This window comes from Aedes aegypti, unplaced genomic scaffold (assembly GCF_002204515.2).
Source record: "Aedes aegypti strain LVP_AGWG unplaced genomic scaffold, AaegL5.0 Primary Assembly AGWG_AaegL5_hic_scaff_407_PBJ_arrow, whole genome shotgun sequence".
Taxonomy (NCBI): Eukaryota; Metazoa; Arthropoda; class Insecta; order Diptera; family Culicidae; genus Aedes; species Aedes aegypti.
This window is the reverse complement of record NW_018736074.1, coordinates 618-129,596: the sequence shown is the minus strand read 5'-3', so window position 1 is coordinate 129,596 and position 128,979 is coordinate 618. Positions and strand designations below refer to the sequence as shown.

Sequence of the window (128,979 nt, the reverse complement as noted above, 5' to 3'; positions counted from 1 at the left end):
CTTTGCATTTCTGAATCAAACAAAAATCTGTAAAATGTGGTTTCATTGTCGTTCCAGAAATTTTAAACATTAAGGTTTTGAGAAAGAAACTTGACAATTTATGAAAGTTTGACTGGAATTCAGTTAAGAATTATAAAATTCTATGATAATATTGGTAATGAATCCCAATTGGCGGCTTGTTTAGGGGTATCCCAGTTTTTTTACATATTCTTGAATGTACGTTAAAATTTGAAACGTAGAATCCAAAATTTGATTATTTTCTGTGCCCTGAAACTATTTTTAAAACACGTTTGAATTAGTATGCAAATCACTTTTGAATCACCCCTCGGCAAATTTTACTTCGGGACATGCTGTCATTTATGTAAATTGAAATGTCATTGAGTCGACGGATTGAAATCTTTTTAATAATTTATTAAATCAACATTAAAGATATTGAAGTGCAATAAAATCGTGTTATACTTAGAAAAATGTACTCTTTCGATAAAGATACAAAAAACTGTTGATTTTTCTTCACTAAACAACCCATTTATGATACTCGGCGGCAGTTCATTTCAGGAATAAGTTTTGTTTGATAAAATCAACTAGTTCAAATTAGTCAGCATTAATATTCAGTGAGGGGCCCAGATAGCCGTAGCGGTAAACGCGGCAGCTATTCAGCAAGACCAAGCTGAGGGTTGTGGATTCGAATCCCACCGGTCGAGGATCTTTTCGGGTTGGAAATTTTCTCGACTTCCCAGGGCACAGAGTACTTCGTACCTGCCACACGATATACAAATGCAAAAAATGGTCAATTGGCAAAGAAAGCTCTCAGTTAATAACTGTGGAAGTGTCATAAAGAACACTAAGCTGAGAAAGCAGGCTTTGTCCCAGTTGGGAACGTAACGCATAAAAGAAGATGAAGTAAATATTGAAGTGTTAGAAAAATCCACGACACAAAATTAGAATGATCTGGGAGTTAATACATTGACTTCAATTTGAACGAATTTCTAAATGCAGAACCCCCGTTTTTTTTTTGTTTAAACTTGATATCGGCTGGTGATCAAACGTTTGTATAAGCAAGAAACTGCAAAACAAAAACACCACATAAAATTTAAAATCAACTCAATATTATGAACGCCATTTAAATAGAACTTCCTTGATGTCCATCAATTCAGATAAATTCGAATAATCTACTGTGTATCACCAAATTCAACCGCGAATCATAAAAAATCTGTGAAGTGGGCTTTAATTACCGGTCCAGATATTCAAACATTAGGATTTTGGAAAAGCTTTGAAGTTATCTGCGCTTCTGAGTTCTGAGACTAAGAGTTGACAAAATTCCAAATTAATTATTTCGATTCCAAATAATTATTCAATTGTTTAATTTGCAAGATCGCTATCAATATTGCCAAGATTTCAATGTCTTATTGCTTTAAACCATGTCATCATTAAATCACATTATACGGGCCACATTACAATAACGTTCAAAATCAGTTCGCGGGCCGCATAAAAACCTCACTGAGGGCCGCATGCGGCCCGCGGGCCGCTGTTTGGTGACCACTGAAGTAAATCATTGCTTCCATCTTTGATCTCTTTTGATGACTTATAGTCACTTGAGAGAACTTTCAAGACAATCTTGAACAAACGTTCAGTTTTGTCGTCATAAGTAGAAAAATGTGCTTCTTCTCTTCAAGATGTTTGAGAAGAAGTTTGCGACCTTTAAGAGTTTTCGGCAAAAACACGATTCGGCGATTTGGAAGGAAACCCTAACGGAGTTCAAGATCTCCTGCCTAAATCTCCCAAATGCGGAACAAAACTGACCACGATAGGTGGCACTCTTTGCTTCCTCACTTGAATCAAAGAGCCTAGGCTAGAGGCTGCTTCGATTTGATGTTCGAAAAATTTGTTCAAAGCATCGAATTGAATTGCTCATTTCGATGCAATTGTCAGCATTAACCATTTCACCCTTGGAAGAAAGTGTGCATTCCGGAGAAACGTCCATTCTTCCTTTTTTGCCACGTTTAGTGACCGTTTTAAAATTCCACTTTTTTGGAAGGAAGTTGTGAATTCAGAGATTCACCCTTCCTTTTGTTCGTAGGTTAATATAGATGATTAACTCCTGACGTGCCCAACCAGCAACTAGAGGATCCCAAGTAACCATAAGCACTAATAATAAACCCTTAATCAGCATTATAGATGCGTACATGCATTATAATAGCACCACAAATGCTTACACACCTTATAACAGTACTTCCGCTGCATAGAAACCCTATTACATCATCTTTAATTCTTCTAAGCCTGATGCATACAGGCATTAAATAAGGATTCTACCCCATTACCCCGAAAGCCATTTCCCCGAACGACATCACCCAGAATTCCATTACCCCGAGTGTACCATTACCCCGAATTCCATCACCCCGAATGCTATTTCCCCCGAATTCACAATTATCTTGACATGATGATATTGATGACGTTTCTCCATGATATTGGAATTCGGGGTAATGTCATTCGGGGTGATGGGTCATTCGGGGTTTTGGAATTCGGGGTAATGACGTTCGGGTCAATGGCATTCGGGGTAATGGGATTCGGGGTAATGGGGGTAGAATCTTAAATAAGCACTATATTGGCTTTATATTCGAATACAGGGCATGTTTAAATGCCATCCAGTGTTTTGACAGATATACCACGTGCTTTGTGTTTGCATATAGTGGTAAGAGGGAGTCAAACATAAATCTTCTCACTACTACAATTGCAGGTTTTATGACGGGGAAAAGTGATGGTTTAAATTGGTCACTTTTCTTTCCAATACTATTAATCTTATGTGACCGTAGGAGCAAAGGAGCGGGACAACAACTCAACAATACGGGTGTTGTAGGTTCGAGACGCAAAATGAGGAATTTAATCATCATAAAACGAGGATAAAAATGTGGCAATTACAAGTCCTCAAAAGGATGAAAACTACCAAAACGAATATGGCCGATACGGAGAAGTACTATCTGTATCATTTTATTACATTTTTTGCATACTATTAGAGGTTTCCGTTTTCATTCATTCATTTATTTACCTCGTGTACCAGTTGCTTGGCCGCATACGCGAAAGCGCTCTGGCTGCGTACGCGAAAGCACAAAATATTCGCCCCAAAAACCTGGCAAAAACAACTGACGTTTCTCACGGTTATATCTTGGCACTATAATGGCACGCTATTTCGCCTTTTCTGGCATTATAATAGCATTATATACGTATATAAAACTGACACGCATCAAATGTTTACCCTATATGTGCATATAATGCTGTTAGCGTGCCGCATTATTGTGCTTACTGGTTACTTGGGTATGCCTTATTAAAACTAAATCGACTGATAACTATTTTTCCTATAGTATAGTATAGAAGTATATACCTTTCTACCATCATTTCAGTTACAGTGGAGACGCATGGTCTTGTTGCCGTCGGGAAAATGATTTTGTCAACCGCCGTGTACGTGACGATGTGGTGAATAGTTTACGAGGAGCTTTCACAACGATTCTTTCTCACCACCTTATCAAAGCTTACTCTCCACCCAACGATCATTAGCAACCCTTATTTCTCCCGCTGCTGCTCTCAAAATCGAGATTTCCTTCTCGCGCTCGCCCGCCTCATTGTGCTTTCTCTGTTGATTGAGCATGTGTTCGTGTTGGTGTTGGGGGTTGTAATAAACATCCTCTGTAGAAAGCTTGAACCTAAGGGTTGCACTATCAGTATGAAGGAGTGAAGATCAATGAATAGACGGCGGCCGATACCGATGTCTACCCACCTTTGTAGGTGGTTTGTTTTGATTCACATGGCGCTTGTTTGCCGCACCAATACTTTGTTGTAACCCGTTCATAGTGCTATTTGGCGGTTATGGTAAATGAACTTTTGCGACTTTATGCTTGAAATTCAAGGGCACATGTTTTTACAATTGTAATGCAGTTGTGTTCTGAAACATAGTAGTGATTGCTGATTTTCATACAAAATACTCGAATTTGGCATACTGTAAATTTGTTTCCCTATGAGCGTTCGGCATGAAATTTTGACAAATATGCTCAATTTTATAATCATATCACGAAGTTTGAAGTTCGAAGCTCTTGTTGGAAGTTCAAGTGTTAGGCGAAATTGCTTGAAATAATAATGGTTTTGGTTTCGAAAAATTTCTGTTCAACAACACAAAAAATATTCAGAGGATTTTCTCACGGATTTTTTTGATTTTTTAGGAACTTTATCTAGGAATTATATTATATTTATTAGGAATTTATCTAGGAATTATATCAGAAATACCGCCAAGGATACCACGCTTTATTTATTTTTAGGATGTTTTTATGAATATGTAAATTATATAACCCTCGTCTTAATATATTCTCAGGATATTTTACTTCATAAATGTCTTATTGGATCCCTTTTTGCTGAGGAATTTCTTAAGCAAATGCATTCTAGAAGATGTCCAAACGTTAGTCCGAAGATACCTATGAGAACACTGTAGAGAGTACATTTAGGGTTTTATTACTAAATTCTATCAGAATTAGCACTATTCCAGTTATACGTCTCTCAGGTCTCTTAAATTCCCCCAAAATTGCAATCAAAAATTTCTTCAATAGTAGCTTAAGCAAGTCCTCCAGCTTATAAATTCTAGCTCAGAAGCTCCTGTTGAGATTGTTTAACCATACTTCCAGAAAGTCCGTCAGCAGTTAAACCAGAGATTTTAACATGAATTTTCAGAACTCCTAGAAGTAGAACTTCTTGAAACCAGAGATGCATTTGAACGCGTTCTGTTTATGTTCTGTTCAAAGCTTGTGCTCATGATATCCGTGTTCAAGTTCAAACAGTTTCAAATGTTTGAATACAGCACACTGTTCATCTCCAGGCAACCATAAACGCCATTCGGTATTTACCTTACCAATTGACAAAGTTGCAGTATATTTCTAACGTCACCAAATTAGTACGCAAACTTTACGCCACAAGCGAAATCTGCGATTTGCGAATGGTTTGCCCTCACACTTCTAATATCGAAGTGCAGTGCCGTAGCGTGCGGTTGGCCAGGTTGGCATCCGCCAAGGGCGCCAGCCTTTAGGGGGCGCCAAAATGCATCACGCATTTAGTGAATTTTGGGCAAAAGGTTTACTTGATAAGACACCTCTTAAGTCACAATTTCAAAAGAAATTCCTAAACGTTATAATGAAAAATTTAAACAATTACTGAATAATTCAATAATTCAATTATTGCTTTCAATGATTATTGGATATTTTTGGTGATACCCAGACATAATTTCAAAATTTTACATTGGGGTTTAAATAACGACTTGCTTAATCTCTGTGTTATCTTCCTTGTATTTTTAATAGCCGTTATAACTGGTTTAAAGCCTGTCCACGTTAAATTTCGGACACCCAAATAATGGCAGCAAAAAAAAAAGTTACTCATAATTCAACAAAAACAATTGTTTATTTCAGAATAAAAGAGTTATATCTACAAAATAAACAGTTGACAAGGATGTTAATCCTTCTTTCTGTAAAATTCTCGAACTTTCCAACTTTGCGAGCCACATTTCGCACAGAAAGATTGGGATTTTTCTCAATAATGGCTACCACCTTCTTATCCATTTGTTGGGAGCATACTTTTCGATTTGTTCCACTTCCAACCTTCCGATCTACAGTCAAGCGCTGGTCAAATGATTTGCAAACACTAAATACCGTAATTTTCGGTAGCTTTAGTTTTTTGGCAAGATCGCGTACCGATAAATTCGGATTTTGCTGCCGTTCAAACAAAATGCGTTTGCGCACTTCCACTTGATTGGACGCCATTTCAGTGAATGTTACGATAATGTAAACATAGGCCAGGAGAAGTGGATGAACTTGTCATTCATTTTTCTGTCAAATCTCATACAAAATCTACTTTTTCTTTGACATAAATTCACTCTAGGTGAACCACTTCCCCTGGCCTATGTTGTACCACGAAATAAAGTGGAGAGTTTCAGCTGTCATATAAGTGAAACGTTTCAGCAATCCGTGAAATAATTCAAAAACCTACACTGAAAAAAAAAGTGTCCGAAAATTTATCGTGGACAGGCTTTAAGCACAAATCAAGTTTGTGGTATTCAATTGGAGGTTCATATTGACAAGAAATAAGGAAATTTAAAAAAAAAAAGACATTGATATGGATTGTGAAGACTTTTTGAAAACACAAAACAAAAATTCTTTTGAGCGTGAACGAAAGTTATTGCGTAACAGCTATTTAAATCCTGAAAGAAAGTCTCCAATCCAAATCCAATCCAAATCATCCAAATCCAATCCAATCCAATCCAATCCAAATCCAATCCAAATCCAATCCAATCCAAATCCAATCCAAATCCAATCCAAATCCAATCCAAATCCAATCCAAATCCAATCCAAATCCAATCCAAATCCAATCCAAATCCAATCCAAATCCAATCCAAATCCAATCCAAATCCAATCCAAATCCAATCCAAATCCAATCCAAATCCAATCCAAATCCAATCCAAATCCAATCCAAATCCAATCCAAATCCAATCCAATCCATCCAAATCCAATCCAATAATCCAAATCCAATCCAAATCCACAAATCCAATCCAAATCCAATCCAAATCCAATCCAAATCCAATCCAAATCCAATCCAAATCCAATCCAAATCCAATCCAAATCCAATCCAAATCCAATCCAAATCCAATCCAAATCCAATCCAAATCCAATCCAAATCCAATCCAAATCCAATCCAAATCCAATCCAATCAAATCCAATCCAATCCAAATCCAATCCAAATCCAATCCAAATGCCAATCCAAATCCAATCCAAATCCAATCCAAATCCAATCCAAATCCAATCCAAATCCAATCCAAATCCAATCCAAATCCAATCCAAATCAATCCAAATCCAATCCAAATCCAATCCATCAATCCAATCCAAATCCAATCCAAATCCATCCAAATCCAATCAAATCCAATCCAATCCAATCCAAATCCAATCCAAATCCAATCCAAATCCAATCCAAATCCAATCCAAATCCAATCCAAATCCAATCCAAATCCAATCCAAATCCAATCCAAATCCAATCCAAATCCAATCCAAATCCAATCCAAATCCAATCCAAATCCAATCCAAATCCAATCCAAATCCAATCCAAATCCAATCCAAATCCAATCCAAATCCAATCCAAATCCAATCCAAATCCAATCCAATCCAATCCAAATCCAATCCAAATCAATCCAATCCAATCCAAATCCAATCCAAATCCAATCCAAATCCAATCCAAATCCAATCCAAATCCAATCCAAATCCAATCCAAATCCAATCCAAATCCAATCCAAATCCAATCCAAATCCAATCCAAATCCAATCCAAATCCAATCCAAATCCAATCCAAATCCAATCCAAATCCAATCCAAATCCAATCCAAATCCAATCCAAATCCAATCCAAATCCAATCCAAATCCAATCCAAATCCAATCCAAATCCAATCCAAATCCAATCCAAATCCAATCCAAATCCAATCCAAATCCAATCCAAATCCAATCCAAATCCAATCCAAATCCAATCCAAATCCAATCCAATCCAAATCCAATCCAAATCCAATCCAAATCCAATCCAAATCCAATCCAAATCCAATCCAAATCCAATCCAAATCCAATCCCAAATCCAATCCAAATCCAATCCAAATCCAATCCAAATCCAATCCAAATCCAATCCAAATCCAATCCAAATCCAATCCAAATCCAATCCAAATCCAATCCAAATCCAATCCAAATCCAATCCAAATCCAATCCAAATCCAATCCAAATCCAATCCAAATCCAATCCAAATCCAATCCAAATCCAATCCAAATCCAATCCAAATCCAATCCAAATCCAATCCAAATCCAATCCAAATCCAATCCAAATCCAATCCAAATCCAATCCAAATCCAATCCAAATCCAATCCAAATCCAATCCAAATCCAATCCAAATCCAATCCAAATCCAATCCAAATCCAATCCAAATCCAATCCAAATCCAATCCAAATCCAATCCAAATCCAATCCAAATCCAATCCAAATCCAATCCAAATCCAATCCAAATCCAATCCAAATCCAATCCAAATCCAATCCAAATCCAATCCAAATCCAATCCAAATCCAATCCAAATCCAATCCAAATCCAATCCAAATCCAATCCAAATCCAATCCAAATCCAATCCAAATCCAATCCAAATCCAATCCAAATCCAATCCAAATCCAATCCAAATCCAATCCAAATCCAATCCAAATCCAATCCAAATCCAATCCAAATCCAATCCAAATCCAATCCAAATCCAATCCAAATCCAATCCAAATCCAATCCAAATCCAATCCAAATCCAATCCAAATCCAATCCAAATCCAATCCAAATCCAATCCAAATCCAATCCAAATCCAATCCAAATCCAATCCAAATCCAATCCAAATCCAATCCAAATCCAATCCAAATCCAATCCAAATCCAATCCAAATCCAATCCAAATCCAATCCAAATCCAATCCAAATCCAATCCAAATCCAATCCAAATCCAATCCAAATCCAATCCAAATCCAATCCAAATCCAATCCAAATCCAATCCAAATCCAATCCAAATCCAATCCAAATCCAATCCAAATCCAATCCAAATCCAATCCAAATCCAATCCAAATCCAATCCAAATCCAATCCAAATCCAATCCAAATCCAATCCAAATCCAATCCAAATCCAATCCAAATCCAATCCAAATCCAATCCAAATCCAATCCAAATCCAATCCAAATCCAATCCAAATCCAATCCAAATCCAATCCAAATCCAATCCAAATCCAATCCAAATCCAATCCAAATCCAATCCAAATCCAATCCAAATCCAATCCAAATCCAATCCAAATCCAATCCAATCCAATCCAAATCCAATCCAATTCAAATCCAATCCAAATCCAATCCAAATCCAATCCAAACCCAATTCAAATCGTCATCAAAACTGAATCAAACATGAATTCTGTGCTGAAAAAAGTATCTCTCTCAGTTACTCCACAAGGAGAGCACCGAATCGACTAAACGGAGATTGTATGAGAAACGAAGCGCGAACTTTCAACAGCATCTTCTCTGCTTTGCTTGCTGATGTTGGGGCTCGGTTCGGGAGCAGAGTCAGTGTTCGAAGTTGTCGGCTTTCCTGCTGCTGCTGCTGCTGTTGAGTTCAATAATACTCGATGAAGCAGCGCTCGGTAGAACCAGTCGAGTTTCGAGTTTCGCCGAGGCCAGTCATGGAAATCGACCCGTGAATACGCGCGCGCGTTCCGCTCTTTGAACCACCTTTGAAGACTTGGATCCAAATGCCGACCCGGTGCGGCGGAGTACCTCTCTATGTATGTAATGCAATAGAAGCTCAGCTGTCTCACTCTTTTCGCGCATATCGTGTCATCGTGCGAAGGCAGCAACAGCAGCAATAACAACTTAAACAAGAAAGCATAACTTTAACACCGAAGGCCGGAGAGCTGCGGTGGAGAATTCGCGCTTACCTTAACGTGTGGGAGCCGGAGCGGATGTTGCGAGATATAATATTGTTTGTATAGATGTCTTTTTGATTGCTGTTTGGGCTTATTCTAGCGAAAGTGAGCATCTTCCGATTCGACTTTGATCGTATATCCGCGCGTCGTCGTTCTGAAGTTCGTTCGTCGTTGATTTGTTGGTTGGTGGCATTGAATAGAGCACGCGAACTTGTAGAGTCGCCTCCGTATTCTGCTCCGTGGATGGCAAATTCTGAATAGCGGTCGAAACCAGTTTCCGAAACCGAAAAGTCTTTGACCTATATAATTCTGCGAGCTGCATTGTTGTTAGTGGGATGTGTGAAGCTTTGAAAAGTGATGCCCAAAGGGAGATTTCGTAAGAGGGGGTCTTTGATACGTATGTAGTGTAGTGCAGTCGAACTAGACCGGCAAATACTGCTGCCGAGTTCGACGGATGCTGAGCATTAACGTCCAAGTGTATTACTAGTTCAATGTGCGGTGCATGAGAGTCTATCGAAAAGCCCTTCGATTGCGTCGTCAACTGACCGGGTAACGAAGGCAAGGCGTGAGACAACGTTCTCTTTATGGTTGACGCTTGGTTTGGAGGGCGGAGGTGGAAGCACTTACACACACAATCCGTAGGTGAGGAAGTGGACTGCCGACCATACGGCAAGAAAAGCAGACTTGGCAAGCAGTCTCGCGAATTGCCGTCGCGACGTTGTAAAGTGGTAGGTTATATTCCATCATGTCATTTTCTTATGATGCTTTTATGACTGTGGGGAGACCGCCCCAAACAGAAGACCGACAGACCAGACAGACAGACAGCGGAAGAAGGTGATGCACACAAAGGGAACAAGAACGTGTTTATGTTGCCGCGAAAATGCGTAAAAATGTTGGGTGAGGTTTAAATGCTTTGAGCGTACTCTTGCGTGTCTGTTTTCAAGGTGATTCTGAATGGGGGTTTCATTCATCACTAGCAAGGTCGTAGTGTATCAGAGTTGTAGGCTTTAAGGCTTCTTCAAATAAGAACTGCTAAATGATTAATCTGTGTTTCATTTTGTATGTCGATATGTGATTAGGCCAAAGATAATTCAGAAATACTCCGGATAATCTTGAGTTGGGGTAATTGAGTTCGCGAGAATTTGTGCCTATGCATTAGGCGTACAGTCGTTACTAATATTACACTATTTTCTTCAAACGGCTCGTGTGGAACTAATATAATGAAACAATAATTGGAAATAATGACATTCAGCTCGCGGAAGTTTCTAAAACTACCTAAGGCAATAAAACAATACTTCTCAGTGCTACAAAATTGTACTTTTCAGTACTTTTTTTTTATCTTTCCGACACTTATGTGAAGCTTTCGATTTTTTGTTGGACCCGTTAGCAAAGTCTAGCAGTGGTAATCCTTCTTGGACACCGTCTTGGGAAAAAAACCTCTCAGAAGGAAGGGACCTCCTTTCGTTTATTCACTGAACATAGTTGCAACTACTAACAAAAGGAAGGGTGAATCTATGAATTCACAACTGCTTTTCAAAAAAATGGGGCTTAAAACTGTCACTAAACGTAGCAAAAAACGGAAGAAAGAACGTTTCTCCGGAATGCGAACTTTCTTCCAAGTTGGAAATGTTTAATGCTGATATTTGCATCAATTCGATGCTTTGAACAAATTTTCTGAACATCAAATTAAAGCAGCCTCTAGCCCAGGCTCTTACATTCATGTGAGAAAGCAAAGAGTGCCGCCTATCGTAGTCAGTTATTTTGAATCTGGGGAATTTGAGCAGGAGATCTTGAACTCCATGAGGGGAATAATCTTGGTTTTCTTGCAAATCGCAAAGAAAGGAGACTGTCACGGTTTGCCGGAAACTCTTAAACTTCTTCTCGAACATCTTGAAGAGAAGAAGCACATATTTTTTACTTATGACGACAAAACTGAACGTTTGTTCAAGGTCGTTTTGAAAGGTCTCTCAAGTGAATATAAGTTCCCAGAATGTAGTAGGTTGGCATTGCTATTCACAAATGATTAGGCCATGCCCGCAAAATTGATCATCATTCTTTCTCGAGCTGTCATCAGATTTGGAAGTGTCTCTGGAAATGTTACACAGAAGAGATCAAATATGGAATATTTGGTTTACTTGGACTTTCCCCAGCCCAAGTAATCATTATGAAACAGTAGTATACGCAACAAGTTGCAGAATGATGAATGATCAGAATGACAGAACGAGTCGTACATTTATCCAACGAGGCTTGTCGAGTTGAATAATTACGACGAGTGCTGTAAAAATCGAGTTCTGCAACGAGTTGTGTACAACATTTTTTTGTAATTTCGTAAAAGACCACTCGAGGGCATGCATTCACCATTATTTTACAATTCCTGAAAAATGGTTGTGTAATGATTCAACTCAAAACAGTTGCATAATGAGAAAGCGTTGCGTAATGAATCATTACACCACTGGTTTCAGTTCCATAAAGACTATATAACTGCACTGCATAATTCAGTGCAGGAAAGTAGGCCGTTTCATGACCGATAGGCGTGATCAAGAACAGCCTAATAAGATGAGCAATTGCAAAAAAAAGAGAAATCTGGAATTCGTTGGAAAGGGCTTTGTTTAGAATATTATTTATTTCACTTTAACAAAAGTGATATGAGTAATATTAAAGCTTTAGACAAGCAAGACTTATACTCCCGTGAAAAAGTTTGGTTCACCCCCTCAAAAACATACAAAAGTGATTTGTATACAGTCAACTCTCCCTAACTCGATATTGAAGGGACCATCGAGTTAGGGAGGTATCGAGTTACAGAACACAAAACCTGTGCAACAGCGATCCAAGGGATCATCGAGTTAGCCATGAAAACCATCTTTTACTATGGTTCTCTAACTCGATATCGAGATACGGAATATCGAGTAAGGGAGAGTTAACTGTATAACTTTTTGATTGCACGTCTATTTGAAGCTCGCTATGTTGCATTCGAAAGACAATGAGTTCAATTTACTAAGGGCCCATTCACAAATTTCATAACGCTGGAGGGGGTGGGTGGGTGTCCAAACGATGTTACGGCCCATATAAAAACAGAATAATATCCATACCAAAAGCGTTACAAGGGGGTGGGTGGGTGTCCAAAATAGCCAATTTTAGCGTTATGAAATAAATGAATGAGCCCTTAATAGGTATTTTGAAAAAAAAAAAAACATTTTTTCAATATTTTTACTAAATTCTTAATTAAAGTTATGACATTTTTCAAAAAACATGGCTAATTTTATTAACATTGGATTGACCAAAATTGACAATTGATGGGTCATACAGTCATTCCCGCACGCAAATCATTTTCGTCGATTTATTACATTTAAGGCTAATTTTAACGTAAATTATGGTGTGTATATGACTGGTCTGAGATATCACAGATTTACATGTTTTAAGTACATTCTGGTGAGCCGCTTCTGCCTAATAAGATGAAGGTCAAGGGTTCAATCCCCCAGGCCCGTTTTTTTCCTCGTACCTTGTAGTTGTATCTTTCACTTGCTTCTATCATCCACTCTTCATCAATCACACTTAAACTTTTTTTTTTTTTAATTTATTTATTAGTATCATTACAAACATTACATTCATTTCTTATACATAGGTATTCTGTGTTATTAGACAACACTATCATCCTAATTTGGTAAAACAAATTTAAGATTTTATTAACATTTTGTTAACAACATATTACATTTCATTTGCCGTAGCAGTTCAGATTTTTTACTGGTGAGGTGATTTCACCTGCTTATAAAAGAAAAAAACACTTTTTCAATTTACCTAACCTAACATAACCTAAGTATATAACGCATCAATCGTGGCAATAGAAGATTGTAACGATTTTTGCCTGAAATTATTAATTATTTTATTTGACATTTGCTCTAATGTTTCAACATTGGAAATTCTATGTAACTCATTGGTACTATACCAATACCTATGGAGAAATCTTATATTTTCGCATCCAAACTTTTTTGCAAAGGACTACAGATGACACGCAGACTTTGTCCTTTGGTGGAGAGGCCTGTGTCATCCGCAAACAAAGATTTTTACATCCCTGAGGTAGCTCAGGTAAGTCAGATGTGAAAATATTGTATAATATTGATCCCAAAATGCTGCCTTGAGGAACACCAGCTCTTACAGGAAGTCGTTCAGACCTAGAGTTCTGATAATTAACCTGAAGTGTACGACACACTTAAACTTTCCGTTCATGGTAACCAGAGACAGATATTGGCGTAGTGAGGATTTTTTTCTGGAGGGGGCCTAGGAGGGTGTCTAGCAAATTCTTGTTTTATTAAGTAAAGTCGATCGATATAATCACGATTTCATAATTTGCGTAGATTTTATTTGTTTGTGATTTTGGTGCTATTCCGATAGGCCGAATGTCATTGGGCCAAGGGCCATTGGGCTGAAAGGGTCGTTAGGCCGAAAGGGCCATTAGGCCGAAATTGGCCGATAGTTCTAATGAACCGTATGGTCGAATGGATAACTAACAGGGATATGTCAGGACATTTTGCATTACTTAGAAGCAGCGAAATGAATTTTCAGGTCGAATGGATGACAATCCTGACATCGTTAGATCAGGATATTTTGTATTACCTAGAAGCCTATAATATTCGCTGTGATATATAACTAGAAAGAACAGCCATTAATTAAAAGAAGGAAAAACACTGATGAATGTGTTAGCCATTTGAAAAAGTAATAAATGATTAAATGTTATTTTGACCTAAAAACCTTTTTGGACGAACGGCATTTGGCCTAATGGCCTTCGGCCTAACGACATTTGGCCTTACGGAATTTGGCCTAACGACCTGCCCCCCTAGCAAATTCTTGTTTTATTAAGTAGTTGATCGATATAATCACGGTTTCATAATTTGCGTAGATTTTATTTGTTTGTGATTTTACCTCATATCGCTGCACATAAGTGGTATTTGAAAATTTCAATTTCCATTAACAAATATATTCACTTTTTGTCTATCCAATAAAAATAACTTCAAGAACTCTTACAAAAAACTCCTCAGGAATGATTCTTTCATGAATATTTGAGGTATTCAACATGCGTTTTTAAGAGATTCTTTCGAGAATTGTCACGAGGATTTCTTTATAAATTATTTCATATTTTTTTCAGTGCTTTCTGCAAATACTCCTCTACCTTAATCATTCCTGGGATTAGTTGTCATTATCAAACAGATTTTGCTTGAACTTTCTTTATGTTTTATAAAATAACGCTTAAGAAATTATTTTAAGCATTTCTCCAAGAATGTCCTCTACGTACTTATCACATATAAATTCCAATCGTTAGTTGAAAATATCATCTAGTTGTTCATTTTTGATTTGTTTAGGATTTTCTGGAATGACTAAGGAATCCTTGCGTGGTGTATAACAGTAAAACAAACAACAATTAATCAAGGAGTATGGAGAAAACTATCTTCAAGATCACCATTTTTTCCAAAAACTATTCAAGGAGTTCACCATAAGTTGTTCCGACTTTGCTTTCGAGCTTCTTCTTAATATTTCTCTTCAGATTCCTTCAACAAATCCTTCAGAAAATATCTCAAAAATTCTTCAGGGTTAAAAAAAATCGAAGCAACAGTTATCCAGTATTTCTTTCAAAACATTATATGGTTCTTCCAGGTGTTATTCTTAGGACTCTTCCTTGTGGAGTATTACAAGATTTTCATAAGCAAATAAGCCAGATTTAATTGGAAAAATGTTATTAGCTATTTTTGAGGGAGGTTGTCTTTTTGACAGAAATATTGTTTATTTTTTTGTTTTCTAATAGTCGTTTTGATGTTGCTCTCCGCATTCCTTCATAACTCTCTTGAAAATAATATTTTTTTAAACATGCCTATCTAAGAATATTAAAATAAATAAACATTCCTTTAAATGATTCTTTAAAAATAACCCTGCAGATTTACTATAGGATTTTGGAATTTATTCTTAAACTTCTCGAAGAAATTTTCCAGAAATTCCACTTAAAAGCTTAAGTGGTTTTTGTAGGATTTGCTATAACAATTCTTGTTATTTTTTCTTTGTCCTTTGTAAAAAACAATGAATGGCGTTAAAACGGATGGAATCTTAACTGAAGGTAAATGTATCTAACATATTTTTTTTCATGAACTCCTACAGATACAACATGATACTACCAAACAAATTGGTGTAGAAACCAATTTTCCTACTTGCAGAAATTCCAAACTTTTTTTTTGTGAGACTATTTTTAATTATTGTGGTAGAACTGTTGATGTCCATATTGTCGGTACCGTAATTTCGGCTGAAATTGATCATTTTCACTGTTTTCCATCTCTGTTTTCTATAATGTTGCTAATGAAAAACAACTGAATGCAGCAAAACAAGTACTACGGTGAGCCTCATTGCCTCATGTTCCGAAATTTTCATAAAGATGTGATTTTACTGCTGAAAATCATCTCTGAAATAAAAAAAATCAAAAACGATTATTGTTAGTTTCGAAAACAACTTTACTTCTTTAATTTGGACTCCCTGAATCCAAACACGATTGCTAAATTCTTACCCCAGAATCATCTTTAGAAATTCTTCTTGATATCAAGTAGCATTCTCCAGAATTCAGCCACAATGTATCTAGGAATTTCGCCCTGAAATTGCATAAAAATTCAATCAATATGGAATTCTGTCAATAATTGACAAAGTTTTTTCTAAATTTAGGGTAAAGGTATTCAATATCGGTTTTTTCTAAAGAAATGTTTTAATGAATATCTTCTCAAATTTCTTCATGAATATCCTAATAAATCCATACCAGTGAATCAAATTGTCATCAAAACAGACGAAAAACAAACAACAAAGCAAGCTCGCTCACAACCGTTTATCCCAACTGTTGTGGTTAAGGATACAATCAAAAGCAAAATTGTCATGACAATCACAGAGCGCAACATTGTTGCAGCCTTTTCAACTCGCGATTAACCAGTTATTTTGAACACAATACCAAATTTGTTTTATGGATGCTGTTCGATGATGTGTCAATGTTTACCAACACGGAGAAAGTTCTCGAAAATTGCAATGCGAAACCCAGAAAATCGCTGCACACGTGGTGATCGATCATTGTCATATTTTGTTCAAGTGATGATAAACTGATGTTGCGGAACGAAATTGTTGCAACAAGAATAGGAGATGACAATGTATTTGTTGCTGCGTGTTGGGTGACAATTGATTCACTGATCCCTACCCCTTTCCCATTTATTTTGCTAAATGTTTTTTTCCACAGATTTCTTTACTGCTATGCTAATTTCGTAAACAAAAGTAGTCCTGTAAATCTTAAAAAAAAAATACTCGAAGGCAAGAGACATTTTTAAAATATTTATTGTAGTCAATTTCCGCAGAATTTCCGGATGCATTGATGCGAATGATGCGTTTTGGAAATATTTCTGATTGCTAAAGAAATATTCAAAGTATTGAAAGTTTGTGTTCTTCGGGTACATACATGTTTCTGAATTCGGGTACATACATGGATTTGCTCCAGGAGATTCAGGTTGAAAGTTTCAATAAACCTCATAATGTTAGACTAATTTCTAAGAGATTTGTGGCAAGCCACCCTGTTCCTTAAGTCCCTTTTTGCGATAAAAATTCCTGCTATCAATTTTCTAAGAAATTCCTTTAGTAATTTTGTCTTTTTTCAATAACTTTTTTTCGGGCATCCTACGAGTTGTAGACTGTAGTTAATGTATGGATTTCTTAAGTGATTCCTTATAAGGGAAATCATCATCACCGGACACCTCGAGCAGGGCATCCTCTAAAATCATGGGAAATCATAGTGCAGTGAATATGCTGCTTTATGCTAAAACATTAATTAACATTAAAGCTTAGTAGCCCGTCATTCGTTTTGGCAACAATGATGATTAGATGGACAAATTGATGTGAAGATTTGCGAAAAAGTTACCCGTCTTCTCAGTGAGAATCGAACTCACGACTCCCCGATCTCTAGTTGGGGCGCGTTACCACTACGCCATGAGAGGACTCATGAACGCAGAAGTTAACCTGAATTCGATTTCAGCTCAATAATCACGTGGTCCTTTCGCAAAGGGCACCTTTTTCGGAAGAATTAGATGCCCATCCAAACACAACGCTTTCTATATATATCCAATGCCTAGCCCGAGAGCGCGAAAAAGGACCACGTGATTATTGAGCTGAAATCGAATTCAGATTAACTTCTGCGTTCATGAGTCCTCTCATGGCGTAGTGGTAACGCGCCCCAACTAGAGATCGGGGAGTCGTGAGTTCGATTCTCACTGAGAAGACGTGTAACTTTTTCGCAAATCTTCACATCAATTTGTCCATCTCGGACCTCTTTCATAACCCATATCCGCGTGGTCTGTAGGGATTTGAATTCTAAACTTGTAACCAACTCAGTTATTGGGTCACCAAGTGGCTCGGTAGCTTAGTTGGTAAAGCGCTCGTCTAGCATACAAGAGTCCTGGGTTCAAATCCCAGCTGAGCACGTGGATTTTTTTCATAATTTCACCCATAATTGGTCCATCTTTACCACGCGTAATGAGTTAAATAATTTAATAACCATGCGGATTTGATTATCGAACAGCTCAATACAAGTGTCAATTTATAACTTAAAAACTTGCTATGCAGTTTGAAAGCACGCACAATTTCAATTAAAGACTCGCTAGTTTAATCGAAAATCAAGTTACTCATGAGATCAAAAGCATTTTCAATAAAGAGAACGTTTTCGAAAATTCCTGGGGAACTGATTTGGAAGAAGTGAGAACAATTATTTAAAAATCAAAAATATGAAAGCCCCTGACGATGATGGAAATTTTTACTTCCCCATCATGGGAAAAGCAAGTAATTCATCCAATTGGTTGTAGTGTTTCCTCGTGTGCCCTTTATGGTTAGTACTAGGCTAATACTGTTAGACTTTTTTATCAGCTTCAATTTTGTTAAAGATCCGACCGGACGTCTTTGTAATAAGTTATTGAAAGTGATGTGAATTATTTGATCCATTATTCATTCATTTACCTTAGCCAGTCTGTTGAGCAAATATCGATTAGTGTTCAACGTCACTACGCGTGCCAAGCAAGAATTGTGTTGATTAATTATTTTTTGAATTTATTCCCTGCGGCAGCATTTTTGCATACCCTCTAAAGACAGCTGTTCAAATAATTGACGCACGAGTTTGAAATTTGTTTCCACTGCACTGACAAGGGCCTCTGTTTGCATGACCATTAGAAACAGCAGCAATAACACGGGTTGTTCTATCTAAAGCTCAACGTAAATCATCGGAGTCACGATTCGTAATCGGCGTTAAATCAAGCTAAAGGCTGGGAGCGAAAATGCTCCATCATTCGGGTGGCCAACTTTTCGAGGCAAAAGAGACAATAAACGTAATTCCAGATATAACGACACCAAAATCTATATTTATGTTGCTTGCATTTTATACATTTGTTTACGACTGATATTAAATAAAGTTTGTTCGAAGTGCTTCTCTGCTTCGACGGTACCCATCCTGCTTAGGTTTTGGGCCATACGCCTATATAGAGAAGCCAGAAAAGGAATTCGTGAATCACACTGAGGCACGATCCGGGTCGGAGTGTCCTGGATACAGTATAGCCTTTCAAAATGCGAAAATATTACGAGCTTAAATTTATCACACATAGGCGTTTTTCCATCATTTTTGTAGGTGAATATATTTTCTATAATAAGTTCATTATAACATGGCTTCGACATGTAGAGCATATGTGTTTTTCTAACCTACACACTTTGAATAAATCGCAGTACCGTGTGATATAACTACTGAACTACAACTTAAAGAAGAAATTCCAAATTATTGTCTGATACACCATACTGAGGGGTGAACTCAAACATTTGCATGGTGACTTGAATGGCCGTTTTAAATTTTTTGAATAGATTTCAGATTTTCCACCAATGTGTTTTGGTCTCCAGCGCCTTTAGATATAAATCTTTTCCATCATATTTAGAATTTTAGTGAAGAATTTTACCCCATCGTTGACGTTTCCAAATCCTCTCTTGTAAGAGGAAAGTAACAGAAAAAAATCTTTTCAAATCGGAAAACAGAGAACATATTAAACTAATCAACCAATAAATAAAACACATCATTTATTTTAGTTCTTATTTAAAAACAACCATAAAACATTTTCGTATTTTTTCTGGTTCATACTGTAGAGCCTACAGTCAGACACAGCCATCGTCGAGGAGACGTCATAACAGACATCATCGACGGTGAATCGAGGACCGACATCGGATAGGTGGCTGACTGTTCGACACGACTGGTTAATTGAGGAGCGTGCAAAATTTATGACTTATTAAATGTCCGTTCGACGGATAATGCGCGAGGCATCCTAAATCTGCGATGTGCATTGTTTAAAAGCTAATTAAGTTAGTTAATTTTAAAATGTAAATGAAACAGATTTTAAGGAGTTGTCGTAATTTTACGATACCGGGACCCCCGTTCGTTTGACCACATTCAATCGGAACACTTTTTATTTTTTCCCTATTAATTTGCGCATCATTCAGATTAATAATGGTTCAAACGTCATTCAACTCATGGAACGGAGTAAAGTGAAATGGAACGCAGAATCAAAACAAAACAGCCAAAGGGGTAGCCAGAAGTACGATTTTCTGTTGTTCGTAGGGTGACTAAAAGTTCAAATTAAAAATGAACCCCGATGGTTTGCATGAGGTACCGTTCAAATCAGTGGGGGTGCACGGTATTCGCAGCTTGCATGGATTTCTTATAGGTATTAGAAAGTTCTTTGTGTGTTCTATGAGCACTCCCACAGTTTTTAAATGAGCGCATTACCGGGTACACCCCCCCGGGTGACCATTTTTAATCTGAACACATTTTGATTTGTACTCCGCTAATCTGCACATTGTTCAAGTTAAAAATGGTTCAATCGTTATTCAGCTCGTGGAACGGTGTGAAGCGAAATGGGACACAAAAAAGGCAAAGAGGTTACCATAAAGAGGTTACCAGAAACACATTTTTGTATTGTTTGTAGGGTTATAGTACGTTCAAGATAAAATGAAGGTGTCGTTCAAATTATCGGGCGTGCACGGTATTTGACAAATAAGCATTTTCCATTCGTGTAGAAGTAAATTTTAAACCCAATGAAGATCTTCGACGTCCCTCGGCATGGTCTTGCTAAATATGGCGGATATTTGAGCACCTTGGCATAGATTTGTAGTACCGGGTACCCCCGTTGGTTTGACCACATTTAATCTGAACATTTTTTAATTTTTACCCTGCTAATTTGCACATCGTTCAGATTAAAAATGGTTCAAACGTCATTTAGCTCATGAAACGGAGAAAAGTGGAATGGAACGCAGAAACAAAACAGTGAAAGAGGTAACCAGAAACACGTTTCTAGGGTGACTAGATGTTCAAATTAAAAATGAACCCCGAAGGTTTGCATGAGGTACCGTTCAAATTAACGGGGGTGTACGGGTGTAATTGTATAGTTTGTGGATTCTTTGGGCTTCCTTTTAGAAATTCTCAGGCAATCTTTTCAAGCCTTTTTTTGGCATTTGTTCAGCTGAGACTCTAAAAAATTATTACAGAATGGTCTTTCAGTACAAAATAAACAAAAATGCCACACAAATGGTATAAGAATACAAGTTGACCTAAGACTGCTAAGACCTAAGTTGCAAAGACTGATATCAAGTTTATTACACATCATGTCGTCATTGTTATCATTTTGTTATTGATTTATCATATCTCAAGAAAATATATCATACTAAAATATTATCGAGTCTAGTGAACGAAGAATCGTCTTATTTTTATTTCCAATTTGGTTAACTACCCGAGCGAAGTTGAGTAGCAAAATGATCTTGTTACTTGGTTATCATCATTTGATAACTGATTTTGTTATCATCTTGGCTGAATTAACAACCAACATAACAAAAATGAGATCTCAAATTTGTTTGAAGATTATGATCATATATCACGGAAATTTTTAGAGAGATGAGTGTTTTGGATTAAACTTACGCTGCAAACAATTTTACAAAATTTTGTATGACGAAAAGACAACTTTTTTTTATTAATGCACTCTTTATAAAAATGTTATGGAAAAAATGTGTTATTACGTATTTTGTTATCAAACATGTCTGTCACGGATAGAATTATAACACATTTTGTTATCACTCGGTTATCATTGATAACAGAATATCAAAATGATAACAGTGATAATTAAAGTTGTTATCAATTTCCCGATTCAATTCAAATTAAATTACCCGACTTTGCACGGGTACCCGAGCAAAGTTGAATAACAAAATGATAAGAAATCTTCTTACCATGTTATCATTTAATAACTGATTTTCTTATCATCTTGGTTCAATTAACAGCCAAAATAACAAAAATGAGAACTCAAATTTGTTCGTCGCATAACAAAGTAACAGTAAATTCTGTTATCACTGAGTTCAAGTTGATAACTAAGTGTAGATCACTTTTTTTGTTGCGTAAATCATAAATCACAGAAAATTTTAGACAGATGAGTATTCTGGCTTAAACTTAAGCTCCAAACAATTTATAAAAATACTGTACAATGAAAAGTCTACTTTGCTTAACAAAAGCTTTATAAAAAATATGGAAAAGATGTATGATAACATATTTTGTTATCAAACTGTTATCAAACATGTCTGTTACGGATACAATGATAGCAAATTTTGTTATCATTCGGTTGTCATTGGTAACAGAATATCAAAATGATAACAGCGATTATTAAATGTGTTATCTATATGATATCATTCAGTTATCCGACTTTGCTCGGGTTGTGTGTATGGTTTACATAATGCAATATAATTCGTATTGAGGACTGTTCATTTTATAAAGTGGACACCTTGTGCATGCTGTATCTTTTTAATTTATCAATGAAATTTCAATCGATTTATTGCACATCGTCCGACTAGTGTTGTACAATGTTATGATAATAAAAATTCTCCAAAATAATGAAACTTCACACGAATGTGGAACAACGATTAGAACGGTCGATTTTTGGAGGTTATCAAAATCAATGGTTGTAAGAGATTGGCTGGAAAATTCGATAATTTATATTTTATATTTTAAAAAAAGGCTTGTTCTTCGAAAGCATCATCAATAAGAAGCGTGATGGAAAAAATCAAATTATTTTTGGAGCAACAATTTTACGAATATAATAAAATCATTTTTCCCGCATATTTTTAAGGAAATTTTTTTTAAATTTGAAGGGAATTGATATGAGTAGAATTTTTTGGTTAAAAGTACGTCCTGACGGAAGTGCTAATATAGTATTAATATGAAAAATAACTTACGTCTTCATAGAGTCACTTATTAGGTCCCCACGTCACATTTAAAGCACAATAGAAACACAATTGCTTTATTTTTAGAAGACCTATCAAAGTACATTGACAATCATCAAAGTTGGCAACACTGCTGTAATAATATCGATTTTATTTTCCACATATTATTTTCATAATATATTATTCTGAGATTACCAATTGAAAAATTCGGAGAAAACCGTTCACAATTTGCTGTGGATCGATAAATATGCATATATGATTTTAAAAGTATGAGACTTTTTAGTAAAACTACCATAAACAGTAAAATTTATACTTAGGACTGTGGTTTAAACTCACAATTTAGCTCTCGTATAGTTTCTATAGTAATCCAAACTAGTTTTGAACACGCTTTTTACTTTTCTCTTTTGCTGCGAGTGAAAGGATGGTGTATCAGCAAATTTGGCCAAAAATGGATAAAAGTTACCTAATGTCAGAGAATGGAGGAATATAATTATTTTTTTTAAAGCTATACCTTTAGTAGAACAGTAAAGGATACAAACATACAATTTGTTCATAAAAATTAGGATTTTTGTTATGCGAAAAGTAACGTTAAACTTTGACGAACAGCTTTTCTTAGGAGTTTTTGGAAAAACTATTTAGCTCTTCAACCAAAAGCATTTTCTAATATCTTATATTTTCATAGCATTGTAGAATAACAGTTGAACGATATACAGAGAACCGATTAAGATTTTATCAATAAATAAAAAGATATAGCATAAACAAAGTGTCCACTTTATAAAATAAACAGTCCTTACTATTGCAATTTTGAATGATCATGCCAACGTAAATTTTAATATATTTTTTCCAATTCTACTCCATTACCCCAAATGCCATCAGCCCGAATGCCGTCACTTCGAGTTCCATATCCCCGAACGACCCATAACTCCGAATGACATCGTTGCGAATTCTACTTATTTATTTATTTTATTTATTTGACATCAAGCATTTGTATTATAACGGGGCAATGTAATTCGAAATAATTGTACATTCGAGGCAGAGGCGCGTCCACGTTCCAAACCATGGGTAGGACAAACGTTGGCATATATTTCGTGCACAGTGCAGTTCTTCTTCTTCTTGGCATTACGTCTCCCCTGGGACATAGCCTACAGTATGGCCCATAAAAAATGCGAAAATTGTTTGAACGTGAATATAGCATCCACAGGCGTTATTTTCATTGTTTTTGATAGTGAATATAATTTCTGATTATTGTAGTATATTCTGACACAACTTCGCTATCCAGGACAATTTTTGTCATATTTTTCTTACTGTCCAAAATAATGTAATAAAGCAAATAAGTTCAAAGGGTTTTTCCGCCCGAAGCTAGAAACAGCGTCTGATTGTCGTATACTCTGGTGATGAACTTTCCACCTTCAAAAATCACACTTTATTGTTGATGGAGGAGTTTTTAGAGAACGTGTTATTCATGATTACAATCAAATATTTTGCCAGGGCCATAGTTTTGAGGGCATTTGCGTCTTGTAGATTTGATATGCCTTTATTTTTAGTTAAAGTTGAATAAAAATAAAAACCGAAGGCCTATAACAGATTTTTGAGGATAAAATTTGTTCCTTCGGTTAGAGACAACTTATATCAATACTAGCTCATAGGTTTTGAGCAAAACGGAGCCGCTTATCACACTTATATGACGATTCAATCAAATCTCTCCAAAATGAGCCGTTTTTTTCGAAAAATATGTTTAAGTCTCCAATTACCCAGGTATGAACCGATTCTATCATTTAATATGGGCGTATGCTGGAGACAAGGCCTGTGAATAATCTCACGCCATCGTTGATGTTTTAGAAGCCTTAATCACACAGATATTGAACTCGACGTCCGCATGATAAAATTTGTATGTATGCTTCCGATTCCTCTCTGGTAAGGTAAAAGTAGCAGATAAAAACGATGTCCAAAGCGAAAAACTAAGTCTTTATAGATTAAACAATACAAGTAATGAATAATATTTATGTTTCATTTACATTTTCGATGTAAAAACTACCATAAAACATGATATGACGATTTTCGCATTTTTTTATGGGCCATACTGTACTTCTCAGCTTAGTGTTCTTATGAGCACTTCCACTGTTATTAACTTAGAACTTTTTTGCCAGAGTTGCCATTTTTGCATTCGTATATCGTATGAAAGGCACGATGATACTCTATGCCTAGGGAAGCCAAGGAAATTTCCATTAAGAAAAGATCCTAGACTGAACGGGAATCAAACCCAGACCCTTCGGTTAAGGAAGGCCCCAACACAGTGATGGTAAGAAAAGGTTTAACCCTATGGTATCCTAGGCTGGAAATTTGTCTAGCGAATTTCACCAGTAATTCTTTGAGATTTTCTAAAGTAAAACTTGTTCTTTTCTGTATCATTCCAGAAATGTCTCCATAGAAATGACAAAAAAATCCAAAAGTAACATCTGATGAAACTTGTGTAAGTTCTAAAGCCACCCTTAATGAACAAGGATCTTTGAAATAACTTCTACTCATGAGAAAGCTTTAGAAGATTTTCTAGATAATTTGCTAAGATAATGGAAAAAATCAATCGCAATATAGTATTCCGCAGGGTTTTCTTAAGAATTATTGTTATTGAAAGAATGCTGTAGTATTAACTGGTGTGGAAAACTTTTGAAGGTTGCAAGGAAATTTTTGTGAAACTATTTAAGAAATGTTAGAAAATACTGCAGGAGTAATACTTGGATTAAATGCTGGAAAAAATCATAGAAAAAAAACTAAATTTGTTCGAAGAATCCCTCAATAAAATTGTATTTCTGGGAGAAAACGTTCTCAAGGATTTCTACGCAATTCTCAAGGATTTCCTGAAGCAAAATTTGGAGAAATTCTTTTAAGCATTCTTTGAAAATTGTTGGAAGAATTCTTGAGAGAATTTGTATAAAAATCTCTAAAAGATTTTTCAACATTACGGCGATTGTGAAAAGATTCCAAAGGGTGTAGAGAATAAGATCGGGCCAAAATTATAGATAGCAAGTTATATTTTTATTACCGTCGATTTTTTATGTCAACTATCGGCATTGTCCCTTGCATAATCATTTTTCAGATTTTTAGAATTTGCGATTGTCGATTCAATCCTAGATTTAATCTGTTGGTTTGGTTATCTGGAACATGCAAATAAATTTACAGCTCCTCTGGGTTTCGAAGGGTGAACTTGAGAAAAAAAATAGACTTTATCAGCTTGCCCCAAAATTTACCATAGATTCGTAATACTATTCCACAAGCTCGCAAAATTATGCGACATTTTCATAAATCTATCAACACTAGCCTGAGATATTTCATCATCCGGATACCTAAAATATAAGAAATAGACATTAAATTCTTGAAATAGTGTAAGACTACGAATAGTTGCAAAATTCTAATACGTAATAGTTCATAACAAATGTGGTAAACAATTTTGACAATTCAATCAACAAAGTCAGATCACTACCTGCTAAGACGTAGCCATAAAAAAAAACATAGGCAATAAATGTCAACATCTAATCACCCCTTGTTTTATTGCCAGCGTAAAATGCTGGATCTATTCACCGTGCATTTGGGTTTCGACTGAAACACAATAAAAAAATCTAATTTGCACAAAATCTCATTGCTCATACGATACTCTTACTCATACTCATACTCATATATCTTACTAATAGTATCCACAGTGAATACTTGTTGGAATTTTGAAAAATTTTATACTCTGTCGTTGAAATGAAAAATGTGAATTTTTGGCGTTTCTATTAAGAGTGTTGAAAAATCTCATTATCAAACAGAATTCACATTATTTTGACTACCTACATAAACTAGGTTTTTCAAAATGATTTGTAACAAAAACTACTTCATTTCATCAGTTTTATCGTATTTTGCTGACAAAAGAATAATTTGTGAAAACTGTATAAATATTCTGTAGGAATTTGTATATGTGCACGTTGAATGGAGAACGCACGGTGACGGTGACTTAACGGTATATATAAAAAAACAACTTGCACGGCTATTTATTTCTGAGGGAGGTAATGGGTTGTGATGAGAAACATGAAAAATACTCCTCATAAATATAACAAATGCATTAAATGACCTCCCAATCGGTTACGTAACAAATTATTTTGTTAAGCTACCGATATTTTGTTATCCTAAATACCTAAATTTACCTAAATTGCCATTAAAATATGCCAAATGCCATACAAATCCGGAAAAAGTTCATTACTACCGATTAACCTGTATAGGCCTGAGTGAAAGCAAAAATTCCAAACCCTCACCGCTCAGCGAAATCTTAATAGATTCAAATGATTTTTTGTCAGTATACTGGCACACATATATAGTTTCTAGAAGTGGACAGAGGAATGCGGAAATATTCATGTGGCCGGAGTTATTCCGGTGGATCATTGGGTCAGGTCGGGTGAGAAGGGTACTGTGCGTTAGTGCCCCTGAAGGTAGGCAAATTTCAAGTCACAGATTATTTCCGGAATCGGCTATAATGTGGCCACTTCATGGCGGAATTTTAGAAAAATTTCATCAGTGTAAACATTTTGAGCAACGATTGAATTGGCCAATTTGTATCTGAACATCTGTACCAAGCTTATGGGAACGCATTTTAGTGCACAATTATGTTTGATTTCTACTTATCGAGAATTGAAACACTTTAGTATCCAACAAATCTATAGCCGGTACTTCAGGGCATTACGTCCGAATGGCCATATCCGGTAAATTTCAAACAGTGCAAAACTCTTCATATTATAATGTTGAATATCAGATCTTGATGATTTATGCAAATTAAAATGATTGTCATTGCAAATAAAGAAAGGTAACATGGCATGTCCCAAAAAATAGCTCTTTTTCACCCGACTTGACCCAGTGACCAACCGGAATAACTCAGGCCACAGGAATATTTCCGATTTCCTCTGGTCACTTTTAGAAACTAGATATGTGGGCCAGTGAACTGACAAAAAATCATTTGAATCAGTTAAGAATTCGCTGAGCGGTGAGGGTTTTGGAATTTTTGCTTTCACTCAGGTCTATACGGGTTAATACTAATGCACAGCCGTGAATAACATACCTTCTATAGCTGTCAATATACTTAGGATCGCCGTAACGGCGTCAATTGACAGGAGACAACGCCTCATCTCACCAAACGGAGATATGAACAAAATTACAGAAAAAAGTTTCAAAAATGTGCGTTATTGCACCATTACACCTAGTTATTGCATTAGCTACTTTTACATATATATATTTTTATTTTCGGTACGAGTGGATACGAGTAACAGACACTGAAGAAGACTGCAAGTGGTAGTCGAAATACGCGTATCTGTCAAAGATAAGCATTAAGGGGCGGAATTAAAAGGTAAAAGGTACTCCAATCTACTTTTAAGTTTCTCCAATGTTATGCCAGTTTACTCGGTCCATGGCTGTGGCCCTCTAACTTCGATATTGGCCCATGCTCTCCAGATCCTATTGCACCTGACCATGCCACCACGCTTTGCTCCATGCATTCTTGTACCAACCGGATGTAAATATTCGATCGTCACCCGTAAATTCTTCAATTTCTGTTGATTACTGAATAGAATCCATTCTCCTCTTAACCAATGTGGAAATTTTATGGTTCAGTGAAATATTTCTATGATAACGTCGTAGAACTTCTTTGGTATCAAAGTGTAACCATCCCAACCATGTGACGTTCCCATGAATTATCGAACGCCGCTTTTTAATTCAATTTCGTATCAATCTGCTTGGACCTGCACAGCAGTCGTCGTCGTCGTCGCCGAAAATAATCGAAAAAGTGTCGAAGCAATTTCGGTTAGTCGATCAGGCGGAGAGTGTTAATCAGTTTTCCTTTAATTGCATTTATCAACCAGCTGTGCCGCGGCATATATTTAATCAGACTTGTGTGTGTGTATTGCATGTGATACCATTGCCGGAGTAATTTTTGATTGTTGATTAAATTGAACGAAAAGTTAAGGGGCTAGTGAAATAAGAGCTTGTTTTGAAGTAAATCATTCGGCGGGAGACTCATTACTCCGGCAATGGAGTGATTTATAAGGCGGAGGAGCTCACTGAAGTGTTACAACACCACATTAGAGCAGAGTTCGCTTAGCCACTTTATACGCTCCGTGAAGCTGAGACCAGCAGTTAATTGACCACGGAGCGTGCTAAGTGTTGTTGCCGTTGAAAGAAGCGTGTAGCGTGCTTGATGAAGTAATAAACTGTTCGTTTTTGAAATTGGGTATAAAACCTGATGACAGTGGGTAATAAATTGCTGTTTCGAATGAGCGATGTGCTAATCAATAAGTTCTTTCAATATTAATATTCCTGTTCACTCTACGATTCTAGCTTTGGAGTCATTTAGGCAAAACAAGGTCAACGTTGATTTTTAAACCATTTGTGATTAATGCTTTCCAATTATTTCTATTGTCTAGTGGGAACAAAATGTTCATGGAACTGATTCTTAGGTGCTTGTAAACTAATTTTTGATTTTGTTTCAATGATTATTTGGTAAACATACGAATTGATTGTCATCTAACGGAGTACGATTTTCGTAACAATTTCATACGAAAATTTTATGAATTACAGTGAGCGATGTTAATAACATAATTTTCACGATAGAGATTCAGAAGCACGCGTGTGACAATGATTAGTTCTTCTTCTTCTTCTTTCTGGCGTTACGTCCCTACTTGGACAGAGCCTGCTTCTCAGATTAGTGTTCTTATGAGCACTTCCACAGTTATTAACTGAGAGCTTTCTTTGCCGATTGACCATTTTTGCATGTGTATATCGTGTGGCAGGTACGAAGATACTCTATGCCCTGGGAATCGAGGAAATTTCCAACCCGAAAAGATCCTCGACCAGCGGGATTCGAACCCACGACCCTCAGCATGGTCTTGCTGAAGAGCTGCGCGTTTACCGCTACGGCTATCTGGGCCCCACTTGTGTAATACTTGTGAAAAAGAGTCGTCTTCGTATAAACAAACGGGTAAGAATTTCATGGGAATTTCTCATGGAATGAAGACATAAGAAGCAGCTAATGAGACTCACAAGAAAAACTTGTGAATTTTAACCGATCATTGCGTTCATAATATGAATAGGTATATAATATTATAAGATAGTCTTATGAAGCATCATAGATATCAATTATGGAATTCTCTAGGACCATTAACACAGCGTAACAAAAATGACATTTTTGCGTGTCTCTAGTAGATTTGGGGTTGCTGAATCTGGTTCCATTCTCAGAAATGTTCCAGCACGTCACAATTTTTAGCTACAGGTCGCCAAAGTTGTATAAAACACTGGTTTTTATTAATGTTTACATGAAATTTAAAGTACAATTTATCATACTTTTTTGTAATCTAATCCACCAAACATGCAAAATAGGACTTGAACTTTCATTTCAGACATAATATGATTGAAATTACTCGATTAAATTTCGATTAAACCGATTTTTTTTAACATGCTTGCAGTCTCCATACAAAATTCTTCGTTTCTTCTATATGGCAAAATACAACAATTCTCTAAACCATCAAAAAATAACTTTTCCATATCGAAAGTAATACAAACTTTGATGATAAGTATTGTTATACACATAGAGTTTGAATTCTGTGGCAAATTAAGCCAATATATTTCCTTGCAAACTGGCAAACTTCTATGCAAGTTGGCTGAAATGGTAATTTTTTGCATTTTCAACAATCAACATCTCAAAAACTAGACGTGCTATGATATTTCTGAAAACGGCAATGGATTCAGCAACCCCTAATTAAGTGAATAGCGGTATTTTGGTGCTGGAGACAAAAACGTGTTCCGCAGTGTAATCATTATGTATTTAGAAAATCGCTTTTTGAATTTAAGAAAATAAAGATACAAGATCTGTAATGATAACGACAAGAATTTCTTGTGAATATCGGATGTTTTGTGTTTCATAAGAATCTTATGAAAGAAAGAAAACCAATCAAGAAATCAGTTCCCAAGCGTTCTCTTCTGAAATTCTTACGTAATTTTTGCCTCAGTGACCTTGGAGGGAGACGGAGATATTATACACGAAATGTGAAACAAATAGCAAGATAACTTCAGCCTGTCAACGACAATCAAGACAGGCTTGTTGAAAATCGCTACTTTTCTTTTGTTGTTGGGAAAGGGCAGTAAAGTACCCCAGGGCAAGTGGGACCTAAATTAACGATAGTTCAAACAAACTTTTAAATGTTAATATTTTGCAAATCTTACAACATGGTCACAGTTAGGCCACATATATACTGGTGTGTGCATGTATTTGCTCGAATAATTTCAAAATTGTGAAAACCTTAAAAGAAAGTTGTAAAATAATCCATTAGCTGCAGTTACCTCACACGAAAGTCCATCGCCTTGTCGTAGTCCCCGGCGGGATCCAAACGAACTGAAGTATTCGCCTGGAACCTTCACACAATTTTGCACACCTTCCATCGTTCATCAGTCTCGTGAGCTTCCCGGGAATGCTTTTCTCGTCCATGATCTTCCATAGCTCTACGCGGTCGATACTATCGTATGCCGCCTTGAAATCGATGAAAAGGTAATGCGTTGGGACCAGGTATTCACGACATTTTTGGAGGATTCACCGTACAGTGAAGATCTGGACCGTTGTCAATCGGTCGTCAACGAAGCCGGCTTGATAACTTCCCACGAACTCTCTTACTACAAGCGACAGACGACGGAAGATGATCTGGGATAATACTTTGTAGGCCGCATTTAGAATGGTGATCGCTTGAATATTACCCCTTCCTTCCTTTCCTCCGGTAGCTGTTATGTTTCTCATATTGTGCCGGTGCAGACAAATGGTCAGTCTCTCCGGGTCCATCTTTATGAGTTCAGCTCCGATACCATCCTTACCAGCAGCTTTATTGTTCTTGAGATGGTGAATGGCATCCTTAACCTCCCTCAAAGTGGGGCTGGTTGGTTTCCTACCTCCGCAGTACTGATGAAGGCATTTTCTCCGTTGTTCCGTCCTTCATTACCTGATGTGTTCTCAGCGCCCTTCAGGTGTTCGTCAAAGTGCTGCTGCCACCTTTCGATCACATCACGCTCGTCCGTCAGAATGCTCCCATCCTTATCCCTGCACATCTAGGCTCGCGGCACGAAGCCGTTGCGGGATGCGTTGAGCTTCTGATAGAACTTACGTGTATCTTGAGACCGGCACAGCTGTTCCATCTCCTCGCCCTCCGTCTCCCTCAGGCGGCGTTTTTTCTTCCGAAAGAGGTCTGCTGTTACCATTTCCGTCTATAACGTTCCACGTTCTCCAGGTCCCTTGCTGCAGCATGACCGCCCGCGCTGCGTTCTTCTCCTCCGGAATCTGCCTACATTCCTCGTCGAACCAATCGTTCCGTCGACTCCATCGCACGTACTCGACGTTGCTCTCAGCTGCATTGTTGATGGCTGCCTTCACTGTTCTCCAGCATTCCTCAAGAGGGGCTTCATCCAGCTCACCCTCTTCCGGTAATGCAGCCTCGAGATGCTGCGTATATGCCGCTGCGACATCCTGTTGCTTGAGCCGCTCTAGGTCATACCGGGGTGGCCGTCGGTACCGTACGTTGTTTACCAAAGGAGAGTTTTGGGCGGAGATAGTGGTCAGAGTCGATGTTTTCGTTCGTCAGCCGGTGGGCGCTGAACTTTCCAATAGTCGGTCTGAACTCCTCCTTATGGCGTTTAGATCTCCTATGATGATTTTGACGTCATGGCTTGGGCAGCTGTCGTACTCGCGTTCGAGCTGCGCGTAAAGAGCGGCTTTATCATCATGCGGAGTGAGGGCTGTGCACGTTTATTATGCTGAAGTTGAAGAACCTTTGAGCCTCATCTTGCACATTCTCTCATTAATCGGCCACCACCCGATCACGTGCCTCTGCATATCACCCATCACTATAAAGGCTGTCCCCAGCTCGTGTGTGTCGCCGCAGACGTTCGCACCATTGATCCCTTCCAACACACTTCCTGGAACGCTACGATGCCGAATCCGCGGTCTTTCAGCACGTCGGCGAGTATGCGTGTGCTCCCGATGAAGTTGAGAGATTTACAGTTCCACGTACCGAGCTTCCAATTGCTAGTCCCTTTACGTCGCTGTGGTCTTCGCCGATTGTCCCGGTTCGTATTCTCTCGTTGATTGTTTTTTTTACGGCTGGCTTGCGGGGTCTAACACCAACCCCCCAAATTTCTGGGGGACCATTCCCCCAAAATGTTCGGAGGGCCATAGTGCACAGTTCAGCTTAGAGTCCTTTTCCGGCTTCAGCCGCCCCTGACATGGGGAACACACGCTGTTGTGAGCCGCTCCTAACATGGAGTACAGACGTTCCAGGTTTGCAGAAGCAAAAGCTCTTCCCTGTCAGCATACGACTTCCCTGTCATAAGCCCTTCCCTGTCAGCATACGACCAAAGCTCCCACCGGGATTGGCTACCCGATCTTCCCTAAGGTCCCGTTGCTGGGCAGGTGAGGCGCACAAAGGGGTTTTTTTTATTCCTTCAGGTACGCGAGGTACCAATGGTACGCCATGCTCAGCCATTTACCAACCATTTAGAACCTCATTGTCTTTCAAAAAGTGATGCATTTCAAACCTATTTACATAATATGAAGAACACTGTACCTACCGTGAATCTTAAATTTCCCAGCTTTGGAAAAATAAACTTGTATTTCAGGTGAAGGGAATTTGTTCATACTTAGGCTCTCCTCAAAATATTCAACAATAATAAGTTCCTACAACTTTGAGAAATGTAGAAAATATTTTCCAAATAATTAAAATTTGCTTAAAATACAGTTGAGTATTAAGTCTCTAAAATTTCTGGTACGATAAATCTACGGTACGATAGTTTTTATTTGAGTTATAACTTTTCTAGCCTTCACTGACTAGAATATTCGGCAGGGATTTCTATAGCGATTTTTCCAGGAGTTTCTGCCGAAATGCCTCCAGCGATTTAACTTTAGATTCATGCAACAAAATCTTTATCAATCCAAAGGATACATCAGGAAACTTTTCCAGAAATTAATACTCCTTCAGAGATTCTTCAAGCGATTTCTCCTTATATCCCTCCAAAAATTCTTCCCCCAACACCAAAGAATTCCTCTAGGAAAATCTCTATGATTTTTGCAGAGATGTTGTCAAGGCTTTCTCTAGGTTACACTACGACAATTTCCTAAAGGATTGCTTCAGTGATTTTTTCGAGAAATTCCCCAAGTAGTTCTTTCGATATTTTTCTAGGAATTATTTCTGAGATTTTTTCCAGAGATCGCTCCAGAAATTCTTCCGAACATTCCATCAAAAATTCATCTGAGAGAAATAACTTGATAAATTATTATAAAGATTCCTAGATTCCCTGAAATAGAAATTCACTACACGAGTTAGAGTTCCTCGAGAGTTTCCTTCGGAATTCTCCCAGGAAATTCACTACATGAAGTATTCTTGTGATTTTTCCAGGTGATCCTTCAGTTATTCCCTTTGAAATTTCTTCAGAGATTCGGTCTGGCTCTGGGCCTCCAAAAAATCCGCCGGAGATTCCTCTAAGAATTCCTCTATAAATTTCTCCAGGTATTTCATCAAATAGAAGAAGAAGTCCTCCAGGTTTCCACCCCGAATGGAACTCCTTTCTTGAAGAAGTTTTTTGAGAAATTCATAAATAAGTTCCTGGAGGGATTCATGGAGCAATCCCTGGAGGAATCACTCGAAAAAATCTAGAGTAATCTCTAGAGGAATCCTCGGTGAAATTTCTAGAAAAATCCTGGAGAAATTTTTGAAAATCTTCGAAATAATTCCTGGACGAATCTTGAGATGACTACTTGGGGATATCTTTGTTTGTATCCGTGGAGGAACCCACGGAGAAAGCTCTGGAGAAATCTGAGAGAAAATCTGGAGAAATATCTCTAGTAATGCCTGAAGAGATAATCTTAGTGTAACTCCTGAAACAATTCCTGGAGAGTGCCTTGAATATATCTTTGCAAGAATCTTTGTGGAGATTTTCTAGAGAAACCTCTGAAGAAATATAAGCATTCTTCTTCTTCTTGGCATGACATCCTCACTGGGACAGAGCCTGCTTCTCAGCTTAGTGTTCTTATGAGCACTTCCACAGTTATTAACTGAGAGCTTTCTTTGTCAATTTTGCCTTTATCGCATTCGTATATCGTGTGGCAGATATGATGATACTTTATGCCCAGGGAAGTCAAGGATCCTGGACCGACCGGGATTCGAACCCAGACACCTTCAGCATGGCTTTGCTTTGTAGCCGCGGACTCTTAACCACTCGGCTAAGGAAGGCTCTGTCCCAGTTGGGACGAAACGCCAGGAACAAGAAGATAGCCAAAAGAAGCAGATATAAATTCTTTGCATGTTTCTGATGTAAGCTAGTACCAACATGTACAATTGCATACATGGATATATGGACGTCTCCATTCCTGATAAATATTATATGTTTATTCATTGAAAGGAAAGCAAAACGAACCACAACTTCCATACCTCATGAGAACGGTTCCACCTGAATACTTATGCAAGCCGACCGGTAAAGTTTTGCTAATAAGTATAAAGGAAATACCAAACCGATAACCAGTATGGCCAGTAAGGTATACGGTCCGGTATATGCAGAGTTATGGAACTTCCGTTCGGAAGCACACAGTAAACAAAGTACGAACATAATCCGGAAAAGTTGAAAGAAAAATAAATCAAAGCAAAACACTGCCACGTTCAGGGGCTAAATGCAAAAATAGCTGGAGTGATTTAAACTTTTATTTGAAACATTTGCCGATGAAGCAGAAGTTTCCATAGCGGGCATTCCAGTGAAGCACTGCACTGTACTGCTGTTGAAAATTTTAATTTGGAAAACTTGCGTCCAGATCAACTTATTCATAGTGTAGCTCATCAGTTGTTTAAATATTGATTCGCTGGCATAGTATGTTTAAGGTGAATCAACAGATGTTTTCCCATGTTCGAAAATTCCTTTTTGGATGTTTGTAAGTAAGTTATATAATACCCATGGCTATGTACGCTATATTCAGGATTTCTATGGAGCCCTTGTTTTAAACGTTTGAACTTTCAATAATATCTACCATGTTTTTTTTAATTTCTCAAGGTATCTCTCAAAGAGTTAGGTATTCGAAGTATTCCTTCAAAGATAGACATTCCCCCGAGACATTCCCCCGAGAATGTGGCTTGAGATTTCTGTAGGAAAAGACAAAGTGTCAAAGAGTGAGCCAATCGAGCAGCAAGAGCTGTCAAAGCGTGACCCAAACGGACATGCGTTATGTTTGTGTTGAACTTTTTCTTCAATTGAAATTATTTCGTAAAAGTTGTTTTTGCATAGAGTGAAATTATGAAATGATTGCCTTTTCACATTTTTGTCATTGCGATGTTAAGTTTTAGATTTTTCTGTTGTTTATTAGTTTTCAAATGTAGCTCAAAGGTCTATAACGAAGCAAACTACATTTTAGCAATGGTTAAGTCATGTCCATGTTACAACTTTATCTTCGGCGATAATCAGCACTTGTTGTCTGTTGCTTAATCATTCCAATTACTTCTCCTAATATCTATTATAAAGAATTAAATTGGATAACGAAAAAAATCTACAAACATATCTCTCTCAGAAAATGTTTATGTCAAGACTAGACAGATTGATTTTAGTATCCACGCATGTTGATTAATGCTTAGTAATAAGACTAAATGCATGACATAGACAACTTATTCAAGCAGCAATTACTTCATTACGTCAAAACATTTTTGTCCATTTCCTAGGTACAGTCAATTAATATTTGATTGCAAGGTTATTTCTGGCGTATCGAGAAGCATTGATATAAATTACCTGTGGTTTCCCTACATGAGACTAAAGATAAATCTACACGGTAGTCGGGCATTACCGAAAACGCTTCGGTTCGACAAGAAGACCGACTATTTATCATACCTACACATATATTTGTTGGTGTCTCAAACCGTGCTACCTACTGAGCTGTTGCTCGTCTGCTCGTGAATTAGCTGAACCCCGAGCCCGAGATTGAGGTGAAAGTTGATTATACTCCGACCACGGGACATGTGGCCCTGTATGTGCGCAATTGAATAATTTATAATGACTATTATCATTAGCAGAGCAGAGCAGTGTGCAGGTATGCGACCTATGAGATGATTAGATATAATTCATAATTCGATGCAATTTACCGCAGAACGAGGAACATCGTGGTTAAAGTGTAAATTTACTGATGTAATCAAAAGTTGTCGCACTTAAACTGCAAAAGTTTTGAATAAACTATAGTTTTCAACAGTTCCCTTGAAAACTATGACATACAGTGTTCTACATGTTTCTGCATAGGCCCTTGCAAGTACCACCACTCTTATATATCAAACGCGGCCAGTCAATTCACTCGGCCCGTTTGACTACCAACTTTGGCGGGCCAAGGCGAGATCCACTCCGGGAAGAAACCACGTGTAGGGTGATAAAAGATAAAAAGCGTCTGCCGGACGCTAATAATCCGACATGAAAAGTTATTAGAACCTTATACGAAAATGAATTCACAAATTAAATTACCTTTTGTAATAATTAAACAAAGCTCGAGAGCAGAGTTTTCGCTGCCGGTGATGTAAGAGCCGGAACATAAATTTCACTGGATCAAATTAAAAGTGCAAGCAGGATATAATTAAACGCTGTTCACTTTGACCACTTCTAAGGGCCATTTTCTAATTTCTTTTATACTATTCTTCTCTTAAACACACCTTGAACTAAACGGAATAACTGAAATATCACTGCAACTAACTTCTGCCCTAAGCCGACGTAGATGGAGAAATGAGGGATTATATCTCTAAGATGTTCGAAAGACCTCCAAAATTATAATGTAATTGTCTTCAACCTTCACAACAACCAATTCAACAAATTTATACGAGTACCACAGTTAACCAATATGTCAAAGTTGATGAGCCATTTATTATTATATCCTTAAACTATTCTAAGTACTAAATAATTGCAAAAAGCTTTCACACGAAAATTTGAATTTTTATAGCATTCTTTTATAGCAACGCATGTGAGAATGTGAATGGTTCGTGAAATCTTTGTCGAAATTCAAAAAAACGTTACAAATTAGCGCTATTTCCGAGAAGTCACCCCCAGCGAATGTGTCGCAGCTACGTTCGTATCTACGTGCCATCAACTACTACGGTCGGTTTGTTGGCCAGATGAAAGCGCTCCGTGCGAAACTCGACCGTCTACTGAAGAATGATGAATGAATTGGGCTCCTGGCTCGTGAACAGCGGAATGTCGGCGTAAACGTGGCAGCTATCCAGGAAATACGCTGGCCGAGAATCGGAGAACGTGAATTCCGAGCGGTGGACCCCATCGCCAACACTTCATTCAAGTACCACATCTACTACAGCGGTTGCGACAGAGCAGAACGTGGAGTTGGCTTCATAGTGATTGGGAAGCAGATGAAGCGAATTATTCGGTGGAAACCGGTAAGCGACCGAATCTGTGTGTTGAGAATGAAGGGTAAGTTCTTCAACCACAGCCTGATCAGCATATATGCGCAAACGAACGATAAGCCCGATGACATGAAGAATGACTTCTATGAGAACCTGGATAAGGCCTACGGAGAGTACTCAAAACAAGACGTCAAGATAGTCATCGGCGACGCAAATGCACAGATTGGGAAAGAAGATTTCTTCCAACCCGCCATAGGAACGGAAAGACTTTATTCCGTTACCAATGATAATGGCCTGCGGCTAGTAACCTTCGCTGTTGCTAGAGGGATGGCAATCAGCAGTACCTACTTTACACGGAAGAATATGCGCAAATACACCTGGCGACAACCGAGTGGCGATGTCTGCTCCCAAATAGTCCACGTGCTGGTTGATGGGCGACATTTCTCAGATGTCATTGATGTCATGACCTTCCGAGACTCTAATATCGAGTCGGATTATCTCGTTGTAGCTAAAAGACGGGCGCGGTTATCCAGCGTCACGAGCTCCACAACAAACAGAGCGCTGCGCTTCAATATACAACGCTTGTCGACTGATGGGGTAGCTGCACAGTACTGTCAACAACTAGAGTAGCAGTTGGGAAGAATCAACGTTGCTGGAGACGTCGACAGGCTGTGGGACCCTATCCACGAAGCTGTGATAACAACGGCGCGGGAAATGATTAGCACTGGTCAACGACGAAGACGAAACGACTGGTTCGATAAAGAGTGCCAGAGAGTGACCGACATGAAGAAAGTGTAGTAGCTGAAGCTCAAGAAAGCATGAATTGGAATGATATGCGGAGATTCTATGCAACGGTCAATGGTGCGCGGCACAATACCGTACCAGTGCCGGCCATGTGTAATGATCGAGAAGGAAATTCGCTGACCGATAAAACGGCGATGGCTGCCAGGTGGAAGGAGCACTTTCAGCAATTGTTGAACGGTGGAAATGGAAATGTAGCGAGGAACAGGATGAATATTGATGATGACGATCAAGCTGTGGTCCCACCGACCATAGGAGAGGTTAAAAAGACTATCAGCGAGCTGAAGAACTGTAAGACCGCTGGGAAGGATGAGATCCCGGTTGAGTTTCTCAAGCACGGAAGTTACGGGAGGACGAAGAATTGCCCACCGGCTGGTTGTATGGCCTTATACGCCCAATCTACAAAAAAGAGTACAGACTGAAGTGTGCCAATTACAGAGGAATTACCCTGCTGAATTCGGCGTACAAAATTCTGTCGCTCATCCTGTTTAACAGACTGAGGCCGCTCGAGGAGTCCTTTGTCGGCGAATACCAAGCTGGTTTTCGTGAAGGCCGATCGACTACGGACCAGATGTTTAGCTTGCGAATGATCCTAGATAAATTCCGGGAGTATAACTTGCAGACTCACCTTCTGTTTATCGATTTCAAGGTGACGTACGACTCAGTGAAAAGAAATGAGCATTGGCAGATAATGTCTGAACATGGTTTTCCGGCGAAACTAATCAGGCTGATACGTGCTACGCTGGATGGTTCGAAATCAAGTGTTAGGATCGCAGACGAGGTGTCAACCTCGTTCGTGACGTTAGACGGGTTGAAGCAGGGAGACGCACTTTCGAATTTACTGTTCAACATTGCATTCGAGGGTGCTATTAGGAGATCTGGCGTGCAGAGAAATGGCACTATTATCACAAGGTCGCACATGCTCTTTGGCTATGCGGACGATGTCGGGTGCTTAGGACGATCTTTGGCGGAGTGCAGGAAAACGGTGTGTGGCGGCGAAAGATGAACTACGAGCTTGCCCAACTCCACGGCGAACCCAGAATCCAGAAGGTGGCCAAAGCTGGAAGGGCAGGGCATGTTGCAAGAATGCCGTGCAGCAACCCTGCAAAGATTGTGTTCGCGTCGGATCCGGTTGGAACAAGAAGACATGGGGCGCAGCAAGTTAGGAGGGCGGATCAAGTGCGCATCGATTTGGCGAGCGCGGGACAGAACCGAGGATGGAGAGATGCGACCACGAACCGAGTATTGTGGCGTGAAATTGTTGATTCAGTGTTATCAATTTAGATGTTAACTAAATAAATGAAAGTGGAAATAAATCTTCAGGAATTATGTTATTCTTGACTCGCTGTAATAATGAGCTACAGGCTCTCTTTACGCTCATGCGTTCTACTGTGTCCTTTTTAGGGCGTTTTATTCCATAGTGCAATATACTGGTACATTACAACCATTGGTACCGGCACCCTATACGTTTTGTGCAGCCTAACAACATATCCAATTATTCGATTTTTCATGCGAAATTACATTTAGAAATTTGTTGTTGTTTACAAATTTGACGTTTCCTATTTTGGACCCTCCATTTGATTCCCATGTTATCCCACAGACCCACCTGGAAATGCTAATTATGGACCCTCCTATTCGCTTTCATTTACAAAACTGTTCAAATATCTGTACTTCTGCACCTCGAACCAAATATTTTGCTTGAAACTGTTGCCTATCAATGCAGGCGAAATTTCTTCTGTGGATTTTTACAGGAATAAGGTTGTTTTGAGTGTTAATTTTATGTTTTTCTGGATGAGATCCGATATACGTAAAGGGTCCATAACCGTCTTCGACTCCCTATGTTTATCTGTGCTATCGTCGTTGATGATTATCTTGAATGAAAAGTTTTACACTTGAGACTTTTATAACTCTTCCTATTGCCTGTGCACACCTGTGCTCACTAGAGCGTCATTATAGCGCAGTATCTCAGGCTCAGCGTACCGAGTACGACTCATCCCACAGAGATACGACTATCGATCAAAGGTGATATGCTTGAGGGGGCTTGACCGGATAGTGTAATATACCGAGTTGATATTACCCGCCAACGAGGACTGGGCGTGTAAGTGCACAGTAGCAGCAATTTTTCTCTAATGTTGTTGTTTTCCTCTCTTCTCTTCTTGCCTCTCGGTCTAGGGTATCGGACACAGCTAAATCATCAATCGTCGACCGCGTGCATCTATCACGTTGCCCGAGGAGACCAGTTTTCTGCGGTGCTGCCCGTTGACAAATGCCCCAACCCAGGTTTGGTCAGCGCAATCAGGTGATTTCTAGTTCTGGACAGCTACTATTCCAGTCCATCAAAGCAAAGTTGGAAATGAACACAAATAAATTAAGGTGGATAGCGAAGTGATCAAACATCATCTGGTGCCGATGAGTGGAAAAGCGAAATAAACACTACTCGAAAAAGCGAAGCAAAAGCAGTAAAAATTGTTAATGTGATCAAGTGCAAAGTTTTTAATTGAAGAAGTCAGTTCACAGTAGGAGCGGCAATAGCAGAAAAAGTTGCACTTGAGAGTGACATCGGGTCCCCTGGCGACGATAGTTGAACACCAAGATCAACAAGGAGAGCCGACCGACCAACTGACAAAGAAGAGTAAGCACAAGGAAGGAAGGAAGCAAACAAAGTGTAAGACACCGGATGAATTCCATGTCAAATCTGGCAGTCACTAAACTCGACCTCGATCTTCGATTTGGACTGAATTTAACACGTGTTTTCGGTATAATAGAATAAGTATTCTCCATGGATAATGCGACCATTTTGACTCAAAAGTAACTTTTTTCTAGTACCGTGACATGCTCTATTACCGTGAGGTTAAAAAAAAATCAAGTTTCAATCGATCAGATAAAAATAACGTATGATTATGTTCAAGTCTTTTATGTTTTATATAGTAGACCGTTTTATATACTTTGCATAAAAAATATGATTTGAACCATTTTGAAAATTTTAACCATAGTTACAGTTGATGTTGTTAAACATACCAGTGTTCCAAATACCGTGCATCTGACTCCGACTGCTGAGTCACATTTTGAAACATCTCTCAATTGAACGAACGAAGCGCATCAAAAATAAAACTTTTGTATCGAAGAACGTATTGAGGTTTGCATGATTGATTCGGGAAATAAAGTATATATTTCACTTCGCCATTTTGGAATTATAACTGAAACACGGTATTTGGAACACATAAGCAACCGTGCCTTAATACCGTGTATTGGCACCAGGCGATTACATTCTAACATTATTTTTGCTTGTTTGTGTGTGCAACTTTAGTTCAAGTTTGTCATGGCTTTCTAAATACTACTTAATGTGCTATCGTTTGTGACAATCATTTAGAAAAATAAATAATATAATATGCTAGAAATCCACATAATTCCCAAATACACGGTATTAGGCAATACACGGAATTAGAGCAGGTCACGGTAATATTTTGATGAAACCTAATCGGAAAACTTTGAAACTATTGGTTTAGAGATGAACGGTTTATGAAGAAGTTGTATGTAACCATTTGGGCTGTGAAAAAATATACCTTGAACTTGTTTTTTGTTGTTGTTTTTGCATTTTAAACGTTTTTTTTTAATTTTTTAACAATAGAATCTTCAAAGAACACAGATGTTAAGGACAAGGTTTTATCATGGCACCTTTTTTAGTGACATAACTTTTGGACGATTTTCAAACTTTAGCATTTTTATGAAATAACTTCATCTTGATCCGATTTTGTCAGCCCCTTTTTGCAGAGAACTTTATGCTCTCACGGTTTCTGTATCAAATTTTTTCCAAATCTTTTTCAATCCAGTTAAAGTTATCATGAGTATGCATAACGTAGTGAAGAAAGAATTCTGATAACTTGATTTCTTTTTGAAAGAGAGCTTGTAAAAACGTTTGTAAAAAGGGGCTGACAAAATCGGGTCATCTATGTAGTAAAATGTAACAACTTATGGATTCGGATACAATTTTTGGCACTTTTCATTCACCTCGGTAGGGGATTTTTGAAAATCTACAGAGCTCATATTTGTTCATGATGTGCGTCATATTGATGTACTTTTAATTGCCAATTAAATCAGACAATTCGGCAGAGAAAACCTCCACTGCTAAAGTAAATAATGAAAGTGCACAAGTAGTTCTTTATTTTAGTTATCCCTTTCGGGACGAACCAGCACAATTGTGCTGTTCGGCACTCATCACATTGAATGATTCTTTTAGCCAATAAATCATTGTTTTACTAAACTTTTTTGATTTCGATTATTGAATTATCATTGCGACTTGTAGTTAAGCACAACAGATTTTGTTTACATCGTGTTTAGAAAACACCAGCTCAGGGTAAACAAAATGTAAACAAACACCGTAAGAATTGAAAAAGTTTTATCTGTCGCAACTTTTCAACTATTCGTTTTTTCTAGGTATGCACAGATACGAATCGAGAGTGAAAGAGTCATTCTTTGAAATGGTGAAGACCAAATGAGAATTGATTCACACAGCAAATATTTCTGGAGGGACAAAGTGGGACCAGCACAATTGTGCTGGTGCCGGCACTTACCCGGTCGATGTTCGTTGTAGACTACCAATTTTCATTTTCAGTATTTTGATCGAATTAAGTGGCTGAATCTGGTTCTAATGTCCATAATAGTGCATAATATTGCATTAAAACATGAATGAGTGATTTCATGCGAATCATAAGGATGATGTACCGTTCGAAAACTATGTAACAGAAACTCATAGCTTTGGTTTAAAAACTTTTATTTTTTATAGTCCATATTTGAAATAGATTGGGAATCACATTTAATGTTTTAAATCTCCTATAGCAAAGTTTAAGACAAAGTAAAAGTTTAGGGGAACGTTCAAAAATTACGTCAATCATTTAGGGGAGTGGAGGTGTATGAAATTGCGACAGTGCATGTGAGAAAAAGCGTGATAGTGAACATGGGGAGGATTGAGATTGACTTAAAAACAATGGACGCAATTTTGGAATTTCCCCTTGCTTTGATAATCGATCAATACCATGTTGACGCGCTAATCCATTTTGGTGTTTTACAATGTATGCCGGTTCAATATCTGCCATCATATTTATGAATTTTGACAACTGAAGCTGAAAACCTTTACTTACTATTTGCTTCCGAATCACAGAGTCCTTCAAATGACATACTATTGATGTATGCAGCCCATGCCGGTCTTCTTCTTCTTCTTCTTCTTCTTCTTGGCATTACATCCTCACTGGGACAGAGCCTGCTTCTCAGCTTAGTGTTCAATGAGCACTTCCATAGTTATTACCTGAGAGCTTGTATTGCCAAAGTTGCCATTTTCATATTCGTATATTATGTGGCAAGTACGATGAAACTCTATGCCCAGGGAAGTCAAAGAAATTTCCATTACGAAAAGATCCTGGACTGACCGGGAATCGATCCCAGATACCTTCAGCATGGCTTTGCTTTTTAGTCGTGGACTCTAACCACTCGGCCCTTGCTGGTATTACTCGCAAATATGTTGTTTCTTCTTCTTCTTTCTGGCGTTACGTCCCCAATGGGACAAAGCCTGCTTCTCAGCTTAGTGTTCTTATGAGCACTTCCACAGTTATTAACTGAGAGCTTACTGTGCCAATGACCATTTTTGCATGCGTATATCGTGTGGCAGGTACGAAGACACTCTATGCCCTGGGAAGTCGAGAAAATTTCCAACCCGAAAAGATCCTCGACCGGTGGGATTCGAACCCACAACCCTCAGCTTGGTCTTGCTGAATAGCTCCGCGTTTACCGCTACGGCTATCTGGGCCCCTGTTGTTTATGATGTATGAAATGCGTTTGAAATACTCTACTTAACTATTAAACAATGTATGAAGTTATGGAGTCTAGATTATCCGCTCATATAAAAAATATCGTTTCATTCCTTTTACGTATATAAATATATTGTCCAAATCTTGAATTTTGAGACTTAAAAAAGCTGATATATTAAAAATAAAAATCTGTACTTTATTGCCGTGCGTATAGTGCTGCAAAGTAACTAGCAGTATCGATCAAAGAAGTTTAGGTTCAATTCCCGCTGAGGTAGTTTCCAAATATTTAAATACATTAAAAAAAATGATTGTTCTATGTAATTTTTAAATTAGCTGGAATATATGTATGTAACATTTTCAAAAATCAAATTTATTCTTTAATATGGTTATTAACCTGATTTTGTCAATCCTTTTTAAATGGGTTTTTGAATTCCCTGTCATATGTAAGCTATCCGTCATAGTTCTTTCAATCCTACACACTTAATTTATTTCGCCGAGGCCGGTAAAAATAATTGCCGAGAACCCAACAGCTGAGATTTCGGCAAAAATCTCGGTAAAAGTTCAAAGTGCCGATTGAACTGCAAAATGTTAAATCAACCCAGCTGTCAAAATTTGACGAAAATATCGGCAATCATTTGCTGAAAATCTCGGCACACCGCTACCGAGATTCGGTAAATGGTATTTTTTTTCTATTGGAAGAAGAATAAGAAGAAAAAACTCACATAAATTTCAATGATCGAAACAAATTTAATAAAATTACATATTTAATTGTGTTACAAAATACCACCACAGAAAACATCTAAATTTTCACAAAATTGTTGAAATTTCGTGCTTTTGTATTTGGAACAAATGATAGCAGCACAACCACTTTCGCTGCACTTCGATTGTTCCAAGTACTTCCCGGGGAATATTCCTAAAAGTGTAATAAAAATAGCATTAACTGAGCTGACTCGTCTGAATGAATCATTTATGGGCACAAATGTACGCCATAATACAATAAGTTATGTGAATACTTACATGGAGGCGCTCTCCCTCTTTCCACGAACGTTTTAAAACATTTCGAGCACATGTTGGTTTCTGCAGCTCTGATTTTTCGGCGTTGACAGATGCACTTTGCCGAAATTCAGTAAACATATTTGTTTGCTGATTGTTTTGGTAATATAGATTACCGAGTCTCAGTTATTTATGTAAACTACCGATTTTCGTCAATTTACATCTGTCATTATTGCTCAACTGTCAAAATTGAACGAGATTTCGGTAAAAATATGTTTTACCGGATGAATTCGTCATTTAAGTTTACCGAGATGAAATTCTACGATTAAGTGTGTACACACTACTAAAAACTAATACAGTACTGACCCGATTTTGTCAGCCCCCGATTCTGTCTGCCCCCGATTTTGTCAGCCTATCTTGAATATATCCAAAAATTGTCTTCGTCATGTAGTACCCGTTTACATGAATACTGATGGTGATGTTCGATGTCATGCACGCATGGGCGTAGCCAGAGAGGGCAATGACAATCCTCCTTCCCTCTGTACAAAAGAACAATTTTACTTTGAGAATTAATCTTGTGTTTGAATTCTTCAAAGATTGTCTCCAGCACTCGTATTTATACAGTAGTTAGATTATAAAACATAAAAAGTCTACCAAACATCAGACTTTTTGAAAACATCTTGCCAGAAATTGTTCGAAGGTTTTATCAACAGTCCGCAATAGAGATATGCACAGCTGAGTAGTCGACAAATGAATTACATACATTCTCGAGTATCAGTAAATCGTGCTTCGTTACTTGGCAACCTGGCAATTATTTGTTAAAAATGAAAAACTGAAAAACACAGCCGAGTTCACGAAAAAGAAATTTGGTATGTAGGTTCATTCATGAATTCCTCTAAGAATTTCTCTAAAGGTTAAGATACATCAAAGCCAAAGCTCAAATTTTCAAAAGCACAAATCTAGAGAACCAGGCAACCGTTTGTACTGAAAATTTAACTCATTGGTCACATTTTGTTACATTCTTTCATGTTTTTTTTAAAGTAATATCTCGAAGATTTCCTTTAAAATTTGCTCCTAATGTTTTATTGGTTTTCTGCCTTGAATAACTCTATAAGCTCTTGAAAGTTTCCCTTCAAAACTACATTTTGATGAAATTTTCTCACAGTATTCTTAATGTAGTTTGGCCTAGGACTCATCAATAGTTTCAAAAACTCATCTTAAAACTGTCTTAGAGATTCCTTCAGAAATTCCTCTAACAGAGTGTCTACTCGTTTACTGAAATGAAATTCCCTGATATTTCCAGGTTTTTTCCAGGTCTTAAGAAATAATTCCAGGCTCAAGAAAAACTCTTAAATTCTGATGATTATTGAATTATAAATTTTGAATGAATTTGAATTCATTTCCAACAATAGGTCTTAAATGGCTTCAAAACACTTTAACAAAAAACCTAAAATTTTTTTTAGTTCTTTAGTGATTATTTTCCCTCTACAATTTCATTTAGAAACCTCAAGAATACAATATGGATTTTTTGAAGAAGAACCACAGAAAATACCTCAGAAATTTCATTGGGAATTCCTCCAAAGATTCCCCAACAAAGACTTAAGTTCCCCAGACAACAATTCTTCCATCGCTTTATTTTTGGCACTCTCAAAAATACCCGTTTGGAACATCGAAATAACAATATCTTCTCCAGAAAGCACCTCTGGGTCTTTCGTAGAATCACCTACAACATTGATTTTCAGGAATATCTTTAACATTTCAACTTGAAATTTCTCTGTGGATAATTTCTGAATGTACCCTAGAGATTCCTTCTAAGATTTCTTAAGAAATTATTCCTTCTTGAGATATTTCCCAAGTAAGTCTTCGAATATTTTTTTAGGCATTTTTAAAAGAATATCTCTAAAGAAATTGCATGTAATTTTTCAGAAATTATTATTTAAATGTTTGATAAATACCTGGACGAGTAATATTTTAGAAGAAAACCTAAAGTAAACTCCGATGAAGCTTGTGTAAGGTTCAAAGTACATAACTCTTGATGAACAAGGATCCCCGAAAGAACTCCTAGACACTTGAGGAAGTTTGAGAAGATTTCCTAGATCAATTGTTAAAATATTGAAAACAAAAATCAATCGAATAGCTTATCCCGTAGGATTTTCAGAATTCTAATTCCTTGAATAACATCGGAAGGAAATAGAAGTTTGTATGAGAATTATCGGAGTAATTATTGGAAAATTTGCAGTGGTGTTAACTGGTGTGGAACCTTGAATAAACTTTAGAAGATTCCAAGGGTATTTTATTCATTTGAAAACGTTTGGATGAAATGCTGAAGAAACTCCTAGAAAAAAAAAAACAATAGGAGCATTATGATGAATCGATGATCGAGTTTATTGGGAAGTCCTTCCTTCCTAATAGATTTCCTCGAATAATCTCTCGAGAAACTGTAGGAACGATTCCTGGAAGTAACCATAAATGAACTCTAAGGAATTAACATGAAAAAGCGTAGGAACTCTTGTGTGATTCCTTGGTAAAATATCTAAAGCATAAGCATAAGCATTGATGACCGTACAATTCGTAGTTGCTACTCCGTGATTGACCAGAATAATAGAAGTTGCACAAGGAACCAAGAGATCAGTGGCGATTCCCCAACCTCAAATCTACCTGTTCCACGAATAGAAATTCTTGATTTTATGCAACCAATTTGCATCTATCAAGTGAAGATTTGCTAGAAAGGAAGATTCCAATCGTTTACTATTGGCTTTATGATCTCAATTTGTCGAAAAAGGCATTTTTAGATGCGTAGAACAGGTAAAAGTGAGGTTACGAGTCGCCTCTGCAAGAGATGTAGCTTGGGAGTAGCTTTCCATTTTCAATGTACACTTTTGAGAATTCCAAATATTGAAAAGTCAATAACGGCGCCGGCCACGTCCTTACGTTCATCGGGGAAGGGAAGGAATGTTAGTGTGACATCTATTGTTACTAGAAACCGAGATCACCTCTGCATCTCCATGGTTGTCACGGGATGGAGTTTTGTTAGTGGGGAGGGATCATAGCTGCATGATCAGGATTCACCTTGGTAAGTGATTCATGCAACCTCAGTTCAAAAAATCACCTATCAGCACTTTAAAGACAACGTGAACATATGGTAAGTCGACACTTTTAGCACAGACAAAACAGACGTAACACTGAAGAAATTTCCATCGACCACTCATTTGACGATCATTTCAAATTCGCTATGTTACAAACCTCACAACCAGAGGCGCGCACATCGTTTTTCTTCGCGTTTGACGTTTCACACTACCGCCATCTGCCGGTCTTGTTGCACGAAACACCTTTTCGTGCAACATGCTCACCAGATGATGATGGTGTAAACTGGGCGATGGATTTTGAAGAAATTTGTTCTAAGTGTTACGTCGAGTAGTGTGTGATCCTTTGACCGTGACGCTTGCTCCTGCGGGGGCGGGTGAAGCGGTCAGACAGGATAAAACTTGTTACGCGCGCAGTGCAGTGGTGGGGGGAGAAAAGTGGCGTGATCCGCGATCTAATTTAGTAGTGTGTGATCCTTTGACCGTGACGCTTGCTCCTGCGGGAGCGGGTGAAGCGATCATGTTATGCGACTAGTGCAGTGAAAAAGTGTATAGTATTTTGCGGTGAGCTCGGTGTGGCGACGGAAAAAAACAGCCTTACATCCAGGTAAAATCGTTCTTTATTATTATTTACTTACCAATTACCACTTGCAACTAAATACGTGCCAGGATCGAAAATTTAATTTTCGATTCGGGAAGTGTAAAAACATTTCATATATCCATTTGATATCTGGGTGTTTTTATGCGGGGCTTACTGTAAATGAAAATGACCTCAGAATGTGTGTGTATTTACTGCCATTCTTGAAATGGGTCGTTGGAATTTCAGTAGAGCTATCACCTTTCATCTCCCGGGCTAAAATTGTCTGCAGATATAAAGATATCGAAGGGTATCAATAAATACATGCATACAATTTTCTTCCATAAAAGCACTGCCGGTCAGTGGGAGGTGGATTGTATACACACACACACACACACACACACACACACAATTTGTTCTAAGTGTTACGTCTGTTTGTCTGTGCTTTTAGCGTCGAACCATTCAAAGGTTATTTTTTATAATGATAAAATCAAATAAAAGGAAAGGTTTGGGATTTTTAATGTTAATGTACAAGAGTCTATGTCAACACTTACTATGACGAACTGTTCATATTTTGTTAAAACAAATTATTTAAGTAACATTTCCATCGTTCTCGTGATAAATATAAGTTTTTTTTTTCAATATATTGTACATTTAAAATGAAAGCATGAAACGAACTCACCAAAATGATCAGTCCTTGATTGAGCAGCTATAAGCTACTTAAATCAGCATGGTCATTTCACAATAGCAAAATATCACTCCGGCAATGCGAAAACGTGAACTCGATTTGAACTCAAAACACGTGCAAACCAATACGAGAAAAGAAAAATCGATGACACAAAAACAAACGATTTTTCTGGTGAAGATGAAACTCAAACCTTCAAGAGCACAACGCTAGAGTACCAGATAGCGGTTCAAGCTGAAAACCTAATCGATTGGTCACCACCAGCGAGTGACCAATCGATCAAGTCCCCAGCCTGATCCGCTGTCCGGCTCTCCAGATTCGCGCTCCCGAAAATCTAAGGTTCGGCGTCGATGCATCTTCACCTTCCGCTTGGCCTTTAACAAACCACTGCCCAGCAGAACGCGTGCAGAATAGTCCGTTTTCATTCTGCTATAAGCACTTTTTATAAGAAACTGCACCAGCCGTTTCACCAGCCGAATTTAATAATCTTCTCTTGTGCGATTCCTTGGTAAAATATCTAAGCGAATTTCTTCAAAACTATGGTGGGTTTTCTTGAAGAAATTTCTGTATATGATTGTTTGGAAAATTGGGATTAAAATTTGAGATATTGGGTGTTGAAATACATTGTTTAACGACTACAGTCAGCTTACATGCAAGAACCAGCTTATATGAAGATTTATTTGCTTAGTTTACTACAGAATTCAAAGTTGATGTGTAAGAGAATACTTTTCTACGAGTTTCATGATACTTTCAAAGCTCAAAATTTATATGTTGATGTATTAGAAAAGTATGGTATCTTGCCATGTATGCCATATAATAGGAACGAATAATTTTGTGTGACGATGGCGGCATGTTGAAAAAATCGATTTATTCAACATTTATTCGTGCATTCAAACCAAATCCTACATAATCCTATTTTGGTGATTATTGGTGGGATAGATCACTATATACCAATCATAGTTTAACTTTCAACATTAAAAAACAGCATTTTATATTACTTTGAGGATCAGTAGCTCAAAATTGTAATGTGCTGGAACATTTTCATTTGATCTTTGAGACATGCAAAAATGTTATCTTTGTTAAGCTGCGTAATATTGAAATCTTTAATCATGCAGATTCATATCCTGCAACAAACAGACATTTTTTCCCGAACTACGAATAATCGATGATTATAGTACTTTATGACAAATATATGGTACATTATTTGAGAGCATTTCACAGAAAACATCCAAGTTTATTAATGAACTGAATCGTTCAAGTAGCATTTTGAAGCGGCGCAGCCGAAATTTTTTATATTTAACTAGTGGTCCCGGCAAACTTCGTCTTGCCATCAAGTAGGCTGTTGGAAAACGTCAAGAAATTCCCCATACAAATTACACCTTAGTCTTCTCCCGTTTTCCCGATAAACCCGGCGACTTTCTCAATTTTTTTCTTCGCACGAACACGTCGCATCCCTTGAGGGGTGCAACAGTGAAAATCTTGCGGTAATCCGTTGGACCGTTCTCAAGCCATTTCGTGACATACAAACACCACTCCATTTTTATTTATATAGAAGAAGAAGATAGATAAAGTGTGCAAAAATAGTTTCGAAATAGTTAATCGTGAACATATTCAACCATGAATTACTGTTTCAAAATTATTTCCCTGAGTGTGGCCAAAATTCCCTGAGAATTCCAGGTTTTTTCCAGGTTGAATAAAATTCCCTGAGAATTCCAGGTTTTCCAGGTTTTTCCAGGTAGTAGACACCCTGTCTAATTTCACTTCTATTTTTTTGCAAAATTGCTAAGATTATGAAGGATTCTTACTGGAATCATCTCACGAGATTTTTTAATAATTCGACCAGGAATTTCACGAAGATCTTTTTCAAGGAATGTCATTTATGAATACCTCTAAGAACCCAAAAAAAAATCGAAAATAAAAAAAAAATTCTAAAAATATTAATTTTTAATTTTCATACTGGAAACAATTTTTTACAGCATTCCCAGGTCAAATTCTTGATGAAATTCCTGCGAAACTTTTAAAACAATTCTATAAAAATCTTAAAAAACAGTTCTGGATGAATTTAAAAATGTTTTTAAATTTACATAGAAATCTCCAGTTGAAATATTCTATTAATTGACTTAAAGGAATTGCAAGAAGAGCTTTGAGCCAGTTACTGATGCCATTTTAAAAGAAATTCTGGAAAAAAAACCTAAAGAAATTTTCGTTTGATTTTTCTTAGGAATTCCGGTGTCCTAAGAAAAATTCTTAGATAATTCAACGGTTAGGTAGAACTAAGATTCAGATTGATGCCGGTTGTCTTACAGGCCAGAGCAAAATTTCCGATCAAAAGGATCCTTTGGCGCGAAATTTGAGAATGAAATTGTGAGAGCCGCTTTTCTCCCCCTGATAAACAAAAAAAAACCTGACTACGCCCATGTCCCTCGCCCCCTTTAAAGGCAATGTAGGTCGTAAACGTAGTTCATAAGCAAATGTTAACACGTTAAAATTCGTAAAACAGAAACAAAAAATATGTCCCGATTATGTCAGGTTCCCCATTTTGTCAGCCTAAAATTCATCGGGGCGCTGACAAAATCGGGTCTCTACTGTATTACAATGACTTAAATTCCATTTTAAGCAAATAAACTCGATGTAAAACATAAAATAAAGTAAAAAAAGTAACTTCCACTCGGCTTGTTAGCCGTAAACCACGATTCATAATTAAAAACAAGTAAGTTTGATATTGGGAGCCAGATAGACATAACGGTAAACGTGCAGATACTAAGCAAGATCATGCTGAGGGTCGTAGGTTAGAGTCCAGCCGGTCGAGGTAATGGGAATTTTCTCGACTTCCCTGAGTGTAGAGTATGATCGTACCTGTCACACGATATACACATGCAAAAATCGGTCGATTGACAAAGAGAGCTGCTAGTTAATATCTGTGGAAGTGCTCATTAGAAGTTGAGAAGCAGGCTTCTTAAGCGTCAGAAAGAAGAAGAAATTTTATGGTAAATATTTGCACTTAAAAATGCGCCATTCTTGTTAATTAACGTCCAAGCTGTCGGGCACATATGACGTAAATTTACATTAATGTTTAGGGAAGCTGCTTACGCAGACTAAATATTTTGACGTTTCCATTTTAGCTCTAGGAATAAAATGAATGATTCTAGTTATTTAAAATAAATTAGTTCCATGTTACCAACCTTAACAAAAACATCGTTCAAGCATCATTTGAAGGAGGGCTATGTGATTTCAAAAGTGATAGTTAGGTTAGGTAAAGTGAGTGAAAGAGGTTGGAGGGAGTCTCTAAAAAAATAATTTAATTTTCGAGTCTAGTACACGACTCTGACTACGGCCTTATAGTGGAGGTCGAATAATGCGTAACTGTCAAAGGATACAAACTGTAGTGGAATAAAATGATATAGTTCTCAATTCGGTGTTCATTTATTTATAGGTATACCACTAAACAATTCGAAGGTTTATTATTATTTTCATTTTTTATTTTTATTGCATAATTATTTTTGAGGAAAAATCCCACATAATTTAGGAGGATATAAACAAACATAGCAAAACCAAGACGTTTTGATTGAGACAATTAGGTTTTAAGGTATTCACACATGTATGTTTACCCATTTTTATATGACGTAGACTAGTTCTTGAATAATCTCGATAAACTTCATCGTCACGTGATGCTTTGAATCTTAGAGAGAATATGAAATATTTTTATCTCTCGTACATTGTTTTCGTTCCATTTTAAAAAAAATATAAATTATTTATTTTTACATTAAAAAAAACGTAATTATTTCTGAATTTTTGGGTCACCCTATCTCACGAAAGAGCACCCTAATGACGAAATAAAAAATACGGGTCCAAAATTTTTTAAAAAGGCATGACTTGAACAGTTTTCTAAAAAAAAAAAATTTTTTTTTTTCGAACATTGACCGCCTTGGGGACGGACCAGCACAATTGTGCTGGTCTGAATTTAACCCTAAAAAGTTCATGGAGTGATAGAATAGCCAAAATAAAGAATGTTTTGTTCTACGAGATGATGAGTTTATAAGGTAAATATTGAAATAATCACTCAAATATGGTCCGTCCCGAAAGGGTTATTAAATTATAACTACCCTTTTCATTATTTTTTTTTGTATTTGTATTTAAAATAATCCATCTGACAAATTAGTCTTAATGAATAAAAACTTGAACATTACATACACTTAACAAATATTACTGAACTACAGATTCTAGTATTCTATTAGCAAAACGTCTCATGCTTGAGCTTGAGCTTGAGCTTGATTGGCCGCCCGTGGATGCACTCCAGTATCGCCAGATCAGCTGCACTTACACAAGGAACCAACCGAATGACTGCTTGGGACTAACAGGCATCCTCAGTGTATAAGTGCTGGTGATCTTCTATTTTTAGGCAACAATGGCACCTGCCACGTCAGAATGCAGACCAATGAGGGGAAGGGGGAGGAATTGATGATGCATTGAACTGACTCCCACGTAGACCGTATATTCCACTGCATCCACGTCAGTTCATGCGGGAGTGTATGGATTGGGGGAAAGGCATGGCAGAAAGGTTTGCTTTTGTGGTTAGCAGACTGCCTAAGGCGTAAGAAAGGCGTGCGGGTGGAAGTAGGAAGCGTTAGGGAAACGGTTACTTGTCCGTCTCTGGTTCTAGCGTTTGCTATGAACGAATAGTTTGAGTGTGATATATTTAGAATGGAAGATAGAAGCAAGTGAGAGATATACAACTACAAAGTACGAGGAAAGGGACGGGCCTGGGATTGAACCCATGACCTTCTGCAGAAGCGGTAGCCATCAGACCACCAACCCCGTCTATATTAGCAAAACGTCTCATCGATTCATCGAACTCGAAAAACTATTGACAGCTGAGAATTCTCGGATGCACGCTGAGATGGGTTCGTTGTATCCAAATACGGTGCAATGGAAACTTGATTGGAGCAGTGTTGTACTCCGGAGAACTCGGTTAGGAACACGAAATTCTAGCAAACTAAGCAGTTCTGGAGCATCGACTTCGCCACTTAGCAGCTTCGCTGTAAGTAACGATTGCTGTACCTGTTTTCGTCGATCCAATGTTTCTAGTCCCTGGAGTCGGCATCTATCCGGATACGGTGGCAGGTTATCGGGGTCCCTCCATGGCAAATTCTTTAGTGCCAAACGAATGAACCTCTTTTGAATCCGTTCAATTATAAGACACCACGTGAGTTGGTGCGGATGCCAAACGACGGATGCATTTTCCAAGATAGGGCGTACCGTAATCCGGGGTAACATTGATCATTTTTTTTAGTTTTTCTTAAATTTTTCATTTCACAATACAAATGTTACAAGTTTCATATTTTTAAAACAAGTACTGGCACCCACCGCTCCTAGCTATGTACTTTATTTTGTTTTCGAAAGATGTAAACATGTTTAAATAAATGTTTTAAGTGATTTTTTTGATTCAGCTGATATGGGGTAACATTGATCACCCAAGTAAACAACGTTCGCTAATATTGGCAATGTCGTTACTTACTAAAATCAGGGCCTCTGAAGCCGAATATGAAGACCAAACTCTTACAAGTCATTTACTTTTTGAGTTATTTCAAAATTAAAAACACCTTGAACCGCGTAATACGCCTAAAAGTAGGCAATTTCCTCAGGAAATTCTACATTCGTAATAGTATTTAGTTAATGTTGCCTAAATGAATAAACTTATGAAAGATTTGACAACGGAATCGTTTTCGGCGATGCCATTTTTAGTAACACCCGCATTTTCTTTGATCACATCGTCTGCATAACTCATGTGAGACATGAATTTTCGGTAGTGTCAGTGAAAATGATAGAAATCATTGTTCCAAAAAGTTGACAAATTTGCGCATGAACTAAACGCAATTTTGGCAAAAACCTTAATTATCATTAGCTTATGAATATACGAAAGAGAGGCACCATTCATGGTTCGAAAATGCTTCATCAATAAATCTTTATTTGAACGTTTAACAAGATGAGTCATCCCGATCAATGTTACCCCGCTGATCAATGTTACCCCGGATTACGGTACCAGCGAACAATACAATGATTTCCAACAGTGCGGGTCGGAAAAATCCTTGTCAACCTTGGAAATAAAGCCCAGCTGACGCGTTGCTTTTGAGATGATTGCAGAACGATGCAGCTCGAACGACATTTTCTCATCAAGTTGAACCCCTAAGTCAGTCACATGATCAACTCTGTTAAGAATGTTTCCATCAATTTCGTAGTTGAAAACAATTGGATGCATCTTGCGGTGAAAAGTGATCACCTGACATTTATCCACGCTAATAATTAGCTTGTTTCTGGGGCACCAATCAGCAAACAGTGTTAACGAGTTCTGAAAACGCATACAATCATTTTCAGTCCGTACTACAATGTACAGTTTTAGATGATCTGCATTAATCAGCTTCAATCCTTCGCCGAGAACCAAGGCAGCATCGTTAAAGAAAATAATAAATAGCAACGGTCCAAGGTTGCTTCCTTGTGGGACACCAGACTTGCTCGAAAAGGGTAATGATACACATCCATTGATTTTTACTCGCAGCTCCCGTAAGGTAGGACTCCATCGAACAAACTAAATGCGTAGGGAGTCGATGCCAGTTATGGACCCTTTGCATATTATGGACCCCTCACAGAAAGACATAAAATTAACACTCAAAGCAACCTTATTCCTATGAAAATCCACCGGGGGAACCTCGATTGCATTGTTAGTCAGCAGTTTCAGGCAAAATATTTGGTTTGAGGCGCATAAATACAGATATTTGAACAGTTTTGTAAATGAAACCACACAAGAGGGTCCATAATACGCATTTCCAGGTGGGTCCATAATAGGCACGTCGGCGAGCCGGATTACATGGGAATCAAATGGAGGGTCCTTAATACGCAACGTCAAATTTGTAAACAATCCTATTATGGACCCAGGGAGGGTCCATAATAGGCATTCGGACAACAGTTTTCCAAATGTATATTTCTCTGGGAGAATCGTATGATTTTGTATGTTGCATGGGTGTACTGTGAAGTAAAGACATTGAACTTGTTATTAGACTCCACAAAACGTATATCCGCCTGAGATATAATTGCGGAAAGGCGTCGAGAATGAATTTCAGCTACTAAGGGGTCCATTACTAGCATTGACAGTCTAGATACTCCGAGGCGGGACAGTTTATGCAAAAGAATTCGGTGGATTATGATTCTCCATGAAGAAAAATTAACTTTCAAAAATAAAGAAATAAATTCTCACAACTCCGCCTTCGACACCTCGAGAAATTGAAGATCGGCTAAATAGGCTGACCAGATAAGATAGCAGGATAAAAACGGTACAAACGATGAAAATACGGGACGAACTTATATAGAAATACTAGATGAATACTTATAAATTAAGGACTGTTCATTTTATAAAATGGACATCTTGTTTGTGCTATATCTTTCCTATTTATTAATGAAATCGTAATAAGTTTTCTGTATTTCGTTCAACTACTTTTCTACGATATTATGAAAATATGAAATCCAACAAAATGCTTCTGAAGAACTAAATTGGATTTCCAAAAACACCTAAGAAAAGCTGTTCTTCAAAGTTAATCATTATTTTATTTTGAAAAATATCATACTTTTAAAATCACTACAAGCTTTTCTCCAAATATTTCGATTGGTAATCTCAGAAAGACGTATTATGGAAATAATACATGGAAAATTTGTTGAACTTCATTACAGCAGTGTTGCCAACTTTGGTGATTTTCATTGTGCTTTGAGAGTTTCTCTGAAATATTTTTTTTCTTTATTATGCTTTAAATATGACTTGGGGACTAAATAAGCAACTCCATGAAGGCGTAGGTTATTTTTCATATAAATACTACATAAGTAATTCTGTCAGGAGGTACTTTAAACCTAAAAAAACCTACTTATTTTAGTTATCCTTAAATTAAAAAAAATCTTCACGAAAAAATGGGTGAAAATGAAATCTAGAAAATTGTTGCACCAAAAATAACTGAAAAATGATTAGGAGGCTTCCTAATAATGATGTATTTGAAGCACGAGGCCTTTATTTGGAAATAAAATATACAGATTATCGAATTTTCAGCCAATTTCTAATAGTAATTTATTTTGATAACCTTCAAATATCGACCGTTCTAAACTTTAGTTCTTTTTCGTATGAAATTAAATTATTTTGAAGCAAATATCGGTCATGCGACTCAAAAGCAAAGGGAGTCTTGAAGATTTTTTTTACAAATGATGAAATGAATAAGTAGACTGGCGTCGTAAGTCGTCAACCCTTCTCCAGTAGAGAAGCTTGGTAGAATACAGGACGCTTCGATGCTTTACTGGTTCCTCTATGGCTTGCTCAATTTTTACCACCTAATTAATTTCAATCTTGTCGCTCTCTTGCGAAGCCTATCCATCCACCTACTCATTTCATCATTTGTAAAAAAAATCTTCTATAGACTCCCTTTGCCTTTGTGTCGCATGACCGATATAGCCATAACAAATAAAATGCAAAACAATCACGGTCGATACCTTCTTTACATTATTTTGAAGGCTACATCGCACAATATTAATCAAACGATGTACAAACAACCGATTGCGATTTCATTGATAAATTGAAAAGATGTAATGCATGCAACAGGTGTCCACTTTATAAAATGAACAGTCCTTAAATTTGATTCATCAATTTTCTGGATTATTTTCTGCTTCGATAAAAACAAAATTTTGGAAACCAGAAACTCATTGGACTATCTTTGTAAAACAGCGTACACCAAAAAAACATTTTTTAACGAAAATTCATTACAATTATCAAAACAACTATCAAAAGAGCTGCTTCTGGTTAACATCAATAGCATGGTTAATTGCATATTAATCAATGAACTTCGACTCTGTTCAATATTATCACAGACAAACAGAAGTAACACTTAGAATAAATCGTTATGTTAATCGTGGTGTACCTGGTGTACCAAACTTTGCCTATTCTTCATGTTCGAAAATATGATGCTTATTGAGGATTTTCAATAAAACGATGAGACAGCCCGAGAGGATTTTGATTTTGATACGGTTCTTATGAGCAGCCAAATCAAATTTGAATTCCTTTGCCCAAAAAAGGAATAATTGAAATAGTCACAAAAATAAACTAAAAGATTTTATAGGCATTTAAGGCAATTTTTAAGTTAAGTTGGTTAAATTGGTTGAAATAAGGCTTAAATTTTTACATTATGGTCCAGAAAGCAGTTTTACGCGGAAAAGTGCATTTTGTGGTTTAGAATGAGACATTAGCCGAAAACGGTCTTTTACAAATTGTTTATATTAGTTAGACACATTGTGTGTTATTGATGCTTTGGGTGGTCCACATTTTCATAGAAATTGTATAACTAACTTTTCTATTTGGTCGCTGTTCAGACAGATTGGACCATGTGTTTTTCAATGGTTTCAAGAAAACGTACACTGCACTGGTTCGAATCGACAATTTAGAGCAACAAGTGTTCATATTTTTTATACATATTAAGTCACTGAGATTAGATGTATATGTACATAAAAATCAACTACAGAGAACTAATTACTAAAATCGTTATGGTTCAAAATATCGTTTAAATTCATATTTTACATCAAAACGTATTTATTTCATCAGAGAACCAACATATTTAAAATCGACCAAGAATTACTCTTAGTGAAACTATTTTATTAAAAATGTCACCTTCACGAAAAATTATACTTACCATCTGTTTTTACGAAGATTTTGTGGTAAAAATGTAAGAAACATTAAAAATAGGGTTTTATACAAAATATAAGGTTTTTTTTTGCATGGATTGTACTTATGGAAACCGCTTGTTTGTCACACCGGAAACATGAGTAAAATTGAATCCAAATCGAAGATTATCGGACACGATTTCTTCTAATCTCTATTCATTTTGGATGGAATTTCATTCACCAGGGAAGAAGGTAGCAGCAGCAGCAGAATCACTTTGTGGCACTTGTGCGAATTTCCATTTCAAAGAGTGCACTCGGTAAAGGTGGAAAGCTCACAGAGGAAAAGAGCGCGAGAAGATAGTGTGCGGTGAGCAGAAGAAGAAAGAGTGTGGGGTGAAAAGCGTGCACTGCGTGGTCATCTGAGTGTGGGTGGCGAGGGCGCTCCTTGGAAGCGCGTAGTGTAGCAAAAAGGAATCAAAGGTGTCTGAGACCGGCGAGTCCAGTGAAACGGAGCAACAACAGGCCGACCAATGTAGTGATAATCTTCTGCCGCCGCCAATCTCGCCGCCGTCGATGGCAACTATTGATTCAGGTGAGTGGAAATGGATGGAAGCTTGCTTTATTACCCCTGTGTCCTGTTGCGTTGGTTGTCAAGTAGTTACTATCCATGGGCTCTGCCGATTTTATAACATTACCCAGAATATCCATTATTCGGAATGAAATTTACCAGAAGAACATTTATCGGAAAACCAAATCTTTAATTTTCAACTATCTGTAAAATGTAAACTTCGTGAATGAGATAAGATACAGATGAAATAACGATTTCATTACTACGACTGCGTTATATTGATTGATCAACTGATATAACCGATGGTTTATAATACCCAGGGCCGTGCATGATTTTCAGAGTGTTCTCGCCTGGAAAAGGATTGGAATCAACCCTGTCCGTTATCTTTGACGGATATTCCAATTAAGTAACTTCCAATTAATATTACCGAAACATAAATTTTCGGTTAATGGTTTTCCGGTAAATGGTATTTCGATAAATTGCATTCCGGGTAATAACGTAGAACCGACTCTACCAGTAGGCAAACGAGACAGTACGACGGGCATATGGCTTTTTCTAGAAAGGTTAGTGGCTGTAAATGATTTTCAAGATGAGGCGCATGTATCACGGGGATATGCGCAAGTGTCATTTCATAGCTATCCGCATAACGAAGTGACAGCGAGGTAATTGGTTTTTATAGTTTTTAAGTATATTGTCGCGTGCAATCAGTGTGATTTATGACTTATTTCAAAACAATATATGTGATGTGCGCGTATAGTACTGTACGAATATCATTCTTCTTCATTATCTTGTCTTAGCTTCTGAAAACCAAATATCTATTTTTTCTGATTTTGTGAGTGAGGCCTTCTTATTTATTTTAAAAATACGGTACAATGTAATGTATTTGTATCACATTGGAAATGGTACACAAATTATGTCACTGTAAATTTCAACTTTTTCGATCCCTCCCCCCTTTGTCACGTTTTTTTGACGTTGGATAACGTCTTACGGCAACATACTGGGGTACAATTTCGAAAAACGAAAAATCGCTCGCGTCACGAAAAGTGGTTTGATTTTGACTGTTAATAACTTACTAACGCCCGGATAGATTTTCAAGATTCTTGCACCAATCGATTGGAAATCTTTCTACGAATCTACTCCAACAATGAAAACTATTGATTCTCATGACTAAACTATTAAAAAATTGGGAAATATCGAAGCATGTCTGATTTTTCATAGAAAAGCACATTTTTCTTGTGTATTCCTGACACAGACACCATTGCGCGATATCTTAGCCTCTTTCGTCATTTAAAGGGAAACGCCCCTTTCGGTCTTCTTCTTACTTCTCTTTATTATCTCGTGTTCAGTCGAAGCCAACCAAAATCGACTTCACGCGCGCATCAGTCAATCTTTGACCAGCAACCGGAGAAGGACTCATATCGGAATATATTTTACACGTTCGTCGCTGCTGCTGTTTATTCCCAAGCTAAAAGCTGCGGGTTTCGTGTAATCGCTCATCATGGCCCTTGGCATCCAGCTAGCCCATCGAATTCGTGGAGAAAGCGTCCACAAACCTTGATAATAATTATTGGGAGGAGTGAGCAAACCATCGAATACAAGGATGGACAAGAAAGCACAAAATTACCGACCGCATTTTAATTTAATCGTATTCGGTGATCTTTTGGTGTGTTTCTGTCTAACAATGGAATGAAAACCCAGTTTGATCGACGGTGACTACCACCAACCGTCCTTTTCAGGACGACAATTTCATTGTAAAAGAGTTGTGAGAATTTTCCACTGTGAAGAGCGACATTACTGATGATTGGATGTGATTGATTCAGATTTTGGTCAGTCATTTGCACGCAACCATAAATGGGAAATAAATTTCCCATTGTGCGCGCGTGGGGTAATCGTTGATAGTGTGTGCATGAGTCGGATAAATTGCAAACGGCAATGAATGAAGAATTCCTCCCGGTTTGTTTCGCATTTAGAGATGATCGCATAATGCCGTTGTCGCGATCAGTATCAACTCGTCGAACACAGAGCTAAAACTAATCAGCAACAGCTTTCTTGACGTTTCGATTTGGTAAGACATTGTCGATCGAATGGAAATACGCACACAGAAAAGACTGCGAAAATGCTACCGCGCCCGACCCAAACGACGGGAACCTATGTTAAACTTTGTTTGCCATTTATCTCCGTTGAAAACTAATCATCTTCTTCTTCTTTCTGGCGTTACGTCCCCACTGGGACAGAGCCTGCTTCTCAGATTAGTGTTCTTATGAGCACTTCCACAGTTATTAACTGAGAGCTTTCTTTGCCGATTGACCATTTTTGCATGTATATATCGTGTGGCAGGTACGAAGATACTCTATGCCCTGGGAATCGAGAAAATTTCCTTTACGAAAAGATCCTCGACCAGCGGGATTCGAACCCACGACCCTCAGCATGGTCTTGCTGAATAGCTGCGCGTTTACCGCTACGGCTATCTGGGATCATCCGAAACTATAATTGGTAACTAAATGAATTATTTAATCAATTGTGGCCCTGAAAAGGGCAGTTGTTTGAAATTGTGCTTCAATGCAATTTAAGCGCGTTCGCCACGGATACAACGAGTATCGAAAGGCTTCGGAACCCACTTAAGCAATCAATCTTAGTGGATCATGCGTGGACCTTCAAGCGAAATATTTCTCGCGTTAAGTATCATACAGGCGTATCTGCAGTGATCGATTTCTCTTCGTCGATTTTCTCTTTGCTTTATTACGTGAAATTCAATCGATTTTCGAAACATTTTATCGTTCAGTACAATGAATGACGATGAATACTTTAAACTCAGTCAAACATAGCAGTCGAAAACAGTCGCCCAACCAAGTAATTAGCTAAAGAGAAAATCGATGAAGAGAAATCGATCACTGCAGTTACGCCCTTATGATACTGAACGCGAGATTTGTTTGTTGAGCAAAAGTTACCGCTCATGCTTCTTCTTCCATCGACCGGTTGAAGTGTTAATTGAACCAACCAAATAATAACACAAAATGTTCATAATAGGTCAGGATTGGCATGCAACAAATAGTGTGAAAATTGATTAGAAGAGCACTTATTTTTGACCTAGAAGAATTCTGTGCCAATTTTCGGATTTTCATACAAAGTAGGCCAAAACCGTATCGAAAATCGGTCGGTCGAAAATTAGTGTTGGGTCGAAAATTGGTGCTGCTCTCTTAGAAATCTTTCATAAGTTCGTGACGGTCTCAAGCCAGGAAATAGAAGAAGCTAAAGTTATCCAACGTTACTTTAGCGGTCGTATCTCGGAAACAACCTCTTACTTTTTTTCTTGGTTTGCGCTTTGTTTGTTTCCGAGCGGAGTCTGTATGCTGTAAGTGAAGTGGAAAGTGGATTGTAGTTGCTCAGTCAAAGATGAAGGATTATTTGGTGAGCTCGTTTCATGATTTTATTTCAAATCTGCCCAGACAACCAGCAGTCACATAACAATTTAAGGTCGATGTACAAATAGCCGCATAGCTGAAAACAAATATTCGTATAAAACCGAGAAATAAAGGCAGCGGCATTATTTTTACATCATCTGAAAGCTTTTTATCTTGGTTTTATAGGAAAATAGGAGAACTAAGAAAACTCATATTTTTGTATTTATACTCGCTTGTGCCACGTGGCGTAGGCAAAATACAAATCAAAACCGTATTTTTACAAAACTTTCATATTTTTCATTTAAAGTATGGATCAAAAGCTTTCAAAAAATATTCCGCAAAGATATATAGCAAAACGGCCGTTAAAAGCCACTAGTGCAACTATAGGGGAGTGTTTACTAAGGGAACATCGGCCCTACGTAAAAAGTCGTTTACTTTTGCGAATTTCATCACAACCGCACAACATGGTGAATGAAATTGTTTTGATGATGAATTTCCTCGCATAGAACGTTATTTTCTGAGTTTTTCAGTGCATTTTGTTTCATTCCGTATAAACATACAAAGGAAGTCTAATCAATCCGTATCAGCTGTCAAATCAATTTTGTTGTCATAAACTAAGTCGTATAAGGTTACAGATTAATTCGTAATAAAATCTGTACAGTCGTATTATATGCCAATTTCCATCATATAAATTATGCGCATATATCGCCTCCACTTTTGTACGCATAACGCATTGCATATCACAAAATGTGATTTCGCTATATGTATATTCTCGTTGTCTGGGTTAAATGTGTATGACTGCACTATTAATTCTTACAACGGTCGGACGAAAATATGATTTTTCAAAAAACTCTTAACGGTTCGTCACTGTGGGTGTCGGCATACTCTTATTTATAAATTATTCATGTTTCACATACATTTTATTTTTCAGAAAACCCCTTTCTTTTTAACTTTGTTTTTGTAATTAAAATAATGCTTTGAATGGTTCGACTCTATAAGTGTAGACTTGCAGAAGGTTAACTTTAATCAACGAACTTTGCGTGGTTCGTCACTATCGGCATAAGAGTTTTATATGATGGTTCAGCAATCGAGTTTATTTTTCTTTTTATATGAGTAAAATATAATAACACATACTTTCGTTCAGCTGTATGAATGTTGCGTTTAGCTATTTGTTCGACAAACTTTGAATTATTTTCTTCTACTTGGAAGTTACTCCCAGTAACCTTTGTGGAAATGCAGAGGCAAACACGGCCTCCAAATAGCAAAGGTTACACACTAACATTCCTTCCTTCATTCCAACCTGACTGCAACGACGTGGCCAGCGCTGTTATTGACCCTGTATAAATAGAGCCACTGAATTATGCACACTGAAGAAGATTATGGTCAATCCCAGCCAAACTTCTAGTTGATTCTTTGTCAGTAAGGATGACTTTGGTCAATCACGGAATAGCAACCATTGATATGTGTAGTCAGTCTAAGCTCAGCCAAAATTTGTATTATTACGGAGAATTTCCTATGTGTATGGTATAATTTGATAAAATTTATGGATAAAAGGTTTTAATGATGGAGCACTTTTCATAGTTTGTACATTAAGTGTTTTCTGTAAAGCGTACTTTGATATTGATGGTGCATTTTGAAATTATTTAGTGAAATTTGAGGTTTTGTCGCTGATGTAATTTATGGAGTAACTTCGTTTATTTATGGAATATAGATTTAAATTTTAATGTTAAATTGCTAATGGAGCAGTTTTTCATTTTCTCTGAAGCATTTCCATTTTCGTATAGTCACAAAAAACATTTTGCCCTGGATGCCTGCTTTATTACCTGGGTGTTTTGTTGTGTTGCTTGTCAAGTAGTCACTCTTATTGGACTTTGCTTGTAGACAGAAGAGACATTCCGAAGCGCATATCACTGTTTCTTAAAAACTCAGAGGCTGCAAATGGTGGCATTAAATAACAGTGAACCAAGTGTTTTTTTTTAATGATTTCAGAAAAACGCTGTCGGCATAATGGGATTTGCACCCATGGTCCTCAGCTTGGTCTTGCTGAACAGCTGCGCATTTACCGCTGCTACGGCTATCCGGTCCTCATGTTTCCCTATTTGCTGGTGAGGCACATGTGTCACGGGCAGAGAATCAATTGTCACCCAACACCCAGCAACAAAGACATTATCATCTCCTATTCTTGTTGCAACAATTTTATTTAGCAACATCAGTTTATCACCACTTGAACAGAATATGACAATGATCGATCACCTCGTGCGCTGCGATTTTCTGGGCTTTGCATTGCAATTTTCGAGAACTTTCTCTGTGTTGGTAAACATTGGAACATTATCGAACAGCATTAATAAAGCATATTTGGGTTTAAAATAACTGATTAATCGCAAGTTGAAAAGGTTGCAACAATGTTGCGTCCTGTGATTGTCATGACAATTTTGCTTTTGATTGTATCCCAACCCGCAGAAGTTGGGATAAACGGTTATGAGCGAGCTTGCTTTGTTTTTTGTTGTTCGTCTTCTTTGATGACAATTTGATTCACTGGTTACGGGAACATGTGCAAGGGGTCATGCACAAATTACGTCACGCTCCAAGGGGGGGGGGAGGTGGTCAAGCCAAGCGTGACAAGCCATACAAAAATTTCGGAGGACTCATACAAAAAAACGTGACAAAGGGGGGTGGGGGTCAAAAAAGTTGAAATTTAGCGTGACATAATTTGTGTACCTTCCCCAAGTGTCATTTTATAGCTTTCCGCTTAACGAAGTGACAGCGAGGTAATTGGTTTTTAAGGTTTTCAAGTTTATTACCGTATGCAATCAGTGTGATTAATTACTCATTTCAAATATGTGACTCATTACAAATATGTGCGCGTAGGAAAAGCATCCTTACTTAACTTGTCCTAGCTTCTGAAAACAAAACCTATTTTTCTGGTTCTGTGAGTGAGGCCTACCATGAGATTCTTTAACTCAAAAATATGAAAAACCTAATTAGTCAACAACGGTACTGTTTATTTGGAAGAGAAGAAATGTTAATTGGACAACCATTATTGCGGGGAAATTTAAAAATTTGGATAAGCTCGCGGAAATAACGCGCAGTGGGCTATCTCCGCACAGAACAAAAAGCACATAGTGTGCGTTGAAAGCTGATTGAAATAAAAAAACATCAATCAATCACTACTTTTCACAACGTTGGTTTACTTTTCATGTCCTAGGAGAAAACTTGAAAATTGACCTTTCTAATTGATTACAATGCTCCTAGACATGTATCCCTCCATGGGGATGCTAATTGTAATCGCGAAGACGAAGACAGTATATAGGATTGATAAGGGAAGGCATGAAGGCATCATGTTAAGCGTTCCTGTTAAAGTGCGTTAAACACAAATACGGAATCAAATTTTGGCTCACATTTTTACTTATCGAACAAATAGGTTCAAATCCCATTTCTATCTGCGTGGTTCGATTGCGTATTCAATTAAAAACATTAAAGACTAGCGTAGACAAATTTATACTAGCAGAATTGCACCCCACAGCGGAGTACTCAGAACTTAGATGTTCGTGATTAATTTAATATATTTTTGTTCGGCGATTGGACGTGTAGGTACTTGTAATAATGCTTCATGTGTTCGTACTTCATGTCATACAAAATTTTGTGATTTAACCACTGTCGTAGAGATGATCTTTAAATTTGTTCCTGATTGTCACGCCAATCAAAACAATCACACCCAACGACGAGCAAGGCTAACTTTGATGTTTACCCTGGAAAATTTAGCAGCCTGAGGGTTTCAATTTTCCAGGAATCAAAATTTTTCTTGCAACGCGTAATATTACTAGAGACCAAGAAATCCTCTGCACAGAAAAAAATCCTCGTATCCGTGAACAGCAGACGTGAACTCGTCAACAAGCAAAAATACACCGTGAACAAGATCATGTTTATGCGTAAACATTATGGTAGTTCATGATGTATTTTTGGCAGTTCACGTTTTCCAGAGCTCTTTTTTGAGCATGTGCATCTACATTGTTGTCATGAAAAGAAGTTTGTGTTAGCGGAATTATTCTTCGAAACTTAAACAGATTGTGGTGCAAAACCAGGCCTTTCCAAATACCCTAACATCCTTATGAGGAAATATCTTCTTTCTATTGAATGTAACCATTTTCGTGCAAAGAAATACAATGTGGGACAGTCATGAAATATTGACCTAATAGCTTCCAACTGAAAGTCACACTACAGTAGAGTGAGACGTAAAGTGAGATATACAGATACCTATTTTCACATCCCACTCAACATGATGCTCGTATCCGTGGGGTAACTTTAACCTAAATCGAACCCGGAAAAGGAGATGTTGCAGATTCTTCACTCGAATGACAGCCAACTTCCCCCGCCCCCTTCCTTTTTTGGCACAGCCGAGGGTGGGCAACGTATGTCACATATTGTTGGCAAATATTTGCTCTTGGAACCGATGCCAGCGCGTTTTTCGTAATCCGAAAGAGTAGAACGCTTCTATCGTCTCCAATTCCTGCTACCTACTGCCGGCCATGACCATTTGCCCCACTTGCGTGATGGACGGACGGGGCCACGTTGAGAGGAATCCCGAGCAAAGTTGAATAACATACTTGTAATCAAAATGAGCTGTCAGATCAAGAATGTCATCAACGGATAATGGCGTTAAAAGTTAGTGATCTACATATATTCCATCTTTTAACTAATTGATGACAGAATGAGTTATCATTTGTAAAAATTGAATATATAACAGTTTGTTATCAACCTGTGTCAAATGATAGCACAATTGAATGTTTTCAAGATATTATAAGTACGAGTTATTCTTATCAGGTTCAAGTTACCTTCTTATTCAACTAAAGTAATAACAAATTAAGGTTTTAAATACTTGTTATCGTATTACTCAGCGTATTATCGTTTTGCTCGGGCTGTCGGCACAATAATTCTACGAAGATGGATAATACCGGACCGGGTTGGTGTAGGTCTAACGAGCATCACACGAACTCAGTAAGGCGGAAGCGTTGGGAAAATGCCGGGATTAAAATATAGGTCGAGGTCAGTGATGAACCGTTTATCTTCCACATGGAATGGCGGGACGTAACTGTTGAGTGGAGGGTCGATGCAGGACGGAATGTTTATGTATGGAAGCTTCTATCGTCCGTCAGATGATCCAGATCGGTAGTGCATTGTGAAACACTATAGGGTGGTTCAAATTCATCTCCCTCAATGTGATTTTTGAAAGTTAAATTCTTATCTAGCATGAGCCCTAGATACTTAACTTCATCTGACCAATTTATTGGAATCCCTCTCATCGTGACAACATGTCTACTTGAAGGTTTGAAACAAAGAGCTTTTGGTTTATGTGGGAATATTATTAGTTGAGTTTTGGAAGCATTAGGAGAAATCTTCCATTTTTGCAAGTATGAAGAAAAAATATCCCAATTTTTTTGCAATCTACTACAGATGACACGCAGACTTCGTCCTTTGGCGGAGAGGCTTGTGTCATCCGCAAACAAAGATTTTTGACATCCCTGAGGTAACCCAGGAAAATCAGATGTGAAAATATTGTATAATATTGGTCCCAAAATGCTGCCTTGAGGAACACCAGCTCTTACAGGAAGTCTTTCAGATCTGGAGTTCTGATAATTAACCTGAAGTGTACGATTTGACAGATAACTTTAAATTATTCTAACAATGTATGTTGGAAAATTAAAGTTTTTTAATTTTACGATCAAACCTTCATGCCAAACACTGTCGAATGCTTTTTCTATGTCTAGAAGAGCAAGACCAGTGGAATAGCTGTGTTGGAACGGATCAAGTTTGTTACACGTAAAAGTTGATAAGTGGTCGAATGTCCATGGCGGGATCCAAACTGTTCATTGTCAAAAATTGATTTTCCATTGATGTGGGTCATCATTTTGTTCAAAATGATGTTTTCAAAAAGTTTACTGATGGAAGAAAGCTAACTGATTGTACGATAGCTAGAAGCTTCTGCAGGATTTTTGTCTGGTTTTAAAATTGGAACAACCTTAGCATTTTTCCATTTGTTAGGAAAATATGCTAATTGAAAACATTTGTTTAATATATCAACTAAAAATGATAAGTTACTTTCTGAAAGTTTCTTGATGAGGATGTAGAAAATTCCATCATCGCCAGGAGCTTTTATACTTTTGATTTTTTTTAATAATAGTTCTAACTTCTTCCAAATCAGTCTCCCAGGAAATTTCGAAAACGTTTTCTTGATTGAGAATATTTTCGAAGTCCTGAGTAACTTGATTTTCTATTGGTTTGTAAAGAAATGTTAACATCGAGATTAGAGTCAATATTTGTTTCGTATGTATTCCATTCGGGTCGAAAATAATTGAAAGTGAAGCTGATAGGATTGAGAATCACTTCATGGGATATTTGAAACGTAACAGGGACATGATCAGAATCAAAATCAGCATGAGAAACTAATTGGCTACAGAGATGACTAGAGTCGGTTAAGACCAAATCAAATGTAGATGGATTTCTAGAAGAGGAAAACATGTAGGGCCATCAGGGTATTGGATTGAGAAATATCCTGAACAGCACTCATCAAATAAAATTCTGTCGTTGGAATTACTTTGTGAATTGTTCCATGACCGATGTTTGGCATTAAAGTCACCAATGACAAACAATTTTGACTTATTGCGAGTCAATTTGGAGCAAATTAACTTGATGTCTAGTGTATTGGAAAGGCAAATAGGCAGCTATGAATGTATACAAGTATATAAAACCTTAACAGCTCGTCCTCTTCATTATTCAAAAAACGAGCATTCCAATTAAAAATATTTAAATTATTGTTTGGATCCATTAGAAAAACGTAATCCAATAATAATTTGATTTGTAAATTTTACATCTACTTGGACTGCTTCAGTCATAATGGTGGCTTTGAACATTGCATCAATCATTAGATACAGTTGTTCAGTTAGAAAAATAAAATCAGAGAGAGACATATGACTTGAAGTGGATACATTGTCTGATGATTTTCTGTTAGAATTTTCGGTAGACGAAGAGGCGGAGTAGAAGTTTCCTGTAGCGGCATGGTTTTTTTTTTCATTTGATTTGAAACAATAAGAACTAGTACTCGTAGTATGAAAAGAGGAGGAGTTCAAATTACCGGCAAAGGATTTTCCTTCGAAATTAAAAGATTCGAACGGCTACCCGACGGCATGATTATAATTGTGAATGAGCATGATTATAATCTTCCTGATGGGTATAACTCTTAGTCAAACGATCGTTAACTGAAAAATGTGCATTGTTCGGAACTGTAGCCTCGATGACTCGCCTACGCGAAGGGCAAGCCAAAACATTTGACTTATGATTGCCCCCGCAATTTGCGCATATGAAATTATCGGTATCTTCCTTCACTGGACAGACGTCCTTAGCTTGAGAAGAACCTCCGCAAATCATGCATTTAGCATCCATGCGGTAATGTTTTGTACCATGACCCCACTTTTGGCACCAAAGGCACTGAGTGAGGTTCTGGAAATTTCCTCCAGGTTTCTGTAAATGTTCCCATGTCAATCGGACATCGAACATAAGTTTTGCTTTTTCTTAAGCTTGAATATCATTTAGATCACTTTTTAAAGTGAACTAAATAATATTCACGAGAAAGCCCTTTCGGAAGAATGCCAGATTGGGTTCTCTTTTTCATAATGATTACTTGGACTAGGGAAAATTCAAGTAAATCATTTATGCTATTTTTGATCTCTTCAAGTGACTTATAGTCACTTGAGAGACTTTTCAAGACAACTTTGAACAAACGTTCAGTTTTGTCTTCAGAAGTAAAAAAATTGTGCTTCTTCTCTTCTAGATGTTTGAGAAGATGCTCGTGATCTTTAAGAGTTTCCGGCAATACGCGACAGTCTCCTTTCTTTGCGATTCGGAAAGAAACCTTGATTCCCCTAATGGAGTTCAAGATCTCCTGCATAAATCCCACAAATTCGGAACAGCTGATCACGATAGGTGGGACTCTTTGCTTCCTCACTTGAATCAAAGAGTCTGGGCTAGAGATTGTTACGATTTGGTGTTCGGAAAATTTGTCTAGAGCATCGAACTGATAGCTCATTTTGATGCAATTATCAACGTTATCCCTTGAAAGAAAGAATGCAATCCGGAGATACGTTCTCTCTTCCATTCTAGCCACGTTTAGTGACAGTTTAAAACTCCACTTTTCTGGAAGGAAGTTGTGAATTCGGATACTAACCCAACTTTTTGTGATTTGAAACACCCTACACCCCTGATACACAGACACATACCGTTCGTTCGCGCGAATTAATGGTGGCAGTTGAATTTATGAGCGAACCCATTCGAGTTGAAAGTTTGCAATGTTCAATATTGCTTGTTCAAATAGCACCGAGAGCGGAAAGTACATTGAGAAAATTTCATAAATTTGCCATCATCTGAGTTTCCCCCTTACCCAAGCGCGAATGAAAAGCATTTTCGGACGAAAATGTGCTTCAGGTGCTCCGGGCAAACATGGGGAGAAAAAGATTCTCCGTACCTATATATTTGTTCCAAAATTTATCGTCATTCTAGCACGAGAGCGAGTGGATTAAACACGCGCAAATGGACAAATAATACACTGGAGAGCGTTGGATTAAATTCCAAGTTGGCGTTTGAATATGGATAGTCTACGCTGCAGTCATCATCTCAGCGTAGCGTTAATAGGCGAGCATTGTTTCATCCGATTTTGAAAGATGTAACCCAACAAATCCAATTCAGCTCGTTTGTTCTGGTAGTGCTGGGATATTTGCCTATTAAGTCATAATTGACTGCTCTTCTTACAATACAGTTAGTCTTTGATATCATTTTCATAACCACCATGATATATGAAAACATATCTTCTATCTATCTATCTATCTTTTATCTTCCAGTGAATAAATTGTCACCCAACACGCAGCAACAAAGACATTGCCATCTCCTATTCTTGTTGCAACAATTTTGTTCCGCGACATCAGTTTATCACCACTTGAACAGAATATGACAATGATCGATCACCACGTGCGCAGCGATTTTCTGGGCAACTTTCGAGAACTTTCTCTGTGTTGGTAAACATTGGCACATTATCGAACAGCATGCATACAACAAATTTGGTTTTGTGTTCAAAATAACTGATTAATCGCAAGTTGAAAAGGTTGCAACATTGTTGTGCCCTGAGATTGTCATGACAATTTTGCTTTTGATTATATCCCAATCCGCAGCAGTATGGATAAACCGGTTATGAGCGAGCTTGCTTTGTTGTTTGTTTTTCGTCTCCTTCGATGACAATTTGATTCACTGCTATCTTCTATATACATAAAAATGGAATGGTATTTGTATGTCACGAAATGGTTTGAGAACGGGCAATCGGATTTTAAAAAGTCTAATATAGTTCTGATCCTAATGTGTTCCGACCTTGTTGTGTGTATAAAGGGCTCAAGATATTTACAGGTAACGTAACAAAAAACGTCTGTGAACGGAACTATCATTTTGTATGGAACGTTCTATGACGCACGGCATGTATGTGGGAAAGGTTTATCACAAAAAATAGGCATCGCTAAATCTTTCACCATTCGAAAATATAGGTTCATAGCTTTTATTTGACGTGTCCCCAAAAAAATCCACCAAGAGATCTCGAAAATTTGATTCAATTTTAATTTTTTGTTCTTTGGAGTACATTATTTTTAAATGTAATTATTGTGAAAGTCAGTTTCATTGGTCTTTAGCTCGATGGAAGCTTCAATTCCAAATAAAAGTTCATGAAATAAATATATATTAGGTTTCATATGTCAAAAAAACAAAACTGCCCTCTGTGATTTTAAGAATTTTTTGTGCCATACGACACTTATTCGATTAGATATGTTGGAAGTTCGACTGTTGGACACTTATTGGTACTGTGGACTATTGCTGCAATAGTTAAAACACGTAAGCAGCCTAAAAAGGTTAATTATGTGATTTTTGGCATCAGTAAGTATTATGAGGTAGATTAACAAGTTAAATTTCATGTGTCTCACTTGCCCCGCAGAGTGTAGTAGATTATTAAAACTTTCTTCTAAGAGTTTCAATATCTCGAAAAGATACCTTCGTATACAACAAAAAAACATTTTTCAACAGATTGAAGGATTCATCTCCTCTCACTTATTTTTTCACTAACATTTTTTTCTGACATACACGCAAAAAAATTGCCGGAGATTAACTTAAGCGCTCACAATTCTCAGCAGACCACAAATGCGCATTATTTTATCATGTCTGTAGTCGAAATCAGATTGAGGAAAAAGATTTATGTCAAATGTATCAGAAAGGCGGGTGGGATGTACTACGAACATAGTTATTTTCTCTGAAATTCCATGGTAATTTTAAGAATAGGCGTAGTCACCTAAAATAGTAAGTTTTACCACAGTTTCTTCCCGCGTACAATATACAAATACAATTATGAACGATTGGCGAAGCAAATTCTCAGTTAAGTATCCGAAGAACTAAAAAGCTGGCTTTGTCCCAATAGGGGTGTAATTTCAAACAGAAGAAGAAGAAATTTTTAACGGTGAAAAGAAATAGTTATTCACTAGAATCAAATTCACGATTAAATCAAAATGCCGATCTCAGCTGTGCAAATCTTGGTTGAAGGTCGTTTGCTGACATCAAAAGTGACGTTTGTTGTCAGCGGCACCCAAAGGTACTGCTTCAAATAAACTTAATTTTTTCTGACATATCAGTTGAAATTCATTTGCTGACCACTAAGTTGTGCGGATCTTGGTGAAAGAATGAAAATTAGCCGAAATCGACTGACTGTGTACTAGGACAGTTTTGTCTATTACAACATGTAACCTTATATCTCTTTGTTCTATCAACTTTCATTTAAAATTTAGGCTACTATTGAGCTTGAGAGAAAAAAAACTGCATGTTACCATGTGTAGTGATATGTAGATTGGCCACACTGTCCTGGTATAATTTTTCAGTGTATATCCTGAATGACACTATGTGTTCGTATGAGTGTATGAGTGCGTGAGGTACTGTACTAAAGAGGCATATGTATGAGTGGGGAATTGATTGAGACGAGTGAGAGTCAGTGATGCCACATACACAGATTTATCTCTAATTACACAGATTTTTTCCTGTTCTTGCCTACAGATATCTGTGATCACAGATCACAGATTTTTTAGATGAAAAAGATTTTAAGATATTTCACGGGTTTAGGACATGGTTTTGGAAACTACAAATCAAAAATGCCATTCCTCTGTTTAGTTTTTCTCAAAACCTTAAGAATTTCAAATTTTAAAAATCAAATTATACATCTATAACTTACTTTTTGAACAATCAGTTCAAATTAAAAATCTTTGACATGCCAAGAACAGCCATAATACGTTCGTAAATTTATTTTTTGATCAAAAAATAAATAAAATTTTTGATTTTATGCGACACAGATTTTTACTAAGATTTTTGAAGGTTGACTTAAGATAAAAAAGATTTTTTCAGCCGAAAACACAGATGAGAGTTGGAAAAATTGTGGCAACACTGGTGAGAGTTCGAGAACACACGATAGAGGAAAACCGCATCAGTTTGTAAAAAGCCACGAACGAATAAACATCGGAAAACTTTTAATATCCGCGTTTCAAAAGAAGTCCGAAAAAGTAAAGTTTTGGCCGGTTACACATGATTACATTTGAAAATAGTGTATTTTAAGGAAAAAAAATGTTTGGGATCCCTCGGTGGATTTTTTTGGGGAACACGTTAAATGAAAGCTAAAAACTTATATTTTCAAATGGTGAAAGATTTAGCGATGCCTATTTTTTGTGATAATATTGTTCTGCTAGACACGCCGTGATTTGGTTCACTCTTACTGAACAATTTCTAGGAAAATAACAATCATTTAATACTTGCATGGTCAAACTGGATGCATATTAAATTCTTCAATCCCGAAATCAGTAGCATTACGATAGCTTGAAAATTAAGGTTTTGCAGAGTCGGGGCATTGAAGACCAGAAATACGCAAATATGCGTTCAGTCAGAGTGGACAAAGTCAAAATTTTGAATTCCGGCCAAAATTTACTGGTCAAATAAGCGGGTTCTAGGACATTCCATACATACACCATAGAACTATCAAAAACTTCAAAAAGTACTCTGAAATCGTCTCAAAAAATGCAATAACACTGTTCGACAAAAAATATTTTTGGATGGATCAGGGACGCGTTTATATGGGTCTTGAAGTGCCATCGGTTCCTGATAAACCGACTAGCTCATGTAAGACCACTTACATGTCAGTGTCTAACCTAATTTTGTATTACTGCTAAGAGTTTATTAGACCAACCAACCCATATAAATATAACAGACACATAAATTTTCCGTAGTCGTCGTATCCTTGTTGAAATCAAATGTTACTGGATTGCATTGCTCATTGCTTTATCTAATGGAGCAAAAAAAAAACAAAATCCTAATCAAGCTTCTTCTTGAACCTATCATAATTATTATATAATGAACCAGATGTGTGAAATAGAAAAAAAGTAGTATTTATATGGTGCATATCCTCACGTACTTGCTTAATGATCGTTAACATTCCAAATTCATATACAAAATAGATGCCAATATTCTTCTGAAATGATGCACGTTTCCCTGAAGTCATCCAGTGCTAAAAAATATTGATTTGACAAATTCAATGGTTGTATAATTGAATTTAAAAAGATATTGATATTTTGCTTATTTCACTTTTTGTGATTAAAAATGCCAAATTTTCAAGCTTTATCAAAAAATAATCCAGGGGTGCTGCAAATCATTTGAAAACGGCCTCTTTCTATACTTTTCTTGCACTTCAAGACCCATATAAACGCGTCCCTGATCCATCCAAAAAAATTTTTTGTCGAACAGTGTAATCAATCAGTTTATTGCTTTTTGACGCTTGGTCCACTATGTCTACACAGAAATAGTTGCAACTTCTGACCACCCGTCCAAATATGGTATATGGTCAAAAACCAAAATAAAATGCATCAAATTAAGTAATAGTAATGAATTTCTATTTGTGAATGAGAAGAAGAATCATTCGATGTCAAAAAATCTGACTAAACACTTGAAATGCCTTTCGTTTCCTTGGATTCCTTAGTGCGCTGATCATTTTCGCTGTTATGGTAATAAGCACTTGGTTCACTCTGACTGCATACTTTTATCGGTTTTATTGGTCATCCAAAGTAAATTGGTTACATATCTCTTGCAGTTTGTAATTGGTCCCCTCTGACTTAACGCCAACCATATGTACCTAACTCAAAACCGACCCAAAATGTCACTTTCACCCCTTTGCATGTAGGCCCCGCTTAGCTTAGCTTTGACTGACAAACATATTGTGCAATTTCCTCTGCTTTATCAACGAGCTTAAGGTAACACACGATAAACTCATCGTGACATCCATGAATCTATGTTCAAACTATCGTTGAAAAGAAAATATTTCTGTTTTATATTATATCGGTCATTCGGTGATCTGTCGGATCATATGCTTGCTAACAACAGGCATGTTGATACACTTCCAGTTCATCTCATTTTCATTTATTTAGTTAATAGGGAGCCGGATCCTATTCTTGGCAATTTTGATTAACTTCGGCAGTGGGGTTTTTTGGAAGCTTCAGAGCTCATATTTGACCACAATGTGCGTCGTAATAAGGTGCATCTTATTGCAAAGTTTCAGACAATTCGACCGACAAAAACCTTCTATGCCAAAGTGAATCATGGAAGTGCCCAAGTAGCTATGCACCATATATAGACAGATAACAGTCGAGATAAAAGCCGAGCCGGCAGAGCGGCTGAGCAATGACAGTTAGTTCGTTCAATACTTCGCTTCGGAAGTCCAACCGGCGAACTCCAGATTGGTGCTGAGAAGTCAATATCAATGGTTGCTATTCCGTGATTGACAGAAGATGCACAAAGAATCAACTAGAAGTTAGGCTGGGATGGCACATTGGGCCAGACTGCAAAATTAGGAGGAAAAAATATGTTGACTATGAAGATGGTTTTTTAGAACAAAAGTGTCTTCGGCAAAATGGTGTGACATACAATGAGGACTATGTTTCGAAATTAAGTGATATTAGAGTGGTTCAACAAAATACGGAAGTGTATTTGCCAAATTTTATGCTTTTCAAGTTAAGGCTATGAACTGTTCTAGAAAGTTGTTCTTTGCTTAACTTTGAACAACTTTGCCGAAGACGCCAACCTTGTAAGTCTTCTATAGCCCTTGCTATGGAGTTTTCAATGATGCAGGGTAGGGTAGTCCATGAAAAATTAATATTTTAACATTTTTATTCCAAATTCTATCCAAAATACGTCTTCTATGAAGTTTTAGAACTAGTTGAAACGCGCATTTTGGTGAAAGAATTAAGAGATGCTATTCATTCATTTATAATATAAAAATATTAATATATCTCCTTTTATTGACAGCTTTTATTGTTAGTTTTTCGCTAAAGTATGGAACAACATTTTGTTTTCATTGCCGAACACTGTGCTTATTCTGCCACTAAACAAACAGCAAAAAAAACTCGATTGGTTGAACCATCACAAAACACTCTTATGCCACTTACAGAACACTTAGATGGGCAAACACCATTCAAAGTTTGTTGAATAAAGTAAAACTTTTGCAAATTTACACTCATAGTGTCGAATCATTCAAAGTATTTCATTAATTACAAAAACAAATGTAAAAGAAAGGGGTGTTTTGAAAAAAAAAAAAACATAAACAGTTTATAAATAAGATTTTATGCCGACACTCAAAGTGACGAAACATTCTTCGTTTGTTGAAAAATCATATTTACGTTTCACAACCGAACGATTAAATGTGAAGTCATACAAATTTTACTGAATTGAAATAAAAGCATGAAACGAGCTCACCAATTGATCCTTCATCTTTGACTGAGCAGCAACAATCCACTTTCTTTTTCAGTTAACGCAACAATATGGCGACGCTAGGAAAAAACACGTTCTTGCTCGGGCTCTTCAAACCACACTGCCCGGCAAACGCGAAAACCGAGAAAAACATTAAACTGGCTTTGCATGTAGGCCCTTCAAGTGTAAAAACGATTTTCATTTTATATGAAATTATTTATGCAAAACTGATTACGCCCAACGGCTATTATTGCGACACGACTTTATGCCAAATGAACTACCATCATTGGTCGGATTATAGTGCTACTTATGAAGCTATTCAAATAAGATATATGCGGTCATGATAAATTTCCACTTGAGCTTACTCGGTCGATGTACCCCATGTACCTCATACTTTCTAATAACTTTATTGCTCGAGCATAGACTCCTGACATGCTTGCGCCGAAGTATGGAACTAGAAGTATGTTCCAGATGCATGAACCCCGCCGCTCCGATGCCGGCTCGACTATGCCGTAATGAAATATGGCAATAAAGTTCATCATTCTGGCATTTATCGATCTTATCGAAAACAATACATCATCCTGGAAAGCAAATCAAGCCGTATTGGGTGTTTTTTTCATAGCGGCACTAGGGTAGATGTACCGATCAAGGCAATATTGGGAACAAGTAGAGATTAGATAATCAACATCAAAAAGCCATGCATACATATTAGAAACACGACCTAGAATGTTATATTTATTCATACTGCTGACATATTGCGGTTCATCTCTAATTGGTACACCTACCCTATATACCGTTCGTCCGTATAGCAAGTACCTATAGGGATGACATACTGCCACCTGTCTACCGTGGTTCCGTTTCGATATACATAATATATGTGGCTCATAGCTATCGAGAGTAATATAGCGCGACCCGCATTGCCGCCTCGTTCTAGAGTAAGGAGTATTTCGTGATAATTTTGATTAATGAAAGTCTGCTTATCCATCCACTCACTTGCAGGAACGGTTTCGTGCGACACGAATCCTGCAACGGTTTTGATTTGTCATGGTCTAGGTGCGTATCCACCTACTTCACTTGATTTCACTAGCGGGTGTTAACAACGATCCGTTGCCGATATTTTTCAATAGACGGCGATGGTGATGACGTAAGGTCACATTAGTTATTTCTTTCGGGACGTGTTGCAAATAAATGAGGCACTAACGAGATTCTGATTGAAACTTTTTGGAGCAGCAAAAAATAAAAAGTTTTCAAAGTATATTATTGAAATTCGAGAACTGAACCTGGATTACACTTTTTGGAATCACAAATATATTGTGGAAAGTACAATCTTTTCCTCTACATGGTATATGAAAGTTACGAAAATGGAGATTTCAGTGTATGTACTAACCGTGATCAAAATCGGTAGGTGTGGCGTTGTCAGGTCGTAGAATTTAATTTTCGGCCTATTCATCGTCCATCAGGTGCAACGACTTTCTGATTCTCTGAAAATATAAAAAACATTTTTCCTCTCCTAACTGGGGCTGACCTTATTCCATTCTCTTCTCGGTTGAGCGCATCTTCACAGAAGGACAACTTATTCTTTCTGTCGTACACCGGCATTCCTTCGAAGAGCGGAGGATGTTTTTGCTCCAGTTGTTTGCCTTCATCCGGTGGTGAAAGTCAACAACAGCCCCCGGGCCGATTTGAACTGTTTAACTATACATGGGAAAATTTTTGCTTCAACACCCACACGATGCACTCTGATGATGTATGTGCCCAAATAGGTAAAGCCAGCGCTTCTGTCGACGGGGGTTGAAGAAAAAAGTTTTACTTTGGTATTTGAGCACCTCAATTTAGGATAGGTGTACCAGATTTTGGCAACGTTTCTAAACCTTAAGCATGACTTATTGAAGTGAATTACTAGTTTAGATTCTTGCGAAACAGATGACAAAAACTTTTCAACTTTAAATTGTCTCAAAGCCTTTAAAACTTGGTGTTCAAAATCGTTGTCTTTGTACCATTAATGATTTTTCGGAAAGGTGTCAAAATGTTGTGTAAATTCGGAATACAGTACAATTGGTACATCTACTCTACACTGAATTAACCCATCCATTTTTCGTCATGACACCCACGAGGGTTATTCCTTCGGGCTATTTATGTGTTGCTTGGTGGTCATGATCGTTCATCCGTAGTCCTTATACGTGAACTTGATTACATATACGAGTTTCCAGCTTTGCACTTTGACGTCAGGGTTAGTGCGATGTTTGTGCAATCGTACCCACGGCGTTGGGCGGTCAGATTTGAGTTTATGGTAGTTTTCAAACATTTGAGGCAAAAAGTTTTGTAATAGAAACGGAGTGCAGTTCGACGGATTTGTTTTTATCTGGTATGAATAAGTTTACCATACATTTGTAGTTTTCTTTAACAATTGAGGTGTGTTTTTTATTTATTAACGATGTTTTTACGCATCGTGTGCATTTATGTCGGAGAAATATGGAGTCATCGACATCAACAACATGCCCTTTTATTCATTATTGATTTTATTTTTTTCTCAAAAATAAACTTTTTCTAGTTTGTCTAAGGTTAAAAACAGGATTCCAATTGAAACTTTGTGTAAATTCTGAACTGCTAATAAAATGTAATATGTTATTACCAAAATGGTAATACAAGCTTTATTTAGTTTTACTAAATTAGGACGATAGTGTAGAACACTCAGATATAAGAAATGAATGTAGTGTTTGAAATGATAATAACAAAGAAATAAAAAAATCAATACATCGTTAGCTTGTGCTAATAGATTATACATATTTTTGCTAATCTCGCAAACATTCCAAATATAGAACACTATCACCCTCATCCATCGATAGAGTTAGCTCAACTCTACAGAAAAACAACAACAAATTTCAACATAACCAAACAGATTACTGGGGAAAAAAATACCCACTAGGCATATAAACAGCACCCAACGTAAACATCCATTCCTATTGCAATCCAGCCCATCCAGGTCATCACTCAATCGACTCCAGTCAGTGCTGTGCACGTGATTGATAAAGATTGAACGGCAATCTCCGCCACTGGGCATCAGGGTAGCAGCCGTCGTCATCGAACTCGTGTCGATTAGAGTTTAAACACGGATCACCAGTGACCTCTACGACCTCATCGTGGTTTGCGTTGTCGTTTAAAGTCAAACGAAACGATCGCAGTTGTATTCAACAATCGCACTTAAAGGTTTCTGAAGGGGCAAAGTCTAAAATTTTTGAATTCCTTGATTTTGAGAATATTTTTTTTTAGCTCATTGGTTATAATAATACACATACTGAAAACAATGGATTCGACTCAAGACAATTATTCCAAATAGCTTATTCTTGTTAACTATAACAAACTATTACAACGAAAACGCTATAAAAGGTATTCCAGTTTAATTTGTGTAACTGTTATAGTTTAATAACGTATAACTGTCACGGTATGCGATCCGGCTTTAGGACATTTCGTCGAATGACATTTGGTCGAATGACGTTTGGTCGAATGACATTTGGTCGAAGGTACATTTGGTCGAAAGGACATTTGGTCGAATGGACATTTGTCGAATGGCTTTGGAAAATTTATTTATTTATTTATTTATTTATTTAGTTGAACGGAATCATTTGGTAAAAATGATGATTGTTTCCTAAGTTTAGTTTGCTAAATTTGTTTCCTAAGTTTTGCAAAATTGATAAGATAACTTATTCTTTTGAATAATCTGCATTAATAACTGTTGTTGAATAAATAATGGGACATTTAATGTAGTCTTATTTTTAAATTCAATACACCTTTTTATTTGTATTGTGTTATGCCAAAATCTAGGATTTCAATGATTATTCAAATGTAATTTTTAGTAGTTTTTTTGTCCATTGACTGACATTTTTAGCTCTAGTGAATTTATTATTCTTTTAATATATCATCATTCTTTGAAAAACTTCCTAAATGGACTCTCTGAATAAACTCCCGAAAGAAATATCAAATTAAATTCCGAGGAAAATTCCAAACAAAGTTTCGATATAAATTCTAATAGACATTCTAGAGGAAATTTTGAAAGAAAATTATAAGGCGAGTTTCCAAAGGAAACTTTGAACGAAATGCCAAAGGATATTCCGGAGGAATTTTCGAAGGTTATTCCAAGAAATTCCTAAGAGAATTCTAGAAGAAATCGTTAAAGGAAATTCCGAAGGTAATTTCAAAGAAAACTCAAAATGAGTTTTCGAACGAAATTTCATAGGAAATTCCTGTGTTAATTTTAAAGGAAATTTCGAAGGAAATTCCAGAGCAAATTCTGAAGGAAATTCCAAAGAAAATTCAAAAGGAAATTCAGAAGGGAATTTCGAAGGACATTCCGAAAAATCGCTAAAGGAAATTCCGAAGAAAATTTCAATGGAAATTCCAAAGGATATAAATAAAAATCCGAAGATAATCCAAAAGGAAATCCAAAAGAATTCCAAAGGAAGTAGCTATCAAAGAAGATTTCGAAGGAAATTCCAAAGTAAATTGGGAAGAAATTCCAAAGAAAGTTCCTGAGGAAATTACAAATGAAATTCCGAAGGAATTTTCGAAGGTAATTCCAAGAAATTCCGAAGAAAAATCCAAAAGATATCCTCATGGGAAAAGCCGAAGAAAATCCGATGGAAATTCCAAAGAAAATTCCAAATGAATTTCCAAACGAAATTTCAAAGGAATTTCCTGTTCCGAAGTAATTATCAAAGCAAATTTCGAAGGAAAATTCTTGAGGAAATCCAAAGGAAATTCCGAAGGAATTTTTGAAGGTAATTCCAAGAAATTCCCCAAAAGAAATCCTTAAAAACAATTCCATAGAAAAATCCAAGGGAAATTTCAAAGAAAATTCCAAACGAAACTCAAAGGAATTTTCGAAAAAAATATTTAAGCAAATTCCGAAGAAATTCCAAAGGAAGCTTCAATGGAAATACTAAAGAAAATTCCTGAAAATCACAAAACAATTTCTTTTTTCACAAAGGTAAAATTGCGAAGAAAATTCCAACGGAAATTAGGAAAAATATTTTTAAGGAAATTCCGAAGAAAATTCGGCCAAATTCCGATGGAAATTCCAAAAGGCGAAGAAAATGGCGTGAAATTTCAAAGCAGATCGAAAAGAATTTCCTAAGGAAATTCTGATGAAATTCGTCCAGTTCCATTCTCATTCATTTCACATGAACGGAATCCTAACACAATTTCATAGAGAAATGTTAGCAAATTTTGAAATGTGAGTCGACTAGACCTACACCAACAATGGGTCACTCCAAACCTATTTTTAATATTTATTATGTGTTTTGAAATACTGTGTAATTAATTTGAATTTCTTAGTTACATTTGCAAATGTCCATGCAAATCTATGGAAATTATATGAGATGTTTGTTATGTACCGTCTGTTAAATAGATATTATCAAAGAAACTTGCTTCCAATGCTTCTGTTTCTGTATCCACCGCTTGCCAGCAGACAATCAGACACCCCCATGAACCAAAATAGGTACTTTAGATGCAGACCGGGAGCAAATGTATCATTCCTATTCAACTGCAACAACCTGCTGAGTAAACATTCCCGCCCGGCCCATGCCTTTTGCCATGCCGACGACGACGTGCGAAGAAAAAAAAACTAAAACAAACATTTCCTTTTACGAGACGTGTTTATAGTAAAATGAATTCCTTCACTGGTTGATCCAGCAGCAGACAGACGACGCCCAGTTGGCACTCGAGATGTTGATGCTTCTGGTACTTACTGGATGTTTCTGTTTACGGCAGTTGGTGATGATTACCCGCTCAGATGTGAAATCGTTTGTTCATCTACGCCCACTTCCAGGCCGGGATTTCGCTTTCCACCACCAGAAGCCTGGCTAAGTACAGTGCTGTTCATAATAATGCTTCAATTTTGTTCTCTTGCATGAAATTGAGCTGAAGGTTTTTCCGCAGAATTATAAATATGTTCAATTTTTAATCAAAAAATTGATTTTTTTATGACCCTTCGGGAAAGTGAGTTATAAGGTAAAATCGTTAGACATGATAGAGGAAAAGCACCAATTTTTGAGCCATCACTAATTTTTGACCCATTCATACGATTTTGGCCTACTTTGTATGGAAATCCGAAAATTGGCACAGAATTTTTGTAGGTCGAAAATTAGTGCTTTTCCCCTAGTAGTTGAATAAAACTGCTTAACATTGTGTTTATGAATCTTACATCACTCACTGATAGAACATCCTACAATACCAAATTAACAAACGTACATCAAAACAAAAATTTCAAAATATTTTGGGACAAAAATTTTGAAATCGAAAACTGCTACGGTTTTTAACAAGTTTACCTAACTCATTGTTTAAACACAGTGGCGATTGCCTAACCTCAAACCTACCTGTTATACGTTCAGAAATTCATAAATATTCACAAGAAATATGAATCTATTAAGTAGAGAATAGTTAAAATAATTGATTTCAATCATTTAATTGTCGCATTTGTTTGTAAATCTGCCAAAATATCAATTATACGATACTAAGTAGAACAGGTAAAAAATGAGGTTACGAGTCGCCCCTGTTTAAACAACTGGCATCTGATAAACAAACGTACAAATCAAAATTGTTTAAAAATATTGCAGAACAAAAAACAATTTGAAATCGACAGCTGTTATTTTGAACAGTTTTGATAATCCAACCATTTTTTATGATATTTGACATGCTCTGCAATTATCCCGAACAGCACTGTATTTGTTTATGCCACGACAATGGCTATAGGAGTGGGAAGCATGATAAATAAAATGAAATGAGCAATGGCAGTTGGCAGCTCAGTTGGTACCAACATACCTTCCCGTGTACAGTATTTGGTTTGTTATTGTCAGGATCCTGGCGAAGATTAGCAGACCAGGCAGGGTCAGGCTTAGACCGTCCCGAACAGAGAGCCCGCCTCTACATTAGCCACACCACACCACACCGTAGCAAACAATTGCTAACTAGCAGCAGGTCACAGGGGATGTTGTGGGTTGTTTGCACTTGGAAGTGGGTGGTTGACTGCAATCCGGGATTTGGTCTCTCACTCGATCCTTGCTAGGGGATAGTGGGTTGGAGTGACTGATTCATGCTTAATTGAGTTTATTAGCATTGACTATTGGAGGGAAAGCTTTAACGGGATTGGCTATCGCTTCTGCTTTATAGGTAGAAGATTATAGGTCCCAGACCAAAGTCCTTTTTCTCGAATCTCGTGGTTGTATCGATTTATCACCTTGCTTCTATCTTCCACGCTTAACCCATTAACGCCCAGTGATCTATTTTAAGATCAATAAATTTTATGAAAACAGGAATTTTCCAGACAAAATGGATGGATGGTATCTTAGCAAAGTTATACAAACACTCAGGGGTAGTCTAATGACAGGCTTTTTGATTCAGATTACGTTGCACTGCAAGTATAACATATTTCAATATCTTGAACTGTTTTGTCAGTAGCTTTTGTTGGCATCACCACGCTCATCTTAAAGTGTAATGTAAGCGTGATTTCCAAATAAAAGTTTCCTGAAAGAATGTAGAATGGATCCTGAAAGCCAGTATGGATTTCGGGATTCCAATGCGAATTATGAGATTTCAGAATTTATCCTGGGATTTCAGGATGGTTCATGGGATTCCAGTGTGGGTGCTGCTATTTCATAGAGATGGTCGGGTCTCGGGTTTTCAAACCCGAAACCCGACCCGAACCCGAACCCGACGGGTTCGGGTCGGGTTCGGGTTTGAAAATTTTTATTTTTTCGGGTTCGGGTTCGGGTCGGGTTTGAAGGCTTAAAAATTATCGGGTACGGGTCGGGTACGGGCTTGAAAAAAGTCGGGTTTGGGTCGGGTTTGGTGAGAATTGTTCACAAAGTAACAACCTGAAAGCTTCCCTATGCTTCAGAAACGATGAATTTATCATCTTTTCGAGCTCGGGTTCTATTCGGGTTTTTCTTAGAAAACTTTTTCGGGTTTCGGGTCGGGTTCGGGTTTGAACAGCGAAAATTTTTCGGGTTCGGGTCGGGTACGGGTTTGCTTTTCAATTTTTGTCTCGGGTTCGGGTCGGGTCCGGGTTTGAAGAAATAAAATAAGTCGGGTACGGGTCGGGTTCGGGTTCGAAAAATGTGAAACCCGACCATCTCTAATTTCAGTGTGGATCGTAGGAGTTTAGTGTGGACCCTGGGATTGTAGTGTGTATCCTAGAATTCCAGTGTGAATTCAGGGTCTCCATTTTGTATCTTGGTATTTCATTGGGTTCCCCTGATTCCAGTGTGGATCCCAGGATTGTAGTGTTGATCGTAGGATTTCAGTGTGGATCCTTGGATTGTAATGTGGATTGCAAAATCTCAGTGTTGAACTTGAGATTCCAATGTGAGTCCTAGGATTTCAATATGGATACTGGAACTCCAGAGCAATTTTTGGTATTTCAACGTGGATCCTTTGGTTATGGTGTGGCTCGTGGGATTTTACTATGGATCGTAGAATTTCAGTGAAGATCCTAGGATTGTAGTGTGGATCGCAGAACTAAATTCTTTCATCATTTTAGTATGCCAAATACATAGGGAGACATATGGGCACCGAGTGACCAAAACAAGGCCCTGGAATTCTTAGAATACCTCAGGTAATTTTATCATAAAATTTCACAATCTTGATGTATCTCATGGCTAAGATCTACGGTAATTGCAAATTGTCCAAATATCCGGGACATTACCGAGATTGTCAAAATTTCCGGGACATTTGGAGCCTCCGACTCCTATGCCACGGCCACCGGTCAATTATGGCATCCTTGGAAGTGCACATCGTACCTTCGTGCTGTGCGTACACGAATTCTCTCAGCTCTTGGAAGTTTTCTTAAAAACTACCTAAAGCAATAAAACAGTACTTTTCAGTGCTAAAATTCAAAACGGTACTTTTCAGTGCTGCTAAAACAGTTTCAGTACTAATTTTTCTACTATTGATCCTTTTACGATCCTTGTTTGGACCCGTGCCTTCGATTTTTTGCTGAACCCGTTGGCGAAAGCTAGCGGTGGTAATCCTTCTTGGACACCGTCTTGGGAAAAAACCTCTCGAATGTCACGTCTTCTTTCGTTTATTCATTAAACACGGTATCAACAACAAACAAAAGGAAAGGTGAATCTCTGAATTCACTACTTCCTTCCAAAAAAGTGGGTTTTAAAACTGTCACTACACGTGGCAAGAATGGAAGAAGAGACGTTTCCCCGGAATGCGAACTTTCTTCCAAGGGTGAAATGAATAATTGTATCGAAATGAGCAATGTATTCGTTCACGAGCGATGAATTTTAGTACTTGTTTTAAAATATAAGACTTGGAACATTTGCATTTGCAAATGAAATGTTGAAGAAATTTCCAGAGAATTGATCAATGTTACCCCGTATTACGTTACTTCAATTGTTGTTTTGAAGCATGATGCTAATGATCATGATATTTTTTCATGGCAAAGCATAGTGGCTAAAGGTGTCTTAACATTTTCAGTAAACCAATACCATAGAAGTACTGCTTCGAATCTCTGGGATACCATAATATCACGAGAGAAAATAACACTATATTTCCCTACCCTTGGTAGCAAATGGAAGGGTGTAAGCACACTTGATTCATTGACAGCCGGTTCCGATGAAATTCAGTTGTGCTGGTACCGTACCAATATAGCAGATGGTTGTACAACTGAACACGCTGGAAGCAATCAGTAAATGGTATGTGGGGGGTAATTATTTAGCTTTCTTGCTAACAGACATTAATAAAAATAATGAAATATGATCCATTTACATGTAACTATACAAATAAATCGTATTTGAGTTTTGAAGAATTGAATGAATTGAGTTTAGCAACAAACCAGCTCAGACAAACAGAAGCTATGAGGCAGTCGGTATACCAAAGACAAAATAAAGACCCCAATGTCCCTTACAGATCCCCAAAATGTTATGTCACATAAGATAATGGAGCAAAATCTAGAATGCCGTGATAAGTGTACTGCTATCTGTCAAACTTGGGTACCTTTTGCAGTACCAAGGGATCAAATACAGTACTAGAAGAGGTACCCAATCAGAACCCTCTTCATTTCAGTCGACACGACACGACAAGACACTGAAGACGGCCTTACAGTTCAGTTCGAAATACGCGTATCTGTCAAAGGATACAAACTCTCGCACAATTAAATCGTATAGTACTAAATTCGGTTTTTCATTTAATTATAGTTATTCCATTAAACAGCTCGAAGATTTATTATACTTCCATTTACTTTAATTTTCTAACAGCCTATAACATGCATAGAAGTTATTACTGCAACTTATTTGAAACCTGGATCCAAACTTTTTTTTAACGTGATGATTGACTGGATGGAGCATGTGGTGAAGTTCGTATCATCATCCGTAGGTGTATAAGACATCAACTTTTTTCGTCTTTTGAAACCAACGTTTTTGAAACTTTGAGTGGTTCTGTTGAAACACAGCTTGGTAAATCTACTTTCATAGCTGCCTATTTGCCTTTTCAATGCACTGTGCAGCAAAAAAATTGCTTTCAACTAATTTGCGTAAATTTATTCGTAATAAATCAAAATATTCAGTCATTGGTGACTTTAATGCCAAACATTGATCATGGAATAATTCGCAAAGTAATTCCAACGGCAGAATTTTATTTGATGAGTGCTCTTCAGGATATTTTTCAATTCAGTATTCTGATAGCCCTACTAGTTTTTCCCTACTATAGAAACCCTTCTACGATTGACTTGGTCTTAACCGACTCTAGTCATCTTTGTAGCCAATTAGTTACTCATGCTGATTTTGATTCTGATCATGCCCCTGTTACATTTCAAATATTCCATGAAGCGATTCTCAATCCAATCAGCTCCACTTACAACTATCTATATCTATATAAATAAAAATGGAGTGGTGTTTGTATGTCACGAAATGGCTTGAGAACGGGCTATCGGATTTTGAAAATTCTTCCATACTTATGTTCCCAAAGAGTTCCGACGTGTTTGTGTACATAAAAAGTACAGGATGTTGCACGGGAATGTTGAGAAATACGGAGGTGAACGGAACTGCCATTTTGTACGGGACGTTTCAAGGCGTTTTTCAACAGCCTACTTGATGGCAAGACGAAGTTTGCCGAGCCCACTAGTTTGATATACATATGCTCTCGATTTTTTTTTTACAAATTCCATTTTTGAAGCATGTAGCTTAGAATACTCAAATGTGAAGTAAAATTCGATTGCGTGATTATAGACGATGATCTTATACTCTCGATTCATCTTAAAAACGTGAGAATGCAATTTCAACGCATTTGCGAACCTACTATAAAAATAACAACAGAATTTGTTGAAATTATTTAAAAAACAGTTTCCTCAATTAAGACACAAAAAAAAAATGAAAATACAGTTTTTCACTTGGATATTGATTCTAAGCCCTTTTAGAAATTTTCTATAATTTTGAAAAAGAAAAACCCCAGAAACCAATTCCAGTAGTGAATTAGGAAAACAAGTTATAAATAACTAATAGCAAAAAAGCTCAAAAACTTGCTAGGCTGACTAGTACAATTGAATATCAGGTAACTTAGGATTTTGAGAGCATTCTCAATCAAGAGAACGTTTTCGAAAATTCCTGGGATACTGATTTGGAAGCAGTGAGAACTATAATTAAAAACATTAAAAAAATCCCCCTCTTATAAATGTTCGAATCCTCTGAGCAGAATCTCAATAGAGAAACTTAAAAGTAGATAGAGTACCGTGTACCTTTTAATTCCGCTCCAAAATGATTATCTTTGACAGATACGCGTATTTCGACTACCACTTGCAGTCTTCTTCAGTGTCAGTTACTCGTATCCACTGAAGAAATCGTCGCATCTCTCTACCTTAAATACTAACACCAGATAAGTACCTACACAATCAAATTGCCTAGGAAAGTTTCGACAGCGTGGATCGCTCATCAACTGTTACGTGAAATAAATTTAATTCGTTCTAACTTGGCATCACGCCCTCACTGGGACAAAGCCTACTTCTTAGCTTAGAGTTCAATGAGCACTTCCACATTTATTAACTGAGAGCTTTCTTTGCCAAAGTTGCCATTTTCGCATTCGTATATCGTGTGGCAGGTACGATGATACTGTATGCTCAGGAAAGTCAAGGAAATTTCCATTACGAAAAATCATGGACCGACTGGGAATTGAACCCACACACCTACAACATGGCTTTGCTTTGTAGCCGCAGACTCTAACCACACGGCTAAGGAAGATTCCTATTTAGGTTAAGTAAATTGAAAGCTTTTTTTTCTCTTATAAGCAGCTGTAATCAACTCACCTATAAAAATTCGTAACTACTATGGTAAATGAAATGTAATATGTTGTCAACAAAATGTTAATAAGAGCTTAATAGATCTAAGAAATGAATGTAATGTTTGGAATGATACCAAAAATTGTCAAATCTTGCTTATTCATAAGTTATTTTGATTATGATCAAAAGCTATAGGTCTGTGGAAAAACGTTGTTTCTCCTATTCTCCATGTCGATGCCAGTATTGACTTACCAGTTAACGCCAAATCAAGCTGTCCGACCATATTTGCCAGGCAAACAACCTCTCCCGCATGCAGTTCCGTGTGTCAAGGCCAATAATCAAGCCTAATTTCAGCCATTCCCAGCATCGGCGTGCATAAGCAAAGCATAGCTAATCAAAGTTTACCTCCCAGAAAACGTTCAGACCACGACTACGGCTAAACAAAATCAATTAACATTCACCAGCAGAGCGGTTCGCACTAAGTCAATCAACCTCAGAAGGAGGCAGTAGAATACAATCGATTCTAACCTCAAAACAAGTTGGTCGTGCCGTCCCGTGTGCCACACAATATATCTACAGCTATGCGGGAGAAGGGCTCGTCAGTCAACCGGTGGGATCATCATCGCAATCGTTTGCAGCTGCACACATCCCACGCAAAGACCACCAGCAGTGAGGTGGGCCATTTTTATATGAAAAAAAAAAACAACTTGGAAACAAAATTACTTACACTCTCATCCTAGTTCATTTGTATCCTCAGAAGCTACTGGGGATTTTTTTTTATTTCCGTACAAAGTGGGCCGAAGGGTCTCAGATTTTCATGAAACTTTTTCCACAGGTAGGGCTCATCAATATATGAATAAAAAAAAATTGAGAAAAATTCAGGGTCGCTTATTTTCCCGGAAAACTCAGTTGGAATTTTTTTCCTCTGACGAAAAAAAGTAAATTTCAAAAATTTCAGCGTTTAAAGCTTATGAATAAATAAAATATATTTTTGAAAGTTTTCCACTAATTGGAACATAGTTTTTCCGGCTTTTCTTTACGAATTTTCTTAACGGTGGAAAATTTTGTGGAAAACTCTTTTCAGTTAATATTTTTTTTTATTTCCTGAGAAAATTTGCTTTCATTTTCATAAAAAAACTTTGTTTCTACGATGCTTCTCTATTGAGTTATGATTTTTCAAAGAAAAAGCTCAAAATGGCACATTTGCACATTTTTTACAAAATAAGCCATAACTCAAAAACGAAATAAAAGTACATTTCAAAAATTTCAGCGATTAAAGCTTATGAAATTATCTTCTCAAAAATATCTTTTTGAAAATTTTCCACGAGTTGGAGCATAGTTTTTTCCGGCTTTTCTTTACGAATTTTTTCAACGGTGGAAAACTTTTTCCAGTTAATATTTTTTTTTTATTCCTGAGAAAATTTGCTTTCATTTTCATAAAAAAACTTTGTTTCTACGATACTTCTTTCTTGAGTTATGATTTTTCAAAGAAAAGGCTCAAAATGGCACATTTGCACATTTTTTACAAAATTGGCCATAACTCAAAAACGAAAAAAATAGTACATTTCAAAAATTTTAGCGAATCAAGCTTATGAAAATTTGAAAATTTTCCACGAGTTGGAGCATAGTTTTTCCGGCTTTTCTTTACGAATTTTCTCAACTTTGGAAAATTTTTTCCAGTTAATATTTTTTTTTATTCCTGAGAAAATTAGCTTTCATTTTTACAAAAATGAATTTGTTTCTACGATGCTTCGTTCTTGAGTTATGATTTTTCAAAGAAAGTAGTGTCAGGGGAAAACAAAAAAAATTCCAACTGAGTTTTCCGGGAAAATAGGCGAACCTGAATTTTTCTCAATATTTTTTTTCATTCATATATTGATGAGCCCTGCCTGTGGAAAAAGTTTCATGAAAATCTGAGACCGTTTGGCCCAAACCCGTACGGAAATAAAAAAATCCCCTACTGCCAAAATTTGAACGGAATTCGTCTACTGAGGATCCAAATGAACAAATATGGGAGAGTTAGGGGAACTTACGTATTCTCGGCAGCTTAAGCCGATGCCGTGCTTCTTTTGTAATTTTCTCGGACATCAGCAGACAAATTCCGTGTTTTTCTATTAACATTTATGCGTTGCTCAATCCTCTATCGATTCACACCGACAGACTTGTCAAAATGCTTTTGGAAACGTTTTTACAACGCTGCGAACATCCCTTGTCAGTGTGACTATTGTCGGCAGCCTCAATCTCTTCGGCAACTTTCCCATAACAACTGCTGGTGAATCTCTTCGGCAGCTCCAAATCAGTCGCATTTTTCGCCAACACAAAACTATATTTGAGGCGTGCTCATTTGAATTGATGACATCTCCGGCGATATCGTTTGTTTAGTCTCGGAAATCTCTCCAGCGGGAAGCGGGCAGAACAAAGAATTATCTGAATGTTTCCACTGATGTGTTTTGATAGAAATATACTGTATATTTGGGTTTTGAAATTTGGTTGCCGATAATAGTCGAATGGTGCCGAAGCCGTAAGTCTCCCTACTTATTTTTTTTGCAGTTTGACCATCATGGGCCATCCTAACCAGCATTTTGTACTAAGAATGACGACGGGGTATACCCTTGCTGATGCTAACCCGTCAAGTCATAATGCTAGACGGCTAACGAAGTCCCTCGGGGATGGGTGTCGTGACTTTATGATAATGCATCCTCATCTGCCGCTTCGGGTGAGCGAGCCATTTTATTGTGCTTTAGAACTGGAGCCTTACCCGAGTAGGCCATCCAGGTTGTGATGGTTAGTGATATGAATACACTGTACATATCTACATGGAACGTAGTAAAATTACGTACGCTCGAAGTGATGTCGTTCAAGGGCATTCCAACGCAAGTTGTCGCATCTATTTTACAAACCTTATATCTACACTCCCGTGCATAAGTTTGGGTTCACATCCTAAAAAACATGCAAAAGTGTTCTGTCCATATCTCTGTGATTACACGTCCAATTGAAACTCTTTAAGCCGCATTCGAAAGGCAAAGAGTTATCCTTACTTTGTATGTATTTTCCCAAAAACATTCTTTGAACTTTGTATACTAAATTCTTACTTGAATTTGTGACATTTTTCAAAAAACACACTTAAAAATCATATCTAATTTTTTCAGCCTTGGGTCGACCAAAATTTTAAATCAAAGTGTCATTAGAATCGTAATCTTATATTCTTTGAAGAGACCCCACGAAATTTTGGCGAAAAAATCTGAAAAGTATTCAAAATCAATGAAACAGTCAGTCAAGTCATCGTGCAAAAGTTTGGGTTCACCCCTCAGTATGGTGTATCGTGCAAAAGTTTGGGTTCACCTGAACTTACTTAAATCTGTGAAATCTCAAACCAATCATGTACGTGCCATTTTTTGCGCTCAAAAAAGCTTTGAACAATTAAAATCGGTTGAAAAATGGCAGAGATATTGACATAAATGATGTGCGTGCGGCTCAGGTGAACCCAAACTTTTGCACGATTTGCATCATACTGAGGGGTGAACCCAAACTTTTGCACGATGACTTAACTGACTGTTCCATTGATTTTGAATACTTTACAGATTTTTCCGCCAAAATTTCGTGGGGTCTCTCCAAAGAATATAAGATTACGATTCTAATGACACTTGTTACGTTTAGATTAGTTTGTTTATCGTAACAAAATTAAGCTTGTAAAGACAAAACTCAATTCCTTGTAAAACCTACGAAATTAGAATTTGTCGCCACGCACGCCTACATCAAAAAACACTTATTGCCATGCTGCACCATAATAACAACGGAAAACGGAGGATATCATTCGTTCCGTGCATATCGCTTTCGAACAACAACCGCCGATTCAAAACACCGGTCGCTAAAAGCCTTTTCAAATCAGCGGTACGGACCAGCACCGCCAAGCGGAGATAGCGAGAATCTCGAAAACGTCACTATCCCCGACAAGTGACAGCTGCAGGACTCCGTCGAAGGCCCTGCCACGTCATCGCCATTCGTCCAGTTCGCTCGATCGCGTTGGTCGCGACATCGCGTGTGAAACAGGAATCATCCTCTGGCCACAATCGGAAACCAACCGAGGACACGGGCCTACGATCCAATCGACGTAAGACTCGGCATCGTCACACCACGAGGCCGGCAGTAGACGTCCAGAGCCGCCATTTTGCCAGACTGCGATTTCACCGGGTCTAGCACTAAGTTGACCGTGCGGCCAATTGGAGGACGAGAGCTGGCTATCACTACGGTCACCAATCGCTTCCATCGCGCCAGGAAGTAGACCGTGCGCCGTTCACGATACGGGAGAAATCGTACCCTGTGATCCTGGAAACGGGAGCAGGGAACTCGCCAGTGCACCAGATAGTGTCCTGGATGGGAGGAGCGGAGACCCGGAGTTCGACGACCAAAAATCGGTTCGGCGCGGAGTTGAGGCTTACGGCCACCATCAGGCGCAACGGGGTATCATTTGGAGAGCACTGGGAGTGGCAGCTGGTCCAGAAGGAGTCAGTCGGTGAATCGCGGCGCGCAGATTCGCACCAAGCTGACCGTGCGGCCGATTGGAGGGCGAGAGTCGGCAATCACTGCCGGGAACGGCACGAAGCAAAAACCCCTGAAAGGGGTTTTTGTTTTTGATTTCCAGTTTCATCATTCCGCTCGCTGCAGCAAGTCGACCGGGAATTCACGAACGACACGACGCGCCAAGGCCTCTCGGACGGCCGGTAGTCGATTGAGGAAGCATCGCCGGAGAATTGCCCATCGGCGAATGACGGCAGCGAGAATCGGTGAGGAGTCGAGGACCAGTCAGACCGCCCTGGTCGGAGCGAATCCAGGAGCGTGAATTGAACGCGGGTGCGGGTGCGATCGAAGGAAGGCACCGAGGAATGAGGTGCAGAGGCGTGGCGGCTGGTAGGAAGGGGCGCCCCATGAAGTAGTAAGTAAGAAAAGAAGAATGCAAGTAGAAGTTTAAGAGAAAAGGTAGTAGGAGAAGGAATGTAGGAAGTAGAAGAGAGGAAATGGGTGAGTGAACCCAAAATATATGTATTAAATTGAGTTTTGGCACTGTTTTTTGGATTTGTTGGTGCTGTGGCCCTCCAGTCTTTGTGTAATTCGCTTTTCGGTGGTTTTCGCTCTACCTTCTACCGGAGAATTCGCAACACTGGCGCCCAACTGAAAATCCACAAAATTTAGTACTACCGTTAGCGAATTTTTGGTTTGTGATTTAGCAAATTTGGTTTTGTGCTTTTGATTATCCGGCCTTGATAATCAACAAAATTTTAGCCCTTACGCATAAGTTAAGATATGGATTACACACATTTGACGGACGAAGAGGTCACGTATGAGTTGGCCCTACGTCATGTAGTTAATTTAGGACCTACCACTCATAGAGGCAAGGTCTTACGTCTCAAGGCACTCATGCAAGAGGAGTCCTTGCGAGATAACCAGCCCACGAGCTCATGCCATGTAATGAGTTCACAGTCAAACATTGAGCACTGTGAAACTCAAATACAACAGTTGCACATCAGCACGGAAGCGGCTATTCGCACTAACGATAGTGCATCCTTGAATAAAATCCGGACACGTCTTAATCATTATCGCGACCGTTTGCAATTGATCCGCCCTCCGGTCGAGCTGAAGGAAACACATGCTATGTTGTCCATGCATGTTAACGTGTTGTTAAGCAAAGTGGACGGTACAAGTGTAGTGAATGGTGTACAAATGGGTGAAAATGCGGTGAGAAACACAACATCAACTGGCGCTGTGAGGAGGAACGACAACGACTCGGAAGGAGCTGTTGGAGGAACAGCGGAAGCCACAATCCCAGTTGGAAGCACCTCTATTCAAGACAATTCACCACCCCCAGCACCGCAACCACCTCTGATGTCATCGTTTTCGTGTGGTCAAGGAAGAGGACTATTGTTTTCCAGTTCTTTCCAAGCAGACCACGAAGACAGACGACAAGCGGAATCAAGACGGCAAAGCAGTTCACCACCCCCTCCCTACCTGGCCAGGGAGTATGCAGGATGGAATCAACAGGCAAGAGAAACCCCATCACAAGAAGCGCTGGAAGTGAGAATCAGACAGATGCAGGAGAGAGAAGAGCGGATGCGAGAAGAATGCCACAGGATGCGAGAAGAACTGGAGCGGTTGATCCGGCGAGAACGACCAGCACCGGAGCGAGTAGACGAGAGAAGGATGCAGAAAGCGGTGCATAACTGGCCGTTCAAGTTCCGAGGCGAGAAGGACACAACCTCACTGAACGTTTTCCTGGATCGTGTGGAGACGTTTGCAAGGTCGGAAGGCATGAGCGATGCCACACTTCTGAGCTCCATCAAGCACTTGCTGCAAGAGGATGCCATTGACTGGTACGCACGAGCAGCTTCTCAGCAACTACTGCGTACCTGGGACGACTTCAAGAGAGAGATTCGAAGAGAGTTCTTGCCGAGCGGCTACTCGCAAATTCTGCGATTGGAGGCCAGCTTCAGATTTCAAGGAAGAGAGGAATCGTTTGCGAAATACTATCGCGACATTTCTGCGCTCTTTCGCTTTGTGGATCCACCGATTCCGGCCGATGAGAAGTTCTTCCTGGTGAAGAAGAACATGAACGAAAACTATGCGGCCATCGTAACAGCAGCCAGACCCCGCTCATTGGAAGAAATGGTTGAAGTGTGTACCGGATACGACGAGACGAGGATGCTTCTGAACAGACAGCGTAGGATTCCGATTCCACACAGTGCGTTGCTGGAACCGAACTTCGCTACGCCTGTGGCGACCAACAGACCGACTCCAATACAGCAGCAACAACATCCTCAACGCTTCAGCAGAGTCCATGCGGTGGAAATTCAAGATAGCGCTCCTAGTTTCGAGACACCAGAAGATCAGGACGAAGACCATTGGCAGCACACCATCGACGAGTTGGCAGAGCAAGTCAACGCGTTGAAGATGAACTTGGAGCGGAGAACTACGCGACAAAATTTCACGCCAGGCAACGGAAGGCAGCATCGGTTTCCGGATAGGTTCAATCGTACCGAGGGAGACAGCTCACCTGTAATGCGACAGCAGTTGAGAGACACGCACATACCCGTGCAGCAGCAACGGTCGCAAGTTACTCCGTACCAGCCACGGCAACCAGAGCAGCAGCAAGAGCAGCCACAAAGGATGCAGAACTGGCAAGCGCGACAATGGAAACCAAGCTCGCTGGAAGGTCCGCAAAACTACAACCAGCGAAACAACTCTTTTCAGCAAGAGCCACTAAGACTGGTAGATCGCCAATCAGATGAACAACAGGAAGCAGACAACCAGCAACGACTGGTACTGGTTTGCTGGAACTGCGATGAGGAAGGCCATAGGTTTATGGATTGTCCAAAGCCGCAAGCGATCCTTTTCTGCTATCGGTGTGGACGAAAAGGCTACTCGTTACGCAGCTGCTTTACATGCCGCACAGGTGCGGTAAACTACCCAGCGGAGAACCAGCAATAGAGGGGAGCAGCTCTCCGCACAGTATCGGAAACCCCTCCGATATTCCAGAATTTCGAAACCTGAACTCGTTAATAATCAATCTTGGAAGCGACAATCGACCGCACGCCGTCATATCGGTGTTAGGGAAGGAGTTAACCGCTTTGCTAGACAGCGGAGCAAACTGCTCTCTGCTAGGAGGAAATAAGGCCAATCTGGCAGAGGAGTGCGGACTACAGAGAGGAACCGTCAAGGGCGGAATAAAAACGGCGGACGGCACGAAGCATAAAATCACCAATTTCGTCTATCTTCCCATTGTGTACAACAACCGCAACGAAGTGCTTCCAGTACTGCTGGTACCCTCGATCCCGGACTGCATCATCTTGGGAATGAACTTCTGGGACAAGTTCGGAGTAAAGGCAGTCTGTTGCGCAATGGAAGCAGAACAGGAACACAAAGGCGGCGAGGAACAGATGAAGCAGCTGACGCCAGAGCAAAAGAAGCAGTTGGAGCAGGCAATCCGGAAATTTCCTAGAGCTGTAGAGGGAACGCTGGGTCGCACGAAGTTATACGAGCATCACATCGACGTAGGCAACGCACCACCTCGCAAGCAACGGCATTATCCCATGTCGCCGTATGTTCTGCAGGAGGTGAACAGGGAGATCGACCGAATGATCGCACTCGATGTCATCGAGGAGGCACAGTTCTCGCCGTGGAACAATCCACTAGTCGCCGTGAAAAAGAAGACTGGGCAATATCGCGTCTGCCTGGATGCCCGTCACCTAAATTCCGTCATGGTAAATGAAGGCTACCCAATTCCGCAGATAGCAGCGATCACCAACAACCTCCGAAGCAGCAAATACATCTCGTCGATCGATCTCAAAGATGCTTTCTGGCAGCTACCGCTCCATCCACAATCGAGACCGCTGACGGCGTTCACCGTTCCATCCAGAGGCCACTTTCAATTCAAAGTGGTGCCTTTCGGACTGTGTACGGCCAGCCAAGCTCTAGCGCGGCTCATGACGCACCTGTTCGCTGATCTAGAGCCGCTGGTATTCCACTACTTAGACGACATAATCATCTGCTCGGAGACCTTCGAAGAGCACATCGCTCTGCTCGAAGAAGTAGCACGCCGGCTACGACAAGCGAATCTCACGATCTCTTCGGAGAAGTCCATGTTCTGCAGGAAGAGCATGAAATACCTAGGCTACGTAATCGACGAGCAAGGTTGGCGAGTAGATGACGAAAAGATTCAGGCCATCGTACAGTTCCCCACTCCAAATACCCGGAAAGAAGTGCAGCGGTTCCTAGGTGTCTGCAACTGGTACCGACGCTTCATCGCAGGATTCTCGCAGTTGGCATCACCGCTCACGAACCTAACATCGGCCAAGACGAAGTTCCGGTGGAATCCAGTAGCTGAAGAAGCCTTCCTCAAGCTGAAAGCAGCTCTGGTCTCTGCCCCGGTACTAGCGATGCCGGACTACAGCAAACCGTTCGCGATAGCGTGCGATGCCAGCGACACAGCGATCGGAGCAGTGCTAACACAAGAGACCGACGGCGAAGAACATCCGATCGGATACTTCTCGCAGAAATTGTCAGCGTCGGAGAGGAAGTACTCCGTCACGGAGCGGGAGTGTCTCGCAGTGATCCGAGCGATCGAAAAGTTCAGAGCCTATGTGGAAGGAATCAGGTTCGTCGTCCATTGCGATCACGCAGCGCTCAGCTACTTGAAGTCGATGAAGAACCCAACGGCCTTGATGAGCCGATGGCTGTTGCGGCTGAATGCGTTCGACTTCGAAATTCGGTACCGGAAAGGTTCTATCAACGTGGTACCGGATGCTCTGTCGAGAACGGTAGCAGAAGCAGTATTCACCGTAAACCAGGTGCAGGATCCGTGGTACAAGAAGCTGGTGGAGAGAGTGCAGACTGAAGGCGAGCGGTTTCCAGACTTCCGAATCGCAAACAACACCTTGTTCAAGAACTGCCGCTGCAAGGACGAGGTCGGAGCAGTATTCCACAGGTGGAAGCAGGTGGTACCCAAGGAAGAAAGGTTGCAGCTGATCCGGAGATTCCACGACGAACCGGCGTCCGCGCATTTAGGCCTCTACAAAACATGGCACAAGCTACAAGCCCACTACTATTGGCCGCAGATGCAGCAGGAAATCAGCGATTACGTGAGGAGCTGTCCGACTTGCAAAGCGTGCAAGGCACCTGGAACGAAGATGATGCCGCAAATGGGGAATCCCAAGCCGGCGAAGATCCCGTGGGAGATGATATCGGTGGACTTTGTCGGTCCGCTCACTCGTTCCAAGCGCGGGAACACGGTATTGTTGGTGGTAGTAGATTGGGTCAGCAAATACGTGATCGTCAAGCCAATGCGCGCAGCAGATTCACAGAAAATGGTGGATTTCCTGGAAGAAGAGGTGTGCCTGAAGTTCTCGCGTCCACGGCTGATATTGTCCGACAATGGGAAGCAGTTCGAATCGATGGTGTTCAAGTCCTGGCTGGCGAAGAACAAGATCGGCCACATGAAGACAGCTTTCTACTGCCCACAGGTCAACAACGCGGAGCGCGTTAACCGCGTCGTAGTCACCTGCATCCGAGCATTGCTGGACGGCGATCATCGAGAGTGGGACGAGAAGCTACCGGCAATCACGGCAGCGATCAACGCGGCCAGGCACGAGGCAACGGGTGTGAGTCCGCACGAAGCGAATTTCGGACGACACCTACTGCTACACACGGACCTCTACACGCAGCAAGAACTGAACACGCCGGAAGACCCAAAAGTTGCGCAGGATCTACGGCTATCAACGATTCGCCGAATACAGAAGCTGATCATCGATCGCATCAAAAACAGCCACCAGCGGGCGAAACAACGATACAACCTCCGCACAAGATTAAAGGCGTTTAAAGTCGGAGATCTGGTGTGGCGTCGAACGTTCATCCTCTCATCGAAAGCGGACCAGATCAACAGCAAGCTGGAGCCGAAATTCGTTCCGGCAATAGTGAAGGAGATCCTCGGGACGAACTTGTACCTGCTGGAGGACGTGATGAGTGGGAAGAAAGGCAGATTCCATGCGAAGGACATTAAAGCGGATTAAGCGTAAGGTGTAAAGCTATGTACGCAGGCAGTGCCTGTCAACCAAGAAGCGAAAGCTGACAAAAACACCAAATGGGAACAGTGACAACAAGCAAAGGCGAGCACAGTATCCACAATTCTGCTTCGCCTCAGCTATACCGATTAGGAGATTTCTGTAAGGATTTCCGTTCAAACGAACGAGGTTCCGAAACGTTCAAGCTATGTACACAGGCGGTGCCTGTTAACCAGAATCAGTAGCTGTCAAAAACACTAATCACAGGGAGATTTGACCACGAATGCTGAGAGTGAGAATCCGCTACAACAACGCTCCACTTCAGCAACCCCAATCAAGACTATGGCAAGGATTTCCGTTCATCCGAGCGAGGTTCCACAACGATAAAGCTATGTCCACAGGCAAAGCCTGTCAACGATTAGTACCATACTCCAAAACACGTACCAAGCGGGAAAATGGCAAAAGTCAGGTGTGATGAGCAACAACTTCTTAACGACTACCTCTCCACCATGACGTTTCGTCAGCTTCGTTGTAGCCAATAATCTTCGCCAAAAGATGAACACGATTCGCGACCACATCAAGCAGGGAAGAAAACCATCGTGAGTAGGGAGGCTCCAAATACCATCATCAAGAAGCGGACAAGCAAGCAGCCTACGGAAGGCACGGGAGATTGGAACCCTGAAAACCATCGTGAGTAGGGAGGCTCCAAATACCATCATCAAGAAGCGGACAAGCAAGCAGCCTTTGGAAGGCACGGGAGATTGGAACCCTGAAAACCATCGTGAGTAGGGAGGCTCCAAATACCATCATCAAGAAGCGGACAAGAAAGCAGCCTTTGGAAGGCACGGGAGATTGGAACCCTGAAAACCATAGTGAGTAGGGAGGCTCCAAATACCATCATCAAGAAGCGGTCAAGTAAGCAGCCTACAAAGGGCACGGGAGATTGGAACCCTGAAAACCATCGTGAGTAGGGAGGCTCCAAATACCATCATCAAGAAGCGGACAAGCAAGCAGCCTATGTCAGGCGTGGGAGACTGTGACCCCGAAGTCCACAATAGGGAGACTCCAGATACCAGAAATAGACAGCGAGCAAAGTGCATCGTAGACCATATCCACAGCGAGCTGCCAACCAAGTAGAGGAAGCCCCACACCAAAACACACCAAATGGTCATGCCGTTCGCCGAACGAGATAAATCGAGCACACCATCTAGATTCGACCACCCACTACACAGAGCTATGAGTGGCACAACTACAAAGACACAAAACACGATCACGGTAATCCAAGCACATCCAAGACTGGATGAGTGCACACAAACCCTCAAGTGTTTCCAGTCAATTCAAATGCGTGGCCAAGGGTTAAAGATCTGGGGGTCGTCATGAAATCTTCATCCCAAGGTAACGCGACCAGGGGCGCGGTAAAACCCCATTCTCGGGCTCATGACGATTTAGTCGCGGAAATGCTTCTTTTCTCAGTTTTATGCACAAACCAAAACAAACCAATTTAGTCCTTGTAAAAAGTTTGTTGATATGTCTAGTGACCGAGAGGTATTTTAGAGTTTTCAGGTATAACGAGATGTAATGAAACACGTCTAGTTTCAGTGGTAGTCACAAAACTTCTGCTTTCTGTATTTCTCCTGTTCCTTACATAGGCTCTGTTTCTCCCTAGTTCCCTTTTTCATTTCTTCTCACTCTCTTTCTAACTCTGAGCGAGTTCTCAAGCGTTCGCACTACTACAACTCCTCCATCCTTTAGTTCGAAAATAGTTCATTTTATTGACGTAGAAGTACGTCTTTCTTCTCTATACAGGAGTGAAATTGGAATTTCAAAACCAGGAGCGTTACGTTGGCATGAAATATTTTAAACGTTTATAACTTTGCACTGGCTTAACGGAATTTCTTGATTAGCACCTCAATCGAAAGCCAAGACATCAAAGCTTCATGTCGTTTACTTACTGAATCCCACATACCTGTCTAAATAGTTTAATAACTGTTTTAAAAGAGAACGTTGATTTCAAGCAAATCTATAAATAGGGGTGGTTAGAGAAAATTTGACGTCATTTGCTTTTCACTCTCCGATTGGCTCGCATCTCAGCAGGCGACAGATCGGCTTGCTCTGACCGGACGTGCTTTTCAGACACAGACATCGATAGCGAAGGACGCTCCCGTTTGTCTTGCTTCGCTCAAATCAAACTGTCGAGCGAGCGAGAGAAGATGCTGTCCGAAGCTAAAGCCATCACCGCTGCCGCCGCCTAGAAGAAGAAGAGGAAGCAGTCCACAGGAGAAATTGCGGTCGAACTGTGAACACGGTCGGGCGAGTCATTCTCGCTTTGTGGATCACCGCTTGTTTGCGTTCACCCAGCCATCGTCATCGCCGCCGCAAATTTCATCGGCCGAGAAGCTGTTGACCCGCGCTTCAAAATTTCGACTCGTGATGAAATCATCATTGGTGGTCAAGGAGCAATCCCGTTAGGAGCAAATACCAGAAGCCCCCTGAATTTTGCTGGTCCGAGCAGTGTTATTTATCCGTAACAACATCGAAGCTAACAAAGCCATCGGTTCTTTTCAGAGCCATCAAATTTGTGGAAAAGAGTTAAAAGAGAAATATTTCCGACTTTATTTATAACTTCTAATATTCCTAAATCAATTTCACGGCTTCATACAAAATTTCATTTATCATGAATAATTTATGACTCAACCATTTGAGATTGTACTCGCGAACGCTGCTGCAGTGCCGTCGGAGTGAGTGCTCAACATTTCACAACGATTGCAAAATAGAGTGGCTTTTCCAACAGCGCCTTTTATGTTTCATATTTTATGGGAACACTTTGATTAGGAAAATTATCCCATGTGACAAAATTGCGACATATTTAGAATGCTTTTGAAAAGACATTCTCATTGAACAATTGTAATAATTTTGGCACCCATGGATCAGAAATTTACCGTCATTATAAAGAAAACTATTAATTATCAATAGCTCGTATTGAATATTTAGGGAATGCCAATCATTCCAACAATTCATGTTCGACCAATTTCTCACGTAATAGTATTCTCCGCAATGTTCAAGTAATTCCAAGCCCAACACATTATTGGCACATACCCATTTCCCAGATTGGTCGTTCAGAAAGCGAAGAGCACAAAAGGGAGGAGCATCATCTGCTATTCCAAGGTTATAAAACATGCTGCCTTCGTTGGATTCAGTTTCATTCCATTTCCGCTTTCGAGCTGGTAAGAGCTCCTCCGAACTTGCTTAGCGAGAAGTACCTCGCTGCTAGAAGCCTGCTGAGCTGTTAATCCAGAATCTGGTTTGTGAAATCGCTCAAGATTTCAAGATTGAGCTACGTTTCCAGATTTCAACTAAATCCCTGTGATCTGCTACCCTGTTTCTGTTGTGCACCCATGAATTATTCAGCTGGTTTGTTGAATAAACAGAGAACTTATTCACTTCTTTTTCTTCTTGGCATAACGTCCTCACTGGAACAGAGCCTGCTTCTCAGCTTAGTGATACTTCCACAGTTATTAACTGAGAGCTTTCTTTGCCAAAGTTTCCATTTTTGCATTCGTATATCGTGTGACAGGTACGATTATACTCTATGCCAAGGGAAGTCAAGAAAATTTCCATTCCGAAAAGATCCTGGACCGACCGGGAATCGAACCAAGACACCTTCAGCATGGCTTTGCTTTGTAGCCGCGGACACTAACCACTCGACTAAGGAAGGCCCCAACTTATTCGCATGCATTTGCAACTTTTTCGATTTTCCATACAAAATGACCAACTTTGGTAAGTTACATCTCAGTTATTATGGAAATATTTTCGAATGAAACTTTCACAGAACATCAGATGTAACTTGAATTTTAACATATATTTTTGAATAATTTTTCCAATCACAAGTTTATAAGTAATAACGGTTTGACTAAACTGTAATTTTCGACGAAAAATTCAAAACTTTTTATCTTAAAATTTCATAGCCTTACACAAAAACTGTCTTCAGCAAACTTATTCATCTCGTCAAAGTCTACAACTTTGCTGAAGATACCATGAAGCTATTCCTTCAATATGTTTAGTTATGTCAATCATAAAAAATCGTCAAAATATTCACTTTAGTCAAACCGTAACTGCTTTTCAACGTGTGATTGGAAAAATCACTCAAAAACATATGTTAAAATTTAAGTTATGTCTGATATTCTGTGAAAATTTCATTCAAATCGGTCCATAAATAACTGAGATATAGTTTATCAAAGTCGGTCATTTTGCATGAAAAATCAATAGAGTTGCCTTTTTTTCTCAGCGAAGAATTACACCATCAACGAAAATAGCGCGAAAGCAATAACCAATCGCGTGCGAGTAGCGAACGGAGTGACGAAACAATCAAGGGAGAGCCCCACCACTCGCCATCGGTGAACGGAGCTCGAGCAAATAAAACCACTGGTTGTTCTGCTCCCAGCTCATTCACAAATCGAACGACATAACGAACGGATCAAGCAGCGGAGCAGCAAAGAAGAGCGCGTGAAAGCCACAGCAGTGTGCGAGTAGCGAACGGAACCAGAGATCAACGAAGCGAAAGCAACAACTGAAAATCATTCAGTGGACGGATTAGTAGTCAGCGCGAACCGGCGACCTGTTGGAAAGTAACGCCAGCGAAATATACACCATCTGCCTCTCCTTACCATTCATATTCTTGTATATGATGAATTCAATGAAATGGTTTGGTTTGGCGATGAAGCAAAGAGTTATTAAGGATGATTGTACTTAACAAAGAGTTGTTGATAAATATTCCAATCAATAAGAGTTGTTTTGAAAAAGTTCACTTTCATCAGAATTTTCCTCGGAAAATTTCTGCTTTACCAAAGAGTTGGTAATGAAATTCCTGCAGTAAAGGGTCGAGTTTCTCCCCACGAATATATCCAGCCAGGACCAGTCATGGAGGACAATCCATCCAGAGCATCATGGCCCCCGCTTCCAAAATTCTCGAGTACGGAAATTGGAAAATGTATTAAAATTGCGACATTAAAATCAATAAATTGTTTCTTGACCAATTGTAATGAGCAACTATTGATCTGAATTGATTTTCTACATGTTGTTTATTACGTTAATCTGAGAAATAGGCTATATGAAATTGATTTCTTGGCAAGGGATGTACAAGATGAGCATTGTGCTGTTGTTGCATCCCGACGGCACTGCAGCAGCGTTCTTGGAACATCCTCAAATTGTCGTATTGTCGATTATTCGTGATAAATCAGATATTGTATGATGCTACGAGATGAATTAAGAGATTATAGCAAGTTTTTGGTAAGCACATTAAGAAATATTACTAGCTATATTATCACGAGAAGTTCTTACTAGCTCGAAAGTGTAAATGAAATGAACCGAATCATGTTGTTGTTACAGAGGGATTTTAATCCGAAGGTCATTCGTCCCTTAAATGAACCGAATCTGTCAAAGATAGTATGTTTTACATAATTTGAATTGCAGACGATGCTCCTCCCTTTCGTATTCTTCGCCTTCTTCTGATTGACCAATCTAGGATAAGGTACATGAAGTTGATGTCTTGGTTAGGGATTTACATATCTTGGAAAATTCACATGCGCGTTCGTATGGACAGTAAAAATATCAACATTATTTTAATAGCTTACAATAAATTAAAATCACGCATGATATTCAATAGTTTTCTTTATTATGACGGTAAATTTCTGATCCATGGGTGCCAAAATTATTACAATTGTTCAATGAGAATGTCTATTCGAATGCATTCTTAAAATGTCGCAATTTTGTTACATGTGATAATTTTGCTAATCAAAGTGTTCCCACAAAATATGGAACATCAAAGACGCTGTTGGAAATGCCACTCTATTTTACAATTGTTTTGGAATGTTGAGCACTCACCCCGACGGCACTACAGCAGCGTCCGCGATTACAGTCTCAAAATGTTTAGTCATAAATTATTCATGACAAATGAAATTTTGTATGAAGCTGTGAAATTGATTTAGGAATATAAGAAGTCATATATAAAGTCGGAAATATTTCTCTTTTAACTCTTTTACACCAATTTGATGGCCCTGAAAAGGGCCGATGGCTTTGTTAGCTTTGATGCTCTTACAGATAAATAACACTGCGGGATGTTATCAGTTGATTGCCATGGTCAAACGGGGAATCCTCAACTCAAATGTATAAATTTGAGCAAGTTATTTGCTTATACGACGAACCGAAAGATTCGTGGCGTGGATGACGCACAACAATAACAGGTAGTGGATCACCGGGCTTAAGTTGAAATCTGATGATGGCGGCGATGACGATGGCTGGGTGAACGCAAACAAGCGGTGAAGCACAAAGCGAGAATGACTTGCCCGACCGTGTTCACAGTTCGACCGCAAATTTTCCTGTGGACTGCTTCCTCTTCTTCTTCTTCTTCTTGGCGGCGGCAGCGGTGATGACTTTGGCTTCGGACGGCATCTTCTATCGCTCGCTCGACAGTTTGATTTGAGCGAAGCAAGACAAACGGGGAAGTCCTTCCAGGTCCGTCCCACTCGGGCTCAGATTGGGTACCACTTCTAGTACTGCATTTGGTCCCTCGGTAGTGCAAAAGGTACCCAAGTTTGACAGATCGCAGTGCACTTTGAACGGCATTCTAGATTACCTTATGTGCCATAAAATTTTGGGTAACTGCAAGGGACATGGGGGTCTTTAATTTGTCTTTGGTCCTTCGCTATCGAAGTCTGTGCCTGAGAAGCACGCCCGGTCAGAGCAAGACGATCTGTTGCCTGCTGAGATGCGATCCAAGCGGAGAATGGAAAGCAAATGACGTCAAATTTTCTCTAGCCACCCCTATTTATAGATTTGCTTGAAATCAACGTTCTCTTCTAAAACAGTTATTAAAGTATTTAGACAGTTATGTGGGATTCAGTAAGTAAACGACATGACCCTTTGATGTCTTATCTTTCAATTGAGGTGCCATTCCAGGAATTTTGTTAAACCAGAAAACAGTTATAAGAGTTCAAAATATTTCATGCCAACGTAAGGCTCTTGGTTTTGAAACTCCAATTTCACTCCTGTATAGAGAATTTTTATTTTACTTTCAAACTGTGCGGCATAATCAAATGCAAACGCATTCAGTTCCCGATGGTTAGCGCCTGTGCTTTTACTGTTCATAAGTCGCAAGGTGGAACTTTCCCCGAGGTCGTGTACGACTATGACAAAAGCCAGGATCAGCAATTGGTATATGTTGGTTTGTCGCGGGTTACTTCACTGCAAGGGCTATTTTTGACAAACTCTTCCAATTTTTTGACGTTGGATAACGTCTTACGGCAACATACTGGGGTACAATTTCGAAAAACGAAAAATCGCTCGCGTCACGAAAAGTTGTTAGATTTTGACTTTTAATAATTTACTAACGCCCGGATAGATTTTCAAGATTCTTGCACCAATCGATTGGAAATCTTTCAAATCTACTCCAACAATGAAAACTATTGATTATCATGACTAAACTATTGAAAAATTGGGAAATATCGAAGCATGTCTTATTTTTTATAGAAAAGCCCATTTTTCTTGTGTATTCCTGACACAGACATCATTGCGCGATATCTTAGCCACTTTCGTCATTCAAAGGGAAACGCCCCTTTCGGTCTTCTTCTTACTTCTCTTTATTATCTCGTGTTCAGTCGAAGCCAACCAAACTCGACTTCACGCGCGCATCAGTCAATCGTTGACCAGCAACCGGAGAAGGACTCATATCGGAATAAAATTTACACGTTCGTCGCTGCTGCTGCTGTTTATTCCCAAGCTAAAAGCTGCGGGTTCCGTGTAATCGCTCATCATGGCCCTTGGCATCCAGCTAGCCCATCGAATTCGTGGAGAATGCGTCCAGAAACCTTGATAATTACCGTCGGAGGAGTGAGCAAACCATCGAATACAAGGATGGACAAGAGAGCACAAAATTACCGACCGCATTTAAATTTAATCGTTTTCGGTAATCTTTTGGTGTGTTCCTGTCTAACAATGGAATGAAAACCCAGTTTGATCGACGGTGACTACCACCAACCGTCCTTTTCAGGACGACAATTTCATTTTAAAAGAGTTGTGAGAATTTTCCACCGTGAAGAGCGACATTACTGATGATTGAATGTGATTGATTCAGATTTTGGTCAGTCATTTGCACGCAACCATAAATGGGAAATAAATTTCCAATTGTGCGCGCGGGGCGATCCTCGACAGTGTGTGCATGAGTCGGATAAATTGCGAACGGCACTTGAATGAAGAATTCCTCCCGGTTTGTTTCGCATTTAGAGATGATCGCATAATGCCGTTGTCGCCGTCGCTACCTAAATGATACTAGAGCGATCAGTATCAACTCGACGAACACAGAGCTAAAACTAATAAGCAACTGCTTTGTTGACGTTTCGATTTGGTAAGACATTGTCGAACGAATGGAAATACGCACACAGAAAAGACTGCCACCGCCGCCCGACCCGAACGACGGGAACCTATGTTAAACTTTGTTTGCCATTTATCTCCGTTGAAAACTAATCATCCGAAACTATAATTGATAACTAAATAAATTATTGAATCAATTCTGGCCCTGAAAAGGGCAGTTGTTTGAAATTGTGCTTCAATGCAATTTCAGCACGTTCGCCACGGATACGACGAGTATCGAAAGGCTTCGGAACCCACTTAAGCAATCAATCTTAGTGGATCATGCGTGGACCTTCAAGCGGAATATTTGTTTGTTGAGCAAAAGTTATCGCTCATGCTTCTTCTTCCATCGACTGGTTGAAGAGTTAATCGAACCAACCATATAATAACACAAAATGTTCTTAATAGGTCAACAATGGCATGCAACAAATAGTGTGAAAATTGATTAGAAGAGCACTTATTTTCGACCTACAAGAATTCTGTGCCAATTTTCGGATTTTCATACAAAGTAGGCCAAAACCGTATCGAAAATCGGTCGAAAGTGTTGGGTCGAAAATTGGTGCTGTTCTCTCAGAAATCTTTCATAAGTTCATGACGGTCTCAAGCCAGGAAATAGAAGATGCTAATGTTATCCAACGTCACTTTGGCGGTTGTATCTCGGAAACAACCTCTTACTTTTTAAGTTCAATCACGCCAAAGGCAGCAATTCTACCAAGAGGGTTGACTTGAGGAATGAGCTGCAGCGCTTAGGCAATCATCTATTAGTGACGCTTTGAGACGAACTGCGTGAAATACTGGATCATAGCGGCCAAGCCTGCATATTGATGAGTATCAATGTACAGAGCCTAAATGCTCATGCAATGGATATTGCTACAGACCAAAGCACTGGACCGATTCTATCGATTATCACGATCGAAGCACCCGAGCTATCAAACATCTAATCTACTGGAGGAGTTTGGCGAAACCAGCCAGAAACCAATCACCCAACCAAGCAACACAAGGAAGCAACGACCAAACAAACAAATTCAATCATCTGGCATTATTCCTGGAACACCAAACACTGGTTCTCGGAACCACAGAACGACAAATGGTTCTTTTCAGGACTACCAAAATAAGTCCAAAAAGAGTTAACTTCTGAAAACTTCATCCGATCAATAACAACACAAAACTAGTACACTTACAAATTCATACACTTGACAAATCAAATTATTATTCATCGTAGTTCTACGTCAACCCCGCGGTAATGTAATAGACATTACCCACCCCAATTTTTTCAAACAGATTATCTTTAAATTCACTACTTATTAAAAATCTTCGAATGCACTTTATGCTTAATAATCAAAAATCGAAATATACAAATATATACAATTAGAAAATACTAGTTAATTTGAATCTACTAATAGTAGAGAAAATCACTCCTCCTACGCTTCTTGCTTCTTCTCTTTGATCTTCTTATCGAAACCACTGGGAGTGGATCTGATTCCTGATTAACTTCAGGATCATCGTTTGGAAATATGAAAGAATCGGCCGGATAGCCATAGAATTCAAAATCTGGATTTGAAACATTTCCGAAATCTTTCTCTTCTTCTTCTTCTCTTCTTCGTTTTCTTGCAGTAGGAACTTCACTATTGCTTCTTACAGGAGACGATGACAAAACATGTACAGATGACGAAATTGGTGCTTGACTTGCTAAAGATGACGAAATTGGTGCTGCTTCCGGATTTGGCGACAGAATGGGTGCTGGATCGTTAACTGGGGCATTCGCACTCTCAATTGGGAAAACTAAGATTCCCCTGCGATGAGTGCCTGTCGATAGCTTAAGCTGACGCTTATGCGCCAACACTATCCTTCCCCCAAGAGAAATCTGGAAAGTAGCATCAGAAACTTGTCTTAAAAATGTGGCTGGTAACCAACGTCTGATGTCTGTGGTGTTTATGTTTTTGTAGTAAATCAGATCTCCATTTTTGAGTGTGGTAAATGCATCAGGCTTTTTATTACCTTTTACTGTGTGTAAATTAGGTTCATCATGCGAGTTAGTCAAATGGTTTTTAAAATTATTCTTGGGATTAATTAAGTCCAACATAGTCTTTGGTTTATAAGAGAGTAATCTTTCTGAAGGGAATTGGCCTTTGTTATCTAGGCAAATGTTGCGGTAGTTTGACAAAAAATATGCTATTTGTTCTTCAACGTCCAAACTCCTCATTTCCGGGTCAAGGAAAAACTTCTTCAAAACATCTTTGACTAACCGTACAGTTCTCTCTGCTTGCCCGTTGCTTTCAGGATGATATGGTGGACTTTTCATCACCAAAATCCCCTGGTTTTCCAAAAATGTCACAAATTTGTCAGAGTTGAACGGTGGTCCTCCGTCCGTGACAACAACGTCTGGCAAACCGTATCTGGCAAATATTCCCAAAAGAACCTTCAAAACCTTATTGCAATCTGTTCCGTTCCGCATGTACTCCAACTCGATCCACTTGGTAAAGCTGTCAACGACAACCAGGAAAACTTTTCTGTCAAAGTGGAAAAAATCAGCATGAATCCTGCTGAAGGGTTTCGTCGTTGGAATCCATCGGGAGTAGGCAGGTTTCTTGGTGGTCGCAGTCATCTGATGGCATATCACGCAGCTCTTCACGTAGTCCTCCACGTCCTTGTTCAGTCCAGTAGACTGTCCTCCGCGCTAGTTGCTTGATTTTGCTTATCCCTGAGTGATTCATATGAAGCATTTTAAGTACTTTGTTCTTCAAACTCTCAGGAATCACTACTCGATCCTGGAACAAAACGCAACCTTCGATTTGCTCAAGCTCCTGGTAGTGGGAGTACACGTCGACAAAACGCTTTTCCAACCTTTGTGGCCAACCTTCTTTCAGGTATTTTAAAATCGTAAGTAAAAAGTCGTCATTTAAAGTTTCTTTAGCCACCTCTTTGTAATCGATTGGAAATTCGTTGGAAAAATTCAAATTCTTGACATATTCCCGTGCCAACTCTCTAGGAACTTCTTCAGTCAAAGGAAAACGACTGCAAAAATCGGCATTACCCATCCTTGAAGAAGGTCGATAAACAATATCGTAATCGTAAATAGAAAGCTCCATAACGTATCTCTGTAAACGCGTCACTGAAATAGAATTCTTACCCTCTTTACCAAAAATACCGATTAGAGGCTTGTGATCGGTAAAAATTGTAAAATGTTTTCCGTAAAGAAATTTATGAAACTTCTTCACAGTGCTCACAACTGCTAGCGCCTCGAGATGCAAAATTGGGTAGTTTTTCTGGGCGTTATTCAAAGAAAATGAGGTGAAGCTTATTGGTTTTTCTTCGTCGTCAACCAAATGAGCGATTACACCTCCTAAACCATAGCTACAGGCATCTGTTACTACAACTATAGGCTTATACGGGTCAAAATATTCCAAAAGGTTTGGGTTTAAAAGAAATCCTTTACAATCGTTAAAAGCTTTCTCACAGTTGTCAGTCCAACAATACGTCACGTTTTTCTTTAAAAGATTGTAAAGGCAGCTGATGCGAGTGGACAAATTAGGAATGAACTTTGAGTAATAAGTTACAAGTCCTAAAAATGCCTTCAATTCCGACACGTTCCGTGGAGCTTTCGCTTCGTGGATTGTTCTCACTTTGTCGGGGCAGGGAAGCAATCCCTTGTCTGTCAAAACATGCCCCAGGTAAGGCAACTGCGTAACAAAAAATTTGCATTTTTTTAAATTTACTTTTATGTTGGCTTTGGCAAGTCTTTCCAAAACCAAAAAAAGTTTCTTCCTGCAGTCATTAAAGTCCTTACCCGCTATCAGCACATCGTCCAAATAAACTGAAACGTTCTCCAAACCACAAAGAACTTGGTCCATGACCTTCTGAAATATAGCTGCGCTAGATGAGGCTCCTTGAGGGAGTCTATGGTAGGTATAGAGGCCCTTTATGGTATTGATTACCATGAACCTCTTGGAACGGTCGGTCAAAAGCAGCTGGGTATAAGCACCCTCTAGGTCCAAGGAACAAAAAACCGTTGAACCCGAAAGTGTAGCGAAAAGATCCTGTGCTACAGGTAAAGGATACGTATTTTGAAGCAAAACTTTATTGATGGAGACTTTGCAGTCTATCACCAAACGAATACTTTGATCCTTCTTCACGATGGCAATAACCGGTGAAGCCCATTCGCTGGCTTCAACGGGTGTGATGACTCCTTGTTTCTCCAAGTCTGCCAAATAGTCAATTACTTGTTGTCTCAAACGTAATGGAACTTCGTAGGCCTTTTTAAAAATGGGTGTGTCTTCCTTCAAGATTAAATCTCCCTTATAACCAACTATTGGACTAGAAAAATCTTTGGTAAAAATTGTCGGAAACTTACTTTTAACTTCCTCAACAGCTTTTTGTTCGCCAGTCAGGTCAATGTTCCCCACAGTCAACGGAGGGTTGGTAAACGTATTTCTCCAACCGGTGTAAAACTCGTCCAACCATGTGCGGCCAACCAGCGAAATAAAATCGTTTTTGCAACGTAAAACAACCATGCTGAGCTGTTTTCGATTCTCAGCGAGCTGTACCTCCACCAAAATTTTTCCAACAACTTTGAGTTTGTTGCCGTCAATCACAACAAGTTTTTTGTTGCAATGCTGCAGTTCACAGCTTGCGAAATTTCGAAGGTACAACTCCTCTGAAATCACACTCTCCGCTGAACCGCAGTCGATCTCCATGGTCAAACGTTTCCGGTTTACTAAAGCCTCAACATAGCAAGGATCACTGATCTTGTTGACGGACGAAATCATAAGACATGGCATGCCGTCAGAATCATCTGAATTGTAGTCTAAGTCTACCTTCAACCTTTTGAAAAGTCCTGAATCTTTGGATGCTTTGGAGCTAGAAGATGGCTTTGGAGTGTCTACAAACTTTACACTGGCTTGACTTTTACGCGGGCTTTTGCCATGTAAACGGTAGCAAAACTTTCTAGTATGTCCAGCTTTCTTGCAAAAAGAACAAACGTAAGTTGGTTTATCACCTGAACCTCTTTTGCCTTGGTATTTGTTGTTATTCCTACTTCTGGACGAAAATGATCGGTTCCTGTCAAAACTACGACTCCTGCTTCGGAATCTGTTCCTAGAACGCGAAACTTCCGGTCGGGGACCTAATCTTGCTACTACGCTTACACGCCTGTCATCATCATGCTTCAGTTTTTGTGTTCTATTTGCTGAAATCTCGGAATTCAAAATCAGCCTTTCCGCTTTTGCAGCAGACAAATCTTCCTCATCACACAATCGCTTTTGTAACTGAGGGTCATTTACTCCTATTACAAGCATGTCGCGAATAGCCCTGTCTTTAAAATCTCCAAAGTCACATCGTTCCGCTAAATTCTTAACGGTTATTACAAAATCTTCCAAAGATTCATTCCGGCCCTGCCTCTTCGTCCAAAATTTATAGCTGTGCACAACAGCTGAGTCATTTTTATCATAGCGTTTCTTCAATTCATCAGTTAGTTGTTTGTAAGTTAACTCATTAAAATCTTTTCCAGGAAAAAGCCTTTTTAGTTCGGTAAAAACTTCTTTACCGCAAACCGCTAGGAAAGATGTTTTGTATCTATCCTCTGGAAAATCATTGTGCTTAAAAATCCATTACAGCTGTTCCTGATACTGGCTGAATGGCATAGAAAATGGCACGTAAGCATCCGCAATCGATGTTAAAGTCATCCTTTCCAAAGGAATGCACAAGAAAACAACACAAAAACAAAATTAAAATGGGACTAAACCGATAGTCAATTCAAAATAAAATAAAAAAAATCTCGCAGAAAAAAAATATCCCAAAAAGGTAAACAAAACCACGTACCTGATGACAAAAAACGATCCGTGAACAGCCCTGTAGGCCAAAAATCGCACTCCAAACAAAATCCAATTGGAATCCTTCCCAAAAGCAGCAGCAGCAGTCAAAAGCACACAAAACCTTCAGATGCGCTTGTGCATCCACAATCCAACGGCGAGTTCAACGGCAACAGCAGCAACAAAACGATGATGGCGAATCCAGCTGTAGCACAATCACCACAATCACAATGGCAAATTCTTTTTCTCCTCCGACGAATGGCTCCAGCAGTAGCAGCAGCAGCACAATACACACAATCCCGGTCGGCTAACCACAAAAATCAAACGGCGTCAACTCTGGCGACGGCGATTCGATGGTTTTCGGAGGAAACACCCGAGATCGATGACCTCCGATGCACTTTCGATGCACTTTTTGTTGACACTTTCGCTTTCACCAACCTGCCGACTTGCTCCGTCGTTCGTCGTTCGGGTTGTCGGTATTGGTGTGTTCGGTCGTCTCTGCTTTCCACTCTGCTTCTTCGGACTTGTCAAAAATCAGCTTGAAATTCCCCTTTGCGTTCCCGGTCGCTGGGATCTTCTGGGGAGCTGGTACGCACACTGAGAAACTTGTTGCTGGTGGTTGTAGTCGTCGATAAAAATTTGCTGCAAATGTGTGAACGAAAAATGGTGTGTGTAGAAAAACTATCGTCGACAAAAATTATCCACGTTTTCACAAAATGGCTTTTCTTCAAATGGCTTTTATTTTACAAGCAGTTTCAATAAAATGTTGTCGCTTCACTGTTTAACCGCCAACAAAAAAGGACAAAGCAAGGTTTTGTTCTGGCTCAAGGATTTTCACACACAAAAGGATACTCTCAGAACAATGGCAACCAAGCAAAAATTATGGCGAAAAATTCACAAGGAGGAAAAAAATTACTTACGCCGCTCCTTGGATAAAATTCGTGGCAATTCTTTCCGAATCCACTAAAATTGCACTAAATTCACACGCGAAAAAAAAATAAACTTTCTAAAAAATTCTATCCTCGTACGTCACTGATATGTCTAGTGACCGAGAGGTATTTTAGAGTTTTCAGGTATAACGAGATGTAATGAAACACGTCTAGTTTCAGTGGTAGTCACAAAACTTCTGCTTTCTGTATTTCTCCTGTTCCTTACATAGGCTCTGTTTCTCCCTAGTTCCCTTTTTCATTTCTTCTCACTCTCTTTCTAACTCTGAGCGAGTTCTCAAGCGTTCGCACTACTACATTTGTAAATATAGCTTCTATGTTTAGTGTGCGATTAAGCCTATTTTAGCCAATACAATAGGCTAGAATCCGATTTGAATGTTTTGCCGTAGTTTGCTCGGATTTGTAGAAGCTGGACAAGGACTTTGGTCAGAGACGATTTGAGAGGTCGAAGATTCTGCCAGGCGCAGCTGGCGTGATATTGAGTCTAGGATTAAGGTTATGCAGTTTAGGTGATTTGATTTGGCAAGCAACCAAGGCTTGCGTATATGAGTTTAGTTTACGGTATAAGGTTAAAGAACCAGAAGTAACTTGAGGTCTGCTCAAGCGTTTAGTTGACCGACTTGTCTCTGATCATCATCCTAGGAGGATGATTGAAAATTTTGTGAATTTTTCATAAATCGTTTGATCATCGATTTATGAAAAATTCTTCCGCTACGGTAGAGTTGTGTTACGTTTAGATTAGTTTGTTTATCGTAACAAAATTAAGCTTGTAAAGACAAAACTCAATTCCTTGTAAAACCTACGAAATTAGAATTTGTCGCCACGCACGCCTACATCAAAAAACACTTATTGCCATGCTGCACCATAATAACAACGGAAAACGGAGGATATCATTCGTTCCGTGCATATCGCTTTCGAACAACAACCGCCGATTCAAAACACCGGTCGCTAAAAGCCTTTTCAAATCAGCGGTACGGACCAGCACCGCCAAGCGGAGATAGCGAGAATCTCGAAAACGTCACTATCCCCGACAAGTGACAGCTGCAGGACTCCGTCGAAGGCCCTGCCACGTCATCGCCATTCGTCCAGTTCGCTCGATCGCGTTGGTCGCGACATCGCGTGTGAAACAGGAATCATCCTCTGGCCACAATCGGAAACCAACCGAGGACACGGGCCTACGATCCAATCGACGTAAGACTCGGCATCGTCACACCACGAGGCCGGCAGTAGACGTCCAGAGCCGCCATTTTGCCAGACTGCGATTTCACCGGGTCTAGCACTAAGTTGACCGTGCGGCCAATTGGAGGACGAGAGCTGGCTATCACTACGGTCACCAATCGCTTCCATCGCGCCAGGAAGTAGACCGTGCGCCGTTCACGATACGGGAGAAATCGTACCCTGTGATCCTGGAAACGGGAGCAGGGAACTCGCCAGTGCACCAGATAGTGTCCTGGATGGGAGGAGCGGAGACCCGGAGTTCGACGACCAAAAATCGGTTCGGCGCGGAGTTGAGGCTTACGGCCACCATCAGGCGCAACGGGGTATCATTTGGAGAGCACTGGGAGTGGCAGCTGGTCCAGAAGGAGTCAGTCGGTGAATCGCGGCGCGCAGATTCGCACCAAGCTGACAGTGCGGCCGATTGGAGGGCGAGAGTCGGCAATCACTGCCGGGAACGGCACGAAGCAAAAACCCCTGAAAGGGGTTTTTGTTTTTGATTTCCAGTTTCATCATTCCGCTCGCTGCAGCAAGTCGACCGGGAATTCACGAACGACACGACGCGCCAAGGCCTCTCGGACGGCCGGTAGTCGATTGAGGAAGCATCGCCGGAGAATTGCCCATCGGCGAATGACGGCAGCGAGAATCGGTGAGGAGTCGAGGACCAGTCAGACCGCCCTGGTCGGAGCGAATCCAGGAGCGTGAATTGAACGCGGGTGCGGGTGCGATCGAAGGAAGGCACCGAGGAATGAGGTGCAGAGGCGTGGCGGCTGGTAGGAAGGGGCGCCCCATGAAGTAGTAAGTAAGAAAAGAAGAATGCAAGTAGAAGTTTAAGAGAAAAGGTAGTAGGAGAAGGAATGTAGGAAGTAGAAGAGAGGAAATGGGTGAGTGAACCCAAAATATATGTATTAAATTGAGTTTTGGCACTGTTTTTTGGATTTGTTGGTGCTGTGGCCCTCCAGTCTTTGTGTAATTCGCTTTTCGGTGGTTTTCGCTCTACCTTCTACCGGAGAATTCGCAACACACTTTGATTTAAAATTTTGGTCGACCCAATGCTGAGGAAATTAGATATGATTTTTCAGTGTGTTTTTTGAAAAATATCACAACTTTAAGTAAAAATTTAGTATACAAAATTCAAAAAATGTTTTTGGAAAAATACATACGAAGTAAGAATAACTCTTTGCCTTTCGAATGCGGCTTAAAGAGTTTCAATTGGACGTGTAATCACAGAGATATGGACAGAACACTTTTGTATGTTTTTGAGGGGGTGAACCCAAACTTTTGCACGGGAGTGTATGTTCAAAATAATGTAACCTTCACATTACATTTCAACATTGGATATGTAAAGTATATAATACAAAACTTGAAAATGGTGTTTCCGAATAAGTAACACTGATGAAATACAGCAAGTTCTCAATAACTCTATGTTGGCGAAACGATCGAGGAATGAATAATTAAGAGATTCTAAAGAAATCTATTCGCACATGAATCATGTGAATACCAAGGCGCCCTAGAGTATTGTGCGTTAGACAGTGTATTCTGTGCCTTTTTGCCTTTGGTGACTCTTAATAGGTAGCGCTCCAAGTTTTGCGCTGTTATTCTCTTTCGTGCTGTGATTGCAAAAAGCCTAATACTGCCTAGTTTGTATAGTGGTTAAAGTTAAAATGGCTCAGATTAATTTTCAGTATAGTCAATGTTTTTACGATTCAAAAAACTGGTTCAGCCCAAGTTCACGAACCTTCCCAGGCAACCAGAAGCCGCATAAAAGTTAACATAATGACTCGTTTATTCATACGAGTAACATCACACCCGCACTACAAGGTGGATGAAATCGTTTGTTTGATGAGTTTCCTCGCATCTCTCAGAGTTCGTTTGTACATTTCATTTCGTCCCGTATACTCGTACAAAGTAAGTCGAATCATTCCGTACCAGCTATCAAATAGACATTTTTTATCATACATTAAGTCACATATGATTTCGGATTAGTTCGTAAGGAAATTCATGCACTCGCATTAAATGCCATTCTTCATCATATAAAATATGCACATAAGGACTGTTCATTTTATAAAGTGGACACATTGTGCATGCTATATCTTTTAAATTTATCAATTAAATTTCAAGCGGTTTTCTGCACATCGTTCGACTAGTATTATACAATGTTGTGATAATAAAAATTATCCAAAATAATTAAATTTCACACAAATATGGCACAACGATTAGAACGGTCGATTTTTGTAGGTTATCAAAATCAATGTTTGTTAAAAATTGGCTGGAAAATTCGATAACTTATATTTTATGTTTTCAAAAAAGGCTTGTTCTTCGAAAGCATCATCAATCAGAAGCCTGATAGAAAAAAACAAGCTATTTTTGGAACAACAATTTTACAAATATAATATAATCATTTTCCCCCTATATTTTCAAGAGAAAACTATTTTCAATTTGAAGGGAACTGATATGAGTAGAACGTTTTGGTTAAAAATTTGTCATGACGGAAGTCCTAATATAATATTAATATGAAAAATAAATTACGCCTTCATAAAGTTAATTATCTAGTCCCCACGTCACATTTCAAGAACAATAGAAACACAATTGCTTTATTCTTAGAAGACCTTTCAAAGTCACATTCCATTTTTTGGGTGTGCTAACGTAAGAACTTCCACTACGATCACATAAAAACGCGACGCGAGACGGAACACAACACTTATTGTTCTTACAAATAACTTACAAATATTACTCGACGTATGCTGCAATCTGCATGAATATGTGTTTGTGAATCTGAATAATCAGTCGGACATCGTCCCGTAGATGGGCAACATCGAGCCCGAAACCGGTCGACATAAAAAAGGTAATTTTTAATATCCTTTTTATTTGTAAGAACAATAAGTGTTGTGTTCCGTCTCGCGTCGCGTTTTTATGTGATCGTACCTTTCAAAGTACATTGACAATCATCAAAAATTGGCAAAATTGCTGTAAAAAAATCGATTTAATTTTCCACATATTATTTTCATAATATGTTATTCTGAGATTACCAATTGAAATATTTGGAGAAAACCATTTACAATTTGTAAAATTTGTACCTAAGACTATCGTTTAAACGCACGATTTAGCTCTCGTTTGTACAAATATAGTTTCTTTAGTAAACCAAACTAGTTTTGAACACGATTTTTATTTTTCTCTTTTGCTGGGAGTGAAAGGGTGGTGTATCAGCAAATTTGGCCATAAATGGGTTAATCACTAATGTTGCCTAATGTCAGAGAATGGTGGAATATAATTGATTTTTTAAAGCTATACCTTTAGTAGAATAATAAAGAACACAAACATACGATTTGTTCATAAAAAGTAGGATTTTTGTTTTGCGAAAAATAATGTTAACCTTTGACGAACAGCTTTTCTTCGGAGTTTTTGGAAAACCTATTTAGCTCATCAACCAAAAGCATTTTCTAAGATCTTATATTTTCATAGCATTGTAGAATAATTGTTGAACGATGCACAGAAAACCGATTTCGATTTTATCAATGAATAAAAAAGATATAGCATAAACAAAGTGTCCACTTTATAAAATAAACAGTCCTTATATCGCCTCTACTTTGGTACGTATTTTCGAAATATACGAGAAAAACTAGTTTTAGGGGGTCGTTCATAAAATACTCCCGTATTTTAGAAATGCGGCTGAATACACACTAGGTGTCTTTGGCAAAGTTGTTTGTTTTTGAATTATCTACAACTTTGCCAAAGACATCATAATTAAAGATCGTCATTTAAAAAAATAATTCGCAGCGCCGCCCGTGGCAAAGTTGCGAACTAACATTTACCGTCAATATATGCGCTATATTTTTAGAAAATTTTCGTCCAAAGACACCATTCCGAAAAAATCACGTTTAAAGGTGCTACAGAATTAAGTAAACGATTTCGGCCGATCGAAATACTGTGGAACTTTCGTTGTCAAAGTTGCCATTTTCGCATTCGTATATCGTGTAAGAAGATACTCTATGCCCAGGGAAGTCAAGGAAATTTCCATTACGAAAATATCCTGGACCGACCGGGAATTGAACCCAGACACCTTCAGCATGGTTTTGCTTTGTAGCCGCGGACTCTAACCACTCGGCTAAGGCAGGCTTCTAAGATTTCGTACGTTGCAATCTTAACCTTGCATGGGAATGACATCTTGCCTAAGTTAACCCTTGAGCTAAACAAATATGTTTTGAGTAACACTTTTTATGAACGTTAATACGTTCATAAAGAGTCTTACTCAAATCATATTAAGCCTTAATTCTAATAACTTTAATTTCTAATAATCACAATAATAAAAAATGTCTTATAAGATTTGAACAAGTGTAATGCAAATAATCGTTATATCAGTATAAATACAAAGAACTGTCGATGATTTAAAGAAGCAAAATTCTCTATCAAGATATTAGCTAAATTATTGCCAATTGTAATCAAACCAGTATAACTAGAAAGAATAGCCTAAGTTTAAAAGAAGGACAAATTTCTGATGAAATAATTAAAAAAACACTCGGAACCCTAGCACACCGTTGATAACCCACTGACAAATCAACCATCACTTTAGAGTCTGGACGTAATATGGGAAGCTCACAACTTCGTCCTGAATTAACGTATCGATTTTATCATAAATAAACATGATGTTGCGATAGCATTTCGCCACTTATGCCATTAACGATAAGTGGCTACGTGAGGACGAATATCTGAAATAATTCATAGAATAAGAATTTGCATATGTGAAGAAAACAGGTACAATAAAATTTAAAGCCACTGAAGTCAGTCAGAGAGCTGGAATTAATCAAATAAATAGTCTTTATTAAGTTTATATTATTAGCAAGTAAGTATATTCTAGTTTAGTATTTGAAGTGTTGCAATATAGTGTTTTGAACTATCACAACAGAAACCGAGTAGATCCGGCAAAGCCGATGCCACTGAGTTTGCTGATTTGGATGATAGGGCATAACTAGTGGTTGCACTGAAAATTTGTAACATGATGTTGACTACGATTCATGAATTTAGACTAATAAAATGTATATTCAGCTTTAGCAGCTTTAGCAATTTGCGGAGTCCGTTCGATTTTCTCAAAGAAGTTCAGCCCCCGAACAATCGCCCTAACCTTTGGCAACACATGAGATCCCGTTTCGTCACATAAAAAAATCATCATAATTAATTAGCTGATCAGTTACTGGGCCACATTTATGAATCCTACACATCAACGTTCTAGTCATTTTGCAATCCTTGCAAAATCTAAGGATTTCCAAGTGAACGAAATTCGCTTACCTAATGGTGACTTCACATCTCCTGACGAAGAAGTTTTAGAATGTTTATTCAATACACACTTCCCCGGATGTGTGGACATAGCATCTACGAGTGAACCAAATGTCTTTCCATATAATTACGAGTCTCTGGCCTAGGCTCGCAGTATCGTTACTACTGAATCGATTCAATGGACACTTAATTGTTTTGCTCCCTTCAAATCTCCAGGAGCGGATGGGATTTATCCTGTTCTGCTACAAAAAAGATTTGAGTTTATCAAATATGTTTTGAAAAAGCTACTTGTAAGCAGTTTTGCTACCGGTTATATTGCCAGATATATGGGGCCCAGATAGCCGTAGCGGTAAACGCGCAGCTATTCAGCATGACCATGCTGAGGGTCGTGGGTTCGAATCCCGCTGGTCGAGGATATTTTCGTAAAAGTAATTTTCTCGATTCCCAGGGCATAGAGTATCTTCGTATCTGCCACACGATATACACATGCAAAAATGGTCAATCGGCAAAGAAAGCTCTCAGTTAATAACTGTGGAAGTGCTCATAAGAACACTAATTTGAGAAGCAGGCTTTGTCCCAGTTGGGACGTAACGCCAGAAAGAAGATATTTGAATTCAATATTATCACGGATACCGATCAATACCCCTCCAAATGGTACATTTCTATCACAACGAACAATATGGTATGATAGAATACGAAAAACTTTATCCTTAGTGAGCCAAGTCTCATTCAAACAAAATATATCTAAATCATAATTTGTCAACATGGCTTTAAGCCTGTCAATTTTTGGGGAAATACTGTGTCAATTCCATTGCAAGATATTCAATCCTTTGAAATTGTCTGAAGCCATTAGGAAAATAATGAAGACAAAAAAGGTCCAAATGAGTTGAGTTTTTCAAAAAGATTCACAAGAAAGGGTAAAACCTTCTTTATTATTTTTTTCCAAAAATCGCTCATACCTAAAAAGTTTAATATTTCTTCTAAAATGCTCAAAATGGAAAAATCTTTTTTTTTCACTGCCTGAAATATTGTTATCATTATTATTTTCTCCATTTTTATCATTAATTTTCTGAAATCCGGGAATATATTTTGAAGTAGATTCAATAATTAGAGGAGGAAAATTTTGTTCAAACAATTTGGAAAAATGAGTATATGTTTTAGGATCATTATAAACAGCAGAAACATTAAGACGGTTTCATTTACTTGGAGGTTTGTAAATATATTTATCATTTTTATCAAAAGTTTTTTTTGATTGGATATGTATACCGAACAATTATTAATTGAATTATATTTTTGTTTGCAATAAATACAAATATCTAATTTTAATTTACATTCAGATGTAGAATGAAGATCTCCACTTTTTGAGCATTTTTGTTTATTTGAGCAGAAATCAGATGTATGCCCAAATAGAAGACATCTATTACAATGCATGAGCTTTGGAAAATAAAGCCTCACGCGAAAAAAAACATTATCAATATCCAGAAAATCTGGCAAAACACATCCTGAAAAAGTAATTTTGATACAATTGGAATGAACATATTTAGAAATTCCATTTGCATCAAAAGATAATTTCGAAACCGGTGAATCCAAAATGAATCCAACAAACACCGGAAAGACCAATTGTTTTCACTTCTTCAACCACCGCCAAATATTGCTTCAAAACCAAAACCAACCAGCTATTAGGAGAAACTTAACATCGATCAACTAAATCTACCAGGTCCTTACAGGCTATTCCTTACAATTGGAAATTCTTGAAAAAATCGTATCTGAAAAATGAAAAAAAAATGACAAGCAGAAAAAAGACCATCCAAGCCGGTCAAGGACTACTTACCTTTTTTTGAATGCATCCGTTTAAAGTCAAATTTTTTAAAGTAATCTGCGAGTTAACGCCACCTGAGAGAGAGGAGACAGCTGGCTTAGATTGCGAGCTCCCAAAAGTCAAGGGAACCTGTCATCAACTGTCACTGGAAAACCGCACATTTGAAGGGCAGAGCGTGAAAAACCGTCAAAATTTGGCCAAACTAAAACTGGATATGATTGTAGAATCAGGTCGTTTTCCGGTGATCTCGCATATAAAATCGTTGGTTATATAAATAATTTCGATTAAACTCAAATTGATATTGACTTTTTTTTTTAATTTTTCGATCTTTTTGATAGCAAATGGAATGTGAAAATGGTTTTGACACAGTTTGTGCTCTCCGAACCATTGTGCACAACCCAAACATGAGAAGAAGAAATCAAAGAAACCAAGAAAAAAAGCCAGTTGTCAGTGAGCAATGTGATGGATTTTACTAAGGTGGCGCAGATGATTGAAGCGTGCCACTAGTTCTCTCTTTTGTTCTACCGCTGTTCTTATGCAGCGCAAACAGTGACGTCACTATTTGCGCTGCATTAGAATAGCGGGAGAATGAAAGAGAAAACTAGTGGCACGCTTCAATCATCTGCGCCACCTTAGTAAAATCCATCACATTGGTCAGTGAGCTGTCTCCTCTCTCTCAGAACGCCACCAAAACTGTTTTTAAAGGGGTTCAATCCTTCATTTTGACACCACTGCACTATGGGCCAGGGACGCAATCTGGCGGGACAAATTTAATAACTCGGTAACGAAGCGTTTCCGGTATTTAGTGTCTTCGGCAAAGTTTTTTGTAACAACGAGGACCATCTATTAACATAAACGGATAGTTCGTAAATCGTCCGTATAGGTGGCGCCACAATCTAACTTTTTACTGTGACGTTTTAGAGACCTTGCATGTTCGGTAAAGTTGTTCATTTTGATAAAATAAACAATTCTCCCAAAGACGTCAAAATTCCACAGCCTACTGTTTTCGAGTTATTTGCAAAATTAGAGAAAATGAGTAAAAAAACATTTTTTTCACCGAATTTGACATTTTTCCTAAGAACCATGTCATATAATATTTTTTGCTGATAAATATATAAACAAACACAAGCTCTGGAGGAAAATTTTTAATATTACGACGCATAAAAATGAAGAAATTATGAAAAAACTTGAAAAATAGAGCAATTTTTGAACCTTAATATCTCCAAAAGCGCAAAAAATTGCAAGCTCAAAATTTCAGGCAACGTAGAACAATACTTGATGAAACGGAAGTCAAAATTTCAGAGAGGTATATTTTGGTGTTTTTGAGATATTTCATTTTTTTACAATGATTATATTACTCCAATACAGTTAAATTTTCATGAGTCAATCTGAAGGGACGATCGACTTCTAGAAATAACGAGTGATGGAACAAAAACTTTCAGAAAACTGTTTAAAAAAGCCATCATAGTAGCCATGAAATTCAGTTTTGGAGCAGTTCTTTGAGCTGATATCGAGTACTGTAGATCAATACTGGGTACATATTTGTTTTTCTTCAATAATTCAAATAATATAGTATGCCATGGAAAACTTGATCATGTGTCAGTTAATTGTTGTCATCATGGCTTGAGGTGAGCAATTTATTTTGTAAATGTGTTACTTTTAATTTTAAAGCATGTTCATGTCAATATGTCTAAATAATAAAATTTCAGAGCGCACGATCTCTTGTCCGGAGCTTGTAGATTTGTTTTAAAGCGGGAAGAGCGTTAATTCTTGGATGTTTTGAAACAGAGGATACAGATCAAAGGTATCAATTTGGAGATTCCTCCGATTTTGAGAACTGTTAGGTTGTTTAACCTTAAATATGTGTTTAATCACCAGATTTGCTTAAATTCTGAGCTTCCGGAAAACTGAAACAGACGAATTCGAGATGAAATTCAAAGCCAGCTTGTTTTGTGAGCAGATACAATAATTTCATGAAATAATAAAATATATTTTTTCGCTAATTTTAACATACACTTAAATATTTGCCACGAAAATATTAATCGCTTAATGAAAAGAAAACCGTAAAATAATAAAAAATCTAAAACACCAAAATATACCTCTCTGAAATTTTGACGTCCGTTTGATCAAGTATTGTTCTATGTAGCCTGGAAATTTGAGCTTGCTATTTTTTGCGCTTTTGGAGATATTAAGGTTCAAAAATTGCTCTATTTTTCAAGTTTTTCCGTAATTTTTTAATTTTTATGCATCGTATTATAAAATTTTTTCCACCAGAGCTTGTGTTTGTTATATATTCATCAAATATAAATATCATATGACATAATTCTTAGGAAAAATGCCACATTCGGTGAAAAAAAAAAATCTGTTTTTTACTCATTTTCGCTAATTTTGCCAATAACTCGAAAACAGTAGGCTGTGGAATTTTGACGTCTTTGGGAGAATTGTTTATTTTATCAAAATAAACAACTTTGCCGAACCTGCAAAATCTCTAGAACGTCACAGTAAAAAGTTAGATTTGTGGCGCCACCTATGCGGACGATTTACGAACTATCCGTGTATGTCAATAGATGGTCCTCGTTGTTACAAAAAACTTTGCCAAAGACACCAAATACAGGAAACACTTCGTTACCGAGTTATTAAAACTTGTCCCGTCAGATTGCGTCCCTGGCTCATAGTGCACTGCCAAGTACAGTTAAATGCTGATTACATTCTGTCAGTGATTATAAATCATCTGCAAACCCAATAACTTCGAAATCTTTTTCTACTAGGATGAGGAGATCATCAACAACAAGCGACCACAACAAAGGGGATAATACACCTCCTTGAGGACATCCCTTAGTGGTTTTATTGTTATTGAAGTTTCTCCCAATTCAGCAGATACTTCTCTATCATTCAACATTTTCATAATCCAAATTTTGATACAACGATCGATTTGCCTTTTTCACCATACAATTTTCAATAGATTTATAGGACGCGTTATCAAACGCACCTTCAACATCCAGAAATGCCATAAGAGCTATTTATTTCTATTTGCCATAAGAGCTATATCAAATCCTGAATGAGTTCAAATTTTGAGAGGACACTCAGAATTTGATCTAGAATCGAATGATCAAACACGATTTTTTAACCACTTTAAATCAAGTTCAATGTAGCTTTTCAAGGTCAAGTTGCAACAACTACGACATCATATAATCTCATCGTATTTTAGAGAACAATAAAAATGGTTTTGCCATTACCGTCATATAATAAGTCGTGCGCCTATATCCAGAAAGGTTTCATACATTTCGAAATAATGTTAGGACCAATGTATTAACATGGAGCTAAGGACAGTAAAAAAACTGCTGGGGAACTTTAATATCACCTCATGTTGAACGTATTATACTAGCATTTGTGAACACTAAAAAAACTCCATAATGATATTGCATTCTATCAGAGCAAATAAATAAAAAAAATCTTCCTTCTGCGGAAGGCTACAACATTTATAATGTAAATGAGGAACGGTTTGAATAAGTAATGAAAAGAAATTACGCATCGCTCTGCTATTGCACTATAGAGACGGTTATGAATTCATTATGTATCACTTCCGCGAAATATGGGAAGTGCAAACAAACTCAGTACATTTTCAGCTACGTTGTATAAAATGCTACAACTGAAATAACTTCATATAAATTGAAAATTTCAAAGTACAAAAAGAAAGGTAAATAACCGATGATAAATCAATACATCGGGTGATTAAGATGCAGCCCGCTTTTTGTGGTGGCATGATTTTATGTCACTAGGGGATAACATACAACCGTTTGCAAATAAATAGAAACACAACAAAGGTGCACTCGCAATCAAATAGTCATAAATCAATTTGAAATTAATAATAAAACATGGAACAGGATCGAGCGGAACAAAAGCCGAGCGAATTTGAATGAATTTATGCAAACTCATCGTTTACACATGGCCCACTTCCTCGTTTCCCCGTTTCATATCTGCCGCTGACTGCGAAAAACTGATATTTATACCATCACAGATGTCGAACGCGGTCGGTCAAACAAGGTTTGCAATCCACGCCGATCGATTGGTGGGCCACAACCAAGAGCAT

General features: G+C 38.5%; 2 long non-coding RNA genes across 2 annotated transcripts; one reads left to right on the top strand and one right to left on the bottom strand.

Moving 5' to 3' along the window:
- Positions 1–9,191: 9,191 nt before the first annotated feature.
- On the top strand, positions 9,192–60,296 carry LOC110681094. The gene is made up of 3 exons (XR_002503093.1): positions 9,192–10,203; positions 41,146–41,638; positions 60,038–60,296. It is a non-coding gene; the product is annotated as an uncharacterized LOC110681094 (long non-coding RNA).
- Positions 37,201–37,809, bottom strand: LOC110681095. The gene is made up of 3 exons (XR_002503094.1): positions 37,474–37,809; positions 37,289–37,364; positions 37,201–37,224 (listed from the first exon to the last, which is right to left on the bottom strand). It is a non-coding gene; the product is annotated as an uncharacterized LOC110681095 (long non-coding RNA).
- Positions 60,297–128,979: the final 68,683 nt, after the last annotated feature.